This window comes from Mauremys mutica, chromosome 12, assembly GCF_020497125.1.
Source record: "Mauremys mutica isolate MM-2020 ecotype Southern chromosome 12, ASM2049712v1, whole genome shotgun sequence".
Lineage (NCBI taxonomy): Eukaryota > Metazoa > Chordata > Testudines > Geoemydidae > Mauremys > Mauremys mutica.
The window spans coordinates 25,269,131-25,396,998 of record NC_059083.1 but is presented as its reverse complement, the minus strand read 5'-3'; the positions used below and the strand labels follow the sequence as shown (position 1 = coordinate 25,396,998).

The 127,868-nt window shown below is 53.2% G+C and overlaps 4 protein-coding genes across 5 annotated transcripts; 3 read left to right on the top strand and 1 right to left on the bottom strand.

Annotated features, from left to right (window-relative positions):
- Positions 1-10,364: 10,364 nt before the first annotated feature.
- LOC123344872 (zinc finger protein RFP-like) lies at positions 10,365-31,453 on the top strand. The gene is made up of 7 exons (XM_044981364.1): positions 10,365-10,825; positions 12,735-12,830; positions 13,845-14,075; positions 25,548-25,570; positions 26,268-26,383; positions 28,962-29,021; positions 30,893-31,453. Exons 1-7 carry the CDS (start codon positions 10,409-10,411, stop codon positions 31,405-31,407), a joined length of 1,458 nt encoding a protein of 485 aa, XP_044837299.1. The 5' UTR covers positions 10,365-10,408; the 3' UTR covers positions 31,408-31,453.
- Positions 31,454-42,447: 10,994 nt separating this feature from the next.
- Positions 42,448-112,978, top strand: LOC123344867 (zinc finger protein RFP-like). The gene is made up of 7 exons (XM_044981362.1): positions 42,448-42,908; positions 44,921-45,016; positions 73,809-74,039; positions 74,182-74,204; positions 74,784-74,899; positions 110,714-110,773; positions 112,455-112,978. Exons 1-7 carry the CDS (start codon positions 42,492-42,494, stop codon positions 112,976-112,978), a joined length of 1,467 nt encoding a protein of 488 aa, XP_044837297.1. The 5' UTR covers positions 42,448-42,491.
- LOC123344890 (tripartite motif-containing protein 26-like) lies at positions 58,604-100,595 on the top strand. Of its 2 annotated transcripts, none has more exons than XM_044981385.1 (5): positions 58,604-58,796; positions 93,874-94,327; positions 97,476-97,571; positions 98,160-98,390; positions 99,874-100,595. In XM_044981385.1, the coding sequence occupies exons 2-5, from the start codon at positions 93,911-93,913 to the stop codon at positions 100,234-100,236; spliced, it is 1,107 nt and encodes a 368-aa protein (XP_044837320.1). In that variant the 5' UTR covers positions 58,604-58,796; positions 93,874-93,910; the 3' UTR covers positions 100,237-100,595. The 2 variants fall into 2 exon arrangements, with proteins under 2 accessions (XP_044837320.1, XP_044837319.1); XM_044981384.1 differs by lacking the exon at positions 58,604-58,796 and adding an exon at positions 64,597-64,744 and having other exon boundaries at positions 93,846-94,327.
- A 3,399-nt stretch (positions 112,979-116,377) lies between the features above and the next one.
- LOC123344932 (cystatin-B-like) lies at positions 116,378-116,708 on the bottom strand. The gene has a single exon (XM_044981440.1). The coding sequence runs from the start codon at positions 116,701-116,703 to the stop codon at positions 116,404-116,406; it is 300 nt and encodes a 99-aa protein (XP_044837375.1). The 5' UTR covers positions 116,704-116,708; the 3' UTR covers positions 116,378-116,403.
- Between the last annotated feature and the right edge of the window lie 11,160 nt (positions 116,709-127,868).

Genomic DNA, 127,868 nt, shown 5'->3' with positions numbered 1-127,868 from the left:
CACCGTCTGATGTCTGGGGCCTCCAGTTGCAGCAGCTGCCAATGCCTGGTAGTGATGGTGGCAGCAGCTGGGAGCCCCAGGCCCTTTGAAATCGCCCCAGCAGGCTGCAGGGCTCCTAGTGCAGTGGCACATTAGGGGAAGGAAAAGCACTGGACCTTGGCAGGAGCCGCACTGAGCAGGGGTGGGGGGAAGAAGCCCTGGACCGTGGTAGTTGGGTGGGGGGTTGGGCAGAGTGAGTAGGAGAAGCCCTGGACTCCAGCAGGAACCATGCAGGGTGGGGTGGGGGGCAGAAGCTCTGACAGCTGAGTCCCTCTCTCTCCCATGCCCTCGGTGTGGAGCTGGCTCTCACTCTCCGGCTGTGGAGAAATTCAGCCCAAACTAATCACCTTGGTATCTCCAGCTCCCCCCTCACCACACAGCCATGAAGGGATTCAGCCTCGGAGGCAGGGTCAGCATTAGCCCCACGTGGCAGGTTGGATCTAGGGTACACAGAGGTGAAGTGACTTTCCCAAGGCTAAGCAGGGAGTCAGTGGCAGAGCAGAGAACCAAACCCAGCACACCTGAGCCTCAGGCCTGTGCTTGAGCCACTAGGCCACCCTTCCTACCTGAGGAGGGGGAACCTCCTCTGCTGTTTTGAGTGGGTGGGTGGGAGCGGGCACTAGACAGAGCCCCCAGGAGATGGGGAGCAGAGAGACATGAGAAAATGGACATGAGTGCATAGGCGGCAGGTTTGTATAATTTTTGGTGGTGCCCAAAATGGTGGTCCCCCAGCTCTCGCCCTGTAAGCCGATATAAAATGAAGCTACAATGTGTCGTCACCACAAGATTACAAGGGTCAATTAAAAGTGGAAAGTCAGGAGCAGCACTTGCCTGCTTCAATATACGGTATTATATTTTGTTGCACCTGTTGTGACAAAGTGGGAATGTTCTTAATGTTTTCTCTGAATCCTGTGTGGGTGCCTCAGTTTCCCCTGCAAGGTACCAACTGAAGGTGTTGGGGACAAAGAGATCAGGTGGCCTCCTTTCCCAGAAGAGAGACAAAGGCTAGAGGAGGGAGTGTCAGTTTGGAGCTGGCTGGGGAAATGGGGAGAGACCCAGAACTTGGGTCTGGGCTCCCCACCCTCCAAGATGGACCTGACTGAGGGGTCCTGTTTTCTGTACCTACAAGCTCTGTTTTAGACTGTGATCCTGTCGTCTAATAAACCTTCTGTTTCACCGTCTGGCTGAGAGTCACGTCTGACTGCAGAGTTGGGGTGCAGGGACCTCTGGTTGCCCAGGACCTGCCTGGGCAGACTCACTGCGGAAAGCGCACGGTGTGAAAGGGCTGAATGCTCCGAGGTCAGACCCAGGAAGGTGTAAGCTCCTTGCCCTGGAGACAGTCTGCTCAGAGAGAGGAGGCTCCCCCAGAGTCCTGACTGGCTTTGAAGGAGTGGTTCCAAAGCATCCCAGCATCCCCTTCCACACCATGTGCTTCCCGGAAGTCCGCACAGGCACCGACACTCCCTCCTCTGGCCTTTGTCTCTTTTCCAGGCATTAGGAGGCCACCTGATCTCTTTGTTCTCCAACACCTTCAGTTGGCAGCTTGCAGGAGTGCGGCCCAGGCCATCAGTTGCCCGGAGAAAGGGTTTCGGCCATTCTCTGTGCAGATGGCATCACACTGGCACTCTAGGGCTCTACAACAATCACAGCCCCTTATCCCACCATCTAGATCCTTGAGAAATGCATAGGGGAAACTGAGGCACCAACACAGTATTCAGAGAAACCATTAAGAACATTCCCACTTTGTAACACCTGTATATGACTATATACTTTAAAGGGGTGTAAAATAATCAAGTATTGTGCTAAACACAACGATACTCCAAACTGACCACCAAGTTTAAGTTGCACGTTTTTCCCCTCAGGTGAGGGCTCTGGGGTGGGGCTGGTGATGAGGGGTTCACAGTGCAGGAGGGTGCTCAGGGTTGGGGTGCTGGGGGGCGCAGGCTCTGGGGTGAGGCAGGGCTGGGGATAAGGAACTTGGGATGCAGACAGGCTGCCCCAAGGCTAGGGCCAGAGAGGACTCCCCCCCACCCCGTTACCAGCAGCAGCAAGCTCCAGGGGAGGGACCCCTCCTCTCCCCGCTCCGCAGCACACTCACTCTGCACCACAGTCAAGGCACATGCTCCTAGGGACTCTCTTAGGTCCAGAAAGCCCACTCGCTTCCCCTATGGTGGGTACTGGGTGTCATGGAGTCCCCAGGTAATGCTCTGGAACTGCTCCCCACCAAGCCAGGCAGGACTCTGGGGAGCCTCCTCTCCCTCGGAGCAGACTTTTTCAGGGCAAGAAGCTCACACGTCTTCACCTCCTGGGTCTCTCCTTGGAGCCTTCAGCATCCTCTGCCCCTCTGTGCGCTTCCCCCAGCGAGCCCGCCCTGGTGGGGTCCTGGGGAAGCCAAAGGGTCCTGCACCCCCACTTTGCAGTCAGACGTGACTCTCAGCCAGCCAGCCAGTCAGCCAGTCAAACAGAGGTTTATTCGATGACAGGAACACGGTCTAACACAGAGCTTGTAGGTACAGGGTCCATTCTGGGCGCAGTGAGCCAGACCCGCCCTGTCTGCACTTCACTCCTCGTCCCCAGCCAGCTCCAGACTCCCAAACCCCCTCCAGCCCCTCCTCTCTGTTCAGTTTCTTTCCCCGGGCCAGGAGGTCACCTGACCTCTTTGTCGCCAACACCTTCAGCTGGCACCTTTGCTCTGTAGCAATCACACACCCTTATTCCACCACCTGGATACTTAAGAACTGCATAGGGGACACTGAGGCACCAACACAGTATTCAGAGAAAACATTAAGAACATTCCCAGTTCATCACACCAGGGTGGGGGGTTGCCATCATGGGTGGCCTCCCCACCCTTGCTGCTGCCCTTGGGTGCCGGGGCGGGGGAGAGAGCTCCCAAGCACCAGTGTGCCTCCTTCCTCCTTCTCTCTCCCTCTCCCCCCCACCCACCGCTCCAAGAGGCTGCCGGCCACTGATCTCTATAGCCTTAGGCAGAAGCAGCACAAACAAGGGAGAGAGGCACTGGTTGTTTTCTTTCAGGCAGGGAAGCCCAGAGGTGGGGGCAGGGGAGAAACCCAGCTCCAAATATTGGTGGAGCAGAGCCCTCAGCCTTGAATATTCCTGGTGATTAAGCACGTCGAGCCCATATAAGATGCCGCCCCTGCATGGGTGGGAAGCAAGAAGGGGGAAACATCAAGAAGGGGAGCAAGGACTTAGAAAAGAAACAAAAGCGAGGGAAAGGGGCAGGGAGAGCGATAGGAAAGAAGAGGGGGTAAAACTCCCCACTGCTTGTGAGTCCCATCTACCTTCTTCCCACAGCCATCAGTGGCCCTCAGCTCCCAACCAGGCGCTAAGCTGGGGTGAGGCACAGAGTGAACAAAGTGTCTTTACACAGGGGTGTCAGTGGAGGCAGCTTGTAGCTGAGTGTAATGATTTTAATACACTGTAATTCATGGTAATGTAATGCTGTAGTTCACTGCTACTTTAATAATGACATTGCGTGATACCAGTGATAGACACACATTCAATAACTAGAGTATGAAAGAAGTGTATAAATATGCTGAAAATTGTGAGCTTTGGGGACAGACTGAGCCCCCCCAGACACACACACCTCACCCTTAAGGCAGGAGGGGGCAGACAGGAGTGAGCAGTGGGTAGAAGGAGGCTGTCAGGGGAGGGGACCTGGGGGAGGGGGCAGAGCAGGGGCAGGAAGCGGTGGAGTGGGATGAAGTGGGGGCTTGGCCTTGGGGAAGGGGGAGGAGCCAGGATGGGGCACCCACCGGCACAACCAAAAGTCAGCACCTCTGGCGTGTGGGGTGGTACTAGTGGCAGGAGCAAAGGCAGGCGGGTGGGCATGTGGAAGCCCTGGCCATGCCGGAAGAGCGCCCCCAGCAGCGCAGTTGACAGCTCACTGGGCACCAGCCAGCGCAGGCGCAGCACCGCCCAAAGGTCAGGCAGACGGAGTCCATATGGGAGCAGCTTGTGCATGTGGGCACCAGTGGGGGCCCATTGACTGTTCTGCCCTGGGGCCCGGAATTGCTGTTGTTGGGCCTGGGGGGACTGTGCTCATGTCCTGCTTGGGGCCCACAGCCCAGCTCTGCGCGTTCCCATAGCTTGTCCTCGGTGTCTGTTCCCCTTTCTGTTCACTGTGCTGTGTTAGATCAACGATGACACTCATTTAGGGGATTCCCTTGGGTAACTGAGAGAGATTTATGGTTTGAATTCTCACTGGCACAGCACTGCCAACCCCAGGCATTTAAAAATCTTAAATCAGGCCAGCCCCCCAAAATCATGAGATTTAATCATAATAAATAGTAAATATTAGTATTATTTTATTTGCCTTTTGGTTTCTCAGAGCTTTAGACTGCACTCAGGGGCCCCAAACTGGGGGGGGGGGGAGAAGGGTACACTTTACCAAGGCCGGAGACCCTGGGGGCCCAGCCCAGGCTGCAACCCCCATTACCACGTGTGGGAGGGGGCCTGAGTTACAAGTTTGTACTGGGCCTGAAAAAATTATGCTTGAGCCCTGACTGCACTGGGGTGAAATTGTTATGTTTTTTTCTGCAACAAAGAGCTAGATACTTCCTTTGCTTAGAAAACAAAAGCTGAGAGTCTCACCTCCTCACATGCTTCCAGGAGCTGGGGCTTCATCAAACACACCAAATATTGTAAAACTCATGATAAAATCATGAAGTTGGTGATGCTGCAGCTCCTTTCCACTAAGCCAAAGCAGCGTTAGTGTAAACGAGAATTGTGTCTTGAAAACACTGATTCCAACTTAATAAACTCACAGGCTAAAAGCTCTGTTATCACCAGGCTTAGTAGAATTAGCTTTTATTCATAAATGTTGGCAAACGTTGCTTTTGCTGTCTACACACAGACCAATGAATAAAATATTTCAATTGATAATAAATGATAAATGGAGATACACAAAGTAAGAACAAGGCTGCTTGAGAACTTATTTGTGTTTGATTGAAGGACAGTAACTCTGCATCTTTTGACAGGTAATGCGACCATCTGTGTTTTCATAGTTATAAAGCTTCAGCTTTTTGAATCTACTGACATTAAATGATGGGGGTATGACTCACTATTGACGTATCCCCCCATAATTTCCCACAACTGTGAAAACTGAAATTGAGAACAATTGGAAGGAAATGCTAAACCCAGAGTTTTGTGCAATTGTGAACATTTAACTCAATAAAATGAGGAAAAAATGCTTAAAAGTGGCAGTGACATATAATTAATATATCAATGAATACTGGTTCTCTCTCCCCAGACACACAGACTCTGCTCCTTCAAGGGCATCACCTAGGGTGACCATACAGTGAGTGTTGAAAAATCAGGATGGGGGTGGGGTGTAATAGGATCCTATATAAGAAAAACACCCAAAAATCAGGACTGTCCCTATAAAATGGGACATCTGGTCACCCTCGCATCACCATAGGGGGATGCCCCCCAGCCACAGGGCCCTGGGGCACATGTCACACAAACGCCCGCAGGCTGCAATGTTCCCGGGTCTCCTCCCCGCTCAGCAGCAGCCGAGTCAGTCCCAGGAAGGGAAACACCCGGCGGCTGCTGCAGGAGCTGCCAAGGCAGAGCCCAGCCGGCCTCGCTCGGCTTCTCTCCTGCAGCGAATGTTGCCTGTTCTGGGGCTACCCCTAGGGGCGGGGCTTCTGCCATTTCTGCTGGTTGGTTTTTAATTTCCCTCCCGAGAGCGTGATTGGCTCCCGGTTACCCAATCGGCTTTAAAAAAGCTTTAAAGGCTCGTTACTGCGCCTGCGCGATTTTTGGTTTCGTTTTTGGGATGACCCGGCTGCTGCCGGTTCTGTTCTTCGCTCCTCCTGCAGCGCCACGTGGCTGCTGCAGCGCCTGGCTCGGCTGCAGGGGCCTTGACTTGTTCTTAGATGCGGGGCCGGGGAGGGCTGCTGGCTGCCCCACGCCTGCTCTCCCCCGCCCCTACGTGGCTGTGCCTGGCTCACTGCAGGGAGGGGTGTTGGTTGGTGGGGCTTGTGGTTTGGAGGGGAGGATCGATTTACCTGCCCTTGCCCTGCTCACCTGACAGTTTCAGTGCAGCTGCAGGGAGGGGAACTCCCAGGCTGTGTGGGGAGGGGCTGGCAAAGGCTGCAGCTGGGTTTGAGGGAGTTGTGGGGGATTGGCCTGGCTGGGATGGGGTTGGGAGGGGTGGCTCTATGGAGTTGGTTGGGGGAGGGGAGTGGCACCCACTGTCCTGTGCTAATTCTTGGTTGGTCTTTGGTCATCTGGTGTGCATCAGCTGGGGGTAGGGTCTACTGGGGGTCTGCTCTGGGTGTGTACTGGTGGAAAAAATATTAAAAGTTCTGTCCTTTGTGTTGATCTGTCTTTCTTTTGGTTTTGGTTGGTGGGCATATTGGACTGGTGGTGTTGTGTGGAGGGGGGCTGAGAGTGGCAAGGGGGACATTGGCTGTGGGGATTTCTGGGGGGCACAGAAAGGTGTTGCTTGAAGGGGACCTCTGAGTGCATGGGGGGAGGTATTTGAATGCAGAATGAGGAGGGGACACTGGCATGGGTGGTGGAGGGCTTGGGCTGGGGTGTTGGGGGTGCATGGGGCCCTGACTAGGACAGAGTAGGGTGGAGGCATGAGAGTCTGGCTCTGGCAGTGTGGGGTGCATTCTGGTGGCCCTAGCTGGGGCAGCTGGGGGACAAGGCTTTTGATTTTTGTTTTTATTTAGTTTTTTTTTCATCATCAGTGCTGGTACATGATCCCCTTCACTAACCTGCCCCTACATTCCTGACATCAGGAAAGTGAAACTGTTCCACTGCCCAGAGGGAGCCATGGCCGCAGAGAACCCCGTGGAAAGTCTCCAGGAGGAAGCTACATATCCCGTCTGTCTGGAGTATTTCACAGAACCTGTCAGTCTGGAGTGGGGGCACAATCTCTACTGAGCCTGCATCAGCCAGTGCTGGGAATGATCCGATACAGCCGCCTCCTGCCCTCCAATGCAGAGAAACTGTGCAAAAGAGAAACCTCAGGCCCAAGAGGCAGTTGGAAAATGTCCTAGAAATCACCAAGCGACTGAGTTTACAGGCAGCAAAGGGAAAAGGAGGGGACAGGGTGTGTGGGGAACAGCAGGAGGCTCTGAAACTGTTCTGTGAAGAGGATCAAACTCCCATCTGTGTGGTATGTGGCAGATCCCGGGGTCACTGCACTCACACAGTGGTTCCCATACAGGAAGCTGCCCAGGATACAAGGTACAGAGTTTCTGTCCAGTCTAATGGGTAATAACTTTGGATGTTAATTACAGGTTAATGGTGTAACTGTGTCATTCAGATGTGTGTAGCCTTCATTGCTTGAAAGCTGATGGGGGAATTACGACCTGTGGCTGGTATTACTGGTTGTATCACAGTGTTTATTGTTATTTGCATCCCCTACAGACTCCAGATGAGCTCTGACCTTGATTGTAGGGGGCCCTGCAGAGAACCCAGTGAAGGACAATCCCTGCCCTGAGCCATTTACAGTTTAACTGGACAAGACAGACAAAGGGTGGGAGGGGAAACTGAGGCACGGGAAGTGACTTGTCCAAGGTGACTCAGCAGATCCGTGGCAGAGCTGGATATAAAAACCTGGTTTTCCAAGGCCCAGTTCAGTGCCCTAACCACTAGCTACTCTGCCCCTTTCAGCAGCACTGAGCAGTGATGAAGTGCAGAGATTAGGGGGAAAAGACTCCTTGATACAGGCCCTAGGCCCAGCAGGGAGATGAGGTTTCCCCTGGGATTCTGAACTCCTGTGCTGCTCCACAAAGAGTTAAACTCAGATGCTGCCGGCCTGCACTAGAGGAGATCATGGGGCTAAACGCTGTGTTGGACCCCGAGCAACAAAAAACGTCCACCCTGTGACAGGTTCAGTCACAGAGACCCCTCTGAGACTGTCACTTGATGCGCTGGGGTACCACTGAGAACAACCGTCCTGCCAGAACAGGCACGCCTCCAGCAGGGGCAGCGAGTTATATGGGCCTGTGGTGCCCGGGCTCCAGCAATATTCGGGGCCAGGCCCCACCAACGTTCAGGGCCAGGTCTCTCTCCCGTCCTTGCCTGCTGCCCCTGTGCCTCTCCCAGACCCCAGAGAGTCCCTGCAGCTCCACTAGGCATCAATTGCCACCACAGGGTCCTAGTGCCCCATCCACTACAGGCAGGCTCAGGGCAGACTGATCCTGAGCCTGCCTGCCTTTCCCCCTCGGACCCTTTCATTTTCTGGGGGGACCCTCCTGCCTGCAGTCACCGCTCCTACCCCACGCTGGACAAGGGGTAGCCCCAGCCCCCACCCCGAGTGAGGCTACAGTGAGGGGCAGCAGCAGGGGAGGAGGCGCACATGTGATGGCAACCCCTCCCCTGCCCCCACCACAGGGGAGGCGAGGGGACTTCCTGGACCTGAGAGGGGCCCTAGGAGCACATGCACTGACAGTGGTGTGAGGTGAGCATGGTGCTGGGGGGATGTGGGGGCCCCTCCCCCAGAGCTCGCTGCTGCCTGTGAAGAGAGGGCTGGGGGGAGTCCTCCTCTCTGGCCTGCCTGCACCCGAAACTCCTCATCCCCAGTTCTCACCCCAGCCTTCTGCCCTAGCCCTGAGCCCCCTCCCACACTCTAAACCTCTCATCACCAGCCCCACCCCCAAGCCCTCACATTTTTACATTTTTTAAAAATATACAGTAACTCCTCACTTAACATTGTAGTTCTGTTCCTGAAAATTTCTACTTTAAGCAAAACGATGTTAAGCAAATTCAATTTCCCCATAAGAATTAATGTAAATGGGGGAGGGGGGTTAGGTTCCAGGGATTTTTTTTTTGCCAGACAAAACACTATACTTTATTTTTATATAGACAGTTAGACAGACAGACATAGACATACACAGAATAAGTTTTAAACAATTTAATACTGTACACAGCAGTGATGATTGTGAAGCTTGGTGGAGGTGGTGGAGTCAGAGGGTGGCTATTTCCCAGGGATGCCTTACTGCTAAATGAGGAACTAGCACTTGGCTGAGCCCTCAAGAGTTAACACATTGTTGCTAATGTAGCCTCACATGCTACAAGGCTGCACGAATGGAGGGAGGGGAGACAACATGGCAGAGAGAGACAGAGACACACACCCTGTGTGTGAGAGACACGCATTGCCCCTTTAAAGTACGCTGACCCCACGCTAACTACATTGCCTTTTTAAGTAGATTGGCAAGTTGAGACAGCAGCTGCTGCCAGCAAGCTCCCTCTGTCCTGAGTCCTGTCGTGTCCTCTCACCTGCTCTGTGGAGATGGGGGGGCAAGAGCAGGGGAGGAGGACACCCTGACATCAGCACCCCTCCCCCCGCCCCCGCACCCTCTGCAAGCAGGAGGTTCCCGGGAATAGCTCCAAGGCCACACAGGGAACTCAGGGGAGCTGTTGTGAGGCTGCCGGTCCACCCTGGTTCCAAGCCCCCACCACTAGTTCCAACAGGCTGCTCTTTCTACAAGCAGTGGACAAAGCAGGTGGCTGCTAAACAATGTTATAAGGGATCATTGTGCAGCTTGAAATGAGCATGTTCCCTAATTCAGAGGTTCTCAAACTGTGGTCCATGGACCACCAGTGGTCTGCGAGCTCCATTCAGGTGGTCTGTGGATAGTTCCCTCTAAAGGTGCGTGCCTGAGTGGCTGTACATGAGAGAATGAAGGGCCACCCACCTAATTAGTGGAGTCGCGCAGGTGTGGCTCCCAGCACATTCCACAGGACCCTGAGCTGCCATCAGATGGACTTTCAGCCTCAGTCCCTGTGGTGGTGGGGAAGGCTCTGGGTTACTGCCCTGGGGGAGCTGCTGGGGGAGGGAGGAGACTTACCTGCTCACAGACAATTTTAACAGTTCTAAAGCTTCAACTTCTTGAATCTCAGTGTCTAATGTCATTAGTTATTGTCTGACCAAAATATTGTCTGATCCCCCCCCATAATTTCCCACAACCGTGAACATTTTAATTGGAATGAAATGCTTAAAACCCAGATTGTTGTGCCGCTGGGAAAGTTTAAATCAATAAATATAAAAATTGCTTAAAACAAACATCATCTGTCAAAACTATATATTATAAAAAAATTCTGCCAAGCCTGACTATCACTCCTAACACACAGCTCCTGCAGGCTCATCCTCAGAGAGGGATGCCTCAGTGACCCACCCCACCAGCACAGGGGCTGATTGCAGGACCAGAGCCCTAGTGATACATTTTTTCACTAAAGCTTTCAGGGGTGAAATTAGTTGGGTCCTTCCTGCTCTGCAAACAGCCTGAGTCATTTTCAGGCAAGGAAACACCCTCTTGCTGCTGCAGGCGGGGCATGGTGTGAATTCAGGAAATTGAAACTAACCCTGATCCACTGCCCAGAGGGAGCCATGGCTGCAGAGAACCCCGTGGAAAGTCTCCAGGAGGAAGCAACATGTCCCGTCTGTCTGGAGTATTTCACAGAACCTGTCATTCTGGAGTGTGGGCACAATCTCTGCCGAGCCTGCATCAGCCAGTGCTGGGAGGGATCTGACACAGCTGCCTCCTGCCCTCAGTGCAGAGAAACTGTGCAAAAGAGAAACCTTAGGCCCAACTGCCAGCTGGAAAATGTCCTAGAAATTGCCAAGCGACTGAGTTTACAGGCAGCAAAGGGAGCAGGAGGGGACAGGGTGTGTGGGGAGCACCAGGAGGCTCTGAAACTGTTCTGTGAAGACGATCAAACCCCCATCTGTGTGGTGTGTGACAGATCCCGGGCTCACCGCACTCACACGGTGCTTCCCATACAGGAAGCTGCCCAGGAGTACAAGGTACAGAGTTGCTGTCCAGTCTAATGGGTAATAACTTTGGATGTTAATTATAGGTTAATGTTGTAACTGCGTCATTCAGCTGTGTGTAGCCTTCATTGCATGAAAGCTGATAGGGGGCGTTACAAGCTGTGGCTGGTATTACTGGTTGAATCACAGTGTTTATTGTTATTTGCATCCCCTACAGACCCCAGATAAGCTCTGACCTCGATTGTAGGAGGTCTTGCACAAAACCCAGTGATGGCCAATCCCTGCCCTGAGCCATTTACAGTCCAACTGGACAAGACAGACAAAGGGTGGGAGGGGAAACTGAGGCACGGTAAGGGGAAGTCACTTGTCCAAGGTGACTCAGCAGATCCTGGCAGAGCTGAATATAAAAACCTGGTTTTCCAAGGCCCAGTTCAATGCCCTAACCACTAGCTACTCTGCCCCTTTCAGCAGCACTGAGCAGTGATGAAGTGCAGACAGTAGGAGGAAAAGACTCCTTGATACAGGCCCTAGGCCCAGGAGGGAGATGAGGTTTCCCACTGGGATTGTGAACTCCTGTGCTGCTCCATGAGGAGTTCAACTCAGATGCTGCCGGCCTGCACTAGAGGAGATCACTGGGCTAAACGCTGTGTGGGACCCCGAGCACCTTGAGTCCACACCCACAAGGGCTCCAGACAGCGCAGGTCCATGCCAAGTACCACTGGGATTCGACTTATCTTCAGCAAAACTAACCCCTGGGCAGTGCGGACCTGTGCCAGTCTGACCTGTTCTCGTGTGTTCGTGGGCAAGGACCAGCCAAGGTGGTTCCATTAGTCCCACCAGGCAGCCTTTTGAAATCTCCCAGAATCCACTGCTTCCGGGGTCTTTGCTGGGGATGGTGGGGCAGCTACCCAGAGGCCATTGCCCTGGAAAGGGGCTAGGACAGCACTAGGGCAAACCCCAGCTGTTCCTAACAGAAACCAACACATCTAATGGGCTTTGCCTTAGGCCTTAGATCAGTGCTGTCCAATCCGTCCCATCCCCAGGGGTACAGGGCTGAAAGTCAATGGAGTTGGATTCCTTTGAGCATCCCAGCCTGTATGGCTGCCCCCGGAGGCTTATGGGGTTGGTATCACTGTTCATTAAATCTTCTCAAAAACATCTTTATAGATTCACCGCTAAGGGACACCAGTTTTCCACTGGTTCGACTCAATGAAGAGAGTGGACATAATAACTTCAAACAATCTGAATACAAAACCCACCCAATTTCCATAAATAAGGTTTCATTTCCTTGGTGTCTCTGATGTCCTACCTCTAGAAAGACCCACTGTTGTACACAGTATTGTTGTAACTGCGTTGGTCCCGGAATATTAGAGAGACAAGGTAGGTGAAGTAATACGTCGTCCCATCCCCATTATCCAGCCCGCTTATTCATGCCCATGACTGTCTGTAACCTGTTTGTATGAGTGATGTACCCCCACTGCCTCCTGACTATATCTTGATCCCACCCACCGTACACCCCATATTGGGGACATGACAGACTGTATATGGTATATGCTGTCCAATACCAAAACGCTAATATCCCCCTACAACCTGTATGTTACCCCCAATGACACAATAACTGACGCTTCAAACACTTTGTATCGTTTATTTTCAAATATTCTCTAATAAACTTTAAATCTGCTCATGGCCAGCTTCTGTGGGTGAATGACAAACTTTCAAACTTACACAGAGCTCTTCTTCAGACCTGGGAAAGTGTATGTTCCCCAGAGCTGAGTTGTGTGTAACTCTCTTACCAACAGGAGCTGGCCCAGCAGAAGATATTGCCTTACCCACCTAGTCTATCTAGGACGACTGACTGTTATCTTGAATTTTGGGTGGAAAACACCTCATCTACCCCCTACAACCCTCAAAATAAACCCACCAAATCATTTCTGTTTGTCAGGAAAAAATACAAGCCCATTTGAAGACTCTGAGGGAAGAGAGAGAAAAGCTGCTGGTATTTAAAGTGACTGGAGAGAAGAGAAGCCAGGAGTATCTGGTAGGTGCCTGTTGTTCTTCGCCTGCTGGGACATGGAGGTGGGAGGGATGTTTATTGGTAGATTTCTCTGTGGCCTTGTGTGTGTTTCTCCACAATCATGGGATGCTGTGTATGTGTGTGTGTGTGTGTGTGTGTACACACGTGTGCATATCACAAATGTTCTCTCCCTGGAGAAGGACAACAGCATCTTCTGCAGGATCTAAGATGCATTTTAATTAATGAGTTAATTACGACCCCTTGTGGCTTTCACAACATTTCTCCCAAACTGCACTGACTATACCCCAGTAGCCATGGAGACGGCCCTTTCAGAGAGATGGGGGCCCAATGGGAAGCTGTAAGGAAATCCTCTCCCTTGTGATCACAGTGTATAGTCAAGTGTCAGGATGTGAAGAATGGTGGGTTTTGAACCTCAGTCCACAGAGACTGTCATTACAACCCAGCCGCTCTCCAGAGCCAGCAGGGGAGGGGCTAGTGGAACTCTGGCCCCACCAGAGGATCTGCCTACGAAGCTCCCGATTGGAGCAGACGTTCGGATGCATGAATTACGCCAGCAGGAGTCACGTGAAGTTGTCCAAACAACTGAGTGAACTTCCGATCTGCTGCTGGACTGGACCCTGACTCTGGCTTGGCCCTGGCGTTGTTCCTGGCTCAGATATGACCTGCAGTACTGTTATCTGACTCCAGCTTAACCCTTCGTGTGGCTGCCTGACTCCAACTCCAGTCCCGATCCCTGGTGTGACTCCAGACACTGATTCTGACTCAGCCGTTGGCATGACTCCTGAGCTCGACTGTAGCCCCAACCCTTGGTGAGATCCTGACTTTGACTGCAGCTCTGATTTTGGCTGTAGTTCCCGATTTCCAGCTGCAGCTCTGAGCACTAGGCCTGATGGCTCATGTCCTGGTCTCTACACAGATGTGTTAGAGATTGTAAAGAAACTCTCTCTTGTAAGACTGTGTGGAAGGTCATCGGGCTCCGTCCATGTTCCTGACCAGCCCTTTCCTTATTTCTTATAGAAACAGACAGAAACTGAGAGGCAGAAGATTGTGTCTGAATTTCAGCAACTCCAGCAGTTCCTGGAGGAGCAAGAGCGACTCCTGCTGACCCAGCTGGAGAAGCTGGACGAGGAGATTATGAAGATACAGAATGAAAATATCACCAAACTCTCTGAGGAGATTTCCCATCTCAGTGAGCTGATCAGTGAGCTGGAGGGGATGTGTCAGAAGCCAGCAAGTGAATTCCTGCAGGTGAGATTGAACTGAAAACATCCCAAATCCCAACACAGGGACAGGACAGCTCCTGAACCACGGGCACAGGAGTCCAGCAGTCAGAGATCTCAGTGTAACTCAATGTGTGCATTGCTGACATGTGAATGATGATTGTTATTTGCAGACTCACAGACACATTGATATTAGAGATGGGATCTGCTACCAGCACACGGCAGCTGAGCTCTGGCCCAGCCGCGACTCCGTTCCCATGCGGGTGGAGCTGCTGGGCAGTGCATAGTGGGAGTACTTCCAGGTGGCGGTGCGGGGCGGCACGGAGAACACGGGCCCCCTCCCTGGGCTTCGTGGTGCTGCTGGTGGCTGAGGCGGATCAGTTCGTGCTCACTGCCCTCACTCCCGACATGCTGGCGGCCGAGGACCTGGAGAGCCCCCCGGACCTGCTGCTCTTCAGCCTCACCGCACCCTGGCCCAGCCCCGGCGGGCGGGAAGGCGAGGATCTCCAGCTGCAGGGCTGCCTGCTCAGCACCGATGAGCCCTACCGGCCACTCACCTCTTCACACACTCCAGGATCCCCTCTCGCCCCCGCAGCTCGGGCTCGGCTCCAGGGGACCCCGCTTCCCTCCCTCACCAGCTCCTCACACACTCCAGGAGCCCCTCTCACCGCCGCAGCTCGGGCTCGGCTCCAGGGGACCCTGCTTCGCTCCAGGGCCTGGGCTGCGGCGGCGGCAAGAGGGGCTCCCGGAGCATGTGAGGAGCCGGGGAGGGAGGGGGAGCCGAGCCCGGGCTGTGGCTGCGTGAGAGGGGCTCCCAGAGTGTGTGAGGAGCCGAGGAGGGAGGGAAGCGGGACCTGGGATGCAGGGAGGGGGGAGGGGTCCTGCTGCTGCTGCCGCTCTGAGTCTCCCCAGGGCAGCACGGCATTTCCCTGCCCGAGTGGGCTGTGCAGGGCGCCGCCAGGCTGGGCAGGGGGCGCGGATCCCAGCTCGTGCGCTGACAGGGCGAGTGGCTTTTTGTCACTCCAAGCAAAAAAAAACAAAAAAAAAGGGGGGGGGGGATTTTGCCACCCCTTAGAAAGTGCCGCCCCAAGCACATGCTTGGAGGGCTGGTGCCTAGAGCTGGCCCTGCCTGAATTGGTGCCTGGCTGGCGCGGTAGAAGGGGAGCTGCCCCACGCTCCAGAGGCAAGCCACCACTGGGATCGCTGCATTCGCCGCCAGCCCAGTACTGGTCTCAGTCTCGGGAACTTTCCCGACACCACTCACTGCCCAGCGACTGTTCAGGGCCCAGTCCATGTGGATCACTCTCAATGCCGGCCAGACTCCCGGCACTGCTCCTCTTCGCAGAGCAAATATCGACGGGACTGTGGCGGAGGTCACCAGCGGTCCTCATATCGAAGGAGGTACTGCAGTTGGTCGTGGCACGATCGTCGATGCTGTTCCCACTCGGACTCCCGCTCCAAATCTCCGCCAAGGCACCGTAGCCCTGGGTGTCGATCGCCGGCGTCCCGCTGTCGTAGGTCCGCCCATCGAGACCAATCACGGAGCAGCTACTACCGTTGGTGCTATTCCTCCGCATCGAGATCGCGGTCCTGTGGCCGACGCAGATCCCGACACCACCTCTACTCCCAGTTCAGAAACAGCAGCGAGTCATATGCCAGCCCAGCCTCTGCTCAAGGCCATTCATCTACAGGCCAGGCTAGCCAACTCGAACAGCCAGATCCGTCGGTGCTGCAGCAAGTGTGATGGCACTGAGCATCATTGTGGGCTCGCTCGGTGGCCAAGGCATTGGAAGCCCTGTTGGCCTCCACTACACCACTAGGAAAGGAATCGGTGGGACCCGTGTCCTCAGTACCGTGCCCAGAGTCCAACCAGGTGGTGGATCCTCCAGTGCCAGCCAACACCCAAAGCACCGCACCGGCCTCCTCGCCCCGTCCGGACGACCTGATTGTGACCCTGACCCGCTCCATCCCGCAGGAGGACTAGGTCCTCACCGTGCCAAACTCAGTGCTCACCACCCTGCGGTGGTGGTATGCCCCAAGCAACAGGCTCCAGAGGGTCCTGTTCTGGGACAGGGCCCCATTGTTGGAGCTGGTGTCCAGTGCATCAGACCTGGGCTGGGGGGCCCATGAGGGGAATTTTCAGACCCAAGGCCTGTGGTCTCTGCAGGACCTGACCCTTCACATAAACATCAAGGAACTCAGCGCTTGGCTACACTTGAAAGTTGCAGCGCTGGTGGAGGCTTTCCAGCACTGCAATTAGTAACCGTCCACACCTGCAAGGCACATCCAGCGCTGCAACTCCCTGGCTGCAGCGCTGGCTGTACACCTGGTCTGGTTGGGGTGTAGCGAATGCAGCGCTGGTGATCCAGCGCTGCTCATCAAGTGTGGACACACACCAGCGCTGTTATTGGCCTCCAGGCTATTAGGAGATGTCCCAGAATTCCTGTTCAGCCACTCTGCTCATCAGTTTGTACTCTACTGCTCTGGCCCCTCAGGTGACCCGCCCTTTAAATGCCCCGGGAATTTTAAAAATCCCCTTCCTGTTTGCTGCAGCCAGGTGTGGAGTGCAATCAGTTAATCTTTCCAGGTGACCATGCCTCCACGTGACAAACGAACCCCAGCATGGAGCAATGGCGAGTTGCTGGACCTCATTAGTGTTTGGGGGGAGGAAGCTGTGCAGTCCCAGCTGTGCTCCAGCCGTAGGAATTATGATACCTTTGGGCAGGTATCAAGGTCCATGCTGGATAGGGGCCATGAGCGGGACGCGCTGCAATCCAGGGTTAAAGTAAAGGAGCTGCGGAGTGCCTATTGCAAAGCCCGCGAGGGAAACTGCCGCTCTGGCGCTGCCCCCACGACCTGCCGTTTTTACAGGGAGATGGACGCGATACTTGGGGGTGACCCCACTGCCAATCCGAGAACCACGATGGACACTTCTGAGCAGGGTGGGGGACATGAGCAGCAGGAGGAGGAGGAGGGGGGGTGGAGAAAACCACGAGTGAAGCTACTGGGATGGGGGAAGACACCCCAGAGTCCCAGGAGGCATGCAGCCAGGAGCTCTTCTCAAGCCACGAGGAAGGTAGCCAATCGCAGCAGCCAGCACTTGCTGAAGGACAAGCAGAGGAGCGGGTTACCGGTATGCGGCTTTTATTTTCAGGGTGGAACTGTTTCGGGAGAGGAGGGGGGGTTAGGGCTGCATGCATGCATGCCTAGATGTGGAATAGCCCATTGATGTGGTCTATCACGTCGCGGTAATCGGCTGCAGTAATCTCCTCAAAAGTTTCAGCCAGAGCATGGGCAATGTGCCTGCGCAGGTTTATAGGGAGAGCCACTGTGGTCCTTGTCCCAGTCAGGCTAACGCGTCCGCGCCACTGTGCCGCGAGGGGTGGGGGGACCATTGCTGCACACAGGCAAGCTGCATAGGGGCCAGGGCGGAATCCGCATTGCTGTAGAAGAGCCTCCCGCTCTTCCCTAGTGACCCGCAGCAGGGAGATATCTTCCAGGAGTAACTCCTGTGGAAAATGTTGGGAGACTGTTTAGTGCAGATCCCCCCTGTAGCTGTTTGCTGTCCCCAACGCACAGAAACCCCTGCACAGCCCTGAGGCAATCTCAGTACCCCTTACTCACCATTTCGTGGCTCCTGTTGTGTTATGTGTGGTCTTATTTGGTATGGGCAAAGAATGCTAAAGTGAACACTGAAAACTCCTTCAGTGTGTGGGAATTACTGTTTGGATGAGATAATTAACAATGCCACCCTGTTAAATGTTGCCATTTTTGCCTTCAAGAAGTGACCTTGACTGCTGGACTGCCCAGATCTACCACAGCACAGAGACTACAGAATCTGAGGAAAAAGCCGCGAAAAACCAAGGAAGACATGCTGAAAACAGTTATTGAACACTCTGCTCGAGAGAGAGTAAACAGCTGCAGGAGTGGAGAGAAAGGGGAAGCAGGATCCGCCAGAGGGAAAGCAGGATCCGCCAGAGAAACGCAGTGGACAGGAGGAAAAGCAAAGAGCAGCTGCTAAGCATCCTGTCGCACCAAGCGGACTCTATCGAGTCACTCGTAGCCATGCAAGCAGAGCACTACCGTGCTACTCCCCCGCCCCCCCGTCCCAAAGCTTTTCCCCTTGTGCCCCAATGTCAGCTCCAAACCCCCTTCCCCAGCATCCAGGTTCTTACCACCACCAGCTGCCTCCAACACCTGTACGTTCACCAACCGGCCCTGAGAACTACGACCCTTACCCTCTGCACTCAACCCCCATCACCATGCAGTATACACACCCTGAAGTGCAGCAGCCATTCCACAGCACTGCAGACAGGACATATGCAAACCTGTGACTGTACAGTTCACCAACCCACCCCCATAACCTTTTAGGTTCCTGAAATGTTGTGTGTCTGTCAATGAAGTTTTTTTCTTTTCAATAAAATAAATCTTGGCTTTGAAAACAGTCTTTATTATTGCAGATAGTGAAATATACCTTATCCCAGTAAAGAAACAGTCACTGCAAATCATGTTAGGGATAATAGAATCCTAACAGTGTAACCACTGCACTTCACTCCCATGCAAGGCAGCAAACATTACTGTTGGCTTTCAGCCTCAAATTCTTCCCTCAAGGCATCCCTAATCCTTGTAGCCCTGTGCTGGGCCTCTCTAGTAGCCCTGCTCTCTGGCTGTGCATATTCAGCCTCCAGGACTTGAACCTCGGAGGTCCATGCCTGACTGAATGTTTCACCCTTCCCTTCACAAATATTATGGAGGGTACAGCATGCGGATATAACCGCGGGGATGCTGCTTTCCCCCAAGTCTAGCTTCCCATACAGGGACCTCCAGCGGGCTTTTAAACGCCCCAAAGCACACTCCACAGTCATTCGGCACCGGCTCAGCCTGTAGTTGAAACGGTCCTTGCTCCTGTCAAGCTTCCCTGTATAGGGTTTCATGAGCCAAGGCAGTAACGGGTAAGCGGGGTCTCCAAGGATCACAACGGGCATTTGGACGTCCCCTACTGTGATCTTCCGGTCTGGGAAAAAAGTCCCTGCCTGCATCTTCCTGAACAGGCCAGTGTTCCGAAAGATGCCTGCATCATGCACCTTTCCAGGCCAGCCTGTGTTAATGTCAATGAAACGCCCACGGTGATCCACAAGCGCCTGGAGAACCATAGAGAAATACCCCTTCCGATTAACGTACTCGGATGCTAGGTGGGGTGGTGCCACAATAGGAATATGCGTCCCATCTATCGCCCCTCCACAGTTAGGGAAACCCATTTGTGCAAAGCCATCCACAATGTCCTGCACGTTCCCCAGAGTCACGGTCCTTCTTAGCAGGATGCTATTAATTGCCCTGCAAACTTGCATCAACACGATTCCCACGGTCAACTTTCCCACTCCAAACTGGTTCCCGACCGACCGGTAGCTGTCTGGAGTTGCCAGCTTCCAGATTGCAATAGCCACCTGCTTTTCCACCGTCAGGGCAGCTCTCAATCTCGTGTCCTTGCGCTGCAGGGTGGGGGCGAGCTCAGCACACAGTCCCATGAAAGTGGCTTTTCTCATACGAAAGTTCTGCTGCCACTGCTCGTCATCCCAGACTTCCATGACGATGTGATCCCACCACTCAGTGCTTGTTTCCCGAGCCCAAAAGTGGCGTTCAATGGTGCTGAGCATTTCCGTGAATGCCACAAGCAATGTAGTGTCACACGCGGCAGGCGACTCGATATCGATATCATCGTCGGACTCCTCACTGTCACTTTGGAGCTGAAGGAATAGCTCAACTGCCAAACGTGTTGTGCTGGTGACACTCATCAGCACAGTCCTCAGCAGCTCGGGCTCCATTTCCCACAGAAATCGCGATTCACAGACGGAGAGTAAAAAACAGAAAGAGACTCACAATGGCGCCAAACGTGGCCGGAAAAACTGTGAATGCTGGGATGTGAAGCAATGCACCACGGGGCGTTGGGACAGGAAGCGGAATGACCCGCACCCTTCCGTCCCCTTCCCACAACCCACAGCGCCAAAATGGGACGAGGTGCTCTATGGGATAGCTGCCCACAATGCACCTCTCAATACAGCGCTGGAAATGCTGCAAGTGTGGCCACACTGCAGCGCTGGTAGCTGTCAGTGTGGCCACACACCAGCGCTGTCCCTACACGGCTGACCGACCAGCGCTGTAACTCCCAGCGCTGCAATTTTCAAGTGTAGCCAAGCCCTGAGTCATGTTCAGGCAAGGAAACACCCCCTTGCTGCTGCAGGCGGGGCAGAGTGTGAATTCAGGAAATTGAAACTAACCCTGATCCACTATCCAGAGGGAGCCATGGCTGCAGAGAACCCCGTGGAAAGACTCCAGGAGGAAGCGACATGTCCCGTCTGTCTGGAATATTTCACAGAACCTGTCAGTGTGGAGTGTGGGCACAATTTCTGCCGAGCCTGCATCAGCCAGTGCTGGGAGGGATCCGATACAGCCGCCTCCTGCCCTCAGTGCAGAGAAACTGTGCAACAGGGAAACCTCAGGCCCAACAGGCAGCTGGCAAATGTTGTAGAAATCGCCAAGCGGTTGAGTTTACAGGCAGCAAAGGGAACAGGAGGGGACGGGGTGTGTGGGGAACACCAGGAGGCTCTGAAACTGTTCTGTGAAGAGGATCAAACCCCCATCTGTGTGATCTGCAGAGAGTCCCGGACTCACCGCGCTCACACGGTGGTTCCCATCCAGGAGGCTGCCCAGGAGTACAAGGTAGGGAATTGCTGTCAAATTTAATGGGTTAACTTTGGGGTTTTAATTACAGGCTAATTTTACTGAAAGTTCCCTGTCACGGGTGTGACTCATCATTCAGCTCTGTAAAGTCTTCATTGTGTGGGGAGATGCTATAACGAAATTAATGATCTGGCAGCGAGGCAACAGAGGCAAAATATCAAAACTTGAAAGCAGGATCTACACCCCGCGCCCGAAGCACCGCTCACTCCATACCCCCCCCTCTCCATTGCTTGCTCTCCCCCACCCTCACTCACGTTCACTGGTCTGTGGCAGGAGGTTGGGATTCAGGTGGGGGTGCGGGCTCTGGGCTGGGGCCGAGGGGTTTACAGTCTGGGAGGGGGCTCTGGGCTGAGCCTGGGGCAGGGGGTTGGGGAGCAGGAGAGGGCTCCAGGCTGGGGCAGAGTGTTGGGGTGCAGGTGAGGGCACAGGGTGCTGGCTCTGGGAGGAGGGTCAGGGCTGGAGTAGGGGGTTGGGGTGCAGGAGGGGGTGAGGGAAGCTGGCTCCAGCTGGGCAGCACTGACTTACCTCAGGTGGCTCCTGGTCAGTAGAGCAACGGGGCTAACGCAGGCTCCCTGCCTGTCCCAACCCTGCGCCACTCCTGGAAGGGGCCAATGTGCCCCTGTGGCCCCTGGAGGGGAGCATGTGGCTGCACACGCTGCCCCTCTCTGCAGGAACTACTCCCGAAGCTCCCATTGGCCACAGTTCCCCGTTTCCGGCCAATAGGAGCTGCGGGGGCGGTGCTTGCAGGCAGGAGCCCCGTGAAGAGAACCCTGCCCTTACCCCAGGCTGCAGGGGCAAGCTGGCCCCTTCTGGGAGTGCCAAACAGCTGCCAGAGATTGCGATCGACTGGGAGAATCTCCAGGATCAACTAGTTGATCGCAGTCGACTAGTAGGTGACCACTGGTCTAGCTAGACAAAAGGTGGGAAGGGAAACTGAGGCACAAAGCGGGGCAGCGAGTTGCACATAGTCACCGAGCGTGTCAATGACAGAGCTTAGCAGAGAACCCAGATCTCCCTCGACCCAGTCCAAGACCCGAACCACTTTGCCATGCTGACATCTTAGCATCAGCCCCACCCAGTGATGAATTGTGTCCGTTAGGAGGGAGAGACGCCTTGATAAAGGTCCCAGGCCCGGCAGGGAGAGGAGGTTTCTCACTGGGATTCTGAACTCCTGTGTTTCTCCATGAGGGGTTAAACTCAGATGCTGCCAGCCTGTACTAGAGGAGATCACTGGGCTAAACGCTGTGTGGGACCCCGAGCACCTTCAGTCCGCACACAAAAGGGCTCCAGGCAGCTCAGGTCCATGCCAAGTACCGCTGGGATTACACTGGGTTGTAGCAAAACCAACCCCAGGCTGGAGCTGACCACTGCCAGTCTGACCTGTTCTCTTGTGTACGTGGGCAAGGACCAGCCAGAGTGGTTCCATTAGTCCCACCAGGCAGCCTTTTGAAATCTCCCTGAATGCACTGCTTCCGGGATCTTTACCAGGGAATGGGACCGTGGGGTACCTACCCGGGGGCATTGCCATGGAGAGGGGTTAGGGCAGCACTGGGGCAACCCCCAACCCATTCTTTATACAAATCTGCATCATGTCTAATTAGGGAGGTCACTGAGGCATCCCCAGAACACGGGAGACCCTCACACCTGCCTGCATGGGCCCGTCCTCACCAGTATCAGTCACCCTGTGCGGACCCCACCACCGTTTTTTCCAGCGTGCCACCCACCTGCATCATTCTGCATGAAGGTGCCACCCCAGCCCTGCCCGCACCCTCACGGGTGTCCTCCTGCATCCTCAGTCTCCTCCTCTCCCTTTTGCACAAGACAAAGCCACGTCCAGTGCTGGGTCCCTACTGGACAGGGACAGTGCTCCACAAAACTGGACTGTGCAGCTTCAAACCAGATGAATGGCCTCCCGACATCTCACGAGTTTTGCCCTGGTGCTTAGACCAGCTCTGCCCAACCAGTGCAGCTCCAGGGCTTCAGGGCTGAAATCCCAGCCCATATTTAAACCCTGGTGGCTTCTGAGATTTGTATCACTTTGTTTGTTAAACCTTCAAAAAACAGGTTTATTGATTCACCCCCATGTGACTCCAGTGCCCTGTTATGCTCTGTACCATTAATCAGTTCACAAATACCAGTAAAGCTTGGGTATAATTGAGATCTCTTGCTAATTACTAAAAACACTGAACCAGAATTGGTAACGAGTCTGAATGTGACACGCTCCCAGTTTCCATTAATGAGGTTTCATCACCTTGGTGGTCCTGATGTCGCAAAGCGATTAGAACCACAGTCATCTTGGGGTTTCGGGTGGAAAAACACCCACTTCCAAGCACCTCTCAACTATCCAGATGAAACTTCCCAAATCATTTCTGTTTCTTCAGGAAAGAATCCAGGCCCATTTGAAAACTCTGAGGGAAGACAGAGAAAAGCTGCTGGGATTGAAAGCGACTGGAGAGAGGAATTGCCGGGAATATCTGGTAGGTGCCTGTTGTTATGAACCAGAAGGGACTGGCAGTGGGAGGTCTGATTGGAGGCAGACTCCTGTGTGGCCTACGTGAACATGGGCTTGTGTGTGTTTCTCCATAATCACGGATTGCTGGGTTTGATTCATGTGCAGACAAGCCCTAAGCTTTCATTTCAGTTGATGAGTAGCCCTTGTGGCTTGCCTGAATTCACACAAATGTCCCCATGAAGTGCTTGTCCACTGTGTCTAGACATTTTGTGCATTTTTTTAAAGATTGTTTCTTTTAACTCCCCTGACGTCTCAGTCAGTGTAGTGCTGAGTCCTGCCTCCTGCTGCTCTGGGTCTGAATTTCCACAGACCATAAATAACAAAAGATGCTGACCATGACTGACAGAGAAACATCCCTTTCACAGGGATACAGGGGCGAACAGGGAAGCTGTGAGAGAATCCCCTGCCTATACCCACAGGGTAGAGTCAAATGTCAGAAATCTGAGGATTTTCAAAGAAAATCACCCTCCTGCACACTCAGCTCTCCATGAAAGGATCCTGGGCTCCGTCCATATGTCCCTGACCAGCCCTTGCCCTATTTCATACAGAAACAAACACAAACCGAGAGGCAGAAGATTGTGTCTGAATTTCAGCAATTGCAGCAGTTCCTGGAGGAACAAGAGCGACTCCTGCTGGCCCAGCTGGAGAAGCTGGACAAGGAGATTGTGAGGATCCAGAATGAAAATCTCAGTAAACTCTCCCAGCAGATTTCCTGTCTGAGTGAGCTGATCAGTGAGATGGAGGGGAAGTGTCAGAAGCCAGCGAGTGAATTCCTACAGGTGAGACTGAATGAGAAACATAGGTGGGTGCTCCAGGACAGCCAGCTCTCCCCCTCAGTGCTACCCACCGTCAGCCCTGCCGATCAACTCCTCCTTCTTCTTCCAGCACCATCTGCCTGCTGCAATCAGCTGTTCCACTGTGTGCAGGAGATGCTGGGAGGAAGGGAGGGGGAGGAGCGGGGAGGGAGTGTGCTCAGGTTAGGATTCCCTCCCCACTTTGAACTCGGGGGGACAGATGTGGGGACCCACATGAAAGACCCCCTAATCTTATATTCCATCATCTTAGGTTAAAAACTTCCCCAAGGCACAAGTTCCTTTCCTTGTCCTTGCTGCCACCACCAAGTGATTTAAACAAAAATTCAGAGATGGGTCACTTGGAATCCCTATTCCCCCAAAATATCCCCCCAAGCCCCTTCACCCCCTTTCCTGGGGAGGTTTGAGAATAATATACCAACCAATTGCCTTTAATGTAAGTACAGACCAGATCCTTATCTTTGGGACACTAAAATCAATCAGGTTCTTTAAAGAAGAACTTGATTATAAAGAAAAAAGTACAAGAATCACACCTGCAAAATCAGGATGGAAGGTAACTTTACAGGGTAATAAAAAGATTTAAAACACAGAGGACTCCCCTCTGGACTCAGCTTCACAGTTACAAAAACAGGACTAAAACTACCTCTTCGCATAGGGAAAATTCACAAGCTAAAACAAAAAAATAACCTTACGCATTTCCTTGCCTTAGTTAGAATTTTTGTAAACTTAGATGGATTATTTCAGGTAGGTTTTCAGGAGCTGTTGTCCCTGCTTGGTCTATCTCTCTATCAGGAGAGGGAACGAAGAAACAGAGCCCAAACAAAACCTCCCGCAACCCACCAGAATTGAAAGTGTCTTCTTTCCTTATCGGTCCTTCTGGTCAGGAGCCAACCAGGTTATCTGAGCTTCTTAACCCCTTAGAGCTAAAGCGATTCAGTACAGGTGCAAGGAGGTATTTTATGTTACTCTTTCCTTTACATTTATGGCAGCTCACAAGAGGAGGCGAGGAAGAGACAGGGTGGAGGTTGAGTGGGAGTGGGAAGAGTTGGGTTTGGGTGTGGCATTGGGGAAAGGTTTGGAGTGGGGGTGCGGCATGGGGTTGAGCACCCCCAGGGACAATTGGAAACCGGCACTCATCATTAGAAACATGCCAGACCCCCACAGAGGGAGGAGCGGGCTGCTGAATCATAAGCACTGGAGTCCAGCAGTCGGAGATCTCAGTGTAACTCGGCATGTGCACTGCTGACATCTGAGTGAGTATTATTCTTAGCAGAGTCACAGAGATATGAAAGATGGAAAAGCCCCATTAGCTCAGGGAATCAATGGCCCTGGGCCCAGGGCAGGGTCTTTTCCCCCATACTTCCTAAATCCCTTTCCTGGAATCCCCTGTGTGTGTGTGTCAGAGAGGATTGAATTATTTTGTCTCTCTCTCCTCTAGGATGTCAGAACCACCTTGAGCAGGTATGTGGCTCCCTCGCACTCCACAATGCTGGGAAGAAGCTTGATGATGAGGGTAGCACCGCATCTCCCCAGGGCTCTACAGCAAAATGTGTGTGGAGATCACATGTTGGATACAAATCTCTCTGATCAACTCCATCCTGGGGTGCTCACTCTTGTACAGAAGACTCTGTAATTCTCCAGTCAGTGGGAAGGATTGACCTCAAGTGTTCCGTAGAGATGTCACATCCCTGGGGGACTGGCTGCCTCAGGATTGTGGAGATGGACTATGGGCCTGTCACTGCTGGGTCCTGGTCACTATTCAGCCCAGGGCAGTAGTTTTCAAGAGTCTTTCCCCATCTCAGGGCTGTTTGGAGACCTGTGAGAAATGGTGTTTCAGTCTAGTTCCTAGAGGCAGATTTCTACAGCACTTCACCTGGGAACCTCCTGTCCCTCAGAGCATGGAGGCCAAGGAGCGAATTGGCCATGGAGACTCAATTCCCCTTTTGTCCCCAGAGCTGATCTGTCCAGACCAGAGTTGAAGAATATTAATGACCTTTGAAGGGAAGGTTGCTTGGCCCTGGGCTGTGTTGCACCTGCTCTGAGGCTGGGAGAAGTCGAGGAATTCTAACTCCAGGCCCATTAGAGCAGCGACTCACTAGCCAGAACTTATAATGAGTCACACAGTAAAATATAATCATGTGAAATTGTTTCCCTCCAGGTGTGAGAAGGGGAAGTTCCAGCAGCCAGAGGAGATTTCTCCTGAACTGGAAGAGCGAGTCAGTGATTTCTCCCAGAAAACGATTGTGCTAATGGAGATTCTGGGGAAGTTCAAAGGTACCTAGAAAGGATCTAGGAATGGAAATTGGGATAAGCCTCTGAGAAGAGAATGGTGCTGATCAATTGGTTCACACTTAGATGATGCTGTTAAATTAAGAAATGACTCCAAGACTTTAAGGCCAGAAGGGACCATCATGGTCATCCATTCTGACCAACTGCACACTGCAGGCCACAGAATCTCACCCACCCACTCCTGCAATTGACCCCTAACCTCTGGCCAAGTTACTGAAGTCCTTAAATCATGATTTTAAAACTTCAAGTGTAACTGGTTGAGCACTCAGCAGTGCGGCGCCTCCTGCTGGTCAGTCAGGGAATTAGCTTTTCCGCTCCAGAGCGCCCACTGCTGGCCAGCGTCTCTCCTGCCTCAGGCCCCTCCATGTCCCTCCTGGACCCCAGTGCCCCTTACCTTGGGGTGCTGCCCACAGCAGTACCCCCACACTCTGGGTCTGCTCTCCCAGGGGCATCTCAACCCTCTATACCCACCTTGACTCAGTGGTTACTGCCAGTCATCTAGCCCCCTTTCTCTGGGGCAGCCTGCAGTCTGCAATGTCCACTCATCATTAGCAAAGAGGTTGGACCTACTGCCTTTCTAGCCCTAGTACCATCCCTGGCCCTTAACAAGGCCTCAGCCTGGGGACTTGCCAGGCCAGAGCTCCCCAGCTCTGCCTGCCCCGCCCCAGCCCTGCTCTGTGTAAGGTACCTTGTGCTCTGCGCCCAGGCAGCCCTGCAGTGAGACTCTTGCCTGCCTAGCTCCCAGCCCTTTGATCAGGGCCAGTTGTGGCCTAATTGGGTGTGGCCCCAGCTGTGGCTGCCTCCCCAGTCAGCCGACCTCAGCTGCTTTTCACCTTTTACCTCCTTTTATTCCAGGAACAGGGTAACTGCCCCACTACCCCTGTCCCTGTTCTTTTATTAGTTGTCCCCCGCACTTAGTGGGTTTCCGTGGCCCTGTGGATCCTCCCCTTAGGCTGGGGGGGGGGGATCCGTTAGCATGGGGCGGGCTTCCGCCCGCCCCCTCTCCCGGATAACCCAATAGATACCCCTGTCCCTGTTATTTTATTAGTTGTGCCCCGCAATTAGTGGGTTTCTGAGGCCCTGTGGAACCTCCCCTTAGGCTGGGGGGGGATCTATTAGCATGGGGCGGGCTTCACCCACCCCGTTTCCCGGAAACCCAATAGATACCCCTGTCCCTGTTATTTTATTAGTTATCCCCCGCAATTAGTGGGTTTCTGAGGCCCTGTGGAAGCTCCCCTTAGGCTGGGGGGGGTTCCGTTAGCATGGGGCGGGCTTTGCCCGCCCTGTTTCCCGGAAACCCAATAGATACACAAGTTACAGAGAAGCCACCATTGACTCTAGTTTCAAACTGCAACTAACCCGTGCCCCAGGCTGCAGAGTAAGGAAGGAAAAAAATCCCCAGGCTCTCTGTCAATCTGACTTGGGGGGAAATCCCTTCCCCACCCCAGATATGATGGTCAGTTGGATACCGAGCATTTTGGCAAGACCCAACAGCCAGACACATGGCAAAGAACTCTCTATAGCTCAGAGCCCTCCCCGTCTACTGCCCCATCACCAGCCATGGGGCACATTTCTCAAAGGTGGATCCAGCCCATCACTGAGCTCTGGTCCCGTTTGCAGCTAGTTTGGGCTAAATGGGCTGTAGGGAAGGAGAAAGCCCCTCCCCCACTGTCAGGGATCCCTCCAGCACAGGCACCTCTTGTGCCTCCTCCCCAGCAGCTGCAGGCACAAGGCGTGTTCCTGAGAGGGCTGGGAATGGGGTGGGGGTGGTGAGGGCGGGTGGAAGAGGGAGGGGGTGGATGAGGGATAGTGTAAAGCTGGGCCTCTGACACTCTGCACGCTGGGCAAGACACACCGGGGCCATTGTCATAGGGATGTAGCTCTGGCTGGCTTCAGAACTTCCTCAGCCTGTGCCAAGGTCTGCACCGGCCCCTGCAGCCACTGAACAGCAGAGTCACAAATGGCCCCTCCCCTCTCTCCTTTTCCCGGTACAGGGGGGAATCGGACCCTTTGAGCCAATCCTCCCCCACCTCAATTTCCACCTTGATAAAATAATTTTACTATTATTTCCATTTCTGCCTATGGAGGACGAGGTCCCGTCGTGCTGTTCTCTGTAGAGGCGCTGAGTAAACAGACCCAACAGCTCACAATTAGAGCCAGAATTTCACAAACTCTCAACATCCAGTTAGTGTCACAGGGACGCAAGTGGGTAAAGTTACCTTTATGCCAAAGTCTTTGCAGGCTCTGGGTCTAGGTTACGACAAAAGGCAGCAAGTGAATGAGACAAACCAACTGGAGTCTGAAGGGAGGGAGGGGATGAGGAGGGAAAAGTAAATGTCTCCTGGGATAGTTGTGAGGCTGTAGGGCTGCTGGCTCCATTGCTGAGAGATGCCTGATTGAGAGGGGAAATAGATTTCAGACCTTTTTATATTAAATACCTGAGTGTGTCTCTGGGCCTCTCTGTCTGTTTCTCTGTCATAATTATAAAACAGTTTCAGAGTGGGGATGCTCTTATGAATATGAAAGTCTGAAATCTCACCTCTCTTCTCCTTTCTCCCCCAAGACACTCTGCCGTCTGAACTGGAGAGAAAAAGGGGAGGATCATTTGGAGCACACAGACAGGGTGAGTCTGCAGGTGAAGATTGCCTTTAAATTATGAGAAAATTCCAGAGAAAACGTCTTCATGAGATTGTAGCTAAAGTTACCAACCAAACTGACAGCGACCATGACACACACAGCCCTAAAAATAACACATTAAACAGTAAGGAGATCCAGGGGCCCATGTCTCCCCCCCCCCCCCCCCCGCCCCAACACACACACACTTTTAAAGGTGGGATGACCAGGACACTTTTCAGCATGGGCATAGTTTGGGGGAAGAGGGCCACGTTGCCCCCCCCACACTGCAAGCCTTGGCAGGGGTGGAGCATCGCAGGCAGTATCTGTGCTTAGGGCAGGGCAGCTGATCAGATCCTCTCTGTGTAGTGCAGCCTGTGCCCATGGCACCAACCGCTCCCTGGTGCTGGCCACTCTCAATGGCCCCACCCCTGCTCCCCTTTCCCTCAGGCCCTGGCTAGGCCAGAAGCCAGAACCAGGCTGCCATCCAGGGACCGCACTGGGGAGCCCTGGATCCAGGGCCGGCTCCAGAGCCCAGCGGGGCAAGCACCCGCCTGGGGCGGCCCTTTCCCGGGGGGGCGGCAGGCTGGGCCGGCGGACCTGCCGCAGTCATGCCTGCGGGAGGTCCACCGGAGCCCCGGGAGCAGCGGACCTGCCGCAGGCATGACTGCGGAGGGGACGCTCTGCCGGCGGCTCCAGTGGACCTCCCGCAGGCATGACTGCGGACGGTTCGCTGGTCCCGCGGCTCGGCTGGACCTCCCGCAGGCATGACTGCGGCAGCTCCATCAGAGCCGCCGGATCTGCGAACCGCCCGCAGCTGCGGGAGGTCCAGCCGAGCCGAGCGACCAGCGGACCCTCCGCAGTCATGCCCGCGGGAGGTCCGCTGCTCCCGCGGTTCGGGGGCGCCTCCTGGGCATGACTGCTTGGGGCGGCCGAATTTGTAGAGCCGCCCCTGCCTGGATCCTCCACCTGCCCAGGGTGGTGAACCCTGGGGAGTGGAGACATGGGCTGGGGGCTGCTCTCAGAGCCCCCGGATCCATTTCCAGGGCAGATAGAGTGTCAGGGGCTCTCCATAGCGGGCAAGTCTCCCAGCCTGGCCAGGGGGCAGGGCCTCGGTCAGGGCCACGGAGGGGGCGGGGACACAAAAACAGTCCTGACACCACCCTTAGTGCTGAGTTCATCCCCATTCTGATGAACAGAAACCTCTTAACTGAGTCACACATGAACAGAGCTCCCTGCCACATCCCTCTGCTTCACCCCGGTGCAGGAGGTCTCCCCATCGCTCTTCTCCAATATCCTGCCTTTCCTTTGGGCAGGGCTGGGTTCACCCATTGGAACTGCTCACTGCTTCCTGGATGGGGGAGATGCTCTCCCTGTGAGGCTGGCAGCTCCTCCCCTCTCTCTGGGCTGGGGATGGGGCTCCCCCATCCAATGCTATTTCCCACTCTCTGGTCTTCAGTGGCTGTTCCCCATTGCTGCACCTTCCTCTCTGTTCCCTGGCCTGGGAGTGGAGGCTGCATTAGGGGAGGGAGCTTCCCTCTGGGGTGTAAAGCTGGTACCTGCCACTTCTGCTCCCTCAATAAAAGCTTCTGAAGCCTTCCTGGCTGTGTCTGTGCTGCTGGGAATGGGGCAGCACCAGCAGCGGAATGTGGGAGCTGAAGTTTCTGTGATAAATGAGAAACTAATGAAGTGGGAGCCATTACAAAGACTGGAGAGCTGCAGTGACACCTCTGCTTAGTCTCAAGTGCCCAGGACAGAGGCAGCTCTCTGGGATCCAGGCTTGTCCCAGCCAGGACGGGCCACTGGGGAGTGTGAGAAATGGTCCCAGCCTCACCCAGCGCTGAGCTCTGCCCCTAACGCTCTGATTCTCTCTTCCCCCAGCGAATGTGACTCTGGATCCAGACACGGCTCATCCCAACCTCATCCTGTCTGAGGATCAGAAAAGTGTGAGATGGGGAGACACACAGCAGCAACTGCCCAACAAACCTGAGAGATTTGACACTCAGCCCTGTGTGCTGGGCTGTGAGGGATTCACCTCGGGGAGACATTGCTGGCAGGTGGAGGTGGGGGATGGGCCATTCTGGGCTGTGGGGGTGGCCAGAGAGTCTGTGGGGAGGAAGGGAGAGATCAGCTATAGCCCTGAGGGGGGGATCTGGGCTGTGCAGCAGTGGAAGGATCAGTTCCGGGCCCTCACCTCCCCTGTGACCCCCCTGCCCCTGAGCCGGGTCCCCAGCAGGATCCGGGTTTGTCTGGACTGTGACCGGGGGCAGGTGACATTTATCGATGCTGGTGACGAGGCCCCGATCTTCACTTTCCCGCCGGGCTCCGTCCCTGGGGGGAGAATCCGACCCTGGCTCTGGGTGGGGCTGAGATCCCGGCTCTGCCTGTGTCCCTGAGACACATAGTTGAGGGGGGAACCGGAAATTAGCCTCTCTAGCCTCATGAAGCCCAGTCTCTATGACCTTGGAGGACTCCCATCTACGGAGCCTCTGGCGCCTCATCTCTATGGCCCCTGGAAGCACCTCCCCCGCCCTCTCTGCAGCCCCAGGGATGAGACTAGGGAAGAACCTCTGAAGCTGCAGGAGGGGCCCTGAGGGGCAGAGGTGGGGGCTGGGCAGGGGGCAGCACTAAGAGCCGGGCAGGGGGCAGGCGGAGGTGGGGGTGGCAGGGACACAGCATGAATCAATCAGGGTTTGGAGTTTGGGGAGAAGCAGCAGCAGCCAGGAGCGTTTTGTACAGATCTGTGTCCTTAGATCTCACTGGGGGCTCCCAGCTGGGGATCAGCATGAGGGGAAGGGATAAGATCAGGGAAAGAAGAGAGCAGCCGAGGGGGATGATCTGTGACAGGGAGGAGAGACACAGGGAAATAGGGGATGGAAAGTGAGGCTAGAACAATAATGAATAGAAAAGGACAGTATGGAAGGAAAGGGAACGTGAGCGGGATGGGGAGATTTATTACACGTTACTGAAAGTGAGACCGTAACTCATTAATTCCCTGTATTAATTCCGGGACGACTGTCCTGTTGTTGTGCCATTAAAAAAAACTGTTCTCAGTGGTTGGGGAATCTCCTTTCCGTGCTGTGGTTATTAAGGCTCCTTCTCGGCTCCATTTACTTGCCACCTTTAGTTACTGACTGTAAATAAAACTTTACAAACGATTCTTTGTATTTGGTCCAATTTACTGTCCCAGCTGCAGGTGCTGGTGGCAGAGTCCTGGGATTTGCTTCCTGACTTGGTTGTGCCCCCCCACCCAACCTCCACAGGGAATATTGTGCCCCTAAGATGAGTTTGGGGTTTACTGGGATGTGTCATGCTCCAGCCAGGGCTCTGTCTCTGTCCTTAATTTGTAGGCAACTAGAAAATCAAAGTCTGCAAAGCTTTAGGGGCTAAACTGCCTAGACAATGGATGGGCATCACACACCTTACAGTGCGATTCACAAAAGCCAGCTCACTAGGCGGGGAGCCATCTCAGCTAGGCAATGGGAGAGGTGACAAGGGGGGAGGGGTGTCCTAAGCCCTGCCCCCTCTCACAGACAGGTGCCTAAATCAGGGCTGCAGAGGGGCATCTATGTCTGCTTAGCAACCCACAGACGGGAACCCAGCATCTGACTTCAGGTGGCTCAGGCGCCTAAGGCGTTTCTTGCTGGAATGAGGTCAGCACCTGCCTCGCTCCACAGGAAAGGGTGCGGGGAGAGAAGCAGGAGGTGGTTTTGCTGCTATCACCTGCCTTCTAACAGCCCCATGGTGAGAGCACTCAGCTGGCACCTGGGAGACCCACGTTCAGTTCTCCCATCAAGCTGTGAGCAGCAGCTCAGGAATGCGAGTACCAACCTCAGGGCAAACAGCTATAAACCAGGGCACAGACTCCCACTGGTCGTGTGTCCTGTATTTAGACCTCACCTCCCAGGTATCAAGTGAGGACACTCAAGCACTAGAACAGCCTGAACATGGAGTCACAGACAGTCCCCTTGGGTTCTCCCGTCTGTCTCGCTGCTTTTCTGCCTCCTCCCCTGCTGCATCTCCCTGCTCCCCTCGCCGGGGCGGCCCCCCGTGGTACCGCAGGCCCCGTGCCGCTCTTAGAAGCGGCTGGCACAGCACCAGGTCCCTGGGGCCCCCCCGGCGGGGGGGGGCAAAGGGCTCCATGTGCTGTTCCAGGCACCACCCCCAGCAGCTCCCATAGGCTGGGAACAGGAACTGCGGCCAATGGGAGCTTCGAGGGAGGTACCTGGAGGCATGACAAGGGCAGCACACAGAGTCCTGTGCGCCCCCCCCCGCAACCCCAGGGGCCACGCAGGGACGTGGTGAGTGGTGCGGCGTGGAGCCAGGGCAGGCACGCAGGGAGCGCGCCGCTGCAGGTAAGCGGCACCAGGTCAGATCCCAAACCCCTCCTGCACCATGCCCCCAACTCTCTGCCCTGAGGCCCCTGCCTGCACCTTGCACCCCAACCCCCTGCCCTGAACCACCTGCCTTCACCCCGTACCCATCCTGCACCCCAACCCCCTGCCCTGAGCCACCTGCCTTCACCCCATACCCGTCCTGCACTCCAACTCCCTGTCCTGAGCCCCCTGTCTGAACCTTGCACCCCTCCTGCACCCCAATTTCCTGTCCTGAGACCCCTCTTGAACCCCTCCTGCACCCCAACTCCCTGTCCTGAGCCCCTTCCTGCACACCGCACCCCCTCACACACACCAACCTTTATGATGTTCGCCTTAAAATAAATAAATAAATAAAATGCCCGGGGTGCACACCCGAATGGAATATGCTGCGCACGCCTGTGAGTGTTATCCTGCAGCGCCAGGAGACACAGACAGGAGGGAGCGGAAGCAGCAGGCTGCCGGCTGAGCAGCTTCCAAGCCACAGGGGGCTGCTCTGCCTTTGCTGCTGGCTCCAGCAGGGCTCCCGGAGCAAGCTCGCTCCCCACCCCACTCAGCCTCGCCCCTGCCTGACCAGTAGGGCCTAAAAAATAGGAGGGCCTAAGGCTAAAGCCACATTAGCCTAATGGGTAATTGGGCCCTGCCTGGAGACCTGGAGCAGGAGACAGTGTCTGCCCAGCCCAGGAAGAGCCATTAATAGAACCGTTGTACCCGAAGACAAAGGGAGCAGGAGGTGGCAGCGCTGGAGGGAGAGACTCTCCCTAATCCAGGAACAGGAAAGAGCCCCCCTCAGCACAGCACAAAGGGATGTGGCAGCCCTGAGGGGGAGACCGCTCCATGCATGTCTCTGAATTTAATATTTCAGACATGTAGAAATAGTCACCAGAACTCAGCCGGTCAGAGTTAAGGGTGTTTGGATGCTGGGCAGTGAGAGGATTTCTATTTCTGTGTGTGTGTGTGTGTGTCTATATATATATATATATATATATATATATATATATATATATATATATATATATATATATCCCGGACCTGGTTAGGTGCCACCGGACTGCAGTAAGGGGAACCCAAGCAAGTGGGCCCCAGGATCCCCAGATAATTCAAGCCTCTGGGACTGGATCAGAGCCCATCCACTGCTCCAGTTTTGGGGTCCCTAGGCACATTCTTGGGGGGCTCTCTAGCCCCCTATCTGAGGTGTGAAACCCGCTGCCTAACCCATAGTGCAGATCTGACCCTCCAGACTCCCCCATGCCTGAATGCACCATCTCCCAGAACTCCATGCCAAGGTGAGAGCCTGCTGGTTTCAGCTGAATTCTCTCCGGGGGCACATTGTGACCATTTAACACATGGAGAGACTCTTTGCACACATCCAACATTATTGCTCTTTCACTTAATCGCTTAACCAGATAAAGCACAGGAGAGTTCAGATCACGTAGCACAAAATGACCAACCTAACTGCAGTGCCCCACACTAGCTCCCCCTCCCTTGGGAGTCCTGGGGGCCATCTGGGCTCAGGAAAAGCAGGCAGGGCCCCCTCACCTCATAAACCTGCTGCATACTGGGGGATTTGCTCTCTCCTTTTGAGTTGGAGACAAAGAGCGGGATCCAGGAAGGGACTCAGGTATTACAAGGCTGAATGTCACCACGTCTAAATTGCAGCTGCCTAGAAAGTCACTGGAATGACACTGTGAGCCACAAAGCCTGAGTTATGGGGAGATGTAAATGTCTTAGAATGGATGACACAAAAGCCAGCGTGCTAGGCAGGGAGCCGCCTAAGCCAGTCAATGGGAGATGCTGACCAGAGGGATGTTGTATAGGGAGTCCAGGCATCTCACTCAGCTTTGTGGATTGCAGGGCTGTTCCTGTGACTCGCTAGTGCCCAATGTCCTTTGATAAATTTTGTTCCTGAGGTAAATCTGCCAAAATACAGAAAATTCAGAAGCAGCTTTCTCTTCTTAGGATCAAATGTGGAGCTGTTTGGGGAGTTTGAAGAAAGAGGGAGATGAGAATATGGTGTTTAACTAGAGTGGGGCGAAGAAAAATCCAGCACCTGCTGGTAGGTACCATTGTTACTCACCAATAAATCTGCACAGGGACGTTATCAATGCTGAGATCTTTGTGAGTAACAGCGAGTAACATGCTCCTCCCTTTGAGAGGCTATTTATTGTTTCCTCTGTGCAAAGCAATTTCTGTAAACTGAACAGGAGGAAGGAGAATGAAGGACATTATATTACTTACTGAATAATGCAAGTCATTTTCTTAAAAACATGATGTGACCATGGTCACAAGGGAGCAACTGAGGTTACTCAATTCTGGCCAAACTGTAAAAATGGGGGAGCCACTCCCCAAAGCTGGTGGATTTTCCAATATTTAGATTTACCAAGCCAGCATGAAACCACCTCTATGGTACCTCACTGGTTACCCAGAAGCCAACAACAAAGTTAAAGAAACCCAGCCTTAGGCCTCCACCAGACACCCAAGGCAAATATGATGGTCATTACTGAAAATCTTATTCATCATATAAGAAAGTTCTACCAAACCCGAAAGATCAGACACTTTACCTCCCAAGTTAATGAATATTTCAGATCGTATCCAAATTCATGCTTACAGCCAATTCTTATTAACTAAACTAATGTTTATTAAAGAAGAAAATAGGTTAAAAGAGAGATCAGCACACAGACAGATGAGTACAGTTCTGAGATCAGATTCATAGTAGAGATGTTGAGCTTTGCAGTTGGAAAGAGTTCTTACAGAATTAGGGCTTGTCTACACCACGCAGCTTCTAGCGACAGGGCTGTGTCAACACACAGTCTTGTTGCTAAAACTCAGTCTGTGTAAATGCTTTTTTTCAGTATTTTGTGGGCACTTTTGCTGAAAAAATGCTTCCACGCCTGCAAGCAGTGTTCGCTTTTTCAGTGGGAGTGGCATTCACACTGCCACTTGCCACGGCAAAACTTTTGTCTTTCGGGGGATGGGGATGGGGGGCGCTTTTTTAAGCACATGTGAAAGACAAAAGTTTTGTCGACAACTTGGTAATATAGACAAACCCTTAGTCCATAGGTTACAGTCCAATGTCCATATTCAGGGTGATCCAGGTGGGATTGGAGATCTCAATCTTATGATTTAAAGCTTTCCCTGATAAAGCACCAAGCAGATCTGAGATTAAAAGGATCAGGTCCCAAGGGTCTCTATACAATCCCAGGCTTCTCTTTACAGTTCAGTCTTTAGGCGAACTTATTTCGTAAGCATCATTGGTAACTAGCTACACAGACTAACATAAGGCAACTGCCCATTTACTACCATTCACAGGTGATTTGCAGAAATTTAGGAACCTTGGGTAATTTTTCCATAGAAATGTGGTGCTGAGTGAGCAGCCAGGCAGAGGTTTTCTGGATTTCAGTGGCACCTAATTCTGGGAGTCAGGGGTCTAAACCTGGGCTTTAGGCGCCTAAGTCCAATTGCAGATTTGGGTCTTCACCGCTCCATGCCTCAGTTTCCCATCTGTGAAATGGGGATAACGTCACTTACCTTCACTGTAAAATGCTTGAGCGCTACAGATGAAAAGTACCATGTAAGCGCTAGGGGACAATGCTGATGATGAAATGACCCACGAGTCTCCTTATGTCCGTGACCTGCCATCACAGGGAAAGAGAAACTTACGGGCAGGAAATTGTTTCTCATTTTGACTCTCTGGGCTCGTGTATCCAGGACCAAGAGCAATTCCTGCTGGCTCAGCTGGGGGAACTGGACAGGGAGATTGGGAAGAAACTAGGTGAAAATGCCACCAACTTTTCCAAGCCAATAGCTCATCTCAACAAGCTGATCAGTGAGCTGGAGGGGCAAGGCCAGCAGCCGGCGAGTGAATTTCTAAAGGTGAGACTGTTCCAGCCAGAGACAGGACAGCTCCTGAATCCTGGGCACTGGCGTCCAGCACTCAGAGATCACAGTGTAACTCGGCGAGTGCATGGCAGAGATGGGAATTATAACTGTTCTTTGCAAAGTTACAGACGTGCAGATGATAGAGATGAAAAGCCCCATTCGGTCAGACAATCCATGGCTTTGGGGCCAGGGCAGGGTCTCGATTTCTGGTGTTTGTAAAATCCCTTCTGATCCCCGTTGACGCCTGGTGGTTACCGTTTCACTGGTTTCCTTGTTTTCCCTAATTCTTTCCTTGCAGCCTTTACTGTCCCTGCATAGTCTTGTTTCTTAGGCTGCCTCCTCCTTTCCATTCCCAGGACAGGTTGGTTTATCCTCAGACCTTGGGGCAGCCCCCTAGGGAGCCACTGCCTGATTCTCGGTCCTGCTCTCAGCTCAGCGTTGTCAGGACAGTCACAGGCTGGTGCTGGGCTGGAGTTCAGTGGGCCGGACCCAGCCAGCCATTTTTATGCAGAACTCCCCAGTGTGCTGAGAGCTGCATTGATAACACCTGTATCCAGGTGCTCTGCTGGGCTGGGGCCTTTCACAGATTGGATTCTGCAGCTGCCAGCTCGTGGTTTGCTGAAATCTCATCCCCTGGTGCTGCTGCAAACTCTGATCCCTTCCCTCATTCTGTAAAGAGGGTCTAAACTTACCATGCACAGGGTAATCACCCTGGATCCCAAAGTGTGACAGCCCCACCCATAGAGAGCGACTCCCTCCCTGGGTGCTCTGGGGCTGGAGCCCCCACAGGGAAGAACTGGTGGATGCTGAGCACCCACCGGCAGCCCCCTATCAACACCTCCCCATCCTCCCAGCGCCTCCTGCCCACAGATGGGTCCGATTAGCACTTTCCCCTCCCTTCCCGTGCCTCCCCCACCTGCCGCAACCAGCTGTTTTGTGGCATGCAGGAAGGAGGCTGAGGGGAGAAGGGAGGAGCGAGGACACGGCACACTCAGGGGAGGGCGCAGAAATGGGCTGGATTGTAGCCCTGAAGGAAGGGGTGGAGTGGGAGTGGGGCCAGGGGGAGAGATGGAAGTCAAGCACCCTCCCCCCGGCATAATGGAAGACTCCCCACTGTGTGAGGTATTAGACTGAGAGCTCTTTTCTGTCCTTTCCCCCTCTAGGACATCAGAGGCACCACGAACAGGCACGTGGCTCCTTCTCACCCCCCCTCACACACTTCTTGAGCCTGGGCAGGGGCTTGGACACCGGGTGAAAGCCACGTCTCCCCAGGGCACCTCAGCACAGTGTGCGGCGCAAGGGTCCCATTTCCGCTACTTTCACTTTGTTCAAATTAACCTTGAGGTTCTCAGCCCGTGAACAAAACAGTGAATTCACCCATCCCGTGGGAAAGATTATAAGAACATAAGAACGGCCACACTGGGTCAGACCAAAGGTCCATGTAGCCCAGTGTCCTGTCTGCTGACAGTGGCCAGTGCCAGGTGCCCCAGAGGCAACGAACAGAACAGGCAACGATCAAATGAACAGAGCAGGTCATAGTCAATTATGAACTTATCACATCCGGGGGGGACTGGCTGCCTGTAGACACTGGGGATGTAACATGGGCCTTTCACTGCCAGCTCTCTGCTTACCATAGGTGCAGACTTTTAATTTTGCCTCAAAGTGCTCCACTCCCGCTCAGCCCCGAGCCCCGCCCTCTCTCCACGGCTTCCTACCCCTGATTCAACCCTTCTCCAGAAGCCCCCCCCATACCTGCGGCTTGCTGCTCTCTGCCCTCACCCAAGCACTTTCTCCAGCTGCCAAACAGCTGATCAACAGCCCCATCGAACAGCTGTAGCAGGTGGGTTCTGAGCACCTGCTATTTTTTTCTGTGGGGGTTTGAGCTCCAGAGCACCCCTGGAGTTGGTTCCTCTTCTGCTTAGAATAACGGGATTGAGCAGAGACCAAGTATAAACAGGGATATACAATGAGTCTTAGCCCACGTACTGCTGTTAATGGGTATAACAAGGCATGCTGCTGGGGGACACTACTGAGAGGATCAATTCAGGAAAGAGCAGGGCATTCACAGCCCAAGGCTACACCCAGCCAGCCAAACAGAGAGGACTTCACTTTCATCCCAGTGGCTAACCAGAAGTCAAACAAGCAATTCCTTCCAGATTCCCAGTATCACCACCAGCCCCACTTTATATTGGGATGAATGGTTATGAAAACCAATACCCCAGTAAAAGGAAAAATAAGGTTACTAGCCCCATACCCAGGTCAATATACAAGTCAAATCTTACCCACAAATCACACTGTTGCCAATCCTTTAGAATCTACAATCTAAAGGTTTATGCATAAAAAGAAAGAAATATAGATGAGAGTTAAAATTGGTTAACTGGAATCAAATACATACAACAATTGCAAAGTTCTTGGTTCAGGCTTATAGCAGTGGTGGAATAAACTGCAAGCTCAAATCAAGTCTCTGGAGTACAATCAAAACAGCTTTGGATGGGTCGTTCAGTTCTTTCTTAAGAGCTTCAGTTTCTAGCCAAGTTCCTCCAGATGTCAGAAGCAGGACTGAAGATCAAAATATAGGCGTTTTCAGGGCCTTTTATATCCTCTGCCATGTGGTCAGAAACCCCTTTGTTCTTACTGTGGAAAATCACAGCAGCAAAATGGAGTTTGGAGTCACATGGGGGAGTCACAGGTCCATGCATGACTCAGTTTGCTGGTAGAGCAGCCATTGTTCACATGCTATCTTGAACGTTCCCAGGAAGGCTCCTCAGAAGTGGATTGGAGTCTCCGAAGGTCCACTGTCAGTTAAATGTTTCTTGATTTGGCACTTACTCAGAATAGTCCTTTCTCAAGAAGCTGACCAAATGCTTCACTGATGCTACTTAAAATCAAACACATTAAGAAACAAGCAGAAAGCCACTATTCATAACTTCAAATAAAAAACGATACACACATACAGACAGCATAACCATAACCAGCAAATTACAACCTTTTCATAGACACCTTACTTGACCTTCTTTGTATAATATTTGGTGCAGCTCTAGGACCTTGGTTGAAACAATGATCTATACGGTCACATTGCAGTAACATCACAATGGACACTCATTTCAGTAACATCACAATGGGCAAATCGGTAAGGCCTAAATTTTAAACAATGGCCTAATTCTGTATGTCTTGAAATACCTCTTCAAAATACGGGACTCCAGGGCACGTGTTCCAGCTGCATCCACAGCAGGAACTGGAGTCAGTGGGCGCTGCGGGTGCCCAGCCCCTTGGAGAACCAGCCCCTCAGCACTTAGGTCAGTACCCCAAATTAGGACCCTAAATCAAAAGAGATTCTTGACATTTGGATCCAGCCCCTCAGTGTGCTCTGGCTCCTGGGCCGGCTAGAACGTCTGTTTGCGCCTCCTCCCCAGCAGCTGCAGGCACAGGGAGCGCCCCTGGGAGGGGCAGGAGGGAGTGGGGTTGAGGCATGGACAGGCTGGAGGAGGGAGGGGTGGAAAGGACTAGAGGGGTGTGGCCAGGTGAAGGTGCTTCTCTTTTATCCTGCACCTTGGCAAAGCCCCTTAGGACCATTAAAGCTGCGATGCGGCTCTGGCTGGAGCTCAGGACTTACTTGGCTGCTGCTAATGTCTGCACTGGCCCTTGCAGTCATTATATAGGGGCCTACTGAACCACCCCTCTCTCTGCCTCAGTTTCCCCATCTATACAATGCCTGTGTGTCTCTTCGCATTACAGTCTATGGACGACGAGGGCCTCACGGTGCTGAGCTCTGAGCAGATGCTGAGCAAGTAGACCCAGAAAGCGAATGAGTCAGTGTCCTGATCCTGAAAAGTCTCAATTTACTGAGAAAGGGGCAGAGCACAAAAATGCCACCTCAGCTGTCTGACTGAATGTCTCTCAGTAACCAGCTGCACACGGTACATCCCCAGTCCAGGGAAGAGAAATGACAGGTACGATATGTACCATTCCAGTCTTTTTCCTTTCTGTAACCCTGAACCAAAGCACTGAATCTGCTCTGCTCTGCAATGCTGAGTGAAGACCCAGCTACCTGAGGAAGCAGCAGGGGAAAGGAGTTTGAACGATGCCTGCAAATCTCAAGCCCCGCGGAGACCAGCAAAAGATCAGCACTTCCCTCTGCTGAGCTGCAACGTCTATTAACCACGCTGGACCTGGGTAACTAGCTGCATCCGCAGCAGCATCTCTGCCCAGCATGGCTCCCCCGCCACAGCTGAATTCCTTCTCCTTGTCCCTGATGGCAGCTTCCCAGACTGCCCAAGGCCTCCTCAGTCTGTCCCCACATCCCCTCCTGCAGCCGCAATGGGCAAGTGGCCTGAGAGGTCTCTGTTTATCCCACACCAGGGACCCTGCAGGCCTTAGTGCGAGCTCCCCGTACACCCGCTGCCCTCGGCCATTGGGCCCCAGCCCTCACATGGGGGACAGGAGCTTGGTCTCCCTGCAGTCCCTGGTCTCTCTGCTGGGACTGACAAACAGGGAGAAAATGGGGGCAGGGCCTTGCTGGGAGTGGTTGCGTTACAGGGGCACCTGCCCCACTAGGGCCCAGGCTGAGATCCCAGCACATTCCACAGGCCCCTGAGCCGCCATCATATGGACTTTCAGCCTCGATCCGTGTGGTGGTGGGGAAGGCTCTGGGTTACTGCCCTGGGGGAGTTGCTGGGGGAGGGAGGAGATTTAGCTGCTCACAGACAATTTTAACAGTTCTAAAGCTTCAACATTTTGACTCTCAGTGTCCAGTGTCATTAAATAGTTCTGGTCTGACCAAAATATTGTCTGATCCCCCCATAATTTCCCACAACCGTGAAAATTTTAATTGGAATGAAATGCTTAAAACCCAGATTGTTCTGCTGCTGTGAAAGTTTAAATCAATAAATATAAAAATTGCTTAAAATAAACATCATCTGTCAAAATTATATATTATAAACAAAATTCTGCCCAGCCTGACTATCACTCCTAACACACAGCTCCTGCTCCTGCAGGCTCATCCTCACAGGGGGCTGCCTCAGGGACCCTCCCCACCAGCATAGGGCTGATTGCAGGACCGGATCCCTATTGGTACCTTTTTTCAGTAAAGCCTCCAGGGGTGAAATTGTTTGGGTCCTTCCTGCTCTGCAAACAGCCTGAGTCATTTTCAGGAAATTGCTGCTGCAGGCGGGGCAGAGTGTGAATTCAGGAAATTGAAACTAACCCTGATCCACTGCCCAGAGGGAGCCATGGCTGCAGAGAACCCCGTGGAAAGTCTCCAGGAGGAAGCGACATGTCCCATCTGTCTGGAGTATTTCACAGAACCTGTCAGTGTGGAGTGTGGGCACAATTTCTGCCGAGCCTGCATCAGCCAGTGCTGGGAGGGATCCGATACAGCCGCCTCCTGCCCTCAGTGCAGAGAAACTGTGCAACAGAGAAACCTCAGGCCCAACAGGCAGCTGGCAAATGTTGTAGAAATCGCCAAACGGTTGAGTTTACAGGCAGCAAAGGGAGCAGGGGGAGACAGGGTGTGTGAGAGACACCAGGAGGCTCTGAAACTGTTCTGTGAAGAGGATCAAACCCCCATCTGTGTGGTGTGTGACAGATCTCGGGTTCACCGCGCTCACACGGTGGTTCCCATTGAGGAGGCTGCCCAGGAGTACAAGGTAGGAAATTGCTGTCAGATTTAATGAGTTAACTTTGGGGTTTTAATTACAGGCTAATTTCACTGAAAGTTACTTGGCACGGGTGTGACTCATCATTCAGCTCTGTAAAGTCTTCGTTGTGCGGGAGATGCTGTAACAAAATTAATGATCTGGCAGCACGGCAACAGAGGCAAAATATCAAATCTTGAAAGCAGGATCTGCACACACCCCACAGAAAGGCTATTCACTCCATAGCCCCCCTCTCTCCTTCGCTCTCCCCCACCCTCACTCACGGTCACCGGTCTGTGGCAGGAGGTTGGGATTCAGGTGGGGGTGCGGGCTCTGGGCTGGGGCCGAGGGGTTTGCAGTCGGGAGGGGGCTCTGAGCTGAGCCTGGGGTAGAGGGTTGGGGCGCAGGTGAGGGCACAGGGTGCTGGCTCTGGGAGGAGGGTCAGGGCTGGAGTAGGGGGTTGGGGTGCAGTAGGGGGTCTGGGAAGCTGGCTCCAGCTGGGCGACACTTACTTACCTCAGGCAGCTCCCGGTCAGTAGTGCAGCGGGGCTAACGCAGGATCCCTGCCTGTCCCGACCCTGCGCCACTCCTGGAAGGGGCCAATGTGCCCCTGTGGCCCCTGGAGGGGAGCATGTGGCTACACACGCTGCCCCTCTCTGCAGGAACCACTCCCGCAGCTCCCATTGGCCACAGTTCCCCTTTTCTGGCCAATAGGAGCTGTGGGGGTGGCGCTTGCAGGCAGGAGCCCCGTGAAGAGAACCCTGCCCTTACCCCAGGCTGCAGGGGCAAGCTGGCCACTTCTGGGAGTGCCGCACGGCTGCCAGAGATCACGATCGACTGGGAGAATCTCCACGATCAACTAGTTGATCACAATCGACTGGTAGGTGACCACTGGTCTAGCTAGACAAAAGGTGGGAAGGGAAACTGAGGCACAAAGCGGGGCAGTGAGTTGCACATAGTCACCGAGCATGTCAGTGACAGAGCTTAGCATAGAACCCAGATCTCCCCAGACCCAGTCCAAGACCCGAACCACTTTGCCATGCTGCCATCTTCGCATCAGCCCCACCCAGTGATGAAGTGTCTCCGTTAGGAGGGAGAGATGCCTTGATAAAGGTCGCAGGCCCAGCAGGGATTGGAGGTTTGTCACTGGGATTGTGAACTCCTGTGCTGCTCCATGAGGGGTTAAACTCAGATGCTGCTGGCCTGCACTAGAGGAGATCACTGGGCTAAACGCTGCGTGGGACCCCGAGCACCTTCAGTCCGCACACAACAGGGCTCCAGACTGCTCAGGTCCATGCCAAGTGCCACTGGGATTACACTGGGTTGTAGCAAAACCAACCCCAGGCTGGAGCTGACCGGTTCCAGTCTGACCTGTTCTGTTGTGTACATGGGCAAGGACCAGCCAGAGCTGTTCTGTTAGTCCCACCAGGCAGCCTTTTGAAATCTCCCAGAATGCACTGCTTCCGGGATCTTTACCAGGGAATAGGACTGTGGGGTACCTACCTAGGGGCATTGCCATGGAGAGGGGTTAGGACAGCACTGGGGCAAACCCCAACCCGTTCTTCATACAAATCTGCATCCTGTCTAATTAGGGAGGTCACTGAGGCATCCCCAGAACATCGGCTGTACCCACGCCTGCCTGCATGGGCCCGTCCTCACCAGTATCAGTAACCCTGTGTGGACCCCACCACCGTTTTTTCCAGCGTGCCACCCACCTGCATCAATCTGCATGAAGGTGCCACCCCAGCCCTGCCCCCACCCTCCCGGGTGTCCTCCTGCAGCTTCAGTCTCCTCCTCTCCCTTTTGCACCAGACAAAGCCACGTCCAGTGCTGGGTCCCTGGTAACGAGTCTGAATGTGACACGCTCCTAGTTTCCATTAATGAGGTTTCATCTCCTTGGTGGTCCTGATGTCACAAAGCGATTAGAACCACAGTCATCTTGGGTTTCGGGTGGAAAAACACCCACTTCCAAGCACCTCTCAACTATCCAGATGAAACCTCCCAAATCATTTCTGTTTCTTCAGGAAAGAATCCAGGCCCATTTGAAAACTCTGAGGAAAGAGAGAGAAAAGCTGCTGGGATTGAAAGCGACTGGAGAGAGGAATTGCCGGGAATATCTGGTAGGTGCCTGTTGTTATGAACCAGCTGTGGGACTGGTAGTGGGAGGTCTGTTTGGAGGCAGACTCCTATGTGGCGTACGTGAACATGGGCTTGTGTGTGTTTCTCCATGATCATGGATTGCTGGATTTGATTCATGTGTAGACAAGCCCTAAGCTTTCATTTCAGTTGATGAGTAGCCCTTGTGGCTTGCCTGAATTCACACAAATGTCCCTGTGAAGTGCTTGGGAGTCAAATGTCAGAAATCTGAGGATTTTCAAAGAAAATCACCCTCCTGCACACTCAGCTCTCCATGAAAAGACCCCGGGCTCCATCCATGTCCCTGACCAGACCTTGCCCTATTTCATACAGAAAGAAACACACAAACCGAGAGACAGAAGATTGTGTCTGAATTTCATCAACTGCAGCAGTTCCTGGAAGAACAAGAGCGACTCCTGCTGGCCCAGCTGGAGATTCTGGACAAGGAGATTGTGAGGATCCAGAATGAAAATGTCAGTAAACTCTCCGAGCAGATTTCCCATCTGAGTGAGCTGATCACTGAGATGGAGGGGAAGTGTCAGAAGCCAGAGAGTGAATTCCTACAGGTGAGACTGAATGAGAAACATAGGTGGGTGCTCCAGGACAGCCAGCTCTCCCCCTCAGTGCTACCCACCATCAGCCCTGCCGATGAACTCCTCCCCCTTCTTCCAGCACCATCTGCCTGCTGCAATCAGCTGTTCCACTGTGTGCAGGAGATGCTGGGTGGGAGGGGGAGGAGCGGGGAGGGAGTGTGCTCATGTTAGGATTCCCTCCCCACTTTGAACTCTGGGGGACAGATGTGGGGACCCACATGAAAGACCCCCTAATCTTACATTCCATCAGTTTAGGTTAAAAACTTCCCCAAGGCACAAATTCCTTTCCTTGTCCTTGCTGCCACCACCAAGTGATTTAAACAAAAGTTCAGAGATGGGTCATTGGAATCCCTATTCCCCCAAAATATCCCCCCAACCCCGTTCACCCCCTTTCCTGGGGAGCCTTGAGAATAATATACCAACCAATTGCCTTTAATGTAAATACAGAGCAGACCCTTATCTTTAGGACACTAAAATCAATCAGGTTCTTTAAAGAAGAACTTTATTATAAAGAAAAAAGTACAAGAATCACACCTGCAAAATCAGGATGGAAGGTAACTTTACAGGGTAATAAAAAGATTTAAAACACAGAGGACTCCCCTCTGGACTCAGCTTCACAGTTACAAAAGCAGGAATAAAACTACCTCTTAGCATAGGGAAAATTCACAAGCTAAAACAAAAAAATAACCTTACGCATTTCCTTGCCTTAGTTAGAATTTTTGTAATCTTAGATGGATCATTTCAGGTAGGTTTTCAGGAGATGTTGTCCCTGCTTGGTCTATCTCTCTATCAGGAGAGGGAACAAACAAACAGAGCCCAAACAAAGCCTCCCCAAACCCACCAGATTTGAAAGTAGCTTCTTTCCTTATCGGTCCTTCTGGTCAGGAGCCAACCAGGTTATCTGAGCTTCTTAACCCCTTAGAGGTAAAGCGATTCAGTACAGCTGCCAGGAGGTATTTTATGTGACTCTTTCCTTAATATTTATGGCAGCTCACAAGAGGAGGCGAGGAAGAGACAGGGTGGAGGTTGAGTGGGAGGGGGAAGAGTTGGGTTGGGGTGTGGCATTGGGGAAAGGTTTGGAATGGAGGTGGGGTAGGGGGTTGCGCACCCCCAGGGACAATTGGAAACCAGCACTCATCATTAGAAACATGCCAGACCCCCACAGAGGGAGGAGCGAGCTGCTGAATCATAAGCACTGGAGTCCAGCAGCCGGAGATCTCAGTGTAACTCGGCATGTGCATTGCTGACATCTGAGTGAGTATTATTCTTAGCAGAGTCACAGAGATATGAAAGATGGAAAAGCCCCATTAGCTCAGGAAATCAATGGCCCTGGGGCCAGGGCAGGGTCTCTTCCCCCATACTTCCTAAATCACTTCCCTGGAATCCCCTGTGTGTGTGTGTCAGAGAGGACTGAAATTCTTTTGTCTCTCCCTCCTCTAGGACGTCAGAACCACCTTGAGCAGGTATGTGGCTCCCTCGCACTCCACAATGCTGGGAAAGAGCTTGATGATGAGGGTAGCACCGCATCTCCCCGGGGCTCTACAGCAAAATGTGTGGGGAGATCACGTGTTGGATACAAATCTCTCTGATCAACTCCATCCTGGGGTGCTCACTCTTGTACAGAAGACTCTGGAATTCTCCAGTCAATGGGAAGGACTGACCTCAAGTATTTTCTAGAGATGTCACATCCCTGGGGGACTGGCTGCCTCAGGATTGTGGGGATGGAATATGGGCCTGTCACTGCTGGGTACTGGTCACTATTCAGCCCAGGGCAGTAGTTTTCAAGAGCCTTTCCTCATCCGAGGGCTGTTTGGAGACCTGTGAGAAATGAGCTGGGGAAGGGGTAGTTGGTGTCTCAGTCTAGTTCCTAGAGGCAGATTTCTACAGCACTTCACCTGGGAACCTCCTGACCCTCAGAGCATGGAGGCTAAGGAGCGAATTGGCCATGGAGACTCAATTCCCCTTTGTCCGCAGAGCTGGTCTCTCCAGAGCAGAGTTGAAGAATATTAATGACCTTTGAAGAGAAGGTTGCTTGGACCTGGGTTGTGTTGCATCTGCTCTGAGGCTGGGAGAAGTCGAGGAATTCTAACTCCAGGCCCATTAGAGCAGCGACTCACTAGCCAGAACTTATAATGAGTCACACAGTAAAATATAATCACGTGAAATTGTTTCCCTCCAGGTGTGAGAAGGGGAAGTTCCAGCAGCCAGAGGAGATTTCTCCTGAACTGGAAGAGCGAGTCAGTGGTTTCTCCCAGAAAACGATTGTGCTATCGGAGATTCTGGGGAAGTTCAAAGGTACCTAGAAGGAATCTAGGAATGGAAATTGGGATGAGCCTCTGAGAAGAGAATGGTGCTGATCAATTGGTTCACACTCAGATGATGCTGTTAAAATAAGAAATGACTCAAAGACTTTAAGGCCAGACGGGACCATCATGATCATCCAGTCTGACCAACTGCACACTGCAGGCCACAGAATCTCACCCACCCCCTCCTGCAATTGTCCCCTAACCTCTGGCAAGTTACTGACGTCCTTAAATCATGATCTTAAAACTTCAAGTGTAACTGGTTGAGCACTCAGCAGTGCGGCGCCTCCTGCTGGTCAGTCAGGGAATTAACTTTCCCGCTCCAGAGCGCCCACTGCTAGCCAGTGTCTCTCCTGCCTCAGGCCCCCCCCATGTCCCTCCTGGACCCCAGTGCCCCTTACCTTGGGGTTCTGCCCACAGCAGTACCCCCACACTCTGGGTCTCCTCTCCCAGTGGCATCCCAACCCTCTATACCCACCTTGCCTCAGTGGTTACTGTCAGTCATCTAGCCCCCTTTCTCTGGGGCAGCCTGCAGTCCATAATGTCCACTCATCATTAACAAGGGGGTTGGACCTACTGCCTTTCTAGCCCTAATACCATCCCTGGCCCTTAACAAGGCCTCAGCCTGGGGACTTGCCAGGCCAGAGCTCCCCAGCTCTGCCTGCCCCGCCCCAGCCCTGCTCTGTGTAAGGTACCTTGTGCTCTGCTCCCAGGCAGCCCTGCAGTGAGACTCTTGCCTGCCTAGCTCCCAGCCCTTTGATCAGGGCCAGTTGTGGCCTAATTGGGTGTGGCCCCAGCTGTGGCTGCCTCCCCAGTCAGCCGAGCTCAGCTGCTTTTCACCTTTTACCTCCTTTTATCCCAGAAATAGGGTAACTGCCCCACTACACAAGTTACAGAGAATCCACCATTGACTGTAGTTTAAATCTGCAACTGACCCGCGCCCCGGGCTACAGAGGAAGGAAGGGAAAAAATCCCCAGGCTCTCTGTCAATCTGACTTGTGGGGAAATTCCTTCCCCACCCCAGAGATGATGGTCAGTTGGATACCGAGCATTTTGGCAAGACCCAACAGCCAGACACGTGGCAAAGAATTCTCTATAGCTCAGAGCCCTCCCGGTCTACTGCCCCATCACCAGCCATGGGGCACATTTCTCAAAGGCGATTCCAGCACATCACTGAGCTCTGGTCCCATTTGCAGCTAGTTTCTGCCAAATGGGTTGTAGGGAAGGAGAAAGCCCCTCCCCTATGGTCAGGGATCCCTTCAGCACTGGAGCATCTGGTGCCTCCTCAGCAGCTGCAGGCACAAGGCGTGTTCCTGAGAGGGCTGGGAATGGGGTGGGGGTGGTGAGGGCGGGTGGAAGAGGGAGGGGGTGGAAGAGGGACAGAGGGAGGTGGGCAGTGTGAAGCTGGGCCTCTGACACTCTGCACAGTGGCCAAGACACATTGAGGCCATTGTCACAGGGATGTAGCTCTGTCTGGCTTCAGAACTTCCTCAGCCTGTGCCAAGGTCTGCACCGGCCCCTGCAGCCACTGAACAGCAGAGTCACAAAAGGCCCCTCCCCTCTCTCCTTTTCCCGGTACAGGGGGGAATCGGACCCTTTGAGCCAACCCTCCCCCACCTCAATTTCCACCTTGATAAAATAATTTTACTATTATTTTTATTTCTGCCTATGGAGGACGAGGTCCTGTCGTGCTGCTCTCTGTAGAGGCGCTGAGTAAACAGACCCAACAGCTCACAATTAGAGCCAGAATTTCACAAACTCTGAACATCCCATATTAGTGTTAAAGGGACCCAAGTGGGTAAAGTTACTTTTATTCTAAAGTCTTTGCATGACCTGGGTCTAGGTTACGACAAAAAGGCAGTAAATGAATGAGACAAACCAACTGGAGTCTGAAGGGAGGGAGGGGATGAGGAGGGAAAAGTAAATCTCTTACAGATTGTCTGTCCTGCGATAGTTGTGAGGCTGCAAGGCTGCTGGCTCCTTTGCTAAGAGATGCCTGATTGAGAGGGGAAATAGGTTTCAGACCTTTTTATATTAAATACCTGAGTGTGTCTCTGGGCCTCTCTGTCTGTTTCTCTGTCATAATTATAAAACAGTTTCAGAGTGGGGATGCTCTTATGAATATGAAAGTCTGAAATCTCACCTCCTTCTCCTTTCTCCCCCAAGACACTCTGCCGTCTGAACTGGAGAGAAAAAGGGGAGAATCATTTGGAGCACACAGACAGGGTGAGTCTGCAGGTGAAGATTGCCTTTAAATTTTGAGAAAATTCCAGAGAAAACGTCTTCATGAGATTGTAGCTAAAGTTACCAACCAAACTGACAGCGGCCATGACACACACAGCCCTAAAAATAACACATTAAACGGTAAGGAGATCCAGGGGCCCATGTCTCCCCCCACAATACACACACACTTTTAAAGGTGGGATGACCAGGACACTTTTCAGCATGGGCATAGTTTGGGGGAAGAGGGCCACGTTGCCCCCCCCACACTGCAAGCCTTGGCAGGGGTGGAGCATGGCAGGCAGTGTCTGTGCTTTGGGCAGGGCAGCTGAGCAGCTCCTCTCTGTGTAGTGCAGCCCCTGCCCACAGCACCAATCTCTCCCTGGTGCTGGCCTCTCTCAATGGCCCCACCCCTGCACCTCTTTCCCTGAGGCCCTGGCCAGGCCAGAAACCAGAACCAGGCTGCCATCCAGGGACTGCACTGCGAAGCCCTGGATCCTCCACCTGCCCAGGGTGGTGCACCCCGGGCAGTAGGGACATGGGCTGGGGACTGCTGCCAAAGGCCCATGGACCCATGTCCAGGGCAGGTGGAGAGTCAGGGGCTCTCCATAGCGGGCAAGTCTCTCAGCCTGGCCAGGGGGCAGTGCCTCAATCAGGGCCACGGAGGGGGCGTGGACACACAAACATTCCTGACACCACCCTTAGTGCTGAGTTCATCCCCATTCAGATGAACAGAAACACTCTTAACTGAGTCACACGCGAACAGAGCTCTCTGCCACATCCCTCTGCTTCACCCCGGTGCAGGGGGTCCCCCATCGCTCTTCTCCAACATCCTGCCTTTCCTCTGGGCAGGGCTGGGCTCTCCCATTGGAGCCGCTCCCTGCTTCCTGGATTGGGGAGATGCTCTTCCTGTGAGACTGGCAGCTCCTCCTTTCTCTCTAGGCTGGAGATGGCGCTACCACACCCAGTGCCACCTCCTACTCTCTGGTCTTAAGTGGCTGTTCCCCATTGCTGCACCTTCCTCTCTGTTCCCTGGCCTGGGAGTGGAGGCTGCATTAGGGGAGGGAGCTTCCCTCTGGGGTTTAAAGCTGGTACTGCCACTTCTGCTCCCTCAATAAAAGCTTCTGATGCCTTCCTGGCTGCTGGGAATGGGGCAATACCAGCAGCGGGATGTGGCAGCTGAAGCCTCTGTGATAAATGAGAAACTAATGAAGTGGGACCTGTTACAAAGACTGAGGAGCTGCAGTGACATCTCTGCTCAGTCTCAGGGCTGGTCTACACTGGGGAAGGGGGGTCGATCTGAGATACGCAACTTCAGCTATGTGAATAGCGTAGCTGAAGTCGAGGTATCTTAGATCGATTTACCTCTCGTCCTCATGGCGTGGGATCGACGTCCGCGGCTCCCCCTGTCGACTCTGCTACCGCCGTTTGTGCTGGTGGAGTTCTGGAGTCAACAGGAGCGCGTTCGGGGATCGATATATTGCATCTCAATCGATCGCTACCCGCCGATACAGCGGGTAGTCTAGACGTACCCTCAGGTGTCCAGGACAGAGGCAGTTCCCTGGGATCTGGGACTGTCCCAGCCTGAATGGGGCTGCTGGGGAGCATGAGAAATGGTCCCAGCCTCCCACAGGGCTGAGCTCTGCCCCTAACGCTCTGATTCTCTCTCCAGTGAATGTGACTCTGGATCCAGACACGGCTCATCGCCAACTTGTCCTTTCTGAGGATCGGAAAAGTGTGAGATGGGGAGACACATGCCAGCGACTGCTCGACAACCCTGAGAGATTTGACACTGATCTCTGTGTGCTGGGCTGTGAGGGATTCACCTTGGGGAGACATTGCTGGGAGGTGGAGGTGGGGGGTGGGGGACGCTGGGCTGTGGGGGTGGCCAGAGAGTCTGTGGGGAGGAAGGGACGGATCAGCCATAGCCCTGAGGGGGGGATCTGGGCTGTGGAGCGGTGGGGGGGTCAGTTCTGGGCTCTCACCTCCCCTGGGACCCTCCTGCCCCTGAGCCGGGCCCCCAGCAGGATCCGGGTTTGTCTGGACTGTGACCGGGGGCAGGTGACATTTATCGATGCTGGTGATGAGGCCCCGATCTTCACTTTCCCGCCAGGCTCCGTCCCTGGGGGGAGAATCCGACCCTGGTTCTGTGCGGTGGGATCCCGACTCAGCCTGTGTCCCTGAGAGACGCAGCAGAGGGGGGAACCGAAAATCAGCCTCTCTAGCCTCATGGACCCCAGTCTCTATGACCTTGGAGGACTCCTGTCTACCCAGCCCCCAGCGCCTCATCTATGTCCCCTGGAAGATCCTCCCCCTCCCTCTCTGCAGCTCCAGGGATGAGAGGGGCGGGGGGGTGGGTGAAGAACCCCTGGGGCTGCAGGAGGAGCAGAGGGGCCCTGAGGGGCAGAGGTGGGGGCTGGGAAGGGGGCAGCACTAACAGCCGGGCAGGGGACAGGCAGAGGTGGGTGTGGCAGGGACACAGCGTGAATCAATCAGTGTTTGGAGGGTTGGGGAGAAGCAGCAGCAGCAGGGTGCGGTTTGTACAGATCTGTGTCCTTAGATCTCATTGGGCTCCCAGCCCGGGTTCAGCACGGGGGGAAGGGATAAGATCAGGGAAAGAAGAGAGCAGCCGAGGGGGATGATCTGTGACAGGGAGGCGAGACACAGGGAAATAAACAGGGATGGGAAGTGAGGCTAGAACAATAATGAATAGAAAAGGACAGTATGGAAGGAAAGGGAACGTGAGCGGGACGGGGAGATTTATTACATGTTACTGAAAGTGAGACTGTAACTCAGTCCTGCACAACATATGCAGCCGGCGGAGCCTCACTGTGCTGCCCACGGGGGGATTCTGAATCCCCCGCAGCGGAGGGAAGCCCAGAGCCCTTTGAATCCCGGCCCGCAGCCGCTGATTGCCCCCTCCACGGACCCCTGCCCTAACTGCCCCTCAGGACTCCCACTCCCACTCTCCAACAAAAGAATAATAAAGGCACCTCAACTTTTCCTCATTTATGGAGGACAGTCTTATAATATGCATCCAGATATCCTCCAATCACACAAGCTGAAAATTATTCCACTTTACTGCAGCTCTGTAACCATATGGGAACCAATCCTGTCTGTGTTTTGTGCACATCCAAAATTCCTGCTGAATGACCCACCCTGGGAGCGAGTTACCAGTGACCCAGGGCTGGGGCAGCAGGAGGTGGGGGGGGCACTGGTGGGGGGGAGTCCAGGGCTGGGGCAGCAGCGGGCTGGGGGGAGGGCACTGGTGGGGAAGAAAGGGGGAAGCCCAGCGCTGGGGCAGCAGGGGGTGTGGGTGGGGAGAGAGCCCAGGACTGGGGCAGCAGGGGGGTACAGGGGGGAGCCCAGGGCTGGGACCGGGGGCAGCCACATTTTTTTGCTTGAGGCAGCAAAAAACCTAGAGCCGGCCCTGCCCAGGAGGTGAGGGGCAGAGAGAGATGAGAAAAAGGACATGGGTGGGAAGCAAGAAGGAGGAAACATTGGGAAGGTGGGAAGCAAGGACTTAGAAAAGAAACAAGAGCGAGAGAAAGGGGCAGGGAGAGCGATAGGAAAGAAGAGGGGGTAAAACTCCCCACTGCTTGTGAGTCCCATCTACCTTCTTCCCACAGCCATCAATGGCCCTCAGCTTCCAAGCAGGCACTAAGCCGGGGTGAGGCACAGAGTGAACACAGTGTCTTTACACAGGGGTGTCAGTGAAGACAGCTTGTAGCTGAGTGTAATGATTTTAATACACTGTAATTCATGGTAATGTAATGCTGTAGTTCACTGCTACTTTAATAATGACATTGCTGTGACACCAGTGATAGACACACATTCAATAACTAGAGTATGAGCCGGGCACCCCTGACCCCATCCCCCACAGCCCTGACCCCCAGCTTCGAGCCCAGCCCCTCTGAGCTGGGCACCCTCCGACCCCATTCCCCCCACAGCCCTGACCCCCAGCTCTGAGCCCACCCCCTCTGAGCCGGGCACCCCCCCGACCCCATCCCCCACAGCCCTGACCCCCAGCTCCGAGCCCAGCCCCTCTGAGCTGGGCACCCTCTGACCCTATTCCCCCCACAGCCCTGACCCCCAGCTCTGAGCCCAGCCCCTCTGAGCCGGGCACCCCCGACCCCATCCCCCACAGCCCTGACTCCCAGCTCCGAGCCCAGCCCCTCAGAGCCGGGCACCCCCCGACCCCATCCCCCCCAGCCCTGACCCCCAGCTCTGAGCCCAGCCCCCAGAGCCGGGCACCCTCCGACCCCATCCCCCACAGCCCTGATCCCCAGCTCCGAGCCCAGCCCCTCTGAGCTGGGCACCCCCCTGACCCCATTCCCCCCACAGCCCTGACCCCCATCTCTGAGCCCAGCCCCTCTGAGCTGGGCACCCCCCTGACCCCATTCCCCCCACAGCCCTGACCCCCAGCTCCGAGCCCAGCCCCTCTGAGCCAGACAATCGCCGACCTCATCTCCCCCCAGTCCTGAGCCGGGCACCCCCCAACCCAGAGCCCAGCTCCCCACCCAGCCCTGGGCAACAGCAGCACCACCCCCAGGCGACAGCCCATTAGCACCAACCATCACCATCACCCAGCAACAGCCCATTATGTAATTGCAAATGTATACAGACCAGTAAAGCATTTAATGTTTTTAAATCATGTATTTGGTGTATTTTCAAATTATTACAAACTGATTTTTTAATGTATTTCACTAGTTATTTTTTACATTTCCAAATACATGTTACTATAGTATTGCAACTTTTTTTTATGGAAGGGGCCCCCGAAATTGCTTTGCCCCAGGCCCCCTGAATCCTCTGGGCGGCCCTGCCCAGTGTGTGTGAGGAGCCGGGGAGGGAGGGAAACGGGGTCCCCTGGAGCCGAGCCCGGGCTGCGATGGCGGCGAGGGGCTCCTGGAGTGTGTGAGGAGGTGAGTGGCCGGCTGGGTTCGTTGGTGCTGAGCAGGTAGCCCCGCAGCCGGAGATCCTCGCCTTCCCTCCTGCTGGGGCTGGGCCAGGGCACCGTGAGGCTGAAGAGCAGCAGGTCCAGGGGGGCTCTCCAGGTTCTCGGCCGCCAGCATGTCAGGGGTGAGGGCTTTGAGCGCGAACTGATCCACCTTGGCCACCAGCAGTGCTGCGAAGCCCAGGGAGGGGGCTGTGTTCTTCGCGCCACCCCGTAGCCGCGCCGCCACCTGGAAGTACTCCCGCTCCGTGCTGCCCTGCAGCTCCACCCGCTTGGGAACAGAGTCGCAGCTGGGCCAGGGCTCGGCTGCAGTGTGCTGGTAGCGGATCCCACGTTTGGGGGGGAGCCCAGTGCTGGAGCAGCAGGGGGTGTGAGTGGGGGGGCACCGGTGGGCAGCAGGGGGAGCTCATGTCTGGGGGCGGGGGGCAGCCAAAAATTTTTTTGCTTGGTGCGGCAAAAAACCTAGAGCCGGCCCTGCCTCCAGTCACGGCAGCTGCCATTGCCTGGTAGTGATGGTGGTGGCTGGGAGCCCCAGGCCCTTTGAAATCGCCCCAGCAGGCTGCAGGGCTCCTAGGCACATGCGCTGGATGGGTGCAGTGACACATTAGGGGAAGGAAAAGTCCTAGACCCCGGTAGGAGCCGCACTGAGCAGGGGTGGGGAGAAGCAGCCCAGGACACTTGCTGCTGGGTGGGGGCAGTGGAAGTCCCGGACTGCGACAAAAGCCATGCAGGGTGGATGGGAGAAGCCCTGTACCCCAGCAGCAGCCACACTGGGTGGAGGGGGAGAAAAAGAAGCCCATGACCCCGACGGAGGATGGGCTGACGCCCCACCCCCACGGAGCTGGCCTGAGCCCCTCCACCTACTGTGCCCCCTGCGTGGAGCCCAAACTACTCACCTTGGTATCTCCATTTCCCCCATCACCACACAGCCATGAAGGGATTCAGCCTAGGAGGCAGGGTCAGCATTAGCCCCATTTGGCAGATGGGATCTAGGGTACACAGAGGTGAAGTGACTTTCCCAAGGCTAAGCAGGGAGTCAGTGGCAGAGCAGAGAACCAAACCCGGGACACCTGAGCCCCAGGCCTGTGCCTGAACCACTAGGCCACCCTTCCTACCTGAGCAGGGGCAACCTCCTCTGCGGGCACTGGACAGAGCTCCCAGGGGGTGGGGAGCAGAGAGAGATGAGAAAAAGGACACGGGTGGGAAGCAAGAAGGGGAAACATCAGGAAGATGGGGAGCAAGGACTTAGGAAAGAAACAAGAGGGAGGGAAAGGGGCAGGGAGCAGAGAAAAGAGGAAGGGAGCGGGGAAAGACTCCCCACTGCTTGTGAGTCCCATCCACCTTTTTCCCAACAGTGGCCCTCAGCTCCCAAGCAGGCGCTAAGCCAGGGTGAGGCACAGAGTGAACACAGTGTCTTTACACAGGGGTGTCAGTGCAGGCAGCTTGTAGCTGAGTGTAATGATTTTAACAGACTGTAATTCATGGTAATGTAATGCTGTAGTTCATTACTATTTTAATAATGACATTGCTGTGATACCAGTGATAGACACACATTCAATAACTAGAATATGAAGGAAGTGTGTGTATAAATATGCTGGAAATTGCCATTTTGGATGGGGAGATTGAGCCAAACACACACACCTCACCCTTAAAGCAGGAGGGGCAGAAAGGAGTTGGCAGTGGGCAGGAGGCGCTTGTGGGAGGGAACCTAGGGGGCAGAGCGGGGGAGGAAGAGGTGGAGTGCGGTGAAGTGGGGGCTTGGCCTTTGGGAAGGGGACAGAGCCGAGAGGGGGCACCCACCGGCAAAACCAAAATTCAGCACCTATGGCACATGGGGTGATGATACCAGCGGTGGCGGCGAAGGCAGCCGGGGGGCATATGGAAGGCCTGGCCATGCCGGAAGAGTGCGCCCAGCAGCACAGCTGGCAGCTCGCTGGGCACCAGCCAGCACAGGCGCAGCACCACCCAAATGTCAGGTGGATGGGTCCACATGGGCGCAGCTTGTGCATGTGGGCACCAGTGGGGGCCCATTGACTGTTCTGCCCTGGGGCCCGGAATTGCTGTTGTTAGGCTGGGGGGGACTCTGCTCATGTCCTGCTTGGGGCCCACAGCCCAGCTCCCTGTGCGTTCCCATAGCTTGTCCTCTGTGTTTGTTCCCCTTTCTGTTCACTGTGCTGGTTTAGATCAACGATGACACGCATTTAGGGGGCTTCCCTTGGGTAACAGAGAGATTTACGCTCTGAATTCTCACTGGCACGGTGCTTTAAAAATCTTAAGCAGGCCAGCCCCCCACAATCATGAGGTTTAATAAGAACAATATAGTAAGTATTAGTATTATTTTATTTGCCTTTTGGTGTCTCAGAGCTTTAGACTGCACTGCGGTGAACTTTTTAAGTGTTTCTCTGCAACAAAGAGAACTAGATACTTCCTTTGTTTAGAAAGCAAAAGCCAAGAGTCTCACCTCCTCACATGCTTCCAGGAGCTGGGGCTTCATCAAACACAACAAATATCACAAGACTCATGATAAAATCATGAAAGTTGGTGATGCTGCAGCCCATTTCTACTGGGACAAGCAGCGTTAGTGTAAACGAGAATCGTGTCTTGAAAACACTGATTCCAGCTTAACCCAGCTTTTAGCCTGAGAGTTTATCATCACAAGGCTTGGAAGAATGAGCTTTTATTCATAAATGTTGGCAAACGTTGCTTTTGCTGCCTACACACATATCAATGAAAAATATTTCAATTGATAAATGAAAATTACAGATATGCAAAGGCTGCTTGAGAACTTATTCGAGTTTGACTGAAGGACAGTGACTCTGCATCTTTTGACAGGTGACATGACCATCTGTGTTTTCATGGTTATAAAGCTTCAGCTTTTTGAATCTTGGTGTCTGCTGCCATTAAATCTTTGGAGTCTGACTTGCAATTGATGCATCCCCCATAATTTCCCACAACTGTGAAAACTGAAATTGAGAACAATTGGAAGGAAATGCTAAACCCAGAGTTTTGTGCAAGTGTGAAAATTTAACTAATTGAATATTGAAAAATGCTTAAAACCAGCTGCAATACTAGCTGTGTATGTGTGTATATATATATATATATAAAATGAATTCTGCCAAGCTTGACTATTTTTCCTTAGACACACACACACTGCTTCTTCAAGGGCACCGCGATAAGGGGATGCCCCTCAGCCACAGGGCCCTGGGGCACATGTCACATAAACGCCCGCAGGCTGCAATGTTCCCGGGGGCTCCTCCCCGCCCAGCAGCAGCCGAGTCAGTCCCAGGAAGGGAAACACCCGGCGGCTGCTGCAGGAGCTGCCAAGGCAGAGCCCGGCCGGCCTCGCGCAGCTTCTCGCATGCAGCGAATGTTGCCAGTTCTGGGGCTGCTTTTTAGGTTGGGTGTTTTTTAAATTCCCTCCCGAGAGCGTGATTGGCTCCCGGTTACCCAATCGGCTTTAAAAAAGCTTTAAAGGGGCGTTACTGCGCCTGCGCGATTTTTGGTTTCGCTTTCGGGATCTTCCGCTGCTGCTGGCCCCGTTCCTCGCTCCTCCTGCGGCGCCACGTGGCTGCTGCGGGCGCCTGGCTCGGGTGCGGGGGCCTTGACTTGCTCGTTTGGGGGCTGCCGACTGCCCCCCCCCCCGTCTCCCTCCTGCGCTCACCACCAGCCCGTGTCTGCCGCTGGCTCCCTGCAGGTGGGTTGTTGGTTGCAGGGGTTGTGGTTTGGGGGGAAGGGAATAGCAGTAGCTGCAGCGTTGATTTACCTGCCTTTGTCCTGCTCGCCTGGCAGTTACAGTCAGGGCCGGCTTTAGGAAGGGCCCGGCCTAATTCAAACATTTTCGGAGGGGTCCTGGCAGGGGTGACTTGGAAATTTTTTTTTGCTGAAGTTATTAAAAAACCCACCTATGGTTACCCTGAATCCGGTGATGTTTTTCACACACCCCCTGGCATCCAGCTGTGCGCCCAAGTGCATCCCAGGCACAGGCTGCAGGGCAATGCTGGGGCGGGGGGGGGGGGGGGAAGTCAGAAGCACAGGACAGTGATGTGGGATGAGGCTGAAAATGCCCCCAGCTGGGCTGGTGCCAGAGTCCTGGCTGGGCTGGGTCTGTTCTCTGTGGGGCTCCTGCAGCAGATGCATGCGAGCGGCCGCCCCTGTGCGCCCCCCGGCTTCCCTGCGATACCTAGGGTCGGCCCAGTGCTGCTTTCTTCTTTTATTATTATTATTATTATTATTTATTAAAAGCTCAGATCTGTGTGTGTTAAGTCAGTTCAGAGTGGGGATGCTCTATAATTACGAAAGCAGGAAATCTGTCTCCCCAGCCCCAGTTAACCAGATAAAGCACAAGAGAGTTCAGATCATGTAGCACAAAATGATCAACCTAACTGCAGTGCCTCTCACTAGCTCACCCTTCACTTGGGGAGTCCTGGGGGCCATCTGGGCTCAGGAAAAGCAGGCAGGGCCCCCGGCCTCATGAGCCTGCTGCATGCTGGGAGATTTTGTTCTCTCCTTCTGAGTTGGAGACAAAGAGCGGGATCCATGAAGGGGCTCAGGTATTACAAAGCTGAATGTCACTGGGTCTAAATTGCAGCCACCTAGAAAGTCACTGGAACCACACCGTGAGCCACAAAGCCTGAGTGTTGGGGAGATGTAAGTGCCAGAAGCCAGCGTGCCAGGCAGGGAGCTGCCTAAGCCAGCCAATGGGAGATGCTGACCAGAGGGATGTTGTATAGGGAGTCTAGGCCCCTCACTCAGCTTTGTGGGTTGCAGGGCTGTTCCTGTGACTCTCTAGGCCCATAGTATCTTGATCAATTTTGTTCCTGATGTAAAATCCCCAAAACACAGAGCAACTTTTCTCCTCTTAGAATCAAATGTGAAGCTGTTTGGGGAGTTTGAAGAAAGAGGGAGATGAGAATATGGTGTTTAACTAGAGTGGGGAGAAGGAAAATCCAGGAACTGCTGGTAGGTGCCATTGTTACTCACCAATACATCTGCACAGGGACGTTATCAATGCTCAGATCTCTGTGAGTAAGACCAGAATAACAGCGAGTAACGTGCTCCCCCATGTGAGAGACAATTTGTTTCCTCTGAGCAATATAATTTCTGTTCTAGCTTAATGAAAATGAAACAGGAGAATTGAGGAAATTATATTTCCTTACTGAATAGTCCAAATAGTTTTCTTTAAAACATGAACAGTCTCTATTAGAGATCTCTATTCCTCTGCAGCTAAAGCCCTCCATAATTACAGCGTGTTGACATTTTTCACACAGGATCGTCTCTCACCTGAAATTGTGGCTTCAGCCAAAGCAGGATTTTTATGACATCATTCTGGATTCTACAGGGTTTGGCCCCACAGGTTTTCTGCTGCCTGTCTTCTGCTTGGAGGATCCTTCTGGGGTTTACATGTGAGGCAGGTGTCTGGACACCTAGTGAGGCAGCAGTTCCCAGGCCCAGAAACAGAAATTTAGGAACCTTAGGGGATTTTACCATAGAAATGAACTCGGCGTTGAGTGAGTTTAGGTGCCTGTAGAGTTAAAGGCCCCCAGGCAGAGGTTTTCTGGATTTCAGTGGGGCGGGAAGAGGCAGGGTGGAGTGGGGGAAGGAAGAAGCGGGTTGGGAGTGAGGCCTTTGGGGAAGGGAGGGAGTGGGGTCAGGGCCTGGGACAGAGGGGAGGTCAATCACCCCTTGGGAATTTAGAAACTTGACACCTCTGGCAGCAGAGCAGTGTCACGATCTGAGCAGGGGGCAGAAATGTACTGACCAGGGGAGATCAAGCAACTGTAGGTAGCAGCAGAAGAGGAGCTGCAGGGGAAAAATCGGGGGTGGGGGGTGGGAGCCGGGATTAAACTCCTTCCATAGCCTGCACCCTACTGCACCCAAACTCCCACCCAGAGCTTGCACCCCAAACCCCTTCTCCAGGCCTGGTGCAACCATTTAGGCGACCTAGGCGGTCCCCTAGGACACTAGCATTTGGGGGGCAGCATTTTCTTCGGCAGCGACCACAGCGGCCGGATCTTTGGCTGACTCGGTCGCCGCCGGCATTTAGGCACAGGGAGCTGGGGCAGGGGAGTGCGGGAAGGGCCGCCTGCAGCAAGTAAGAAGGGAGGGGTGGCACTCAGGGGAACTCCCCGGCCCAGCTCACCCCTGCTCCGTCTCCTCCCCGAGCACGCCATCGCTGCTTCACTTCTCCTGCCTCCCAGGCTTGCGGCACCTAAGCTGATTGGCGCCGCAAGCGTGGGAGGCAGGAGAAGTGAAGCAGCGACGGTGTGCTCGGGGTACCCGTGCTCGTGCACGGAGCAGAGGTGAGCTGGGGTGGCGGGTGGTGCCTCACGGTGGGGGGTGGGGAGCTGCCATAGGGTGGGCCCTCAGGGCAGAGGGGGGGTGCCTCAGGATGGGGGCTCGGGGACGGGGGAGGGCGCAAGGTGGAAGTCTCGCCTAGGGTGCAAAACATCCTTGCACTGGCCCTGCCCCTCTCACAGTGCTCAGGAGGGGGTAAGTCCTCTGGCTGGGGGTGCAGGCTCCAGGGAGGGCCAGAAACAAGGGATTCAGGGGCAGGAGGGGGCTCCAGGCTGGGGCAGGCCAACTCTGGGGTGGGGCCAGAGCTGAGAGGTTTGGGATGTAGGAGGGGCCTCCAGGCTGTGGCCGAGGGGATTGGAGAGCAGGGTGGGAGGAGTTGCAGGCTCTGGAGTTGGAAATGACGGCTTAGGAAGGAGCACTGTGGAAAGGGATCTGGGGGTCATAGTGGATCACAAGCTAAATATGAGTCAACAGTGTAACACTGTTGCAAAAAAAGCAAACGTCATGAGAAATAATTCTTCCGCTCTACTCCACACTGATTAGGCCTCAGCTGGGGTATTGTGTCCAGTTCTGGGTACCACATTTCAGGAAAGATGAGGACAAACTGGAAAAAGTCCAGAGAAGAGCAACAAAAATCATTAAAGGTCTAAAAAACATGGCCAATGAGGGAAGATTGTTTAGTCTGGAAAAGAGAAGACCGAGTGGGGACATGATCACAGTTTTCAAGTCCCTAAAAGGTTGTTACAAGGAGGAGGGAGGTAAATTGTTCTCATTAACCTCTGAGGATAGGACAAGAAGCAATGGGCTTAAATTGCAGCAAAGGAGGTTTAGGTTGAACATTAGGAAAAACTTCCTAACTGTCAGGGTGGTTAAGCACTGGAATAAATTGCCTAGGGAGGTTGTCGAATCTCCTTCATTGGAGATTTTTAAGAGCAGGTTAGACAAACACCTGTCAGGGATGGTCAAGATCAGAGGTTCTCAACCTTTTTCTTTCTGAGGCTCCCCCAACGTGCTATAAAAACTCCATGGCTCACTTGTGCCACAATAACTGGTTTTCTGCATATAAAAGCTGGAGTCGGTGTTAGCGGGTAGCAAGCAGGGCAGTTGCCTGGGGCCCCATGCCAAATTAGGTGCCTAAACTCCTGTTTAAAAAAAAAAAAGAATGAGGAGAGAGAAGCCCCTGGGGTTACGTCTACACAGTCCATGGCTCTGAGCCTCCCGCCTGGGTCGACAAACTGGCGCTTGCACAAGTGCTCTAAAACAGCTGTGTAGGCAGCATGTTGAAGTTGGGGGGACCTGAAGCAGAGGGGTCCCACATCTCAGGGGAGTGCCCTAAGTACTGGGATAAAAGTTATGAGGGAGGCTCCTCCTCTCTCCCTTTCTTCTTATCTCCCTCCTGCCCCCAGGTGTTTTGTGTGAACTTGCCTGCAAGGCCTGATCCTTTAGGCGTACTCACAGGACGCTACCAGACAGGGCCCCACCCATTGGCAGTGGGTAGGGGAGACTGAGGGAGGCTGAGTTTCCCCAAATGGCCAGGCATGGCCCCACCCATACTCCACCTACCAGGGCCCCGCTTTGGCAGAGCCACTGGGCTCCAGGGCCTCAGGGTGGGGGCCGCAGCACTGCCACCTGCCCCAGCGTATGGTGGGGGTGGTGCTGCGGGCACTAACCAGCCTGGGATGGGTGTTGGCAGCTGGGGTGGGGAGAGGCTCCAGGCTCCTGGAAGTGGTGGCATTTGGCCGGAAGGAGTGGGGCTGGGGGCTAGCCTCCCCCAGCCACAGGGTCACGAGCTGCCCATGACCCCACCCATGACTTAGGCAGTGATCCCGAGTTTATGGATCATTCTAGGACTTAGCCTGGTTGCCAAGAGGGAGACAGCAAAGCAGGTGCCCAGAGCTCATACCATAGGTGCTGAGGGAACTTTTTTTACAAGAACAGAGGCACTGAGTCAGGAGTGCTGGAGTCTGTGCAGAAGTGGGGGCGTCACTGGCACCCGAACCCTGGTTCCATTCCCTGCTCCTCCTCCCACCACCGAGGTGCTGCCCAGGCCAGAAACCAGAGCTCAGCAGTGGTAAGAGCCACCTCGGGAGTCTGGGCTTCTGTGGGGAGCCCCAGACACTCTGTTACCCTCACAAAATTCTCTGTTACTCTCACACTCTAGGGGCACCCACTCATTCCTAGGGCTCAGGCGTAACCTTACACTCTGCAGGTGTGTGGGGTCTTTTTCCAGTGAAAGAGCCTTACACAGTAATATCCTACATAACCTCTATTTATTAACAATCACCAGAACTGAATACACACGCTAAGCATACAATGCTCCCCACTCCCCAAAAGACAGATGAACTTTTCTTGGTGGCCAGTCAGGATCAGGTCCATCTGGGGGACTCCAGTTTCTGCATGGTGTCATTGGCAGAGTGCTGAGGTCTGGCAGCTCTGATCTTTGGGGCCGTGTCCTGGAGTTGGCTCCCCAAAGAACTTCCTTTTGGACCCCAGTTTATATAGTGAAACCTGAGTCCTGCTTAGCTCTACCTTAACCAATCATTTTAGTAACATTTTACTAACCAATCCTAACATAGTGTAACAAAATTCTCTAACCAATCATACCACCTTAACTGATTTACAGCTAGCAAAATTAATTATACAACAAAAACTATCAAACAACCAGACAAAGACCCTCCAGACAAACAATAGGGAAGTGGGGACCATAAAGACAAAACAATAAAGAAATGAGGATTTCACAACTACAGCTGTTGATATCATTCTGTCTGACAAGAAATTACTTATCAAACTAAGTTGTCTTTAACCATCTTAAGATCTGTTTCCTTATCTGGTGACAGCGGGGGCCATTAGGACAGGGCCTCCTTCTTAACAGCCCGATATTATATTGTTTGAATGTCATTAAGATGGAATGTAAGGATGTGACTTCCTGCTTCTCAGCTAACGGCTGCTGCTCTTCTAATCTGGCTGCAGACGAAGACCTTAGGCTTTAGGCCTTACAATAAGGCTACAGAAAAAGGCCTGATCCTTACAACTCCACTGCCCTGGGCAGATTCCAAGATGCCTGAGAGCAGCCCTTGACCTTTGTCCCTGCACCTCGGGGCATGTGGAGGATATGGGGCTCCCGACAGCAGCCCAGGCTCCCTGGGCAGCTCTTACCACAGCCCAGCTCTGGCTCCCAGCCTGGCCAGGGGACAGGACCTTGTGGGAAGAGGAGGAACAGTGGGCAGGGCGTGATCAGCTCCTCCACTGCGAATCGCAGCCCCTGCCTCTGCTGCTTCGTGACCATATTAAAAAGTGAAGAGACCATGGCCCCCCTGGACCCTCCTGGATCTGGCACCACTGCACTGAGTGAGGCTTTGGCTACACTTACACTTCAAAGCGCTGCCGCGGCAGCGCTTTGAAGCCCTAAGTGTAGTCAAAGCGCCAGCGCTGGGAGAAAGCTCTCCCAGCGCTGTCCGTACTCCACCTCCCTGTGGGGAATAACGTACAGCGCTGGGAGCCACGCTCCCAGCGCTGGGGCTTTGACCACACTGGCGCTTTGCAGCGCCGCAATTTGCAGCGCTGGAGAGGGTGTGTTTTCACACCCTGCTGCAGCGCTGCAAATTTGTAAGTGTAGCCAAGCCCTGAGTTTAGGCACCTATAGGATTCATTGGGAATTTTTGGCATTGAAGTGTTTCTGAAACTGACACTTAAGCATCTTAAACGGGGACTTTGGTACCTAACTGATTGTGTGTATCCAGGGTAACATTGTTATCCCATGGGCAAGTTCACGTTGCCTTGTATTTTTTGTGGCTGCAGAGCTATGGAGTAGAACAGGGGTAGGCAACCTATGGCACGTGTGCCAAAGGCGGCACACAAGCTGATTTTCAGTGGCACTCACACTGCCAGAGTCCTGGCCACCGGTCCGGGGGGCTCTGCATTTTAATTTAATTTTAAATGAAGCTTCTTAAACATTTAAAAACCTTGTTTACTTTACATATAACAATAGTTTAGTTATATATGATAGATTTATAGAAAGAGACCTTCTAAAAATGTTAAAAAGTATGACTGGCACGCGAAACCTTAAATTAGAGTGAATAAATGAAGACTCAGCACAGCACTTCTGAAAGGTTGCTGACCCCTGGAATAGAGGATAGCAGGGGTGATTTATGGTTCTGTGTTTGGGGAAGGTCTGATGACATGCCTGTGAAAGAGGCAGTGTAACATATTCCGAGACAGATTGTTCTCTGCCGTGTGAAAAGCCTCATTTTCATGAGCAAATCTGCGGGCATGGTTAACCCATGGAAATTATTTTTCATCACTACTTTTGAACAAAATTATTTTTGTTTCATTTTTACAATTCTGTTTTTTAATGAATCAACTGAAAAGAATGTCTTTCATAAAACAAATGGAATGGAATAAAAACTAACATTTTAGTTATTTATTTATTTGTATTTTTCCACTATCTACATAGCAGAGAGAACAGAAGCCCAGAGATCCCAGCAGCCATGGCCTCAGGGACTCCTGTACGGGAAATCCAAGAGGAAACCAACTGTCCCATCTGCCTGGAATATCTGACGGACCCAGTCACCATACAGTGCGGGCACAACTTCTGCCGAGGCTGCATCTCTCAGTACTGTGAGACATGGACAGAGGGGGACTATGACCCCTTGTGCTGCCCCAGCTGCAGAGCCCGAATCCCAAAAGGGTCTCTCCGGAATAACTATCAGCTAGCAAATATAGTGGAAAAAATCAAACAAATGGATTTCAAACGAGGAAAAGAGAATCTGTGTGAGAGACACGGCAAAGCCCTGGATCTGTTCTGTGAAGAGGACGGGGAAGCCGTGTGTGTGGTTTGTGAGAGATCCCTGGAGCACAGATCTCACACGGTGCTTCTCATGGATGATGCTGCCCAGAAATACAAGGTAGGACACACTGTGGATCCGGGTTAATTCAATTCTTTCCTTTTCAGACTCAGTCTCTCAGAACCACAGAATCTCCTAATTTCCCAGATTTTCTCCCTGATCTCTGGATCCTCCTAAATCTCTGCCCTGCAGGCTCCTTCCTCTGGGCAGGTGCAGGGAGCGTTGGCCACTGATAGCCGGCACCCAGCCTGTCATTAGGGAGACATGGGCACTAGAGCTCCACGTGAAGCACTTTCCTCACACACAGGACTGAAGCAAGATGTGTCCATGGTGCTGCCAGGCCAGGCATGGAAGGCATGAGCTGGGCTCACCACACCCCTGACAGCATGGGCGGCGGGTACCAGAGGCAGGGGAAGGCAATGCTTTCCCAAAGTGCCAGGTGTAGCCCCACCCACACTCCGCCCCCAGGCACCTCCCCTGCTTCCGCCACCTCCTGGGGCTGCCTGGGCTTTAGGCTGGGGCAGGCTGGGGCCGGGCGCCATCCCTGTGCTCCGGGGCCATGGGGGGCTGGGGCCACATTCTGCCCACTTAGCGGGTGAATGGGAGATTGGGGGTGCTCAGGGGCTGGGGTCTTGCCCCCATAGAAACAGCTGAGTGTAGAGGCTGCACAGGGGGCAGAAGGGAAGAGGGTGTGTGGGGAACACCAGGAAGAGGCTCTGAAACTGTTCTGTGTGAAGAGGATCTAAGTTCAATTTGTCGGGTTTCTCGTCTGTCCTGGGCTCACAGAGCTCACACGGTGGTTCCCATCAAGCAAGCTGTCCGGGAGCACAAGATACAGAGTTGCTGTTCAATCTAATGGGTAATAACTTTGGATTTTAATTACAGGTTAATGGCATCACAAGTTGCCTGACACCAGGGCTGCTGACAGACTTGCCAGGCCTCTGGGCAAGACGCGGGGGAGGGAGGGGCAGCTCCAGGCCTCCAGGAGGGGCAGGGCCTCAGGGAGAAGGGGCAGGGTTGGGGCTAGCCTACCCCAGACAGCCCTTCAGCACTGCCCAGGCCACATCACCTGGGGCTCCAGCAGCGATTTAAAGGGCCTGGGGCTCTGGCCACCACTGTTCTTGCAGGAGCAGCGGCGGCTGCCAGGAGCCCCGGGCCCTTTTAAATTACTGAACCCCAGGGCAGCTGCCCCTTTTGCCTCCCTTGTTGGCGGCCTTGCCTGACACAGGTGTGTAACTGCATCATTCAGCTGTGTGTAGCCTACATTGCGTGAAAGCGGCTATACACATAAACAATACTCCAGCCTCGCACGGAAAGCAACAGAGGAAGATTTTAAATTTGTCTGATGGGGCAGGGGAGAGTTTTTTATCTGAGCAGCTGAATCCTTTTCAAACCCAGCTCCCACCAGTGAACTATGGGACTTTCCTACAGCCCAGAAGTTGTTAAATGATCAGTGAGGTTTGATTCTAGGTGGTGCTGGATTCACTAGAGCTGCAGGACAGTCTGTGTGAGAGTGCTGCTTTCAGCTCGCAGAGGGGGAGCTACAAGCTGGGGCTGCATAATTTTGTTCATTAAACCTTCTCAAACACAGGTTTATTGATTCACCCCCATGTGACTCCAGTGCCCTGTTATGCTCTGTACCACTAATCAGTTCATAAATACCAATAAAGCTTGGTTGTAATTGAGATCTCACTCTAATTACTAAAATACCCGAACCTGATTTTGTAACAAGTCTGAATATGACACACTCCCAGTCTGCATTAATAAGGTTTCATCTCCTCGGTGGTCCTCATGTCACAAAGCAATTCATCAACAAGCATCTTGGGTTTTGAGTGGAAAAACACCCAGCTCCACACCCCTCTCACCCATCTATATGAAACCTCTCAAATCCTTTCTGTTTCTTCAGGAAAAAATCCAGGACGATTTGAAGACTCTGAAGAAAGAGCGAGAAAAGCTGCTGGGATTTAAAATAACTGGAGAGGGAAAATGCCGGGAGTATCTGGTAGGTGCCTGTTATTAATTGGCAGGGACTGGCAGTGGGAGGTCCCTTTGGAGGCAGATTCCTGGGTGGCCTTGGTGAACATGGACTTGTGTGTGTTTCTCCATGATCATGGATTGCTGCGTTAGGGTCATGTGTAGACAAGCCCTAAGCTTCCATTTCAGTTGATGAGTTAATATCTAGCCCTTGTGGCTTTCAGAGAAATCCCCCAAGTGAACTAAATGTCCCCGTGAAGTGCTGTCCCGTGTCTGGTCCTTTTGTGCATTTTTTAAATGTTTGTTTCTTTTAACTGCCCTGGCATCTCTGTCAGTGTAGTACTGAGTCCTGCCTCCTGCTGCTCTGGGTCTGAATTCACAGAGGCCATGAATAAGAATACACTGACCATAACAACAAGGAAACATCCCTTTCAGAGAGATACAGGGGCCAAAAGGGAAGGTGTGAGAGTCCTCAGTCTAGTACACACAGCCATAGGCGCAAACTTCGCCTCTAGCCGGGGGGTGCTCAATCCCCCACTCTGCCCCTGGTCTGTTATACCAGTAAAATAAAAACTAGCAAGATTTTATTAAAAGGGATACGGCAAAATGCCACATTTATTGTGAATACAAAAAGAATAATCTTAAGCAGCCAGTTATAGCTATAACATTCCATTCAATTTCACATTCATTCATACACACACAGGTTCTGCAACGTTGTTATCATAGTTACCAGCCTTAGAGTTGCTTGTGCCAAGCCACTAGCCAGGTGGCCTGGACACAAGGATGGAGCCAAGTCTTGTCAGATTCGCATCCGATGCTCCTGGAGGGTGGTTGCAGAACCAGACTCCAAGTTCTCAGTCTTCAGAGTCTGCCTTTATAGGAATTCATCCTCATTCAAATCTATAAGGTTTGCTTTGTCATGCTGCTCTTATGTCTGAAGTGATAATCAATCACTGTTCTCACGTTTGAAATGATAGTCCATCATGCAGATGGCACAGCAGTGACCGCTTGTTGTTATCTTGTTCTTCAGTTTTTCGGCCCCTCTGTCCAGGGGCGGCTCTAGCAATTTGGCCGCCCCAAGCAGTCATGCCTGCGGGAGGTGCACCGGAGCCGCGGGACCAGCGGACCTCCCGCAGGCATGACTGCGGAGGGTCCGCTGGTCCCGCGGCTCCAGTGGACCTCCCGCAGCTGCGGAGGGTTCGCTGGTCCCGCGGCTCCAGTGGAGCATCCGCAGTCATGCCTGCGGGAGGTCCACTGGAGCCGTGGGACCAGCAGACATTCCGCAGTCATGCCTGCGGGAGGTCCGCCGGACCCGCCTGCCTCCCTGCAGGCAAAATGCCGCCCCAAGCGCGCGCTTGGCGCGCTGGGGTCTGGAGCTGGCCCTGCCTCTGTCCTTGGGGTAGTTGGGGGTGGATTCTGGTTTGCCCTACAGGGTCATCCAGTTATCTCCATCCTGCGCGTTCTTCGGACAAATGTTCCTGGGTAGTTGTTATTTATTAGGCTGGCACTTCAACCTTTTATTACTCATTCAAACATACATTTACAATCACACCCTATTTCACTTAACATAACTATTCTCAAATCATTGGGGCATGACAGACTCCAATGAATCTATCCATGTGTCACAGGGTCTGCACAGGTTCCCTCCCTCTCATCCCTGTGCTCTGTGCTTAGGCTGGTCAAAGAAAAGGGCCCCAACACCTCTTTCAGGTGTTTCACCCGTCTCTCTCTTTATTTACAGTGCTTAGTGCAATCCCAATTTGTCCAACACCGATCCCCACACTGACCCTTCCCTGGGTCTTCTCGCCCTTGAGGCTTCCTGCAGCCGGTAGAGACAGAACTGCAGTCCCCCTCTCCTCTCCCCTGGCTAACCTCCTGTCTAAGCCTTTCCTTGGCCTTATCGCCTCCCAGTCACCAGCCCAGCTGGTTCCACTTGACTCAGCTGATTCCCCTGAGCCTGCCCTCATTAGGGCCTGCAGCTGAGCTCCTTGCTGAGTGTCTGGACTCCCGCACCCAGCCACTCTGCTGGGAAGTGGGGGTGGGGGGGGGGAGCCACCCCTTTGGCAGGGCATCCAAGGGGTTTATACCTCTGCCCTGCCACACATCTCCCCGCTTTAATGAGCCGCCAGGCTCCACCAGCCCCTGTCCCTTCTTGGCCGGACATATCGTCCCTTTGGCGGGAGTTCCTGTGCCCCTGCTGTGGGTTGCAGTGGGTAGGGGCAGGTCTCCCCCATATGTCCATTTGCCCAACAGAGTGCACACCCCTGTTCTGGCCATGGCTGGTTGCCCCCCCGCCGCCTCTCTGGGCCGTCCCTCTGACCCAGCGGGGTGCCTAGGTACCCCAAGTCTGGGTTCGGCTCCACGGCCTCATGGCCCTTGCCTCCATCAGGCTCCCGAGGGCCACACTCTTGGCACTCCTGCCCGGAGGGTCCTTTGTTGCCGCATAACCAACATTCTTTGAGTTGGTCTACTTGTTGTCTAGGAGTTTCTACTTCATTCCCCCCGCTTTTCCCCGGCATCGTGAGGGGGGTTCTTGCTACCTTAGGGGGTTCCACTGTTCCCTCCCCTCTTCTCACTTCTTTAATTGGGTTCTCCATGCCCCCTTCCTCAGGATCCCCCTCCCGACTTTGTGCCTCACCAGTAGGGGGTCCCCAATCGCTTCCCAGCAGGACCGGGTAGGGCAAGTTCTCTATTACCCCTACCTGCTACCACCGGAAGCGTCCCTGGACCTCCATAGGTACCCGGGTCATCCGGTAGCTCCTGGTGTCACCATGGACACAACGAAGGGCCACTTTTTCCCCTGGAATCATCCAGCATTCTTTCACTAGACCTTTCTGAAACAGTGAGCAGGTGGTGGCAGAGTCCACCACCCCCGTCCGGGGCTTCCTCCCCAGCACGGTGGTCAGGGGCTGTTTCCCTGATCCCTTCCGCCCCCCAGTCCACCCACAAATGTCAGACGGTCCACACTCGATGTGCGGACAGTCCCGTTTTTTATGACCCGGGCGCCCGCACTGCCAACAGGTCAATTCGCGGCTGCAGGTGGGACCCGGGTCCAACCCCTTCTTGGGTGTAGAGTCAGGTGGGCTCCTTACAGGTCTGGCTCCCTTACCAGGCTTCACCGCCTGCCTGGGCCCCTCTGCCTCTATATACTCTTCCATCAGCCGGACTGCATTGGCCACGTGGGCTGGCCAGTGTTTTCGGACCCAAACATGCACCGGGTCCGGGAGCCCCAGGAGGAATTGCTCTAGGATCACTTGGTCCATGATCTCCTCCACTGTCTGGGCGGTGGGCCTCAGCCACCTAGTGGCCCAGTCCGTCAGCATCTGGGTGAATTTCCTGGACCTCAGGCCCTCGGTCCAACGGGTGGTATGAAACCGCTGACGGTTCCTCTCTGTTGAGAGCCTGACCCTATCTAGGATAGTGGCCCTTACTGCCTCGTAGTCCCTGGTTTGGGCCTCACTCAAAGCCATAAACGCCGCCTGAGCTTCCCCTCCCCGGTACGGGGCCAGTCGCAGGGCCCACGTCGAACTCTCCCGTCCAGCCACTATAGCCACCCATTCGAACATCCCCAGAAAGGCGTCTGGGTCGTCCATGGGGCCCATCTGATAGAGCCCCCCACCCTGGTTCCATCCCCGGATGCCGGACTTACCACATGTTGAAGGATCTGTTGCTGGGCTGCTGACTGCTCCCTTATGAACTCCTGGAGAGCCCGCTGTTGGTCTCTTTGCCACATCATCAGAGCTTGCCTTTCTGTCTGGTGTGACTGCTGCATCATTTGCACTGTACTGACCAGCCACTTTAGGGTCTCCTCCATGCTGGCAGCCACAAAGAGCGGTGGCTAGGAGAAATCCCAGACCAGCCCCCAGTGTCACAGGGTCTGCAAAGGTTCCCTCCCTCTCATCCCTATGCTCTGTGCTTAGGCTGGTCAAAGAAAAGGGTCCCAACACCTCTTTCAGGTGTTTCAACCCGTCTCTCTTTATTTACAGTGCTTAGTGCAATCCCAATTCATCCAACACCGATCCCCACGCTGACCCTTCCCTGGGTCTTCTCGCCCTTGAGGCTCCCTGCAGCCAGTAGAGACAGAACTGCAGTCCCCCTCTCTTCTCCCCGGCTAACCTCCTGTCTAAGCCTTTCCTTGGGCTTATATCTCCTCCCAGTCACCAGCCCAGCTGGTTCCACTTGACTCAGCTGATTCCCCTGAGCCTGCCCTCCTTAGGGCCTGCAGCTGAGCTCCTTGCTGAGTGTCTGGGCTCATGGGCACCAACTTTCTCCGGTGCCGGTGGGTGCCCATGCCCCCAGCCCCTGGCCTCGGCCCGAATCCACCCCATCCCTGCCCCTGGCCCTGCCCCCATTCCAACCCCATCCCCAAAGTCCCCACCCTAACTCCGCCCCCTCCCTGCCCCTATTGGATCCCTTCCCCCAAATCCCCACCCCAGCCCCACCTCTTCCCACTGCGCGCCGCGTTCCCCTTCATCCCCCTCCCTCCCTGCCCTGCAAATCAGCTGTTTCGTGGCGCAAGTGCTGGGATGGGGCGGGGGAGAAACAGGACGTGGCAGCGTGCTTGTGAAGGAGGCGGAGGCGAGCTGGAGCACGGGGGCAGGGTCACGGGGAGCTGCCCATGGGTGCTGAGCACCCACCAATATTTTTCCATGGGTGCTCCAGCCCCAGAGCACCCACGGAGTCAGTGCCTATGTCTGGGCTTCCACACCCAGCCGCTCTGCCGGGAAGCCGGGGGAAGCCACCTCTTTGGCAGGGCATCCAAGGGGTTTATACCTCTGCCCTGCCACACCATGCCACTTGTCACACATGAAAAGAAAACAAGCAAGATAGGAATGTAAGAGTGGAGGAAAAACAAATCTGGTTCCTGAGTTTAGAAAAAAACATTTGTAACACGTTGTTATCGTATCACTTTTAGGACAAACTCTTTGTCTCTGAATGTTTTTCTACAATTAGCACAGATCTTGCAAACTGGCAGGCCTGTTTTAATGAGGACAAACTGAGAGAGCAGGCGGAGAGACATATTTCTTGCTAATGGTCAGGCCAAATCCGGGGTTTGTTCTGGAATCATTACATTTTCCACAACATAAGTGTATTAATTATTATGTTTAATCCAACAGGCCTTGCTCCCATTCCACTTCTTTACCCAAGACTCTGCCCCTGCCTGCCCAGCCTCTTCCTGCCCCTGCTCCGCCATCGCCCTGTCCACATTCTATCCCTTCCCACAAGTCCTTGCCCCAGCCCCACCTTGCCACATTCCTGCTCTTTCCCCTGCCCCCTGGAGCATCCCAAGCACCACAAAACAGCTGTTTCAGGGGAGGTGGGAAGCCCTGGGAGGGAGTGGGAGGAGTTGGTCAGTGGAGGTGAAGGGGGCAGAGGGGGAACTTGGCTCCTGGTGGGTGCTGAGCATCTGCTAATTTTCCCCCATGGGTGCTCCAGTCCCAGAGCACCCACAGTGCCAGCACCAATGCACACAGGGTATAGTCAGTCGTCAGAAATTTTCAAAGAAATTCTCCCTGCTCCACACTCAGCTCTCCATAAAAGGACCCCGGGCTCCATCCATGTCCCTGACCAGCCCTTTCCCTATTTTCATACAGAAACAAACACAAACTGAGAGGCAGAAGATTGTGACTGAATTTCAGCAACTGCGGCAGTTCCTGGAGGAACAAGAGCGACTCCTGCTGGCCCAGCTGGAGAAGCTGGATGAGGAGATTGTGAGGATCCAGAATGAAAATGTCAGTAAACTCTCCGAGCAGATTTCCCATCTCAGTGAGCTGATCAGTGAGCTGGAGGGGAAGTGTCAGAAGCCAGCGAGTGAATTCCTGCAGGTGAGACTGAGTGAAAAACATTAGCACTGGAGCATAGTGGCCAGGGCAGGGCCTTCCTCCCCCATATTTCCTAAATCCCTTCCCTGGCATCCCCTGTGTGTGTCAGAGGGGACTGAGATTGTTTTTTCTTTCTCTCCTCTAGGATGTCAGAACCACCTTGAGCAGGTATGTGTCTCTCTCTCACTCCCCCTCACACTTCACAACACTGGGAAGGAGCTTGGTGGTGATGTTATTTCCTAGAGATGTCACCTCCCTGGGGGACTGGCTGCCTCCGGATTGTGGGGATGGAATATGGGCCCATCACTGCTGGGCCACTGGTCACCATTCCGCCCAGGCCAACAGCGATCAAGAGCATTTCCCCATCTGAGGGCTGTTTGGAGGCCTGTGTGGAATGAGAGGGGAAGGGGTAGTTGGTGTCTCAGTCTAGTTCCTAGAGGCAGATTTCTACAGCACTTCACCTGGGAACCTCCTGTCCCTCAGAGCATGGAGGCCAAGGAGTGAATTGGCCATGGAGATTCAATTCCCCTTTTGTCCCCAGAGCTGGTCTCTCCACACCAGAGTTGAAGTATATTAATGGTCCTTTGAGGGGAACATTTCATGGCCATGGGTTGTGTTGCACCTGTTCTGAGGCTGGGAGAAGTTGAGAAATTCTAACTTCAGGCCCATTAGAGCAGCGACTCACTAGCCAGAATTTATAACGAGTAACTAAATGAAATATAATCACATGAAATTGTTTCTCTCCAGGTGTGAGAAGGGGAAGTTGAAGCAGCCAGAGGATATTTATCCTGAACTGGAAAAGCGAGTCAGTGGTTTCTCCCAGAAAACTACTGGACTATCGGAGACTCTGGAGAAGTTCAAAGGTACCTAAAATGGATCTAGGAATGGAAAATGGGATGAGCCGCTGAGACTGTGGGAAGGGACTGGTGCTGGTCAATTCGTTCACATTTAGATGATGCTTCTATTTAATGTTGGGTGAGAATGCCAGACGCTTGGGGTCCAAGCCAATCAGATGGATTAATTCAAACCTTTATTTCTACCAAAAGCCTTGCCATTACAATTACTATAAAGTAAGAAATGCCTCAGAGACTTTAAGGCCAGAAGTGACCATCACACTCATCCAGTCTGACTTCTGTACATTGCAGGCCACAGAATCTCGCCCACCCACTCCTGTAATTGACCCCTAATCTCTGGCTGAGTTACTGAAGTCCTCAAAACATGATTTAAAGACTTCAAGTGTAACAGGCTGAGCACTCTCCAGTGCGGCACCTCCTGCTGGTCATCCTGGGAATTAGCTCTTCAGCTCTGGAGCACCCCCTGCTGGCCTGTGTCTCTCCTACCTCAGGCCCCCTTGTCCCTCCTGGACCTCGGTGCCTCTTACTTTGAGGTTCTGCCCACAGCAGTACCCCCACACTGTGGGTCTCCCCTCCCAGGGGAACCCCAACCCTTTATACCCACCTTGCCTCAGTGCCTCCCTGCAGCCCTAGTACCATCCCTGGCCCTTAGCAAGGCCTCAGCCTGGGAACTTGCCAGGCCAGAGCTCCCCAGCCCTGCTCTGTCTGAGGTACCCTGTGCTCCTAGGACCAGCTGTGGCCTAATTGGATGTGGCCCCAGCTGTGGCTGCCTCTCCAATCAGCCGATCTCAGCTGCTTTTCACCTTTTTATCCCAGGAGCTGGGTAACTGCCCCGCTACACAAGTGACAGAGAATCCACCATTGACACTAGTTTAAATCTGCAACTAACCTGTGCCCCACGCTGCAGAGGAAGGCAGAAAAAAAACACCCAGGCTCTCTGTCAATCTGACTTGGGGGGAAATTCCTTCCCGACCCCAGATATGGTGGTCAGTTGAATGCTGAGCATTCTGGCAAGACCCAACAGCCAGACACGTGGCAAAGAACTCTCTATAGCTCAGAGCCCTCCCCGTCTACTGCCCCATCACCAGCCATGGGGCACATTTCTCAAAGGCGGATCCAGCCCATCACTGGGCTCTGGTCCCATACGGCAGCTAGTCTGGGCCAAATGGGCTGGAGGGAAGGAGAAAGCCCCTCCCCCACGGTGAGGGATCCCTCCAGTACAGGTGACTCTTGTGCCTCCTCCCCAGCAGCTGCAGGCACAAGGCATGTTCCTGAGAGGGCTGGGAATGGGGTTGGGGTGGTGAGGGCGGGTGGAAGAGGGAGGAGGTGGACGAGGGACAGAGGGAGGTCGGCAGTGTAAAGCTGGGCCTCTGACATGCTGGGCAAGACACACGGGGGCCATTGTCCTAGGGATGTAACTCTGGCTGGCTTCAGAACTTCCTCAGCCTGTGCCAAGGTCTACACCGGCCCCTGCAGCCACTGAACAGCAGAGTCACAAATGGCCCCTCCCCTCTCTGCTTTTCCTGGTACAGGGGGGAATCGGACCCATTGAGTCAACCTTCCCCCGCCTCAATTTCCACATTTATAAAATGGTTTTATTATTATTTCTATTTCTGCCTATGGAGGATGAGGCCCTGTAGTGCTGCTCTCTGTAGAGGCGCTGAGTAAACAGACCCAACAGCTCACAGTTAGAGCCAGGATTTCACAAACTCTCAAGATCCCATTAGTGTCAAAGGGACCCAAGTGGGTAAAGTTACTTTTATGCCAAAGTCTTTGCACGATCTGGGTCTAGGTTAGGACAAAAGGCAGCAAGTGAATGATACAAACAACTGGAGTCTGAAGGGAGGGAGGGGATGAGGAGGGGAAAGTAAATCTCTTACAGATTGTGTGTCCTGGGATAGTTGTGAGGCTGCAAGGCTGCTGGTTCCATTGCTGAGAGATGTACAAATCGGAGAGGAAAGAGACATTTCAGACCTTTTTATACTAAATAAATGAGTGTGTTTCTGTGCCTCTGTCATAATTATAAAACAGTTTCAGAGTGGGGATGCTGTTATAAATATGAAAGTCTGAAATCTCACCTCTCTTCTCCTTTCTCCCTCCAGACACTCTGCTGTCTGAATTGAAGAGAAAAATGATTTTTCTCTTCAATTGGAGAGGGGGAATCATTTGGAGCACACAGACAAGGTGAGTTTGCGGGTGAAGATTGTCTTTAAATTTTGAGAAAATTCCAGAGAAAATGTCTTTGAGATTGTAGCTAAAGTTGCCAACCAAACTGACATCTATCATGACATATGCAGCCCTAAAAATAACACATTAAATGGTAAGGAGATCCTAGGGCTGATGTCCGTGTCTCCCCCACCCCCACCCCCACCCCCCTACACACACTTTTAAAAGTAGGATGACTAGGACACTCTTCAACATGGACATACTTTGGGGGAAGAGGGCCACGTTGCCCCCCACACACTGCAAGCCTTGGCAGGGGTGGAGCATGGCAGGCAGTGTCTGTGCTTTGGGCAGGGCAGCTGATCAGCTCCTCTCTGTGTAGTGCAGCCTGTGCCCATGGCACCAACCTCTTCCTGGTGCTGGCCTCTCTCAGTGGCCCCACCCCTGCTCCTCTTTCCCTGAGGCCCTGGCCAGGCCAGAAGCCAGAACCAGGCTGCCATCCAGGGACTGCACTGGGGAGCCCTGGATCCTCCACCTGCCCAGGGTGGTGCACCCCTGGGAGTGGGGACATGGGCTGGGGACTGCTGCCAAAGGCCCATGGACCCATGTCCAGGGCAGGTGGAGTGTAAGGGGCTCTCCATAGTGGGCAAGTCTCCCAGCCTGGCCAGGGGGCAGGACCTTGGTCATGGCCACGGAGGGGGCGGGGCCACACAAACAGTCCTGACACCAATCTCAGTGCTGAGTTCATGCCCATTCTGATGAACAGAAACACTCTTAACTGAGTCACACACGAACAGAGCTCCCTGCCACATCCCTCAGCTTCACCCTGGTGCAGGGGGTCTCCCATCGCTCTTCTCCAACATCCTGCCTTTCCTCTGGGCAGGGCTGGGCTCTCCCATTGGAGCTGCTCCCTGCTTCCTGGATTGGGGAGATGCTCTTCCTGTGAGGCTGTCAGCTCCTCCCTTCTCTCTAGGCTGGAGATGGGGCTCCCCCACCCAGTGCCACCTCCTACTCTCTGATCTTAAGTGGCTGTTCCCCATTGCTGCACCTTCCTCTCTGTTCCCTGGCCTGGGAGTGGAGGCTGCATTAGGGGAGGGAGTTTCCCTGCAGGGGGGGCGGGTAGGGAGGTGTTATAGCTAGTGCCTGCCTCTTCTGATCCCTCCTCAATAAAAGCTTCTAGCACCTTCCTGGCTGTGTCTCTGCTGCTCTGAATGGGGCAGCACCAGGAGCGGAATCTGGGAGCTGCTGAAGCATCTGTGATAAATGAGAAACTAATGAAGTGGGATTTGATACAAAGTCTGAGGAGCTGCAGTGACATCTCTGCTCAGTCTAGCAGAGGCAGCTCCCTGGGATCCAGGCCTGTCCCAGCCAGAACAGGGCTGTGGGGGAGTGTGAGAAATGGTCCCAGCCTCCCTCAGGGCTGAGCTCTGCCCCTAACGCTCTGATTCTCTCTTCCCCCAGCTTATGTGACTCTGGATCCAGACACGGCTCATCCCCAACTCATCCTATCTAAGGATCAGAAAAGTGTGAGACGGGGAGGCATGTGGCAGGATCTGCCCAGGAACCCTGAGAGATTTGACACTGAGCCCTGTGTTCTGGGCTGTGAGGGATTCACCTCGGGGAGACATTGCTGGGAGGTGGAGATGGGGGGTGTGGGAGGCTGGGCTGTGGGGGTGGCCAGAGAGTCTGTGGGGAGGAAGGGAGAGATCAGCCGTAGCCCAGAGGGGGGGATCTGGGCTGTGGAGCGGGACTGGAGTCAGTTCCGGGCTCTCACCTCCCCTGTGACCCCCCTGCCCCTGAGCCGGGTCCCCAGCAGGATCCGGGTTTGTCTGGACTGTGACTGGGGGCAGGTGACATTTATCGATGCTGGTGACGAGGCCCCGATCTTCACTTTCCCACCGGGCTCCGTCCCTGGGGAGAGAATCCGACCCTGGCTCCGGGTGTGGTGGGAATCCCGGCTCAGCCTGTGTCCCTGAGACACACAGCAGAGGGGAACCAGAAATCAGCCTCTCTAGCCTCATGGACCCCAGTCTCTATGATCTTGGAGGACTCCTGTCTACCCAGAACCTGGCTCCTTATCTCTATGGTCCCTGGAAGCTCCTCCCCCTCCCTCTATTCAGCCCCAGGGATGGGAGGGGGAAGGGAAAGGAAGAACAATCCCTGGAGTTTCAGGAGGGGCAGAGGGGCCCCGAGGGGCAGAGGTGGGGGCTGGGCAGGGGGCAGAACTAGCAACTGGGCTGGGGAAAGGCAGAGGTGGGGGTGGCAGGGACACAGCATGAATCAATCTGGTTTTGGAAGGTTGTGGTGAAGCAAGAGCAGGGAGTGTTTTGTACAGATCTAAAACAAGGAGTACTTGTGGCACCTTAGAGACTAACAAATTTATTTGGGCATAAGCTTTCATGGGCTACAACCCACTTCATCAGATGCTTAGAATGGAACATATATTTCAAACTTTTAAGTCTGTTATTGAGCGTCCAGGGTGGTTGAAGTGTTCTCCGACTGTTTTTTTTAATGCTATAATTCTTGATGTCTGGTTTGTTTCCATTTATTCTTTTGTGTAGAGACTGTCCGGTTTGGCCAATGTACATGGTAGAGGGGCATTGCTGGCACATGATGGCATATATCACATTGGTAGATGTGCAGGTGAATGAGCCCCTGATGGCGTGGCTGATGTGATTAGGTGATGTGATTAGGTCCTATGATGGTGTCACTTGAATAGATATGTGGACAGAGTTGGCAACGGGGTTTGTTGCAGGGATTGGTTCCTGGGTTAGTGTTTTTATTGTGTGGTGTGTAGTTGCTGGTGAGTATTTGCTTCAGGTTGGGGGGCTGTCTGTAAGCGAGCACTGTCCTGCCCCCCAAGATCTGTGAGAGTGAGGGATCATCTTTCAGGATAGGTGGTAGATCTTTGAAGATGTGCTGGAGAGGTTTTAGTTGGGGGCTGAAGGTGACAGCTAGTGGCTGTAGACTGCATTTGCTCCACTCCCTCAGACAGAGACAAACACCCGTTGCCAACTCTGTCCACATATCTATTCAAGTCACACCATCATAGGACCTAACCACATCAGCCACACCATCAGGAGCTTGTTCACCTGCACATCTACCATGTAGACTGGCCAAACCAGATAGTATCTACGCAAAAGTGGCAAGTCTTCAACAAAAAAAACTTCAAAAACAGACTTCCACGAGAAACTGCAGAACTGGAATTAATTTGCAAACTGGACACCGTCAAATTAGACCTCAGTAAAGACTGGAAGTGGATGGGTCTCCCAAGATCTGTGAGAGTGAGGGATCATCTGGGAGACAGGCCAGTCCTCGCTTATAGACAGCCTCCCAACCTGAAGCAAGTACTCACCAGCAACCGCACACCATACAACATAAACACTAACCCAGGAACCTATTCTTGCAACAAAGCCCGATGCCAGCTCTGTCCACATATCCATTCAAGTGACACCATCATAGGACCTAATCACATCAGACACGCCATCAGGGTCTCGTACACCTGCACATCTACCAACGTGATATATGCCATCATGTGCCAGCAATGCCCCTCTGCCATGTACATTGGCCAAACCGGACAGTCTCTACGCAAAAGAATAAATGGACACAAATCTGACATCAGGAATCATAACATTCAAAAACCAGTGGGAGAACACTTCAACCTCTCTAACCACTCAGTGACAGACTTGAAGGTGGCAATTTTGCAACAAAAAAACTTCAAAAACAGACTCCAAAGAGAAACTGCTGAACTTGAATTAATATGCAAACTAGATACTATTAACTGTGGCCTAAACAAAGACTGGGAATGGTTGGGTCATTACACCAATTGAATCTATTTCCCTATGTTAAGTTCTCCTCACACCTTCTATGGGCCATCTTAATTATCACTTCAAAAAGTTTTTTTTCCTCCTGCTAACGATAGCTCATCTCAATTGATTAGACTCTGCCTGTTGGTATGCATACTTCCACCTTTTCATGTTCTCTGTATGTATAAATTTCCCCTGTCTGTGTGTTCCATTCTATGCATCTGAAGAAGTGAGCTGCAGCTCACGAAAGCTCATGCTAAAATAAATTTGTTAGTCTTTAAGGTGCCACAAGTACTCCTGTTCTTTTTGCGGATACAGACTAACACGGCTGCTACAGTGAAATAAAGAGACATGGAAGGTGAGGGCTAGAACAATAATGAATAGAAAAGGACAGTACGAAAGGAAAGGGAACGTGAGCAGGACAGAGATTTATTACATTACTGAAAGTGAGACTGTAACTCATTAATTCCCTATATTAATCCCTGGCCATTGGTGCTATTTTAGTGTCATAAAGAAAACTGTTCTCAGTAGCTGGGGATCTCCTGGCTGTGCTGTGGTTATTAAAGCTCCTTCTCAGTTCCTTTTACTTTGTTACTTTCCAGCTACTTACTGTAAATAAAACATTACAAACAATTCTTGTTTGTTCCACTTTACTGTTCCAGCTGCAGGTGCTGGGGGCAGCATCATGGGATTTGCTTCCCGACTTGGTTGTGTCCCCCCAGCACCCACAGGGAATCAGGGCCGGCTTTAGGAAGTGCGGGGCCCAATTTGAACATTTTCGGCAGGGCCTCGGCAGGGGTGACTAAAAACAAAATCACATTAAAAAACCCTTTTCATTTCCTCCATGTATTATTTACTTTCCGTAACTATATAAATAATAATAAAATGATATATTACGTACATTGCTGGCTGGAGGCAGGGCAGGGGCTGACTGGAGGTAGGGTCTGGCTGGAGGCAGGGCAAGGGGTATGGGGCTGGCTGCGGGCAGAGCAGGGGGTGCGGGGCTGGAGGCAAGGCAGGGGGTGCAGCAGGGACTGGTGTGGGCAGGGGGTGCAGGGCTGGCTGGAGACGGGCTGGCTGCGGGCAGGGCAGAGGGTGCGGAGTGCGGGGCTGATGCAGGCAGGGGGTGCAGCAAGGGTTGGCTGTGGGCAGGGCAGGGATTCCCCTGCTTCTACCATCCCAGTCCTTTAAATAGCTGCCAGAGCCCTGGGGAAGCAGCGGGGCTCTCATGGCTATTTAAAGGACCAGAACGGCAGAGGCAGCTGGAGCCTCAGCCCTTTAAATAGCCCTCGGAGCCCCCCACTACCCTAGGGCTCCGGCAGCTATTTAAAGGGTCCCGGGCTCCCCTCCTTCTATCGCCCCGGCCCTTTAAATAGCTGAGGGAGCCCTGGAGAAGTGGCGGGGCTCCAGCAGCTATTTAAAGGGCTGGGGGTGGGGGCGGTAGAAGCAACGGGAGCCCCGGACTTTTTAAATAGCCCCCACAGCCCTACCCCAGGGCTCCAGCAGTGGGGCTCTGGTGGCAATTAAAAAGTCTGGGGCTCCAGCCTCTGCTGGGAGTCCCAGGACCATTAAATTGCCCCCTGGGGAAGCTGGACTGCCCCGTTATGGCGTACCAGCGGCTTCAAGAGTGTGGGGCCCTCTTAGGTGCAGGGCCTGATTCAGGGGAATTGGCTGAATCAGCCTAAAGCCGGCCCTGCAGGGAATATTGAACCTCTAGAAGGAGAGTTTGGGTTTTGCTGTGATGTGCATAAGCACTGACTCCGTGTGTGCTCCAGGCCTGGAGCACCCACGGAAAAAAATTGGTGGGTGCTCAGCACCAACTGGCAGCTCCCCGTGGCCCCACCCCCCTACTCCAGCTTACCTCCGTCTCCTCTGCGAGCGCGCCTCCACGTCCTGCTTCTCCCCCCTCCCTCCCAGTGCTTGTGCCGTGACACAGCTGATTCACGGGGCAGGGAGGGAGTGGGAACGTGGTGCGCTGGGGGAAGAGGCGAGGCCGGGGCGGGGATTTGGGGAAGGGATCCAATAGGTGCAGGGAGGGGGCGGAGTTAGGGCAGGGATTTTGGGGATGGGGCTGGAAAGGGGGCAGGGCCAGGGATGAGGTGGAGTCAGGGGGGCCGGGGTGGGGAAAGTTGTGGGGGGGTGCAGGCACCCACCAGCGCCGAGAAAGTTGGCGCCTATTGTGATGTGTCACTTTCCAGCCTGTGCTCTGTCCCTGTCCTGTGCACACCCCTGTCAATCAGGAATTGCTCAGCTGTGCTCTGTGGAGCGGTGACTGGTTGCACAGGGTGCGATCCATGAAGGGACTCGGGTGTTGCAATGCTGAGTGTTACAGGGCCTAATTTTTAGGCAGCTAGAAAATCACAGGAACAGCAGCGCTATGACCCTCAGAGCTGAGTCAGGTGTATAAACTCCCTAGACAATCCATGGGCAACACAGGCACCTTACAATGCGTTACATGAAAGCCCCCCTCAGTAGGCGGGGAGCCCTGTCAGCTGGCCAATGGGCGATGCCAACAAGAGGGGAATGGGTGTCCTAAGCCACACCCCTCTCATGGATAGATGCCTAAATCTGGGCTGCACAGGGGTGTGTGTCTCTGGTTTGCAATCCACAAACAGGAACCTCTGACGTCTGGGGCCTCCAGTCGCAGCGACTGCCAGTGCCTGGTAGTGGTGGCAATGGCTGGGAGCCCCAGGCTCTTTGAAATCGCCCCAGCAGGCCACAGGGCTCCTAGGTGCACGCGCTGGATGGGTGCAGTGGCAGATTAGGGGAAGGAGAAGCCCTGGACCCCAGCAGGAGCCACAGTGGATGAGGTGGGCGGTGAGAAGAAGCCCATGACCCCAGCAGATGTGGGGCTGAAGCCCTGACCTCCCTCTGTGCAGGGCTGGCTTGAGCCCCTTCCTTTCCCGTGACCCCTGCACGGCGCTGGCTGTCACTGTCAGGCTGTGGAGTAATTCAGCCCACATCTACTTACCTTGGTATCATTATTTCCCTCATCGCCACACAGCTATGAACGGATTTAGCCTAGGAGGCAGGGTCAGCATTAGCCCCATGTGGCAGGTGGGATCTAGGGTACACAGAGATGAAGTAACTTTCCCAAGGCTAAGCAGTGAGTCAGTGGCAGAGCAGAGAACCAAACCCAGCACATCTGAGCCCCAGGCCTCTTCCTGAATCACTGGGCCACCCTTCCTCCCCAAGGAAGGGGAATCTCCTCTGCTGCTTTGAGTGTGTTGGTGGGAGCAGGCACTAGACAGAGCCACCAGGAGATGAGGAGCAGAGAGAGATGGGTAAAAGGACATGGGTGGGAAGCAAGAAGGGGCAAACATCAGGAAGGGGAGCAAGGACTTGGAGAAGAAACAAGAGGGAGGGAAAGGGGCAGGGAGAGCGATAGGAAAGGAGAGGAGAAAAGAGGAAGGAGCCGGGAAAGACTCCCCCCTGCTTGTGCGTCCCATCCACCTTCTTCCCACAGCCATCAGTGGTCCTCAGCTCCCAAACAGGCACTAAGCAGGAGTAAAGCACAGAGTGAACACAGTGTCTTTACACAGGGGTGTTAGTGGTGATGAGCTGCCAAAATCTTAACAACCGGTTCCCTCCTCACCCCACGAGGGGGTCGGGCCTGCCCCCGGGACACCTGCTCCATCCAACCCCCCGCATTCCTTGACGCCCCCCCCGGACCCCTGCACCATCCACCCCCCTTCCCTGTCCCCTGACTGCTCCCCACCACCCCATCCAACCCCTCCTCTCTTTCCTGATGGCCCCCCGGGACCCCTGCCCCATCCAACCACCCCTGACTGCCCCTGGAACCCCTGCCCCTGACTGCCTCCCACTGCCCCATCCAACCCCTGCTCCTTCCTGACTGTCCCCCTGGGACCCTTGTCCTCATTCAATCCCCCTGTTCCCTGCCCTCTGACCGCCCTGACCCCTATCCACACCCCCCACCACCCCGAACTCCCCTGCCCTCTATCCAACACCCCCTCCCTGATCCCTGCCCCCTTACTGCGCTGCCTGGAGGTGGCTGGTGGAGCTACAGCCACGCCGCTCGGCTGGAGCCGGGCCAGGCTGCATGGCTGGAGCTGGGCAGAGGAGGGCCACACCGCGGGAGCTGGGCCGGGCCAGGCTGGGCCGCACCACACAGCTGGAGCCAGGCTGGGCCACGCCGCGCACCTGAAGCTGGGCTGGGCCGCTGCCTCACAGCGCCTGGAGCTGGGTCACGTCGCTCGGCTGGATCCGGGCCACGCAGCACCTGGCTCCAGTCGGGCCGAGTCGCCATGTTGCAGCGCCTGGAGCACCGGGTCAGGCTGAGCTCGCAGCCCGTCGCCCAGAGCATGTGCCGGCGGCGGAGCGAGCTGAAGTTGCAGGGGATGGGGAACAGCCAGGGACTAGCCTCCCTGGCCGGGAGTTCAGGGGCCGGGCAGGAGGGTCTCGTGGGCCACCGTAGTGGGTGCCCACCCCGCCCCGCCCCAAAGAGCCAGAGGGACCTGCGGGGATGAGGTGGGGAGTCCCGGCAGTGCTTACCTGGAGCGGCTCCCGGGAAGAATCTGGCAGGTCCCTCTGGCTCCTAGGGGTGGGGTAGTGTAGCTGGGGGGGAGCAGGGGGTTACCTGCCATGGCCTGTGGCCCTCCTCACGCCCGCCGCAGCAGCTCACCTCCGCTCCATCTCCCTGAACCTGAGCGCGAAGCCACCGCTTGTTTCTCAGCCCTCCCAGGCTTCCCATGCGAACAGCTGATTTGCAGAAAGCGGGGGGGGGGGGGGCGAGAAGGGGAGAAGCGGGGCAGAGAGTTCAGAGGAGGAGGCAGAGCAGAGGTGAGCTGGGGCTGGGGGCAGGGAACTGCTGGAGCTTTACTGGTCGTTAAATTTAAAAGTCCTTTTAAAACCGGTTATCCTTCACAAAGGGCTTCTAAATTTAACAACCGGTTTCAGCAAACCAGCGTGAACTGGCTCCAGCTCACCACTGGGTGTTAGTGAAGGCAGCTTGTATCTGAGTGTAATTATTCTAATACTCTGTAATTCATGGTAATGTAATGATGTAGTTCTACTATTTTAATGACGACATTGTTAGGATACCAGTGATATACACACATTCAATACCTACAATATGAAGGCAGTGTATAAATATGCTGAAAATTGTCAGTTTTGGGAGGATGCTGAGCCCCCCCCCAACACACACATCTCACCCTTGAAGCAGGATGGGGCATAAAGGAGTGAGCAGTAGGTGGGAGGCACTTGGGGGGGCGGGGATCTAGAGGGAGGGGGGCAGAGCAGGGGCAGGAAGAGGTGGAGTGGGGCAAAGTGGGGGCTTGACCTTGGAAGGTGGCAGAGCCGGGATGGGGCACCCACTGGGAAAACCAAAACTCAGCACCTAGGGTGTGTGGGGTGGTACCAGTGAAATTGTGAAAAATTAACTCAATAAATTTTGGAAAAAATGCTTAAAACTGGCAGTGATAGACACTGAGATCAGTGAATACTGACAATCCCTCCTCAGACACACACAGACTCTGCTCCTTCAAGGGCACCCCGATAGGCGGATGCCCCCCAGCCACAGGGCCCGGGGGCACACGTCACACAAACGCCCGCAGGCTGCAATGTTCCCGGGGCTCCTCCCCGCCCAGCAGCAGCCGAGTCAGTCCCAGGAAGGGAAACACCCGGCGGCTGCTGCAGGAGCTGCTAAGGCAGAGCCCGGCCGGCCTCGCTCGGCTTCTCTCCTGCAGCGAATGTTGCCTGTTCTGGGGCTGCCCCTGGGGGCGGGGCTTCTGCCTCTTCTGTTGGTTGGTTTTTAATTTCCCTCCCGAGAGCGTGATTGGCTCCCGGTTACCCAATCGGCTTTAAAAAAAGCTTTAAAGGGGCGTTACTGCGCCTGCGCGATTTTTCGTTTCGCTTTTGGGATCTTCCGCTGCTGCTGGCCCCGTTCCTCGCTCCTCCTGCGGCGCCACGTGGCTGCTGCGGGCGCCTGGCTCGGGTGCGGGGGCCTTGACTTGTTCGTGGGGGCTGCTGACTGCCCGCCCCCCGTCTCCCTCCTGCGCTCACCACCAGCCCGTGTCTGCCGCTGGCTCCCTGCAGGTGGGTTGTGGTTTGGGGGGAGGGGGAATAGCAGTAGCTGCAGCGTTGATTTACCTGCCTTTGCCCTGCTCGCCTGGCAGTTACAGTCAGGGCCGGCTTTAGGAAGGGCCCGGCCTAATTCAAACATTCTCGGAGGGGTCCTGGCAGGGGTGACTTGAAATTTTTTTTTTGCTGAAGTTATTAAAAAACCCACCTATGGTTACCCTGAATCCGGTGATGTTTTTCACACACCCCCTGGCATCCAGCTGTGCGCCCAAGTGCATCCCAGGCACAGGCTGCAGGGCAATGCTGGGGGGGGGGGGTCAGAAGCACAGGACAGTGATGTGGGATGAGGGTGAAAATGCCCCCAGCTGGGCTGGTGCCAGAGTCCTGGCTGGGCTGGGTCTGTTCTCTGTGGGGCTCCTGCAACAGATGCATGCGAGCGGCAGCCCCTGTGCGCCCCCCGGCTCCCCAGCGGTACCTAGGGTCGGCCCAGTAATGCTTTCTTCTTCTATTATTATTATTTATTTATTATTATTAAAAGCTCAGCTCTGTGTGTGTTAAGTCAGTTCAGAGTGGGGATGCTTTATAATTACGAAAGCAGGAAATCTGTCTCCCCAGCCCCAGTTAACCAGATAAAGCACAAAAGAGTTCAGATCATGTAGCACAAAATGACCAACCTAACTGCAGTGCCTCTCACTAGCTCACCCTTCCCTTGGGAGTCCTGGGGGCCATCTGGGCTCAGGAAAAGCAGGCAGGGCCCCTGGCCTCATGAGCCTGCTGCATGCTGGGAGATTTTGTTCTCTCCTTCTGAGTTGGAGACAAAGAGCGGGATCCATGAAGGGGCTCAGGTATTACAAAGCTGAATGTCACTAGGTCTAAATTGCAGCCGCCTAGAAAGTCACTGGGACCACACCGTGAGCCACAAACCCTGCGTGATGGGGAGATGTAAGTGCCTTAGAATGGGTGACACAAAAGCCAGCGTGCCAGGCAGGGAGCTGCCTAAGCCAGCCAATGGGAGATGCCGACCAGAGGGATGTTGTATAGGGAGTCCAGGCCCCTCACTCAGCTTTGTGGGTTGCAGGGCTGTTCCTGTGACTCTCTAGGCCCATAGTATCTTGATCAATTTTGTTCCTGATGTAAAATCCCCAAAACACAGAGCAACTTTTCTCCTCTTAGAATCAAATGTGAAGCTGTTTGGGGAGTTTGAAGAAAGAGGGAGATGAGAATATGGTGTTTAACTAGAGTGGGGAGAAGGAAAATGCAGGAACTGCTGGTAGGTGCCATTGTTACTCACCAATACATCTGCACAGGGACGTTATCAATGCTCAGATCTCTGTGAGTAAGACCAGAATAACAGCGAGTAACGTGCTCCCCCATGTGAGAGACAATTTGTTTCCTCTGAGCAACATAATTTCTGTTCTAGCTTAATGAAAATGAAACAGGAGAATTGAGGAAATTATATTTCCTTACTGAATAGTCCAAATAGTTTTCTTTAAAACATGAACAATCTGAACGATCTCTATTAGAGATCTCTATTCCTCTGCAGCTAAAGCCCTCCGTAATTACAGCGTGTTGACATTTTTCACACAGGATCGTCTCTCACCTGAAAGTGTGGCTTCAGCCAAAGCAGGATTTTTATGACATCATTCTGGATTCTACAGGGTTTGGCCCCACAGGTTTTCTGCTGCCTGTCTTCTGCTTGGAGGATCCTTCTGGGGTTTACATGTGAGGCAGGTGTCTGGACACCTAGTGAGGCAGCAGTGCCCAGGCCCAGAAACAGAAATTTAGGAACCTTAGGGAATTTTACCATAGAAATGAACTCGGCATTGAGTGAGTTTAGGTGCCTGTAGAGTTAAAGGCCTCCAGGCAGAGGTTTTCTGGATTTCAGTGGGGCGGGAAGAGGCAGGGTGGAGTCGGGGAAGGAAGAAGCGGGTTGGGAGTGAGGCCTTTGGGGAAGGGAGGGAGTGGGGTCAGGGCCTGGGACAGAGCAGGGGTCGAGCACCCCTTGGGAATTTAGAAAGTTGGCACCTCCTGCAGCAGAGCAGTGTCACGATCTGAGCAGGGGGCAGAAATGTACTGACCAGGGGAGATCAAGCAACTGTAGGTAGCAGCAGAAGAGGAGCTGGAGGGGAAAAATCGGGGGTGGGGGGTGGGAGCCGTGGTTAAACTGGGGGGGGGGAGGTCAGAGCCTGCACCCCTCACCCAAACTCCTTCCATAGCCTGCACCCTACTGCACCCAAACTCCCACCCAGAGCTTGCACCCCAAACCCCTTCTCCAGGGCTGGTGCAACCATTTAGGCGACCTAGGCGGTCACCTAGGACACTAGCATTTGGGGGGCAGGATTTTCTTCGGCAGCGACCACAGCGGCCGGATCTTTGGCTGACTCGGTCGCCGCCGGCATTAAGCACAGGGAGCTGGGGCAGGGGAGTGCGGGAAGGGCCGCCTGCAGCAAGTAAGGAGGGAGGGGCGGCACTCAGGGGAACTCCCTGCCACAGCTCAGCCCTGCTCCGCCTCCTCCCTGAGCATGCCATCGCTGCTTCACTTCTCCCGCCTCCCAGGCTTGCGGCACCTAAGCTGATTGGCGCCGCAAGCGTGGGAGGCAGGAGAAGTGAAGCAGCGACGGTGTGCTCGGGGTACCCGTGCTCGTGCACAGAACAGGGGTGAGCTGGGGTGGGGGGTGGTGCCTCGATGGGGGGTGGGGAGCTGCCATAGGGTGGGCCCTCAAGGCGGGGGGTGGGGTGCCTCAGGACAGGGGCTCGGGAACAGGGGAGGGTGCTAGGTGGAAGTCTCGCCTAGGGTGCAAAACATCCTTGCACTGGCCCTGCCCCTCTCACAGTGCTCAGGAGGGGTAAGGGCTCTGGTTGGGGATGCAGGCTCTAGGGTAGAACCAGAAACAAGGGATTCAGGGTGCAGGAGGGGGCTCCAGGCTGGGGCAGGAGGACTCTGGGGTGGGGCCAGAGCTGAGAGGTTTGGGATGTAGGAGGGACCTCCAGGCTGTGGCCGAGGGGATTGGAGAGCAGGGTGGGAGGAGTTGCAGGCTCTGGGGCTGGAAATGACGGCTTAGGGAGGAGCACTGTGGAAAGGGATCTGGGGGTCAGTGGATCACAAGCTAAATATGAATCAACAGTGTAACACTGTTGCAAAAAAAGCAAACATCATGAGAAGTAGTTCTTCCACTCTGCTCCACGCTGATTCGGCCTCAGCTGGAGTATTGTGTCCAGTTGTGGGTGCCACATTTCAGGAAAGATGAGGACAAATTGGAAAAAGTCCAGAGAAGAGCAACAAAAATGATTAAAGGTCTAAAAAACATGGCCAATGAGGGAAGATTGTTTAGTCTGGAAAAGAGAAGACCGAGTGGGGACATGATCACAGTTTTCAAGTCCCTAAAAGGTTGTTACAAGGAGGAGGGAGGTAAATTGTTCTCATTAACCTCTGAGGATAGGACAAGAAGCCAATGGGCTTAAATTGCAGCAAGAGAGGTTTAGGTTGAACATTAGGAAAAACTTCCTAACTGTCAGGGTGGCTGAGCACTGGAATATATTGCCTAGGAAAGTTGTCAAATCGCCTTCACTGGAAATTTTTAAGAGCAGGTTAGACAAATACCTGTCAGGTATGGTCTAGATCAGAGGTTCTCAACCTTTTTCTTTCTGAGGCTCCCCCGACATGGTATAAAAACTCCGTGGCTCACTTGTGCCACAATAACTGGTTTTCTGCATATAAAAGCTGGAGTCCGTGTTAGCGGGTAGCAAGTAGGGCAGTTGCCTGGGGCCCCATGCCACAGGGACCCTCATGAAGCCGCATTGCCCCATGCAGTGGGGCTTCAGCTTTCCGCCCTGGGCTCCAGCGTGTCTAATGCTGGCCCTGCTTGAAGGCCCCCCCCGAAACCTGCTTGAAGGCCCCCTAGGCGGCTCCGGACCCCTGGTAGGGAACCAGTGGTCTAGATAATACCTAGTCCTGCCATGAGTTCAGAGGACTGGCCTTGATGACCTTGTGAGGTCCCTTCCAGTCCTACGATTCTATGAGGGATTTGGGGTGCAGCAGGGGGCTCTGGTCTGGGGCACCGTGTATAAGTGTTAGGTATGAGAAAATCACTATGAACTTCAAAGCCCAAATTAGGTGCCTAAACTCCTATTTTTAAAAAAAAAAAAGAACGAGGAGAGAGAAGCCCGTGGGGTACGTCTACACAGTCCATGGCTCTGAGCCTCCCGCCTGGGTCGACAAACTGGCGCTTGCATTAGTGCTCTAAAACAGTCGTGTAGGCAGCATGTTGAAGTTGGGGGGGACTTGAAGCAGAGGGGTCCCACATCTCAGGGCAGTGCCCGAAGTTCTGGGATAAAAGTTATGAGGGAGGCTCCTCCTCTCTCCCTCTCTTATCTTCCCCCTGCCCCCAGGTGTTTTGTGTGAACTTGCCTGCAAGGCCTGATCCTTTAGGCATACTCACAGGAGGCTACCAGATGGGGCCCCACCCATTGGCACTGGGTAGGGGAGGCTGGGGGAGGCTGAGTTTCCCCAAATGGCCAGGCATGGCCCCACCCACACTCCACCTCCCAGGGCCCCGCTTCGGCAGAGCCGCTGGGCTCCAGGGGCTCAGGGTGGGGGCTGCAGCACTTCCGCCTGCCCCAGCATATGGTGGGGGTGGTGCTGCGGGCACTAGCCAGCCTGGGATGGGTGTTGGCAGCTGGGGTGGGGGGAGGCTCCAGGCTCCCGGAAGTGGTGGCACTTTGGCCAGAAGGGGTGGGGCTGGGGGCTAGCCTCCCCCAGCCACAGGGTCATGAGCTGCCCGTGACCCCACCCATGACCTAGGTGCTGCCCAGGCTGGAAGCCAGAGCTGGGTAGTGGTAAGAGCCACCTCGGGAGTCTGGGCTTCTGTGGGGAGCCCCAGACACTCTGTTACCCTCACAAAATTCTCTGTTACTCACACACTCTAGGGGCACCCACTCGTTCCTAGGGCTCAGGCGTAACCTTACACTCTGCAGGTGTGTGGGGTCTTTTATCAGTGAAAGAGCCTTACAGAGTAATATCCTACATAACCTCTATTTATTAACAATCACCAAAACAGAATACACACGCTAAGCATACAATGCTCCCCACTCCCACTAAGACAGATGAACTTTTCTTGGTGGCCAGTCAGGATCAGGTCCATCTGGGGGACTCCAGTTTCTGCACGGTGTCATTGGCAGAGTGCTGAGGTCTGGCAGCTCTGATCTTTGGGGCCGTGTCCTGGAGTTGGCTCCCCAAAGAACTTCCTTTTGAACCCCAGTTTATAGAGTGAAACCTGAGTCCTGCTTAGCTCTACCTTAACCAATCATTTTAGTAACATTTTACTAACCAATCCTAACATAGTGTAAGAAAATTCTCTAACCAATCATACCCCACCACCTTAACTGATTTACAGCTAGCAAAATTAATTATACAACAAAAACTATCAAACAACCAGACAAAGACCCTCCAGACAAACAATAGGGAAGTGGGGACCATAAAGACAAAACAATAAAGAAATGAGGATTTCACAACTACAACTACTGACAGCATTCTGTCTGACAAGAAATTACTTATCAAACTAAGTTGTCTTTAACCATCTTAAGATCTGTTTCCTTATCTGGTGACAGCGGGGGCCATTAGGACAGGGCCTCCTTCTTAACAGCCTGATATTATATTGTTTGAATGTCATTTAGATGGAATGTGAGGATGTGACTTCCTGCTTCTCAGCTAAGGGCTGCTGCTCTTCTAATCTGGCTGCAGACGAAGACCTTCGGCTTTAGGCCTTACAATAAGGCTACAGAAAAAGGCCTGATCCTTACAACTCCATTGTCCTGGGCAGCCGCCAAGATGCCTGAGAGCAGCCCTTGACCTTTGTCCCTGCACCTTGGGGCAGGTGGAGGATATGGGGCTCCCCACAGCAGCCCAGGCTCCCTGGGCAGCTCTTACCACAGCCTGGCTCTGGCTTCCAGCCTGGCCAGGGGACAGGACCTGGGTGTGGGGGGGTGGGGGGGGAAGAGGAGGAACAGTGGGCAGGGCGTGATCAGCTCCTTCACTGCGAATCACAGCCCCTGCCTCTGCTGCTTCGTGCCCATATTAAAAGGTGCAGAGACCATGGCCCCCCTGGACCCTCCTGGATCTGGCACCAATGCACTGAGTGAGTTTAGGCACCTATAGGATTCATTAGGTATTTTCTGCATTGAAGTGTTTCTGAAACTGACACTTAAGCATCTTAAACAGGGACTTTGGTACCTAACTGATTGTGTGTATCCAGGGTAACATTGGTATCCCATGGGCAAGTTCACGTTGCCTTGTATTTTTTTGTGGCTGCAGAGCTATGGAGTAGAACAGGGGTAGGCAACCTATGGCACGTGTGCCAAAGGCGGCACGCAAGCTGATTTTCAGTGGCTCTCACACTGCCAGAGTCCTGGCCACCGGTCTGGGGGGCTCTGCATTTTAATTTAAATGAAGCTTCTTAAACATTTAAAAACCTTGTTTACTTTACATATAACAATAGTTTAGTTATATATTATAGATTTATAGAAAGAGACCTTCTAAAAATGTTAAAAAGTATGACTGGCACGTGAAACCTTAAATTAGAGTGAATAAATGAAGACTCGGCACAGCACTTCTGAAAGGTTGCTGACCCCTGGAATAGAGGGTAGCAGGGGTGATTTATGGTTCTGTGTTTGGGGAAGGTCTGATGACATGCCTGTGAAAGAGGCAGTGTAACATATTTTGAGACAGATTGTTCTCTGCCGTGTGAAAAGCCTCATTTTCATGAGCAAATCTGCGGGCATGGTTAACCCATGGAAATTATTTTTCATCACTACTTTTGAACAAAATTATTTTTGTTTCATTTTTACAATTCTGTTTTTTAATGAATCAACTGAAAAGAATGTCTTTCATAAAACAAATGGAATGGAATAAAAACTAACATTTTATAAATTTATTTATATTTTTCCACTAGCTACATAACAATTTATGGTCCCGAGCAGAAGCAGAGAGAACAGAAGCCCAGAGATCCCAGCAGCCATGGCCTCAGGGACTCCTGTACGGGAAATCCAAGAGGAAACCAACTGTCCCATCTGCCTGGAATATCTGACGGACCCAGTCACCATACAGTGCGGGCACAACTTCTGCCGAAGCTGCATCTCTCAGTACTGTGAGACATGGGAAGAGCAGGACTCTGACCCCTTGTGCTGCCCCAGCTGCAGAGCCCGAATCTGGAAAGGGGCTTTCCAGAGTAATTATCAGCTAGCAAATATAGTGGAAAAAATCAAACAAATGGATTTCAAACGAGGAAAAGAGAATCTGTGTGAGAGACACGGCAAAGCCTTGGATCTGTTCTGTGAAGAGGACGGGGAAGCCGTGTGCGTGGTTTGTGAGAGATCCTCAGAGCATAGATCTCACATGGTGCTTCTCATAGAAGAGGCTGCCCAGAAATACAAGGTAGGACACACGTGGATCCGGGTTAATTCAGCTCTTTCCTTTTCAGACTCAGTCTCTCAGAGTCACAGAATCTCCTAATTTCCCAGATTTTCTCCCTGATCTTTGGATCCTCCTAAATTTCTGCCCTGCAGGCTCCTTCCTCTGGGCAGGTGCAGGGAGCCTTGGCCACTGATGGCAGGCACCCAGCCTGTCATTAGGGAGACATGGGCACTAGAGCTCCATGTGAGGCACTTTCCTCACACACAGGACTGAAGCAAGATGTATCCATGGTGCTGCCCGGCCAAGCATGGAAGACATGAGCTGCGCTCACCACACCCCTGACAGCATGGGCGGCGGGTACCAGAAGCAGGGGAAGGCAATGCCTTCCCAAACTGCCAGGCATAGCCCCACCCACACTTTGCCCCCAGACACCCCCCCTCCTTCTGCCATGGCTCTCGAATCCTCAGTCTCCTGGGGCTGACTGGGCTTTAGGCTGGGGCAGGCTGGGGCCACGCGCCATCCCCGTGCTCCGGGGCCATGGGGGGCTGGGGACACATTCTGCCCACTTAGCGGGTGAGTGGGAGATTGGGGGTGCTCGGGGTCTGGGGTCCTGCCCCCATAGAAACAGCTGAGTTTAGAGGCTGCACAGGGGGCAGGAGGGAAGAGGGTGTGTGGGGAACATCAGGAAGAGGCTCTGAAACTGTTCTGTGTGAAGAGGATCTAAGTTCAATTTGTCGGGTTTCGCGTCTGTCCTGGGCTCACAGAGCTCACACGGTGGTTCCCATCAAGCAAGCTGTCCGGGAGCACAAGATACAGAGTTGCTGTTCACTCTCATGGGTAATAACTTTGGATTTTAATTACAGGTTAATGGCATCACAAGTTGCCTGACACTAGGGCTGCTGACAGACTTGCCAGGCCTCTGGGCAAGACGCGGGGAGGGAGGGGCAGCTCCAGGCCTCCAGAAGGGGCAGGGCCTCAGGGAGAAGGGGCAGGGTTGGGGCTAGCCTACCCCAGACAGCCCTTCAGCACTGCCCAGGCCACATCACCTGGGGCTCTAGCAGCGATTTAAAGGGCCTGGGGCTCTGGCCACCACGGTTTTTGCAGGAGCAGCGGCGGCTGCCAGGAGCCCCGGGCCCTTTTAAATCACCGCACCCCAGGGCAGCAGCCCCTTTTGCCTCGTTTGTTGGCGACCTTGCCTGACACAGGTATGTAACTGCATCGTTCAGCTGTGTGTAGCCTACATTGCATGAAAGCGGATATACACATAAACGATACTCCAGCCTCACAAGGAAAGCAACAGAGGAAGATTTTAAATTTGTCTGATGGGGGGGGGGGGGAGTTTTTTCTCTGAGCAGCTGAATCCTTTTCAAACCCAGCTCCCACTAGTGAACTATGGGACCTTCCTACAGCCCAGATGCTGTTAAATGATCAGTGAGGTTTGATTCTAGGTGGTGCTGGATTCCCAAGAGCTGCAGGGCAGTCTGTGTGAGAGTGCTGCTTTCAGCTCGCAGAGGGGGAGTTACAAGCTGTGTCTGTTATTACTGACTGTGTCACAGTGTTTAATATTGTTATTTGCATCCCAGCAGCCCCTACAGCCCCCAGATGAGCTCTGACCTCGATTGTAAGGGGCCCTGCACAAAACCCAGTGAGGGACAATCCCTGCCCTGAGCCATTTACAGTCTAACTGGACAAGACAGACAAAGGGTGGGAGGGGAAACTCAGACACAGTGAGGAGAAGTGACTTGTCCAAAGTCACATAGTGGGTCAGTGGCAGAGCTGAGTGTAACCCCCACTTTTCCAAGGCCAAATGCAGTGTTCTATCCACTAGGCTATGCTGCCTCCCCCTGCCCACCCCCAGCAGCACTGAGCAGTGATGAAGTGTGGCCATTAGGAGGAAAAGACGCCTTGATAAAGGTTCCAGACCCTGCAGGGCAATGACATTTCCCACTGGGATTCTGAACTCCTGTGCTGCTCCATGAGGGGTTAATCTCAGATGCTGCCGGCCTGCACTAGAGGAGATCACTGGGCTAAATGCTGTCTGGACCCCGAGCTCCTTCAGTCCGCACACAAAAGGGCTCCAGACAGCTCAGGTCCATGCCAAGTACCACTGGGATTACACTGGATTGTAGCAAAACTAACCCCAGGCTGGAGCTGACCGGTGCCAGTCTGACCTGTTCTGTTGTGTACATGGGCAAGGACCAGCCAGAGTGGTTCCATTAGTCCCACCAGGCAGCCTGTTGTAATCTCCCAGAATGCACTGCTTCCGGGATCTTTACCAGGGAATGGGACTGTGGGGTACCTGCCCAGGGGTCATTGCCATGGAGAGGGGTTAGGGCAGCATTAGGGCAACCCCCAACCTGTTCTTTACACAAATCTGCATCCTGTCTAATTAGGGTGCTCATTGAGGCATCCCCAGAACACGAGACACCCTCACACCTGCCTGCATGGGTCCGTCCTCACCAGTATCAGTCACCCTGTGTGGACCCACCACCGTTTTTTCTAGCGTGCCACCCACCTGCATCATTCTGCATGAAGGTGCCACCCCAGCCCCACCCCCACTCTCACGGGTGTCCTCCTGCAGCCTCAGTCTCCTGTCTCTCTTTTGCACCAAACAAAGCCATGTCCAGTGCTGGGTCCCTACCGGACAGGGACAGTGCTCCACAAAACTGGCCTGTGCAGCTTTAAACCAGACGAATGGCCTCCCGACATCTCATGAGTTTTGCCCTGGTGCTTAGACCAGCTCTGCCCAACCAGTGCAGCCCCAGGGCTTCAGGGCTGAAATCCCAGCACATATTGAAACCCTGGTGGCTTCTGAGATTTGTATCACTTTGTTTGTTAAACCTTCAAAAAACAGGTTTATTGATTCACCCCCATGTGACTCCAGTGCCCTGTTATGCTCTGTACCATTAATCAATTCACAAATACCAGTAAAGCTTGGGTATAATTGAGATCTCTTGCTAATTACTGGAAACACTGAACCAGAATGGTAACAAGTCTGAATGTGACACTCTCCTAGTTTCCGTTAATGAGGTTTCATCTCCTTGCTGGCCCTGATGTCGCTAAGCGATTAGAACCACAGTCATCTTGGGTTTCGGGTGGAAAAACACCCACTTCCAAGCACCTCTCAACTATCCAGATGAAACCTCCCAAATCATTTCTGTTTCTTCAGGAAAGAATCCAGGCCCATTTGAAAACTCTGAGGGAAGAGAGAGAAAAGCTGCTGGGATTGAAAGCGACTGGAGAGGGGAATTGCCGGGAATATCTGGTAGGTGCCTGTTCTTATGAACCAGCTGTGGGACTGGCAGTGGGAGGTCTGTTTGGAGGCAGACTCCTGTGTGGCCTACGTGAACATGGGCTTATGTGTGTGTTTCTCCATGACCATGGATTGTTGGGTTTGATTCATGTGTAGACAAGCCCTAAGCTTTCATTTCAGTTGATGAGTAGCCCTTGTGGCTTGCCTGAATTCACACAAATGTCCCCGTGAAGTGCTTGTCCACTGGGTCTAGACATTTTGTGCATTTTTAAAACATTTGTTTCTTTTAGCTCCCCTGATGTCTCTGTTAGTGTAATGCTGAGTCCTGCCTCCTGCTGCTCTGGGTCTGAATTTCCACAGACCATAAATAACAGAAGATGCTGACCATGACTAACAGAGAAACATCCCTTTCAAAGGGACACAGGGGCCAAAAGGGAAGGTGTGAGAGAATCCCCTGCCTAGTACCCACAGGGTAGAGTCAAATGTCAGAAATCTGAGGATTTTCAAAGAAAATCACCCTCCTGCACACTCAGCTCTCCATGAAAGGACTCCGGGCTCCATCCATATGTCCCTTACCAGCCCTTGCCCTATTTCATACAGAAACAAACACAAACCGAGAGGCAGAAGATCATGTCTGAATTTCAGCAACTGCAGCAGTTCCTGGAGGAACAAGAGCGACTCCTGCTGGCCCAGCTGGAGAAGCTGGACAAGGAGATTGTGTGGATCCAGAATGAAAATGTCAGTAAACTCTCCGAGCAGATTTCCCGTCTGAGTGAGCTGATAAATGAGGTGGAGGGGAAGTGTCAGAAGCCAGCGAGTGAATTCCTACAGGTGAGACTGAATGAGAAACATAGTTGGGTGCTCCAGGACAGCCAGCTCTCCCCCTCAGTGCTACCCACCATCAGCCCTGGCAATCAACTCCTCCCACTTCTTCCAGCACCATCTGCCTGCTGCAATCAGCTGTTCCACTGTGTGCAGGAGATGCTGGGAGGGAGGGGGAGGAGCGGGGAGGGAGTGTGCTCATGTTAGGATTCCCTCCCCACTTTGAACTCTGGGGGACAGATGTGGGGACCCACATGAAAGACCCCCTAATCTTATATTCCATCATCTTAGGTTACAAACTTCCCCAAGGCACAAGTTCCTTTTCTTGTCCTTGGACGGTATTGCTGCCACCACCACCAACTGATTTTAAACAAAAATTCAGAGATGGGTCACTTGGAATCCCTATTCCGCCAAAATATCCCCACAAACCCCTTCACCCCCTTTCCTGGGGAGGCTTGAGAATAATATACCAACCAATTGCCTTTAATGTAAGTACAGACCAGACCCTTATCTTTAGGACACTAAAATCAATCAGGTTCTTTAAAGAAGAACTTTATTATAAAGAAAAAAGTACAAGTATCACACCTGCAAAATCAGGATGGAAGGTAACTTTACAGAGTAATAAAAAGATTTAAAACACAGAGGACTCCCCTCTGGACTCAGCTTCACAGTTACAAAAGCAGGAATAAAACTACCTCTTAGCATAGGGAAAATTCACAAGCTAAAACAAAAAAATAACCTAACACATTTCCTTGCCTTAGTTAGAATTTTTGTAATCTTAGATGGATCATTTCAGGTAGGTTTTCAGGAGATGTTGTACCTGCTTGGTCTATCTCTCTATCAGGAGAGGGAACAAACAAACAGAGCCCAAACAAAACCTCCTCCAACCCACCAGATTTGAAAGTATCTTCTTTCCTTATCGGTCCTTCTGGTCAGGAGCCAACCAGGTTATCTGAGCTTCTTAACCCCTTAGAGGTAAAGCGATTCAGTACAGCTGCAAGGAGGTACTTTATGTTACTCTTTCCTTTATATTTATGGCAGCTCACAAGAGGAGGCGAGGAAGAGACAGGGTGGAGGTTGAGTGGGAGTGGGAAGAGTTGGGTTGGGGTATGGCATATGAGAAAAGGTTTGGAGTGGAGGTGGGGCATGGGGTTGAGCACCCCCAGGGACAATTGGAAACTGGCACTCATCATTAGAAATATGCCAGACCCCCACAGAGGGAGGAGCGGGCTGCTGAATCATAAGCACTGGAGTCCAGCAGTCAGAGATCTCAGTGTAACTCGGCATGTGCATTGCTGACATCTGAGTGAGTATTATTCTTAGCAGAGTCACAGAGATATGAAAGATGGAAAAGCCCCATTAGCTCAGGAAATTAATGGCCCTGAGGCCAGGGCAGGGTGTCTTCCCCCATACTTCCTAAATCCCTTCCCTGGAATCCCGTGTGTGTGTGTGTCAGAGAGGACTGAAATTCTTTTGTCTCTCTCTCCTCTAGCATGTCAGAACCACCTTGAGCAGGTATGTGGCTCCCTCGCACTCCACAATGCTGGGAAAGAGCTTGATGATGAGGGTAGCACCGCATCTCCCCGGGGCTCTACAGCAAACTGTGTGGGGAGATCACATGTTGGATACAAATCTCTCTGATCAACTCCATCCTGGGGTGCTAACTCTTGTACAGAAGACTCTGGAATTCTCCAGTCAGTGGGAAAGACTGAGCTCAAGTATTTTGTGGAGATGTCACATCCCTGGGGGACTGGCTGCCTCAGGATTGTGGGGATGGACTATGGGCCTGTCACTGCTGGGGCCCTGGTCACTATTCAGCCCAGGGCAGCAGCGATCAAGTGTCTTTCCCACCTGAGGACTGTTTAGAGACCTGTGTGGAACGACCTGGGGAGTTGGTGTCTCAGTCTAGTTCCTAGAGGCAGATTTCTACAGCACGTCACCTGGGAACCTCCTGACCCTCAGAGCATGGAGGCCAAGAAGCGAATTGGCCATGGAGACTCAATTCCCCTTTTGTCCCCAGAGCTGATCTCTCCACACCAGAGTTGAAGAATATTAATGACCATTGAGGGGAAGGTTGCTTGGCCCTGGGCTGTGTTGCACCTGCTCTGAGGCTGGGAGAAGTCGAGGAATTCTAACTCCAGGCCCATGAGAGCAGCGACTCACTAGCCAGAACTTATAATAAGTCACACAGTAAAATATAATCACGTGACATTGTTTCCCTCCAGGTGTGAGAAGGGGAAGTTGCAGCAGCCAGAGGTGATTTCTCCTGAACTGGAAGAGCGAGTCAGTGGTTTCTCTCAGAAAACGATTGTGCTAATGGAGATTCTGGGGAAGTTCAAAGGTACCTAGAAGGGATCTAGGAATGGAAATTGGGATGAGCCTCTGAGAAGAGAATGGTTCTGATCAATTGGTTCACACTTAGATGATGCTGTTAAATTAAGAAATGACTCAAAGACTTTAAGGCCAGAAGGGACCATCATGATCATCCAGTCTGACCAACTGCACACTGCAGGCCACAGAATCTCACGCACCCACTCCTGCAATTGACCCCTAACCTCTGTCCTCAAAACATGATTTTAAAACTTAAGTGTAACTGGTTGAGCACTCAGCAGTGCGGCGCCTCCTGCTGGTCAGTCAGGGAATTAGCTTTCCCGCTGCAGAGTGCCCACTGCTGGCCAGTGTCTCTCCTGCCTCAGAGCCCCCCATACCCCTCCTGGACTCCAGTGCCCCTTACCTTGGGGTTCTGCCCAGAGCAGTACCCCCACCCTCTGGGTCTCCTCTCCCAAGGGCATCCCAACCCTCTATACCCACCGTCCCTCAGTGGTTACTGCCAGTCATCTAGCCCCCTTTCTCTGGGGCAGCCTGCAGTCCGCAATGTCCACTCATCATTAGCAAAGGGGTTGGACCTACTGCCTTTCTAGCCCTAATACCATGTTGCGTCGCATGGCGGACGTGGACAGAGCTCAACAATCAGTTTGATTGGTAACAGAGTCATTTATTTCTCTCCAGCATACATCTTTATACTTTTGAAGCAGGCAAGCAAGCAATTGCTAATTGGTTAACAAAATACACACAAGCACTGCTATAACTTCATAGGGTAACATCATCCTAGACAGCTTCAAATTTATTATCCTATTATGCCTGCTAGAGAGAAGCTAGCCAAGGCCAACTTCTCATAACAAAACTCACAACTTAATTAACCTAATCTAAAAACCTAAACATCCCAGGTTTCCCACACTATCTCCTAAAAACCTAAACATCCTAGCTTCCCACACTACCAGGTGCCAAGCTAGCAAAATATTTCCAACACCTCCCCCCTTTAACTCAAAATCAAAACAAAAAAAATTAGCAAAACAAATCCAGCTCATAATATCAAACTGCAAGCTACACAAACCAAAGCAAAGGCAAATAAAAAACACAAATTAAAAACACCAACTGTCTGACTAAACCGTAACAATATCTTCCGCAGTGCCCTGCTCTCACCTATCACATTCTCCCTCCAGGTAATGCAAGGGGCCAGGAGGGGCCTGCCAAGGTGCGTGCCACACAGCAACAGCGGCGGGCACACCCATAGCAAAAATACAAAAGGCAGGCAACAAAAATACAAAGCATGCCTAACATTAACCCTTGTAACAAATGTGCAGCCCAGCCACGTAGCGACGACAGCCATGACCACAACCAGAAATCACCCTGGTGCTGGCGAATGCCCTCCGCTAGATGGCGCAAACGATCCAAATCTTTTTCGATAGCCGCACTCGCATCTGTAATATTAAAGCAGCACATACCCACAAAATCAGAACAGGGATGACCATGTCGCAGCAACAAATAATCAATGGCTAAGCGATTTTGCAAAACTCCTCGACGAACTTCTCCCATCTCTTGAGTTAACAAGGCAAGAACAGTGGAGGTCAAATTCAAGGCCTTTGCCACAGTACAGGCAAGGTGTGCGACAGCATGGTAATTATGCACCACCAAACCCGGGATGCCCACCAGGGTAAAGGCAAGGGCTGCTGCCTCTTGTTCTGAAAACAAGGTAACATCTGCCTTACAGGTAGGGCTCAAGGGAATACTGTCACGCCGTTGGCGAGGCCCTCTCACACTGGGATGGGGAAACAACAAAGGGGCCACACGGCCAATAGCACAGGGGCCACCTGAACTATTAGCTGGAACATAAGTAAAGGCTGTGCGGCCGCACAACAAAAACCACCCCAGGGGTAACTTCATGTGTCCATAGGCAAAGGATACATCCCTCTTATGGCGACAAACAAGCTCCACATTATCATGATTAACAGCTACATGCTTAGCATTAACAAAATTCATACACGTAGTAGCAGCTGTCACATTAGCCAAACGAAATGAATACATGCTGGCATCTAACTTATCTAAAGTGGCTCCAGGGCCCAAGGCATACAACTCTGCATAAGGTATATCCTTGGGGATACGAGACAACCAAGTGTGCTGCTGCAACACCTCCAATTCAGTACACACACCCACAAAGCAGGTTTCCATAAGGGCCCCCACTGCAGGAACATGGGGCAGGCAGAAGGCCGTTGTATTTATGGCACTCTGCGCCAAAGTCAGCCAGGCATTCACTGGGGGTATAAGATCATACGTGGCGCCTCCCCTCACAAGGAGCGCCAAAACAAGCAACAGAGCAAAACCAGGTGAGGCTGACTCTCCGCATCCAGCAGAATAGGAGCCCAGGCCAGGATCACGGCGGCCTGTGGGACGCAGTGAAAGACGGGCCATGCTGTACTGCCCGGGGCGCACGTCTCCAAACCTATGGGCAACAAAAGGGTACAAAACAATTAATATGCAATCACACAGAATCAAAAAAGGCGGGCAGAAGTCCTGGCGTGGCCAGCGAGCAATTATTCTCCAGGGGCTCTGGCTCCTCGGCGTCTGGGCGCGTCTCGTGTGGCTCTTCCGAGTCTGTCTGTTGTTGCGCCCGAGGATGCAGCCAAGGTCGGACCCATTTCGCCGGTATCCACCTAGGACCTGCGTCAGTGGAGACACAAGCATAACCCCTCCCCCACGTTAGCAAGTCAACTGGTCCTTTCCAAACTTGCTGCTGATAATCGAACCATTTGACCGAGGGTCGTGGGCTTGTACCCTGCTCGTCCCCGGTTATTCCACCAACATGTTTAATCGCGGGGGGTACTTGGCTGTCTTTCCCAAGCTGTAGCCAATTGAGCACATAAAGAGCTTTCAGCAAACGAGCGGCAGGCGTCTTATCCAAAGCGTCTGCCCTTTCACTCCGAATGCCCCCCTTCTGTCTCAAAAGAAGCGCCTTTAAGGACGCATGGGCACGCTCAATAATAGCTTGTCCAGTAGAATTGCCAGGAACACCGGTAGAATGCTGCACACCCCATTGTAAAAGAAACTGGGCAGTGCGATGCGAAACATAACCTCCGCCATTATCAGTCTTAATAAGCGCAGGAACCCCCATAACAGCAAAACAGGCTTGCCAATGCTTAATCACATCGCGGGAGCTGGTAGAGGTTAATGCTGTTGCCCAAATAAAACCAGAAAAGGTGTCAATGGTAACATGAAGATTGCGCAAGGTGCCAAACTCAGCAAACGTGGTAACATCAGACTGCCAAATCTGAAGGGACAAAAGGCCACGGGGATTAACACCGGAAACAAGGGGCAGCACATGTTGTTGACAATCAGGGCAGGAGGCCACAATAGCGCGAGCATCAGTGATAGAAATCGCAAACTGGCGTGCCAAAGCACGAGCAGACTGGTGAAAAAATTCATGAGAGACCCGTGCCTGAGCAAAGGAATTTGGAACTTGGGCAGTGCCAACCAAATGATCAATCAGGGCATTGCCTTCGGCAAGACCATCCTGCAGTCCCGAATGGCTCCGAATATGCATGACAAAATAAGGGCACCGGCGAGCATTCAACAAATGCCACAGCTGAAAAAGAGCAGTCCACAAAACGGAATTCGTGACTCGGCCCAACAGGGATCGCTCCAAACGACGAAGCACACCCACAGCATACAAGGAGTCACTAACAATGTTCAATGGAGTATTGGGCCACTTTTCAAAGGTTCGAACAATAGCACGAAGCTCCAGAACCTGCAAGGAGCCATCAGCAAGGACAAATTCGTGGTGCCAGCAATTATCAGCAAACCAAAGAAGTCCCGCACGCTGAGCACTGCCGCTGGCGTCAGTAAAAACGGTGAGGCCAGCAACAGGACTGGACCGTAACATCAAAGCTTTCTCCAAGGGCAGCATAGTAGCAAAAAACCGATGTGGGGGAAAATGGCTACTAAACCGACCGGCATAATCCATGGTGGCAAGTACAAAGGAAAGGTGAATAACAAGCAACTGAGTCACGGTAGCATCATCAAAGGGCAGGTAAATCACGTGCGGATCCATGCCCGCAATGGCTAACAAACGCTGTCGGGCCACTCGAATAAGATGAGCGACTGCATCAAGTCGCGTGGTCACAGTGGTGGCATAATGCGAAGGCGGAAAGATCCACTCAATGCCCACAAGTGGATCTAAAAGGGCTTCATGCCACTGAAAAAGCAGGGCTGTCAGGGAAATATCCGTGGACAAAATGGCCAAAAAAACAGGCAAATCCGGATAAATGCGTCCAGAGTACCGCGTGGCTAACTTATTTGCAATGGTTTGCAGGGCAACATGATGTTCAGCTTGAAGAGAGCGAGGCTCCTCCGGGGCACGACCACCCTTAAGCAAGGAAAGAAAGGGTGCAAGATCTTCATTTGTAATTCCACAGAGACCGCGAATCCACTGTAGGTCACCCACAAAACGTTGCACATCATGTAAATTCCGAATATCCAATTGAATGGTTAAGTTCTGTGGCCGCACAATCGAATCGGTTATCTCCATGCCAAGATACCGATACGGAGCTTGCTGTTGAATCTTTTCTGGGGCAATAACCAAACCAGCCTTTTGTAACACAGAGTCAATCTCAGCAATGGCTGCTTCCATTGAAAGGTGGGCGCTGGTAAACAAAAGATCATCCATGTAATGATAAATAATCCAGTCAGGATGTGCCGCTCGCAGGGGCGCTATGGCCCAAGCAACATACAACTGACAAATGGTAGGAGAGTTTTTCATACCTTGTGGCAGAACAGTCCATTGATACCGCTTTACAGGCTCAGCCTTATTAACAGAAGGCACGGAAAAGGCAAACTTCTCTCGGTCCGCAGGATGCAAAGCAATGGTAAAAAAGCAATCCTTGAGATCAATAACAAGCAAGGGCCATCCATGCGGAAGCATAGTAGGTGTGGGCAGCCCAGGTTGGAGGGCGCCCATGTCCTTCATCACAGCATTAACAGCGCGCAGATCTTGTAGCAAACGCCAACGCCCAGATTTTTTGGGTATGGTAAAAATAGGAGTATTCCAGGGGCTAAGGGAAGGTTCAAGATGACCCTTAGCCAGTTGTTCCTGCACAAGTTCATGTACTCGGGCGAGCTTGTCTTTGTGCAGCGGCCACTGAGCGACCCAGACCGGTGTGGTAGTTGCCCATTCCAGCTGAAGGATCGGTCGCCCCTCAATGGCCGCTAGGCAAAAGGTGAATTCTGCAACACAACGCCCCACTGACTTAAGCAATCTCGACCTAGTAACCAGATCGGAGCCTGCATCACATAAGGGCGAACCTTCGCGCTCGTGGCCGGATCTTCCACATCAACAATGGTAATAAAATCCACACTAATGCGAGTCAACTGAGTCCCGCCAATCCCGCTCACAGGCGTGGCGGCATCCCGCAAGGGCCAAGACTCCGGCCAAAACCGAGAGGGAATTATAGTCACATCGGCCCCCGTGTCCAAGAGGGCATCATGAACAATCTGTCGCCCATCGGAGCCCTGGAGGCGAACAGTTCGAATGGGCTTACATGGGGTGACTTCCATGGCAAAGGCAATTTGGGGAGGTCCAGTAGATCCAAACCCCCGAGACCCGCGGTCAAGCTGGGTCGTCCTGGGCACACACCCCTTAAAAGGTATCAATTGAGCCAAACGCGTGCCAGCAGTGATGGTTATAGGGGGACAAAGGGCACGTACCATTATCCCAATATTTCCCGTATAGTCAGCATCAATAAGGCCAGGCAAAACAAAAATACCTTGTTTTGATGTTGACGAGCGGCCGATCAAAAGGGCACTCAGTCCAAATCCTAGTGGGCCATCAGTATTAGAAGGAAGAACATGGACTTTGTCATCCTCTATGACTGTGTCTGTCGCTGTGGCCACATCCACTCCGGCACTGCCACGGGTTGCTCCGGTGAGGCGTTCCAGGCAGCCGGATTGGTGGCCGGAGGCATTTGTGTCGTCGCGCTCCTCCGAGGGGCGCTCTGCGGTCCGTTTCCCGGCAGCAGTGTTCCATCCTTGCTGCGGCGCGACCAACACTCAAAGGCGCGATGGCCATACCTTTGACATCGTGCACAAACGCCGGTAGCGGCTTTAGGCGACACATCAGGGGGTCGCTGCCCACATTGCACAGGGCAGTTCCGCCGAATATGTCCGGGCTTTCCACAAGCGAAACAGAGGCCGTTTGACCGGGCAGGCCGTCTGGCCCCTCGCTTGCGCCCGACCAGAGGTTGTAATGCAACGGCCAGTGCAGTGGCATGTGCCTTAGCATGAATTGTAGCTTTATCCGATTCTTCAAACATAGCGGCCCTGTTACACGCCTCAATCATGTCCATCAGGGTCGCAGTCCTTGGCAAGGTGGCTAGTATGCGGCGGCAAGTGGGGTTTGCATTCTGGGTGGCCAGATCAAGTCCAACTGCGGTTCTGGCCTCTGGTGTCAAATTAGGAGATCTATCAATAGCCTCTCGAAGGCGATCCAAAAAGGTAGCATAAGGTTCCAACGGGCCTTGTGTAATTTTAGCATAGGGAGGGGCCGGCTTCCCCATCTGGGGCACCGCTTTAAGGGCAGCCAGAGCCAATTCTGTGATTGCTGCAGGATTCGGGGGTCAAGGCGGGCTTGCAAATGCGGTTCAACAAAGCGTCCGGTCCCCAAAAGCATATCGACAGTAGCCACACGCCGAATATCACCGTCCGGTAAATCCAAATTGCGGACAAGGGCCAAATCAATTCTTTTAGCCCAATCATCTTTCCACAAAAGTTTCTGGGTAGGCGTAAGAAGCATATCAGCTAGCTTAATCGCATCATACGGACACATTGCCTGTCCAATAAACACCTGTTCAATTATAGACTGTACATACGGATTATCTAGTCCATAAGCCATAATCGATTTCTGTGCCTCACGAATCAACTTCCAATCCAAAGGAACCCACTGGCGACGGTTTGGCTGTTGAGGGTCTGGCGTAATCACTGGAAAAGCCTCAGGTGTCAAACCTTCAAGGATGGCTTCCTTTAAAACTCCATGCCAGCGCTGTACCGGATCCGGAGGGTCCCCAGTTGAAGGGTCCCCAGGGGCAGGTGGGGCGGAAGGACGAGTCGTTGGATGGAAACACTCGTGAAGATGCGAACGCAATGATCCAGGTGGAAAACCTTGCATTTGATCCAACTTATTATAAATGTCTTGGAGCTGTTGACCCTGGCGCTCCATCTCCTTATAAAAGGGATCAGGCTGAGTAAATTGGGTAAGCGTAGTCAAGTCGGGATATGTCTTTGATGGCGCATTGTCCAGCCGAGCCCCCTCTGCTTCCCCGCAATCGTGGCACCCCCAGACCCCGTGAACACGGCATGGCTTTGGGGGGGGGTGCATACGGTGAAGCTATGTCCATAGGCTCGGGCGTATCGGGGGGTAGTGGAACTGTAGCAGGATCAATCTCGTCGGGGCCAAGAGCCACATTGGAGGGTAATGGGTCCATAGCAGGGGCAAAGTCATCCGGGTCGGAAGCCAAAGGTATCACCGTGGGCTCGCCACCAAAAAACTCCCGGGCTCCAACCGGCAACACAGAAGGCACTTCGGGCGGTGGGTGGAAAATCTCAGAAAGAGCCGCCTGCACTCCTGCCTCGGCCGCGAGAGTCTCCACTATCTTCTTCGTTTTGTCCCACACTGGGCTCAGGGAGAAGGCTTCCTTATCGCCCTGAGCCACCGACTTCCAAAGCTCGGAGCCTAGCTGCTCCCAAACAGCTTTATCAAAAATTGTACTCGGCTTAACGAAAAGTCCCCTTTTCTGTCCCCACCGTAGCAGGCGGGATAACGTGTCAGAGGGGAGCTTTTCTCCCTGCCGTTCCGCGATGCGTATCAAATATTCATGCACCGTTTTTTCTTCCGCTGATGCAGCGGTCCCCATGTTAGCCGCTCACCTCTGAGCTCAGATGCGCCTCTCCTTTGGACGCCCGGGGGCCGGCCCTTCTCCAGCACTTCCCGCCGCGGCTCCTCCGCCTGGGTCAGGCCACCGACACTATCACCATTCGATTCGAATCACGTCGGGGTCACCATTTGTTGCGTCGCATGGCGGACGTGGACAGAGCTCAACAATCAGTTTGATTGGTAACAGAGTCATTTATTTCTCTCCAGCATACATCTTTATACTTTTGAAGCAGGCAAGCAAGCAATTGCTAATTGGTTAACAAAATACACACAAGCACTGCTATAACTTCATAGGGTAACATCATCCTAGACAGCTTCAAATTTATTATCCTATTATGCCTGCTAGAGAGAAGCTAGCCAAGGCCAACTTCTCATAACAAAACTCACAACTTAATTAACCTAATCTAAAAACCTAAACATCCCAGGTTTCCCACACTATCTCCTAAAAACCTAAACATCCTAGCTTCCCACACTACCAGGTGCCAAGCTAGCAAAATATTTCCAACAATACCATCCCTAGCCCTTAACAAGGCCTCAGCCTGGGGACTTGCCAGGCCAGAGCTCCCCAGGTCTGCCTGCCCCGCCCCAGCCCTGCTCTGTGTAAGGTACCCTGTGCTCTGCTCCCAGGCAGCCCTGCAGTGAGACTCTTGCTTGCCTAGCTCCCAGCCCTATGATCAGGGCCAGTTGTAGCCTAATTGGGTGTGGCCCCAGCTGTGGCTGCCTCCCCAACCACCCGACCTCAGCTGCTTTTCACCTTTTACCTCCTTTTATTCCAGGAACAGGGTAACTGCCCCGCTACACAAGTTACAGAGATTCCACCACTGACTCTAGTTTAAATCTGCAACTGACCCGTGCCCCAGGCTGCAGAGGAAGGAAGGAAAAAAATCCCCAGGCTCTCTGTCAATCTGACTTGGGGGGAAATCCCTTCCCCACCCCAGATATGATGGTCAGTTGGATACCGAGCATTTTGGCAAGACCCAACAGCCAGACACGTGGCAAAGAACTCTCTATAGCTCAGAGCCCTCCCCATCTACTGCCCCATCACCAGCCATGGGGCACATTTCTCAAAGGCGGATCCAGGCCATCACTGAGCTCTGGTCCCATTTGCAGCTAGTTTCGGCCAAATGGGCTGGAGGGAAGGAGAAAGCCCCTCCCCCACGGTCAGGGATCCCTCCAGCACAGGAGCCTCTGGTGCCTCCTCCCCAGCAGCTGCAGGCACAAGGCGTGTTCCTGAGAGGGCTGGGAGTGGTGGTGAGGGCAGGTGGAAGAGGGAGCAGGTGGACAAGGGACAGAGGGCCATGGGCCATATAAAGGTGGGCCTCTGACACTCTGCACAGTGGCCTAAACACACGGGGGCCATCGTCATAGGGATGTAGCTCTGGCTGGCTTCAGAACTTCCTCAGCCTGTGCCAAGGTCTGCACCGGCCTCTGCAGGCACTGAATAGTGGAGTCACAAATGGCCCCTCCCCTCTCTCCTTTTCCTGGTACAGGGGGAAATCGGACCCTTTGAGCCAATCCTCCCCCACCTCAATTTCCACCTTGATAAAATAATTTTACTATTATTTCCATTTCTGCCTATGGAGGACGAGGTCCTGTCGTGCTGCTTTCTGTAGAGGTGCTGAGTAAACAGACCCAACTGCTCACAATTAGAGCCAGAATTTCACAAACTCTGAACATCTGGTTAGTGTCAAAGGGACCCAAGTGGGTAAAGCTACTTTTATGCCAAATTCTTTGCAGGCTCTGGGTCTAGGTTACGGCAAAAGGCAGTAAGTGATTGAGACAAACCAACTGGAGTCTGAAGGGTGGGAGGGGATGAGGAGGGAAAAGTAAATCTCTTACAGATTGTGTGTCCTGGGATAGTTGTGAGGCTGTAAGGCTGCTGGCTCCATTGCTGAGAGATGCCTGATTGAGAGGGGGAAATAGATTTCAGACCTTTTTATATTAAATACCTGAGTGTTTCTCTGGGCCTCTCTGTCTGTTTCTCTGTCATAATTATAAAACAGTTTCAGAGTGGGGATGCTCTTATGAATATGAAAGTCTGAAATCTCACCTCTCTTCTCCTTTCTCCCCCAAGACACTCTGCCATCTGAACTGGAGAGAAAAAGGGGAGAATCATTTGGAGCACACAGACAGGGTGAGTTTGCAAGTGATGATTGCCTTTAAATTATGAGAAAATTCCAGAGAAAACGTCTTCATGAGATTGTAGCTAAAGTTACCAACCAAACTGACAGCGACTATGACACACACAGCCCTAAAAATAACACATTAAACAGTAAGGAGATCCAGGGGCCCATGTCTCCCCCCACAACACACACACACTTTTAAAGGTGGGATGACCAGGACACTTTTCAGCATGGGCATAGTTTGGGGGGAAAGGGCCACGTTGCCCCCCCACACTGCAAGCCTTGGCAGGGGTGGAGCATGGCTGGCAGTATCTATGCTTAGGGCAGGGCAGCTGAGCAGCTCCTCTCTGTGTAGTGCAGCCCCTGCCCGCAGCACCAATCTTGCCCTGGTGCTGGCCTCTCTCAATGGCCCCACCCCTGCTCCTCTTTCCCTGAGGCCCTGGCCAGGCCAGAAGCCAGAACCAGGCTGCCATCCAGGGACTGCACTGGGAAGCCCTGGATCCTCCACCTGCCCAGGGTGGTGCACCCCGGGGAGTGGGGACATGGACTGGGGACTGCTGCCAAAGGCCCATGGACCTGTGTCCAGGGCAGGTGGAGTGTCAGGGGCTCTCCATAGCGGGCAAGTCTCCCAGCCTGGCCAGGGGGCAGGTCCTCAGTCAGGGCCACGGAGGGGGCGGGGACACAAAAAGAGTCCTGACACCAACCTTCATGCTGAGTTCATGCCCATTCTGATGAACAGAAACACTCTTAACTGAGTCACATGCGAACAGAGCTCCCTGCCACATCCCTCAGCTTCACCCCGGTGCAGAGGGTCCCCCATCGCTCTTCTCCAACATCCTGCCTTTCCTCTGGGCAGCACTGGGCTCTCCCATTGGAGCCGCTCCCTGCTTCCTGGATTGGGGAGATGCTCTTCCTGTGAGACTGGCAGCTCCTCCTTTCTCTCTAGGCTGGAGATGGTGCTACCACACCCAGTGCCACCTCCTACTTTCTGGTTTTAAGTGGCTGTTCCCCATTGCTGCACCTTCCTCTCTGTTCCCTGGCCTGGGAGTGGAGGCTGCATTAGGGGAGGGAGCTTCCCTCTGGGGTATAAAGCTGGTACCTGCCACTTCTGCTCCCTCAGTAAAAGCTTCTGACGCCTTCCTGGCTGTGTCTGTGCTGCTGGGATTGGGGCAACACCAGCAGCGGGTTGTGGGAGCTGAAGCCTCTGTGATAAATGAGAAACTAATGAAGTGGGACCTGTTACAAAGACTGAGGTGCTGCAGTGACATCTCTGCTCAGTCTCAGGGCTGGTCTCCACTGGGTGGGGGTGTGGGGTCGATCTGAGATACGCAACTTCAGCTACGTGAATAGCGTAGCTGAAGTCGAAGTATCTTAGATCGATTTACCTCTCATCCTCACGGCGTGGGATCGACGTCCGCGGCTCCCCCTGTCGACTCCGCTACTGCTGTTCATGCTGGTGGAGTTCCAGAGTCAACAGGAGCGCGTTTGGGGATCAATATATCGCGTCTCAATCAATTACTACCCACTGATACAGCGGGTAGTCTAGACGTACTCTCAGGTGTCCAGGACAGGGGCAGTTCCCTGGGATCTGGGACTGTCCCACCCTGAATGGGGCTGCTGGGGAGCGTGAGAATTGGCCCCAGACTCCCCCAGGGCTGAGCTCTGCCCCTAACGCTCTGATTCTCTCTCCAGTGAATGTGACTCTGGATCCAGACACGGCTCATCCCAACCTCATCCTGTCTGAGGATCAGAAAAGTGTGAGATGGGGAGACACGCAGCAGCGACTGCCCAACAACCCTGAAAGATTTGACACTTGGCTCTGTGTGCTGGGCTGTGAGGGATTCACCTCAGGGAGACATTGCTGGGAGGTGGAGATAGGGGTGATGGTGGGGGCTGGGCAATACTGGGCTGTGGGGGTGGCCAGAGAGTGTGTGAGGAGGAAGGGACGGATCAGCCGTAGCCCTGAGGGGGGGATCTGGGCTGTAGAGCAGTGGGAGGGTCAGTTCCGGGCTCTCACCTCCCCTGCGACCCCCCTGCCCCTGAGCCGGGCCCCCAGCAGGATCCGGGTTTGTCTGGACTGTGACCGGGGGCAGGTGACATTTATCGATGCTGGTGATGAGGCCCCGATCTTCACTTTCCCGCCGGGCTCCATCCCTGGGGGCAGAATCCGACCCTGGTTCTGGGTGGGGGGATCCCGGCTCAGCCTGTGTCCCTGAGACACACAGCAGAGGGGGGAACTGGAAATCAGCCTCTCTAGCCACACACAGCCCAGTCTCTATGACCTTGGAGGACTCCCATCTTCCCAGCCTCTGGCACCTCATCTCTATGGCCCCTGGAAGCACCTCCCCCACCCTCTTTGCAGCCCCAGGGATGGGAGGGGGAAGAACCCCTGAAGCTGCAGGAGGGGCCCTGAGGGGCAGAGGTGGGGGCTGGGCAGGGGGTGGCACTAACAGCTGGACAGGGGTCAGGCTGAGGTGGGGGTGGCAGGGTCACAGCGTGAATCAATCAGGGTTTGGAGGGTTGGGGAGAAGCAGCAGCAGCGAGGAGCATTTTGTACAGATCTGTGTCCTTAGATCTCACTGGGGGCTCCCAGCCGGGGATCAGCACGAGGGGAAGGGATAAGATCAGGGAAAGAAGAGAGCAGCCGAGGGGGATGATCTGTGACACGGGGGAGAGACACAGGGAAATAAACAGGGATGGGAAGTGAGGCTAGAACAATAATGAATAGAAAAGGACAGTACGAAAGGAAAGGGAACGTGAGCGGGATGGGGAGATTTGTTACACTTTACTGAAAGTGAGACTGTAACTCATTAATTCCCTGTATTAATTCCGGGACGACTGTCCTGTTGTTGTGCCATTAAAAAAAACTGTTCTCAGTGGTTGGGGAATCTCCTTTCCATGCTGTGGTTATTAAGGCTCCTTCTCGGCTCCATTTACTTACCACCTTTAATTACTGACTGTAAATAAAACTTTACAAACGATTCTTTGTGCTTGTTCCACTTTACTGTCCCAGCTGCAGGTGCTGGTGGCAGAGTCCTGGGATTTGCTTCCTGACTTGGTTGTGCCCCCCCAACAACCCCCACAGGGAATATTGTGCCCCTAGGATGAGTTTGGGGTTTACTGGGATGTGTCATGCTCCAGCCGGGGCTCTGTCTCTGTCCTTAATTTGTAGGCAACTAGAAAATCAAAGTCTGCAAATCTGTTAGGGGCCTAAACTCCCTAGACAATGGATGGGCATCACAGGCACCTTACAGTGCGATTCACAAAAGCCAGCTCACTAGGCGGGGAGCCATCTCAGCTAGGCAATGGGAGAGGTGACAAGGGGGGAGGGGTGTCCTAAGCCACACCCCTCTCACAGACAGGTGCCTAAATCAGAGCTGCAGAGGGACATCTGTGTCTGCTTAGCAACCCAGAGACAGGAACCCAGCATCTGAAGTCAGGTGGCTCAGGCGCCTAAGGCGTTTCTTGCTGGAATGAGGTCAGCACCTGCCTCGCTCCACAGGAAAGGGTGAGTGGAGAGAAGCAGGAGGTGGTTTTGGTGCTATCACCTGCCTTCTAACAGCCCCATGGTGAGAGCACTCAGCTGGCACCTGTGAGACCCAAGTTCAGTTCTCCCATCAAGCTGTGGGCAGCAGCTCACGAACATGAGCACCAACCTCAGGGCAAACAGTTATAAACCAGGGCACAGACTCCCACTGGTCGTGTGTCCTGTATTTAGACCTCACCTCCCAGGTATCAAGTGAGAACACTCATGCACTAGAACAGCCTGAACATGGAGTCACAGACAGTCCCCTTGGGTTCTCCCGTCTGTCTCGCTGCTTTTCTGCCTCCTCTCCTGCTTCGTCTCCCTGCTCCCCCTGCCGGGGTGGCCACCCGTGGTACCGCAGGCCCCGTGCCGCTCTCAGAAGCGGCTGGCACAGCACCAGGTCCCTGGGGCCCCCCGGGGGCGGGGGGCCGCAAAGGGCTCCATGTGCTGTTCCAGGCACCACCCCCAGCAGCTCCCATAGGCTGGGAACAGGAACTGTGGCCAATGGGAGCTTCGAGGGAGGTACCTGGAGGCATGACAAGGGCAGCACACAGAGTCCTGTGCCCCCCCCCCACCCCCAGGGGCCACGCAGGGATGTGGTGAGTGGTGCGGCGTGGAGCCAGGGCAGGCACGCAGGGAGCGCGCCGCTGCAGGTAAGCGGCGCCAGGTCAGAGCTCAAATCCCTCCTGCACCCCGCCCCCCCAACTCTCTGCCCTGAGACCCCTGCCTGCACCTTGCACCCCAACCCCCTGTCCTGAGCCCCCTGCCTGAACCTTGCACCCCTCCCGCACCCCAACTCCCTGTCCTGAGGCCCCTGCCTGAACCTTGTACCCTTCCTGCACCCCAATTCCCTGTCCTGAGCCCCCTGCCTGAACCTTTTACCCCTCCTGCACCCCAACTCCCTGTCCTGAGCCCCCTCCCTGAAACTCGCACCCCTCCTGCACCCCAATTTCATGTCCTGAGACTCCTCCTGCACCCCAACTCCCTGTCCTGAGGCCCCTGCCTGAACCTTGCCCCCCTCCTGCACCCCAACTCCCTGTCCTGAGCCCCTTCCTGCACACCGCACCCCTCCTGCACCCCAACTCCCTGTCCTGAGCCCCTTCCTGCACACCGCACCCCCTCACACACACCAACCTTTATGATGTTCGCCTTTAAAAAAATAAATAAAATTCCCGGGGTGCACACCCGAATGAAATGTGCTGCGCACGCCTGTGAGTGTGATCCTGCAGCGCCAGGAGACACAGACAGGAGGGAGCGGAAGCAGCAGGCTCTTTTTTTTTTTTAGCATTTTTAATCTGTACTTTAATGGCAGCTCCTCTGTCAGGGAGATTGCCCTTTCTTGGGGCTGTGAGGAAGATGGCCCTTATAAATAAAACAATGCAAATCAACACATACATTTTCAACAACAGCTAAGAGAACAGAGTGAAACTCCTGTTAAATACACCCTGTACCTTCTGTAGAAATATTATCTGTTTAGAAGTGCCTATGTGGTTCTACTGCCTTACAAGGACTTTTGGTTAAGATTTGGTGAAGAAGCGCTGTCATATGTGACATTTCCTCTATGGAGAACTACATCATATCCTTGTAGGGGGATGGATTTGATTGCCTAGGAAATGCTTCTATGTCAAATGACTATGATCCTATTTCTTTTCACTTTTTCAGGTTTGCTCCAGTGTTGTAAACCTCCATCTTTAGCTCCCTAACAATAACATGTGTTTGTTCTCTACTATGTATTGAGTAACATTGCATTCTGTAACAGGGCTAGAAGAAATTCTAATTATTATACTGCTCTATGTCACAGTTGTACTGATTACACTCCCTTTTCTCTTTAGCTCACAACAGATTATATGGGCATGAGTCTCTAGTCACTTACATGGAATTTATGCCAGTGTAAATCCGTTGATTTCAGTGGAACGTCGCCTGTTTTACACTAGTGTAAGTGAGAGGAGAACCAGGCCCCTTCTTTGGGATACTGAGGAGGGAGGGAACTCTAGAAAAGGAATTGATATTTCAGACAAGATTTTTAAATGCACTTTCATTCTATAAATGAAACATATAGGAAACATCACTTTGTAGCCTATAAAAAAAATTGAGAGAGGCTCTTCCAAAGAGCCACTAAAAGTAAGTCAGCTCATCATGCTTAGTCTTGCTGCTCTGATAACTGGAGAGGCTCAGAGGTTTGTTCTCATGAGGAAGGCTTTTGAACACCCGCAAGTGCAAGAACTCCTCATTGCCAACATGGACCTTGATGAAGTAGTTTATTCCAGCAACCACCTGAGTTTTAAACTCCACAGCAGTGAATACCTCAAATTTCTTCCCTTCTTTTTCTTCCACCTGAAGTTTCACCTCGTCGGCAACCTGCTGCGCTTTCGGGGTGGCCGGCTGGGCGCCCGTCAGCCCCCCGCACCTCCTCATCGCGGCGGCGGAACCCGCAGCCCACCGCAAGCCAAAGCGCAGCTGCCAGCTGAGCAGTTTCCAAGCCACAGGGGGCTGCTCTGCCTTTGCTGCTGGCTCCAACAGGGCTCCCGCAGCAAGCTCACTCCCCACCCCACTCAGCCCGGCCCCCTGCCTGACCAGTAGGGCCTAAAAAATAGGAGGGCCTAAGGCTAAAGCCACATTAGCCTAATGGGTAATCGGACCCTGCCTGGAGCAGGAGACAGTGTCTGCCCAGCCCAGGAAGAGCCATTAATAGAACCCGTTGTACCCGAAGACAAAGGGAGCAGGAAGTGGCAGCACTGGAGGGAGAGACTCTCCCTAATCCAGGAACAGGAAAGAGCCCCCATCAGCCCAAGGCAAAGGGATGTGGCAGCCCTGAGGGGGAGACATCTCCATTCATGTCTCTGAATTTAATATTTCAGACATGTAGAAATAGTCACCAGAACTCAGCTGGTCAGAGTTAAGGGTGTTTGAATGATGGGCAGTGAGAAGATTTCTCTTTGCGTGTGTGTGTATATATCTCCCGGACCTGGTTAGGTGCCACCGGACTGCAGTAAGGGGAACCCAAGCAACTGGGCCCCAGGATCCCCAGATAATTCAAGCCTCTGGGACTGGATCAGAGCCCATCCACTGCTCCAGTCTTGGGGTCCCTAGGCACATTCTTGGGGGGCTCTCTAGCCCCCTATCTGAGGCGTGAAACCCGCTGCCTAACCCATAGTGCAGAGCTGACCCACCAGACTCCCACATGCCTGAATGCACCATCTCCCAGAACTCCGGGCTAAGGTGAGAGCCTGCTGGTTTCAGCTGAATTCTCTCCGGGGGCACATTGTGACCATTTAACACACGGAGAGACTCTCTGCAAACATCCAACATTATTGCTCTTTCACTTAATCTCTTAACCAGATAAAGCACAGGAGAGTTCAGATCCCGTAGCACAAAATGACCAACCTAACTGCAGTGCCCCCCACTAGCTCCCCCTTCTCTTGGGAGTCCTGGGGGCCATTTGGGCTCAGGAAAAGCAGGCAGGGCCCCCTCACCTCATAAACCTGCTGCATGCTGGGGGATTTGCTCTCTCCTTTTGAGTTGGAGACAAAGGGCTTGGCTACACTTACAATTTGCAGCGCTGGGAGTTACAGCGCTGGTCATGCAGCTGTGTAGGGCCAGCGCTGGAGTGTGGCCACACTGACAGCTACCAGTGCTGCAGTGTGGCCACACTTGCAGCACTTTCCAGCGCTGTATTGAGAGGTGCATTGTGGGCAGCTATCCCACAGAGCACCTCGTCCCATTTTGGCGCTGAGTATTGTGGGAAGGGGACGGAAGTGTGCGGGTCATTCCGCTTCCTGTTTGCCAGCGCCCTGTGGTGCATCGCTTCACATCCCAGCATTCACTCTTTCCGGCAGCGTTTGGCGCCATTGTGAGTGTCTTTCTGTTTTACTCTCTGTGTGAATCGCAATTTCTGTGGCAAATGGAGCCCGAGCTGCTGAGGACTGTGCTGATGAGTGTCGCCAGCACAACACGTTTGGCAGTCGAGCTATTCCTTCAGCTCCAAAGTGACAGTGAGGAGTCTGACGATGATATCGATATCGATTCTCCTGCCGCGTGTGGCACCAAAGTGCTTGTGGCATTCACGGAAATGCTCAGCACCGTTGAACGCCGCTTTTGGGCTCGGGAAACAAGCACTGAGTGGTGGGATCACATCGTCATGGAAGTCTGGGATGACGAGCAGTGGCTGCAGAACTTTCGTATGAGAAAAGCCACTTTCATGGGACTGTGTGCTGAGCTCGCCCCCACTCTGCGGCGCAAGGACACAAGATTGAGAGCTGCCCTGACGGTGGAAAAGCGAGTGGCTATTGCAATCTGGAAGCTGGCAACTCCAGACAGCTACCGGTCGGTCGGGAACCAGTTTGGTGTGGGAAAGTCGACCGTGGGAATCGTTTTGATGAAAGTTTGCAAGGCAATTAATCGCATCCTGCTAAGAAAGACCGTGACTCTGAGGAGCGTGCAGGACATTGTGGATGGCTTTGCACAAATGGGTTTCCCTAACTGTGGAGGGGCGATAGATGGGACGCATATTCCTATTCTGGCCCCCTCCACCTGGCATCAGAGTACGTTAATCGTAAGGGGTATTTCTCTATGGTTCTCCAGGCGCTTGTGGATCACCGCGGGCGTTTCATTGACATTTACACAGGCTGGCCTGGAAAGGTACATGATGCACGCATCTTTCGGAACAGTGGCCTGTTCAGGAAGATGCAGGCAGGGACTTTTTTCCCAGACAGGAAGATCACAGTAGGGGATGTCGACATGCCCACTGTGATCCTTGGAGACCCCGCGTACCCGTTACTGCCTTGGCTCATGAAACCGTATACAGGGAAGCTTGACAGGAGCAAGGACCGGTTCAACTACAGGCTGAGCCGGTGCAGAATGACTGTGGAGTGTGCTTTTGGGTGTTTAAAAGCACGCTGGAGATGTTTGTATGGGAAGCTAGAATTGGGGGAAAGCAGCATCCCCGCGGTTATATGCGCTTGCTGTACCCTCCATAATATTTGTGAAGGGAAGGGTGAAACATTCAGTCAGGCATGGACCACCGAGGTTCAAGTCCTGGAGGCTGAATATGCACAGCCAGAGAGCAGGGCTAATAGAGAGGCCCAGCACAGGGCTACAAGGATTAGGGATGCCTTGAGGGAAGAATTTGAGGCTGAAAGCCAACAGTAATGTTTGCTGCCTTGCATGGGAGTGAATTGCACTGCTTACACTGTTATTCTATTATCCATAATAATAATATGATTTGCAGTGCCTCTTTCTTTACTGGGCTAAGGTATCTTTCACTATCTGCTATAATAAAGACTGTTTTCAAAGCCAAGAATTGTTTTATTGAAAAGAAAAAAACTTCCTTGACAGACAGACAGACACACAACATTTCATGAACACAAGAGGGCAGGGGTGTGGGTTGGTGAACTGTACAGTCACAAGTTTGCATATGTCCTGTCTGGATTGCTGTTTAATGAATCCTGCACTTCAGGGTGCATATACTGCATGGTGATGGGGGTTGAATGCAGAGGGTAAGGGTGGTGGTAGGTATCAGGGCTGGTTGGGGAACGTACAGGTGTTGGAGGCAGCTGGTGGTGGTAAGAACCTGGATGCTGGGGAAAGGTGGTTTGAGCTGACATTGGGGCACAAGGCACAAAGGACGGGGCGGGTGGGGGAGTAGCACGGTAGTGGTCTGCTTGCATGGCAACGAGTGACTCTATAGACTCCGCTTGGCGCTCCAGGATGCTTAGCAGCCGCTCCGTGCTTTTCCTCTTGGCCACTGCATTTCTCTTGCGGATCCTGCTTTCTTTCTCTCGCCACTCCTTCAAGTCTTTACTCTCTCGAGCAGAGTGATTAAGAACAGTTTTCAGCATGTCCTCTTTGCTCTTTCGGGGATTTTTTCTCAGATTTTGAAGCCTCTGTCCTGTGGAACATCTGCTCAGTCCAGTAGTCAAGGTCACTGTAGAAACACACAGAAATGACAACATTTAACACGGGCAGCATTGTATCCACTATCTCCAGACATGAATTGTTACACTGAGGGAGTTCTCACTTTAGCATTCTTTTCCCCACACGCATAACACAACAGAAGCCACGAAATGGTGAGTGAGGGGTGCTTACTTATATAGGGAGAAGTGGGGCTTGAGTGATAGAGGGGAGCTGGTTGCTTCGGGTAATCTAGAGTGCTAGAGGGGTTGAGTGAAGATGCAGATGCAGGGGTGATCTTATCTCCCTATCTCTTCACTAAAGAGTCTCCCAACATTTTTCACAGGACTTAATCCTGGAAGATGTTTCCCTACTGCGAGTCACTAGGGAACAGCGGGGGGCTCTTTTAGAGCAATGTGGATTCCGCCCGGGACCCTATGCGGCTTGCCTGTGTTCAGAAATGGTCCCCCCACCCCTCGCGGCACAGTGGCGCGGACGCGTCAGCGTGACTGGGACAAGGAACACAGTGGCTCTCCCTATAAACCTGCGAAGGCACATTGCCCACGCTCTGGCTGAAACTTTTGAGGAGATTACCGAGGCCGATTACCGCGACGTGATAGACCACATCAACGGGCTATTCCACATCTAGAGGCTGGCATGCATGCAGCCATAACCCCCCTTCCTCTCCAGAAACATTTCCACCCAGAAAATAAAAGCCGCTTACCGGTAACCCGCTCCTCTGCTTGTCCTTCTGCAACTGCTGGCTGCTGCGATTGGGTACTTTCCTCCTGGCTTGAGAAGAGCTCCTGGCTGCATGCCTCCAGGGACTCTGCCGTGTCTTCCCCCATCCCAGGAGCTTCACTCGCGGTTTCCTCTCCCCCCCCCGCCGCCTCCTCCTCCGCCTCCTCCTCCTGTCCCCCAGCCTGCTCAGAAGTGTCCATCGTTATCCTGGGATTGGCAGTGGGGTCACCCCCAAGTATCTCGTCCATCTCCCTGTAAAAACGGCAGGTCGTGGGTGCAGCTCCGGATCGTCGATTACCCTCTCGGGCTTTGTAATAGGCACTCCGCAGCTCTTTAACTTTCACCCTGCATTGTAGTGCGTCCCGATCATGGCCCCTATCCAGCATGGCCCTTGATATCTGCTCAAAGATATCGTAATTCCTGCGGCCGGAGCGCAGCTGTGCCTGAACAGATGCCTCACCCCAAACACTGATGAGGTCCTGCAATTCACCAGTGCTCCATGCTGGGGCTCGTTTGCTGCGTGGAGGCATGGTCACCTGTAACTGATTAACTGATTGCACTCCACACCTGGCTGCAGCAAACAGGAAGGAGATTTTTAAATTTCCCGGGGCATTTAAAGGGCGGGTCACCTGAGGCAAGAGCAGTAGAGTGCAAACTGATGTGCAGAGTGGCTGAACAGGAATTCTGGGATAACTCCTTATTCCCTGGAGGACAATTAAAGCGCTGGTGAGTGTCCACACCTGCTGAGCAGCGCTGGATCACCAGCGCTGCACTCCTTATACCCCTGCCGGGATGGGTTTTCAGCCAGCGCTGCAACCAGGGAGTTGCAGCGCTGGTTGTGCCCTGCAAGTGTGGACGGGGTGTTGTTGCAGCGCTGGAAAGCCTCCACCAGTGCTGCAACTTGTAAGTGTAGCCAAGCCCAAAGAGCGGGATCCAGGAAGGGACTCAGGTATTACAAGGCTGTATGTCACCACGTCTAAATTGCAGCTGCCTAGAAAGTCACTGGAATGACACTGTGAGCCACAAAGCCTGAGTTATGGGGAGATGTAAATGTCTTAGAATGGATGACACAAAAGCCAGCGTGCTAGGCAGGGAGCTGCCTAAGCCAGTCAATGGGAGATGCTGACCAGAGGGAGTCCAGGCCTCTCACTCAGCTTTGTGGATTGCAGGGTTGTTTCTGTGACTGGCTAGTGCCCAATGTCCTTTGATAAATTTTGTTCCTGAGGTAAATCTGCCAAAATACAGAAAATTCAGAAGCAGCTTTCTCTTCTTAGGATCAAATGTGGAGCTGTCTGGGGGGTTTGAAGAAAGAGGGAGATGAGAATATGGTGTTTAACTAGAGTGGAGCAAAGAAAAATCCAGCACCTGCTGGTAGGTGCCATTGTTACTCACCAATAAATCTGCACAGGGACGTTATCAATGCTCAGATCTTTGTGAGTAACAGCGAGTAACATGCTCCTCCCTTTGAGAGGCTATTTATTGTTTCCTCTGTGCAAAGCAATTTCTGTTCTGGCTTAATGTAAACTGAACAGGAGGAAGGAGAATGAAGGACATTATATTACTTACTGAATAATGCAAGTCATTTTCTTAAAAACATGGTGTGACCAGGGTCACAAGGGAGCAACTGAGGTTACTCAATTCTGGCCAAACTGTGAAAATGGGGGAGCCACTCCCCAAAGCTGGTGGATTTTCCAATATTTAGATTTACCAAGCCAGCATGAAACCGCCTCTATGGTACCTCACTGGTTACCCAGAAGCCAACAACAAAGTTAAAGAAACCCAGCCTTAGGCCTCCCCACAGACACCCAAGGCAAATATGATGGTCATTACTGAAAATCTTATTCATCAAATAAGAAAGTTCTACCAATCCCGAAAGATCAGACACTTTACCTCCCAAGTTAATGAATATTTCAGATCTTATCCAAATTCATGCTTACAGCCAATTCTTATTAACTCAACTAATGTTTATTAAAGTAGAAAATAGGTTAAAAGAGAGATCAGCACACAGACAGGTGAGTACAGTTCTGAGATCAGATTCATAGTAGAGATGTTGAGCTTTGCAGTTGGAAAGAGTTCTTACAGAATTAGGGCTTGTCTACACCATGCAGCTTCTAGCGACAGCGCTCTGTCAACACACAGTCTTGTTGCTAAAACTCAGTCTGTGTAAATGCTTTTTTTCAGTATTTTGTGGGCACTTTTGCTGAAAAAATGCTTCCATGCCTGCAAGCAGTGTTCGCTTTTTCAGTGGGAGTGGCATTCACACTGCCACTTGCCGTGGCAAAACTTTTGTCTTTTGGGGGATGGGGATGGGGGGGGCTTTTTTAAGCACCTGTGAAAAACAAAAGTTTTGTCGACAACTTGGTAATATAGACAAACCCTTAGTCCATAGGTTACAGTCCAATGTCCATATTCAGGGTGATCCAGGTGGGATTGGAGATCTCAATCTTATGATTTAAAGGTTTCCCTGATAAAGCACCAAGCAGATCTGAGATTAAAAGGATCAGGTCCCAAGGGTCTCTATACAATCCCAGGCTTCTCTTTACAGTTCAGTCTTTAGGCGAACTTATTTCGTAAGCATCATTGGTAACTAGCTACACAGACTAACATAAGGTAACTGCCCATTTACTAGCATTCACAGATGATTTGCAGAAATTTAGGAACCTTGGGTAATTTTACCATAGAACTGTGGTGCTGAGTGAGCAGCCAGGCAGAGGTTTTCTGGATTTCAGTGGCACCTAATTCTGGGAGTCAGGGGTCTAAACCTGGGCTTTAGGCACCTAAGTCCAATTGCAGATTTGGGTCTTCACCGCTCCGTGCCTCAGTTTCCCATTTGTGAAATGGGGTAACGTCACTTACCTTCACTGTAAAATGCTTGAGCGCTACAGATGAAAAGTGCCATGTAATGGCTAGGGGACAATGCTGATGATGAAATGACCCACGAGTCTCCTTATGTCCGTGACCTGCCATCACAGGGAAAGAGAAACTTATGGGCAGGAAATTGTTTCTCATTTTGACTCTCTGGGCTGGTGTATCCAGGACCAAGAGCAATTCCTGCTGGCTCAGCTGGGGGAACTGGACAGGGAGATTGGGAAGAAACTAGGTGAAAATGCCACCAACTTTTCCAAGCCAATATCTCATCTCAACAAGCTGATCAGTGAGCTGGAGAGGCAGGGCCAGCAGCCAGCGAGTGAATTTCTGCAGGTGAGACTGTTCCAGTCACCCAGACCCCTGCACAGAGACAGGACAGCTCCTGAATCCTGGGCACTGGCGTCCAGCACTCAGAGATCACAGTGTAACTCGGCGAGTGCACGGCAGAGACGGGAATTATAACAGTTCTTTGCAGAGTTACAGACTTGCAGATGTTAGAGATGAAAAGCCCCATTCGGTCAGACAATCCATGGCTTTAGGGCCAGGGCAGGGTCTCTATTTTCAGTGTTTGTAAAATCCCTTCTGATCCCCGTTGACGCCTGGCGGTTACCGTGTCACTGCTTTGCTTGTTTTCCCTAATTCTTTCCCTGCAGCCTTTACTGTCCCTGGATAGTCTTGTTTCTTAGGCTGCTTCCCCCTTTCCATTCCCAGGACAGGTTGGTTTAGCCTCAGACCTCGGGACAACCCCCTAGGGAGCCACTGCCTGATTCTCAGTCCTGCTCTCAGCTCAGCGTTGTCAGGGCAGTCACAGGCTGGTGCTGGGCTGGAGTTCAGTGGCTGGACCCAGCCAGCCATTTTTATGCAGAACTCCCCAGTGTGCTGAGAGCTCCACTGATAACACCTGTATCCAGGGGCTCTGCTGGGCTGGGGCCTTTCACAGATTGGATTCTGCAGCTGCCAGCACATGGTTTGCTGAAATTTCATCTCCTGGTGCTGCTGCAAACTCTGATCCCTTCCCTCATTCTGTAAAGAGGGTCTAAACTTACCATGCACAGGACAATCACCCTGGATCCCAGAGTGTGACAGCCCCACCCATAGGCAGCGACTCCCTCCCTGGGTGCTCTGGGGCTGGAGCCCCCACAGGGAAAAACTGGTGGATGCTGAGCACCCACCGGCAGCCCCCTATCAGCACCTCCCATCCTCCCAGCGCCTCCTGCCCACAGACGGGACTGATTAGTGCTTCCCCCTCCCCTTCCCGTGCCTACCACCTGCCGCAACCAGCTGTTTTGTGGCATGCAGGAAGGAGGCTGAGGGGAGAAGGGAGGAGCGAGGACAGGGCACACTCAGGGGAGGGGGCAGAAATGGGCTGGATTGTAGCCCTGATGGAAGGGGTGGAGTGGGGGTGGGGCCAGGGGCAGAGATGGAAGTCAAGCATCCCCCTCCCCCGGCATAATGGAAGGCTCCCCACTGTGTGAGGTATTAGACTGAGAGCTCTTTTCTCTCCTTTCCCCCTCTAGGACATCAGAGGCACCACGAACAGGCACGTGGCTCCTTCTCAGGGCTTGGCTACACTTACAAGTTGCAGCGCTGGGAGTTACAGCGCTGGTCATGCAGCTGTGGAAGGGCCAGCGCTGGAGTGTGGCCACACTGACAGCTACCAGCGCTGCAGTGTGGCCACACTTGCAGCACTTTCCAGCGCTGTATTGAGAGGTGCATTGTGGGCAGCTATCCCACAGAGCACCTCGTCCCGTTTTGGCGCCGTTTTGGCGCTGAGTATTGTGGGAAGGGGAAGGAAGTGTGCGGGTCATTCCGCTTCCTGTTTGCCAGCGCCCCGTGGTGCATCGCTTCACATCCCAGCATTCACTCTTTCCAGCAGCGTTTGGCGCCATTGTGAGTGTCTTTCTGTTACTCTCTGTGTGAATCGCGATTTCTGTGGCAAATGGAGCCCGATCTGCTGAGGACTCTGCTGATGAGTGTCACCAGCACAACACGTTTGGCAGTCCAGCTATTCCTTCAGCTCCAAAGTGACAGTGAGGATTCCGACGATGATATCAATATGGATTTGCCTGCCGCGTGTGACACTAAAGTGCTTGCGGCATTTACGGAAATGCTCAGCACCGTTGAACGCCGCTTTTGGGCTCGGGAAACAAGCACTGAGTGGTGGGATCACATCGTCATGGAAGTCTGGGATGACGAGCAGTGGCTGCAGAACTTTCGTATGAGAAAAGCCACTTTCATGGGACTGTGTGCTGAGCTCGCCCCCACTCTGCGGCGCAAGGACACAAGATTGAGAGCTGCCCTGACGGTGGAAAAGCGAGTGGCTATTGCAATCTGGAAGCTGGCAACTCCAGACAGCTACCGGTCGGTCGGGAACCAGTTTGGTGTGGGAAAGTCGACCGTGGGAATCGTTTTGATGCAAGTTTGCAAGGCAATTAATCGCATCCTGCTAAGAAAGACCGTGACTCTGGGGAGCGTGCAGGACATTGTGGATGGCTTTGCACACATGGGTTTCCCTAACTGTGGAGGGGCGATAGATGGGACGCATATTCCTATTCTGGCCCCCCCCCACCTGGCATCAGAGTACGTTAATCGGAAGGGGTATTTCTCTATGGTTCTCCAGGCGCTTGTGGATCACCGCGGGCGTTTCATTGACATTTACACAGGCTGGCCTGGAAAGGTGCATGATGCACGCATCTTTCGGAACAGTGGCCTGTTCAGGAAGATGCAGGCAGGGACTTTTTTCCCAGACAGGAAGATCACAGTAGGGGATGTCGAAATGCCCACTGTGATCCTTGGAGACCCCGCGTACCCGTTACTGCCTTGGCTCATGAAACCCTATACAGGGAAGCTTGACAGGAGCAAGGACCGGTTCAACTACAGGCTGAGCCGGTGCAGAATGACTGTGGAGTGTGCTTTTGGGCGTTTAAAAGCCCGCTGGCGTTGCTTGTATGGGAAGCTAGACTTGGGGGAAAGCAGCATCCCCGCGGTTATATGCGCTTGCTGTACCCTCCATAATATTTGTGAAGGGAAGGGTGAAACATTCAGTGAGGCATGGACCACCGAGGTTCAAGTCCTGGAGGCTGAATATGCACAGCCAGAGAGCAGGGCTAATAGAGAGGCCCAGCACAGGGCTACAAGGATTAGGGATGCCTTGAGGGAAGAATTTGAGGCTGAAAGCCAACAATAATGTTTGCTGCCTTGCATGGGAGTGAATTGCACTGCTTACACTGTTATTCTATTATCCATAATAATAATATGATTTGTAGTGCCTCTTTCTTTACTGGGCTAAGGTATCTTTCACTATCTGCTATAATAAAGACTGTTTTCAAAGCCAAGAATTGTTTTATTGAAAAGAAAAAAACTTCCTTGACAGACAGACAGACACACAACATTTCATGAACACAAGAGGGCAGGGGTGTGGGTTGGTGAACTGTACAGTCACAAGTTTGCATATGCCCTGTCTGGATTGCTGTTTAATGAATCCTGCACTTCAGGGTGCATATACTGCATGGTGATGGGGGTTGAATGCAGAGGGTAAGGGTGGTGGTAGGTATCAGGGCTGGTTGGGGAACATACAGGTGTTGGAGGCAGCTGGTGGTGGTAAGAACCTGGATGCTGGGGAAAGGTGGTTTGAGCTGACATTGGGGCACAAGGCACAAAGGACGGGGCGGGTGGGGGAGTAGCACGGTAGTGCTCTGCTTGCATGGCAACGAGTGACTCTATAGACTCCGCTTGGCGCTCCAGGATGCTTAGCAGCCGCTCCGTGGTTTTCCTCTTGGCCACTGCATTTCTCTTGCGTGTCCTGCTTTCTTTCTCTCGCCAATCCTTCAAGTCCTTACTCTCTCGAGCAGACTGATTAAGAACAGTTTTCAGCATGTCTTCTTTGCTCTTTCGGGGATTTTTTCTCAAATTTTGAAGCCTCTGTGATGTTGAACATCTGGGCAGTCCAGTAGTCAAGGTCACTGTAGAAACAGAAATGACAACATTTAACACGGGCAGCATTGTATCCACTATCTCCAGACATGAATTGTTACACTGAGGGAGTGAGTTCTTATTTAAGCATTCTTTTACCCACACGCATA

What these genes read in the sequence shown, in the direction of transcription:
- LOC123344890 (XM_044981384.1), top strand. Translation starts at nt 93,860, where the DNA reads ATGGTCCCGAGCAGAAGCAGAGAGAACAGAAGCCCAGAGATCCCAGCA. An exon ending in AGGCTGCCCAGAAATACAAG is followed by an intron (nt 94,328 to 97,475) that starts GTAGGACACACG and finishes CTGTTTCTTCAG; the next exon opens with GAAAGAATCCAGGCCCATTT. An exon ending in CAGCGAGTGAATTCCTACAG is followed by an intron (nt 98,391 to 99,873) that starts GTGAGACTGAAT and finishes TCTCTCCTCTAG; the next exon opens with CATGTCAGAACCACCTTGAG.
- LOC123344867 (XM_044981362.1), top strand. Translation starts at nt 42,492, where the DNA reads ATGGCTGCAGAGAACCCCGTGGAAAGTCTCCAGGAGGAAGCGACATGT. An exon ending in AGGCTGCCCAGGAGTACAAG is followed by an intron (nt 42,909 to 44,920) that starts GTAGGAAATTGC and finishes CTGTTTCTTCAG; the next exon opens with GAAAGAATCCAGGCCCATTT. An exon ending in GACTCTGGAGAAGTTCAAAG is followed by an intron (nt 74,900 to 110,713) that starts GTACCTAAAATG and finishes TTCTCCCCCAAG; the next exon opens with ACACTCTGCCATCTGAACTG.
- LOC123344872 (XM_044981364.1), top strand. Translation starts at nt 10,409, where the DNA reads ATGGCTGCAGAGAACCCCGTGGAAAGTCTCCAGGAGGAAGCAACATGT. An exon ending in AGAGAAGCCAGGAGTATCTG is followed by an intron (nt 12,831 to 13,844) that starts GTAGGTGCCTGT and finishes TATTTCTTATAG; the next exon opens with AAACAGACAGAAACTGAGAG. An exon ending in ATTTGGAGCACACAGACAGG is followed by an intron (nt 29,022 to 30,892) that starts GTGAGTCTGCAG and finishes CTCTTCCCCCAG; the next exon opens with CGAATGTGACTCTGGATCCA.
- LOC123344932 (XM_044981440.1), bottom strand. Translation starts at nt 116,703, where the DNA reads ATGAGGAGGTGCGGGGGGCTGACGGGCGCCCAGCCGGCCACCCCGAAA.